General features: G+C 35.1%; 10 protein-coding genes and 5 pseudogenes across 10 annotated transcripts; 6 read left to right on the top strand and 9 right to left on the bottom strand.

Moving 5' to 3' along the window:
• The first annotated feature begins 335 nt into the window (after window positions 1-335).
• LOC146165662 (transgelin-3-like) lies at window positions 336-3544 on the top strand. The gene is made up of 5 exons (XM_083381883.1): window positions 336-530; window positions 1243-1332; window positions 1532-1618; window positions 1865-2044; window positions 2603-3544. Exons 1-5 carry the CDS (start codon window positions 387-389, stop codon window positions 2687-2689), a joined length of 588 nt encoding a protein of 195 aa, XP_083238009.1. The 5' UTR covers window positions 336-386; the 3' UTR covers window positions 2690-3544.
• An 822-nt stretch (window positions 3545-4366) lies between these two features.
• On the bottom strand, window positions 4367-19759 carry LOC146165663 (uncharacterized). The gene is made up of 10 exons (XM_083382248.1): window positions 19549-19759; window positions 17268-17460; window positions 16552-16748; window positions 14272-14470; window positions 11881-13450; window positions 10991-11200; window positions 9650-9828; window positions 9249-9319; window positions 7769-7873; window positions 4367-7025 (listed from the first exon to the last, which is right to left on the bottom strand). Exons 1-10 carry the CDS (start codon window positions 19559-19561, stop codon window positions 6835-6837), a joined length of 2928 nt encoding a protein of 975 aa, XP_083238374.1. The 5' UTR covers window positions 19562-19759; the 3' UTR covers window positions 4367-6834.
• Window positions 19760-21644: 1885 nt separating this feature from the next.
• LOC146165664 (tetratricopeptide repeat protein 1-like) lies at window positions 21645-24957 on the bottom strand. The gene is made up of 7 exons (XM_083382053.1): window positions 24548-24957; window positions 23988-24048; window positions 23540-23652; window positions 23364-23400; window positions 22894-23042; window positions 22493-22547; window positions 21645-22166 (listed from the first exon to the last, which is right to left on the bottom strand). The coding sequence occupies exons 1-7, from the start codon at window positions 24926-24928 to the stop codon at window positions 22024-22026; spliced, it is 939 nt and encodes a 312-aa protein (XP_083238179.1). The 5' UTR covers window positions 24929-24957; the 3' UTR covers window positions 21645-22023.
• Window positions 24958-27251: 2294 nt separating this feature from the next.
• Window positions 27252-33229, top strand: LOC146165665 (integrator complex subunit 14-like). Its single transcript, XM_083383255.1, has 7 exons — window positions 27252-27523; window positions 28133-28279; window positions 29023-29155; window positions 29438-29580; window positions 29947-30065; window positions 30591-31047; window positions 31981-33229. The coding sequence occupies exons 1-7, from the start codon at window positions 27281-27283 to the stop codon at window positions 32218-32220; spliced, it is 1482 nt and encodes a 493-aa protein (XP_083239381.1). The 5' UTR covers window positions 27252-27280; the 3' UTR covers window positions 32221-33229.
• A 3-nt stretch (window positions 33230-33232) lies between these two features.
• LOC146165666 (mitochondrial intermediate peptidase-like) lies at window positions 33233-43134 on the top strand. The gene is made up of 14 exons (XM_083383254.1): window positions 33233-33468; window positions 33947-34053; window positions 34701-34871; window positions 35741-35882; window positions 36121-36308; window positions 36742-36889; window positions 37570-37676; window positions 37742-37820; window positions 38313-38485; window positions 39539-39752; window positions 40686-40841; window positions 40919-40996; window positions 41431-41615; window positions 42632-43134. Exons 1-14 carry the CDS (start codon window positions 33268-33270, stop codon window positions 42756-42758), a joined length of 2076 nt encoding a protein of 691 aa, XP_083239380.1. The 5' UTR covers window positions 33233-33267; the 3' UTR covers window positions 42759-43134.
• Window positions 43135-45713: 2579 nt separating this feature from the next.
• On the bottom strand, window positions 45714-46698 carry LOC146165667 (3-hydroxyacyl-CoA dehydrogenase type-2 pseudogene; annotated as a pseudogene).
• Window positions 46699-46708: 10 nt separating this feature from the next.
• Window positions 46709-48023, bottom strand: LOC146165668 (3-hydroxyacyl-CoA dehydrogenase type-2 pseudogene; annotated as a pseudogene).
• A 9-nt stretch (window positions 48024-48032) lies between these two features.
• LOC146165669 (3-hydroxyacyl-CoA dehydrogenase type-2 pseudogene) lies at window positions 48033-49154 on the bottom strand (annotated as a pseudogene).
• A 49-nt stretch (window positions 49155-49203) lies between these two features.
• LOC146165670 (3-hydroxyacyl-CoA dehydrogenase type-2 pseudogene) lies at window positions 49204-50599 on the bottom strand (annotated as a pseudogene).
• Window positions 50600-50662: 63 nt separating this feature from the next.
• Window positions 50663-51840, bottom strand: LOC146165671 (3-hydroxyacyl-CoA dehydrogenase type-2 pseudogene; annotated as a pseudogene).
• Window positions 51841-51849: 9 nt separating this feature from the next.
• LOC146165672 (3-hydroxyacyl-CoA dehydrogenase type-2-like) lies at window positions 51850-52951 on the bottom strand. The gene has a single exon (XM_083383025.1). The coding sequence runs from the start codon at window positions 52890-52892 to the stop codon at window positions 52110-52112; it is 783 nt and encodes a 260-aa protein (XP_083239151.1). The 5' UTR covers window positions 52893-52951; the 3' UTR covers window positions 51850-52109.
• Window positions 52952-54994: 2043 nt separating this feature from the next.
• On the top strand, window positions 54995-57748 carry LOC146165673 (peptidyl-prolyl cis-trans isomerase-like 1). The gene is made up of 4 exons (XM_083381638.1): window positions 54995-55091; window positions 55449-55603; window positions 55919-56077; window positions 57130-57748. Exons 1-4 carry the CDS (start codon window positions 55036-55038, stop codon window positions 57285-57287), a joined length of 528 nt encoding a protein of 175 aa, XP_083237764.1. The 5' UTR covers window positions 54995-55035; the 3' UTR covers window positions 57288-57748.
• Window positions 57749-58940: 1192 nt separating this feature from the next.
• On the bottom strand, window positions 58941-62042 carry LOC146165674 (E3 ubiquitin-protein ligase Hakai-like). Its single transcript, XM_083382236.1, has 5 exons — window positions 61914-62042; window positions 60699-60805; window positions 60355-60441; window positions 60102-60163; window positions 58941-59746 (listed from the first exon to the last, which is right to left on the bottom strand). The coding sequence occupies exons 1-5, from the start codon at window positions 62023-62025 to the stop codon at window positions 59281-59283; spliced, it is 834 nt and encodes a 277-aa protein (XP_083238362.1). The 5' UTR covers window positions 62026-62042; the 3' UTR covers window positions 58941-59280.
• Window positions 62043-62309: 267 nt separating this feature from the next.
• LOC146165675 (protein adenylyltransferase SelO-1, mitochondrial-like) lies at window positions 62310-73403 on the top strand. The gene is made up of 14 exons (XM_083381959.1): window positions 62310-62457; window positions 63090-63216; window positions 63597-63789; window positions 64542-64745; window positions 64991-65171; window positions 66000-66130; window positions 66781-66892; window positions 67426-67590; window positions 68141-68289; window positions 68623-68758; window positions 69198-69332; window positions 70279-70368; window positions 70813-70994; window positions 72968-73403. The coding sequence occupies exons 1-13, from the start codon at window positions 62314-62316 to the stop codon at window positions 70960-70962; spliced, it is 1917 nt and encodes a 638-aa protein (XP_083238085.1). The 5' UTR covers window positions 62310-62313; the 3' UTR covers window positions 70963-70994; window positions 72968-73403.
• Window positions 73404-76369: 2966 nt separating this feature from the next.
• Window positions 76370-88745, top strand: LOC146165676 (uncharacterized). Its single transcript, XM_083380998.1, has 9 exons — window positions 76370-76562; window positions 77654-77788; window positions 80390-80463; window positions 80933-80972; window positions 81647-81764; window positions 85974-86095; window positions 86701-86847; window positions 87594-87675; window positions 87859-88745. Exons 1-9 carry the CDS (start codon window positions 76383-76385, stop codon window positions 88743-88745), a joined length of 1785 nt encoding a protein of 594 aa, XP_083237124.1. The 5' UTR covers window positions 76370-76382.
• Window positions 88746-126842: the final 38097 nt, after the last annotated feature.

Genomic DNA, 126842 nt, shown 5'->3' on the forward strand with positions numbered 1-126842 from the left:
CCAGCGGTTCTCAACCAGTAGGCCATGGCTCACTGGTGGGCCATAAAGACATTTGAGGTGGGACACAGACCAAGTAAAAAAGTTAAATTTAGTTTTATTTGTGTCACTATAGGCTTTCTAAACTTATTTTACAGTTTGTCCATTCATAAAAATTTATTGGGCCACAGAATTTTTTTGCAACGTAAGTGGACCACGAAAGATAAAAGGTTGAGAACCACTGCTCTAAAACAAGCAACCTCATGAAACCTGAGTTTGTCGTTCGACGTTTATGCAAAAAAAAACTTTGACCAATTGTAATGTTAAAATAACATCTTGTCGCTTACCCAAACAGCTAGATTAAATTGAAATTGCATTTTACAAAGTAAAGAGTAAAAAAACATCGAAAAATGGCTGATAGACCAACAGGCTACGGAATGACTGCTGACCTTATGAAAAAAATTGACGCAAAATACTCAGAGGATGATGAACGAAAAGTTGTTGCTTGGATCTTTCAGATGGTCGGAGAAAAACCGGATAAAGAAGGAAGGGAGGTTAGTGTAGGGTCGTCCGATAATATCGGATCGTAGCCGATACTCGATGTCAAGTGGTAGTATCGGTGCTCGTCCGATACCAAGTGGTAGTATCGGTACTTGCCCGATACCAAGTGGTAGTATCGGTACTTGCCCGATAATATCGGATCGTAGCCGATACCTGATACCAAGTGGTAGTATCGGTGCTCGTCCGATACCAAGTGGTAGTATCGGTGCTCGTCCGATACCAAGTGGTAGTATCGGTACTTGCCCGATGCCAAGTGGTAGTATCGGTGCTCGTCCGATAATATCGGATCGTAGCCGATACTCTGTGCCAAGTGGTAGTATCGGTACTCGTCCGATAATATCGGATCGTAGCCGATACCCGATACCAAGTGGTAGTATCGGTGCTGAACTAATTTCAAATTATTGTATGCCTTTTTTACTTGTTGTGCGATGTAACCAAGCTTTTCTTAAAACATCAAATTAATAATAATAAATATAATTCAGTTTTTGAAAGCATTTTTAGCTAACAACCTAGATAAGAATATATGCTTGTTTGTTACCACCCTGGTATCAAATCGCTTTTAAAAGCGTATCGGCTCCGATCCGATATTATCGCACATCCTCGGGCAAAGTGTTTGAATAAACTTTTTACGCATAGCATAGTAAGGAAACTTTTATTTGTCCATTGTTATTTGACGTACCAGCTCACCTCATCACTTATCCGCAGAGTTTGCATGCTTTCTTGAAAGACGGAACCGTTCTCATGAAATTAATGAACGCCATTCAACCTGGAACATTCAAAAAGATAACAGACAGCGTAAGTGTTCTAAAGCACATTTGCAAAATCGAGTCAGAGTGAAATACAAGGCGTAAATGCACAATATTTATTTATTTTCATTCAAATTTTCATAATAATTTTTGTAACTTTTGAACACAGTGTGCATAATTGTTTGACTTTTTTTACGCAATAATTACTGTTGGTGCCTTATAATTTTAATGACCAACATTTTTTTTAGAAAATGGCTTTCAAGTGTATGGAGCGAATCGGACAATTTCTGGACGCCATGCAGAAGTATGGAGTCGTCAAGTCAGACTCATTTCAGGTAAGTTGTTTCAAGAAATCTACAAGCACATAATAAAAAGAAGCTTATAATATTTTCGCATTCGACATTAGGCGATCACTATGGAACGAACAAAACTTTTTCAGTATAGCTCCAAAATAAATGACTGACTATGATTAAGACAGCAAAGTCTAAGGAATATTAGCTCTTATTTAAAGTAATTTTCGTCATTTACGTGCAAGGGCGAGGATATTATTTTACATATTCAATTTTCCATGTTCTTTGCAGACTGTTGACCTATACGAGAACCAGAACATGCCTCAAGTTCTGACAGCCCTCCATCAGCTTGCCAGCGTCTACACAACCAAAACCGGCAAACCTTCGATCGGGGTCAAACTGGCCACTGCAAACGTTCGGGAGACCGACGAGGAAAAACTCAGGGAAGGGAGGAACATTATAGGGCTACAGGTGATACCACAGTACAGAGAATCATCTTCTAAGTCAGTGTTTCTCAGCCCAGAAGCAGGAATTAAGTCGCTAAAGCAGTGGTTTTCAAACTTTTTAGCTTGCGGCAAATTTAATATATCTCAAATAATCCGCGGCACACTTTTAACAGAACAACGATAGAGTTATTTTTCAATCGCTTTTAACACACGACAAAGTGTAGGTAAATGTCACAATACTCTTGATTTAAGAGTGCGTACCGTAAAAATACCGTAAAAAAAAGTTATTAATGTGAACCTTTTCGTCGTATTTAACCCAGTTTTCTTAAATTTTGGAGAAATCTTGCTCACACCAAATCTCAATTAATCTAACCATATAAAGTACTGCAGTAGGTGACCTAAAACACCGTAATAAGCATTATACCATACATTAGGTCAAGTAGCGAACATTGTGTTGGCGTTCTGTTCAAACAAAGTGCATTGTCGACGTCATAATAGATTCAACAATGCTCTTTGTAGCCTAAACACTGCTCGACTTATACAGTTCCTGACTCAAACAGTTGATATGTTTTATTTGCTTTAGATGGGTTCGAATCAAGGAGCTTCGCAAGCTGGTATGACGCCATATGGTCTCGGAAGGCAACTTGAGAAGACAAACCTTAAGAACTAACTAACGATTGAATTATAATGAATGTTTTTTGTCAAAATCTAAGTAACACCAATCATGGCAACAATTTTGTTAAATGATTATTTGATTGTGTAAGGTTTTTTTACTTACAGCCTGTTTAACCCTAAATCACAAGAATATCAAGCCTTGGAGCAAAAATGTTGTGTTCTCATGTTACATTAAGTATCTTATATTGCAAGAAGTATTATTATTGTGTTATTTGCACCCTTTACAAAATATCACTTAATTCAATATTGAGTGGCCCCTTATACTATAAAGTCCTAATATTATATACATCTACATTATTTCATTGGATAGATGTGCTTAAAACCCGTATGCTATGTTCTGAAATATTCATACAACCTTAAAATGTACTTGTGAGTTTGATTGCAATTCTTCCTTAGGTTCTGTTAATACTTCTGGGGTTTCAAACAATACATATTGTCAATGTTTAAACATAATTTTGAATATGCTACTTAAACCAGCATATGTATTCCCTAATTTTAATACAACCATAAGAAAAAAAAAGTGTGATTAAGGCCAAAAGATATAAAAAATGCCATAAATGCAGTTAGATTAGACTGTTGTTGGTTAAATTACATATATCTTTATTCTATTTACTGATGTATGTGTTAGTAGCCTACTCACTTGTATATTTGGATTTCATGTCAAATATAAATTGGCTGTAATTTAACAGGCGCGAAAAAAATGTCGTATTGTAATTTTTTCTCTAATTGCAAAACCTATTTTGTACAACCCTGTTTGTGAAATATTATTACGTATTGTCAGAAATACTTGTTTATTCGTGCATGAAAAATGTATCTTTGCAAATTTAAACATTATATCAGAATCACCTCATCTATCAATGTAAAATATATAAATGTCTGTGTGTAATACGGGATTTAGAGGTTATCGCCTTCAGAGCACAGCTTAGAGTTGAATAATTTTCTTTCAAAAGCATGGATATTTTCAGAGATGACATCAGTGTTACGTCATAATGAGTTTTTAGGAAACCTGAGTTTAAACCAAAGTACTTAAGGCCCCTTTACACTGCAGCTGCACTGAGCTGAGCGTGAAAATCGCTCCAAAATGTAACGCTTTTCTATAGCTGCGCACTGGGCTTGAGTTTAGCAAAGCGTAACTTTAAGCTAGCTGCAGCTGGTGCACGGGGCTTGAGTTTAGCAAAGCGTGAAACGCTCGCCACAATAGAATTTAAATGCAAATTACGCTTTGCTCAGCTCAGTGCAGCTGTAATGTAAACGGGACTTAAGTCAAGGAAGGAAGGAACTAACCTGTGGTGAGGTTTGAACCCACGATACCGAGACAGTCACTCTACCAACCAACTGAGCTACACAGGCTCAGTGGGGAGCAAGTCGAGAAACAAATGCAGCACCGTTGCCTGCTATATCCTGTTCGTATAACTAGTCTGTGGTGAGGTTTGAACTCACGAATTGGTTATACTGGGACAAATTGAAGAGTACTAATGATACGTTTGCCGTAATCGTTTATCAAAAAACTACTTCACAAGGGCTAGATCACAGTTGTTGTACATGTTTGTAATTGTAAAACTAACTATATTAAGTTTTACTTGGAGCTATAGATCGCCTTCAATGTTAAGTGGTTTGTGCAACAAGTCTGTCCCAAGTCTGCAACTAAAACAAACGGCTGTCATTTCTTTGCTGTTGTTTTATTTTTTTACAATTTGTTTCATAAAAATACTGGAGCATCAAAATCAATTAAACCACTCGTTTTATGATACAATATGATACATATAGAACATCAAATCACCATTTTTGAATTAAAGTAGATTGAGATTTATAGAAAATATATACTTTTTTTTTTCATTTTGATTTCATAAAACCAGCAAGGCCAACAACTTGAACGTAAACAAAAAAAAACGTTTATGAGTCATAAACGCGTAACAATAACAAGAGCCAACTCAATATACTTTGTGGATATGCAAGCAACAAGAAAATAATAGAATTAAATATCAAATTGGTTACATGTATATACAATGCCTGCTATTTTTGTAGTTTTGTAAAGCTAGTTTATTTTAAATTTCTCAAAAAATGGCATCAAATTTAACCTTTTTAAAATGTTAATGTCACTATTTATAAATTTATACGGAGCAATGTTAAAAGGGAAATGATTAGTTTTATAATTTCGGTTTTTCAGAGACACAGTCAACAGTTTAAAAGGTTATTTAAATAAAACAACCGTTTTCGGAAAGTTTTCAAACGTTATATTTTGGTGTAAAATGGCTAAGGAACATATTAAACCGTTTGTAGATTTCAGGCAAAATTAACCATTGTTAACTCAAATTTTCTACCATTCTTGCGTGACATAGGTTCACCTCAGTGACTGCTAGCCAGCAATAATGCCCAATGCTATTTTATGTGAACAAAAAGTCTCCCTACAATCTTTGTAACACAGGATACTGAATGGAAGAGAAATTATTTCTGGTCGTTGGGCAATAAAGGAGGGTAGATATAAGGTAGAGCATATTTACAAGCATAACAACCAATCATAAATTTATCATACTCAGCAATTTAAAATATTTACAAAAATTCATTATTGTTAACTTTGCAATACATTTTTAACTTTTGTCAGCTGAAATAAAAAAAAACATTTTTTATATATTTTTTTCAACCTTAGAAACACAAAGTTTTCAACTCATATGTGTTTGTGTCGATAAGATGGGTTTTTCTTTTGAAAGCTAATAAATATTGGCTGTCAAGTTATACCAACAATAAATAACACAACATTCTCAATTTCCCCAAAAGGAAAATTAAGCAAGTTCTGATCGAGGAAAAATTCTTGAAGATCCCCCCTAAAAAAAATTCTGAAAAATCTTCAAGTTTGAGGAGACCATTTGAAAAGCCAGGTCAACATTTAAAAAAATAAATACTTTTTGACATTGTATTACTTTTTAGCTTTAAAGAACTATAGCTAATCAATAAAGTGAAGAAAAAAACTAGAAAACAATTTTTTTGGATTACTATTAAATTGAGTGAAGTTAATAAACTATTTGTTACTAACCGTTTTACTTATATTTTTTATGTTTGGGTGAAAGTTTGGGACTCTTATTGTAAAGCCTTAAAACATTTAAAAAACAGGACAATAAATATTTACAAATAATTCGGGGATTTACCTAACACTGAATTTTTTCTTTCAAAATTTAACATTTTTTTTCAAGGCACCCCAAAAAACGAACACATTTCACAACGGAAAGTTTTCAGATGGAAAACGCCATCGAAGAAACAAACCGCTGCGAACCATGCAATAAATAAGTGTATATGTAAACTATGTACAGCGAAAAATAAGCGAAAAATTATTGTGTTCCTAAAATATGTACAGCAATAAAGAATACGAGGATTTGGGTTTTTTTTAACAAAACTAGATTTGGAGATATTTCCAGATATATCTTTTGGGTTTAGTTTATGAAATTATACTAAGTAAGGTTAAGTTTTAAGTTTTATCAAATTTTTGAATGTTTTGTAGATTCGTGCACCACAACTTTTACGATGAAATGCAATGCATATAATGTATAGCGGAAAATCTCGTTAAAAAATCAAATCGACTTCTACAAAGCGAGGGACAAAGAACATCAAAAATCCTAATTATCTCATTAAAGAACAATTTCACTGAACTAAATTTCGCTGAACTAAACTCCAAAGCCACTGTTTTATATTTTTTAAGTTTAAATATTATTGCAAACAACTATGTATTGCTGGTTTGGAAATGGATACTTTTAACAATATCCATTATTTGCCTTTAATTTAATTTTAACCACTTAGGACAGTGGTTCTTAACTTTTTGTATCTTAATCAAAATTTAACGCATTTATGGCGGGAATAAAAATACCCAGCTAAGCTAATTTAACAAGTCTATCAGTAGGACGAAAAACTATGAATAAGTGAAATAAAACCCCTATTTTTATAGGTAACCCTTTACTTTACCCCCCATCAAATTAAAAAGATATTTGCAGCTTTAAGAGTAGATATTAAGAACCACTGGCCTCTGCGGCTTTTCACCTTTTTTCGTGAAAAAATAAACAGCTCTGCGCCAATTAACTACAAAACAACAACAACAACAACAACAACAACAACAACAACAACAACAGTATATATAAGTAGAACTTGCAAGACTCATCGTGAGTTTGCCTTGGGTGGCCGGGAAGTCAGCTCCCTCCAAAGACTCTTCCCAATCCACTCGATTTGCTGCTCGAAGGTGCTCGTCTGCTGGCCCTTGTCCTCACCCAGCTTCTCAAAGTGGGGTGAGGGGTGGGTGAATGGGTCGGGGCACGCAGACGGGTTCTCAAACAAAAGCTTGCCGATTTCTGGAAAAAGGGTAAAGGAATGGATAAAGAGGGAAAAAGATAAATAAAAAAACTTTGTTCTTTATATATGTATGACGTCACAACTGCAGGTGAAGGTATTGCGCAATCTGTGTCAATAGGCTAACAACCTGCACGAACGAAAAATAAGACAACATTCTTAATTTCCAACCACGGAAAATTAAGTTCTAATTAAAAAAATAAATTTGAAGCCTTTCAATGTTTTATGGGGGCCCCTAAAGACAGGTGTACATATTTACCAAAACATAATGTTTTTACATGGAGATTACCTGAAAGCTTTAAACAACATAGAGTTAATAAATTCAGTGCAGTAAATATAATTTTGTGGACTAATAGGCTATTATTTTATTATCTGATCAAAATCGATGTATATAAGGAAGGATGCATTATTCCAGTGGTTTTCAACCTATGGGACATTAAATTGTGGATCGCTGTTAGTTTTACATGGTTGGATTTACTCAGAGGATCACTCTCGTGGGATAATAGGTTATTCTTTTGTTATTTGATCAGAATCAGGGTACATAAGGGGTTTTAAAACTTGGGCCCATGGGTCCTTTGGAGGTACAGGGAGTAGTTTCAGGGGATTATGAGACCTCGTGTTGGAATCTTAGGTGCAGATTTTAAAATAAAATGTTTTTTTCCAAAAGCAAAGAGATTAATAAAAGTCGCTTTAGAATCTCCTTAAATGTATTAAGATTCAAAATGTATGCATTCACAATAAGTACCAATCTCAATCTTCTTCAGTTGTGCGTCCCCACAATCAGCAAATGCACCAGAGGTGAGGCATTTAATCGGTGAAACTTTCACGCCACTCGCAGACATTTCGCAAGCTGTGTGCAAAAAACAAGTGTTAATATTAAGACATGTATTTTTTAAATATTGAACTTTTGATTTAGAATTATAAAGGCAAAACGAGTAGGTTGCATATTGTGAACATTTTGAATGAATTAGAGAATAATGGCTGGAGGTTGTAGTGAGACGTAGAATAAATATTAAAGCCCATACAGAAGTAGGAGGCATTTCACATATCGTATGGGCTTTAATATTTATTATAAGCAAACATATTCATAAACCGATTTTACAGAAATCTATTATTTCCATAATAAATGGTTGGCAACAGTGGAAGTAGCTACAACTTAAAAAAAGTATTATCTAAACATCCCCATGCTTTGCCAAATACAAATTTCAAATTTATGTATTTTATAGCACCAACCAATTTAATTTAAAAAAATAAAATATAACTTCTTGCTGTGCTGTTTAAAAAATGAACATTTTTCAATGTTTGGTGGTTTCAGGAAGTTAATTGGAACAAAATGTTTTTACAGAACTGTTTTTGGTATCATACAAGTCATTATATTAGCAAATCCAACAATTAGGCTTTATGAGTATATTAAAGAAGATAATAAAGATTTGTGACAATTGCAAGTATAATAAAGATTATAATAAATATTTATGAGTGTATTAAATCATAAAATGTATATTTATTATCAATAATATGATTCCATGGTTATTTGTTATACTAAATAATGGCATACCAGCAACACTGTGTAGTGTGTATGTTATAATGTTGTCAATGGCTCATTTAATCTTGTGACAAAATGCAGCATGACATATTGTGTTGTCAGTGTAGGTTTGAACCCACTGAGTTGCGTGTACTGATGCATACTACAGTAAGCTTTGTGTGGTCTTGTGATTCACCTCGTGCTAGATCATGACTTAGTGATGTAATGTAGGATATGTTACTCATTAATTCTGGCTGGTGGGAATTTGCATAAGGGGAATACCCCAGAATGTGTGTCTGTAGGTTGGGTTGGTGAGCTGTAAAACTAGTTGAAATTGAAACTTGTGAGGTTTCTTCTATTTCTGATGATTTTTTGCAATTACAGAGCAAACTTAGTTTGTTCAGCGATGAAACTAACATTGTTACCTTACAGCGCTTTTTTTTTAGAAAATTTGTGGCGAAACCAAAATTTATTTTTCTAAATTGTTTTTTTTTTGGTAATTAAAAGAAAGATATTTCTTAACCAAGTACCAAACATCAATTGATCTAATAAAAACCTTCAAATCAATAAAGAAAATTAGTAAGTTTATATTGTCAAAGAAACACGTTGCTTTATAAGGCAAAAAAATAGTTTGAAGGGCAGTTAAATATTAACCCCCTACGGATAGCAGACTTATTAATACCCGTGGGTTACAAAGTCATACCTGGTTGGGAATTGTCGTTGAAATTGTTGCTTACTGATTCAACTTCTGCGATCTCGCTCATTCCTATCGGTCTGCAAGGAAATACAAAAAATGCAAAAATCAGTTGCCCAGTGACTCATAATTTAAGTAATAGTAATAAAGAAGAAGCAAATAGACCTACAAAGCAACAATATATACAGCAGGGCCATCTAGTATTAAGATCAAACATATTATTAGGATCAAAATAGTAAAACCAATTACACAGTAATATTTATGAAGGAATAAAACCTAATATCGTCGTAATAACACCTTAACTCATCAGACTAAAAACACCAAATATAGATAAAGTATGCTATAAGCTTTGACACGATAGGCTCTCATGCAATGCAATACACAACTGTACAACAACTGCTGGTTGATACCTGAAGTGTGTGAGTGATGAAGGTTGTACAAGTCCAGGATCAGAAAGCGCTTGCTTCTCGCTGTAGACGATATCGACCGGACGAATCCCCGATATCGCCTGCCACATATTCCCGATACGAAGCGACGTTTTCCACGCCTCGTTATCAGTAACGCAGTCAGCAAGTCTTTTTGCTTTCTCCTAAATAAATGAGAAAAATTTGAATTTATCGAACAAATCAAGGTTGTAGTTTAATTTTGTGCAAAAATGTCCATTGTTCACATTACATAATTTTAACAGTACAGAAACTATTTGCCACAATTTGAAAAAACACACTTTTTCCAGAAAAAAAGTTATTTAAGGTTATAGTTCTACATAAAGAAATATCTGAACATTTCATTACCTAAAGTAGGGGTGTCCAACAAGCGGCACGCGTTTAAACAAAATAAGATTTAAAATTCCGTTTTGTTCAGTTACACTAACTAATTATTGTGTGATTTGCACTACTATTTAATCATTATAAATTAAAAATAACTGTTCCAAATTTTTAAATAACAATTGGTCAAAAAAAAAATCTGACACTTGTTTACTTAATGTTTTTAAGGCAATGCAAAAAGTTAATGCTGCATCTCTTTAAATTTGTCTGTAGGATGTAACTAAATAACCACAGAGTGGTAAAAATATGGTTGGCTGACTTTGTGTGCTTAGCAGAGGTATTCAATGAAACATTCACACATATGTGTGTTAATAACTGAGATCTAGCCCTTCGAAGCTGCTTTTTGACCAACGACTAATTAGTACACCGAAAGCCATCGCAGACTCACCAAATCTGTTGAACTATGATGCAAGCAGAGTAGACTAAAAAAACAACTGGCCTGCAGTGAGGTTCGAACTAACCATACATTTGAATGTTTCATTGAATAAATGATATGGTACTGTGGATCCCCTTCTATGAAGTTGCTTGTACTAACAGATTGAGCAAGCATTGGCGCATGGTTGTTTCTTGACTCGTTCCCTTCTGAGCCTGCATAGCTCTTTATATTTGTGAAAAATTGACTGACAAAGTTGAAAGCATATCCCCCATCTTATAGGAAAACACGAACTTTAACACAAAGTTTGTTAAACAAAGAGCCTTGAATCTGTTGGTAGTTTTAATACTGACGCACACTTGCTACATTATAATAACCTTTTAACTCAAAGAAGTTAACTAAAAGAGGCGCAAAAGACAAGGGGTAGCCCAAATCAAACCTTTATAATAAATTTCAATGAGTCTTTCGCATAAATTTCTTTTTTTAGTTTGGAAGCCACTGGTCTTGTATCTACTGCAAATGCAAAAAGATTTAGATATATTTCACATCTCCACCTGGAAGTTTCCGTGAGCAAATCTCGGGATCTGATCTTCCGGATGCGGAACGGAGAAGTCGTTGAATTCCGCGTCGGGAGAAATATCCTCTAGATCCAGGAGGAGAGGATTCAACTCGTCCGGATCGGTTGCAACAGCGAGGACGCTCTGGACTAACTTCCCGATGAAACTTTCATCCTCCTCGTTACTTGTAACATCCTCTGGCTCTTCCTGGAAGAAGAAATATAAGGATTCAGGGAGGAACAAATGTTAGTCTGTGGGGATCATCCTTATGTTTCTATGGAAAGTTATGCACTTATGTGGTTTTGGTTTGACTGGAAGAAACTTTGGCGGTGGTCTAGACCCACCACATTTTCATCTGGGAGTTTATATTACAAATATTATTCGGTTAGGGTGCCAGTTTGCGTTGGGGTGTGGGTGGGACAGATATTTTTAAAATAATAATGCGTGACCCACCCAAACCCAGACGCTAACTTCCACCCTAACCCAATAATATTTTTGCTGTGGTAGGATTCTAGACCATCGCTAAACATTTTTTTGGTAATTTTGGTTTATTTTAAAGAAAATTATTTTTTTAGGATTATAAACTTAATTGAAGAAACATCATTGAATTTATAGAAAGTATAAAAATATTTTTGTGATTCAATAGATTGAGCATTTATTCCTCATTAGAATATACTTTTTTATAAAATGTAAAAATCTTTTTTTAAATAAAAACTTGGCATTCGCTACGTATAATTACTACCATGTGTATAGAATCTTTTCTAACTATGACGTGGATAATGATAATTGTTTATTGGAATGTGTGAAAAATTCTGATATTTGTTGTTTTTAAAACTTTAAAACAATAATAAAAACACAGTTTAGTTAGTAGTTCCAATAGAACTTACTTGTATGGAAGGTGATTGGAAGTTGAGAAGTCTGTCCAGATCGACAAATGGGTTGATGTAGCTCCAGTTGAGCCAGTTAAGTTGCGAGGAACAAAACAAAGTGGACGTTACATCGCTGAAAAAGCTGTCCAACATGAACGAGCGGTTTCCAAAGTCTCCGAAACTTCCTCCCGATAAAATATCATCCCACCCTCCCTGGAGTCCGGAAAAGAACAACTTCTGATCGAGGATTCCGTCATCGTCGTGGTCTTGAGAGTTCCGGAGCCAGATTTGGCGTCGGGAAGACTCTGTGTCGTTCTGGTTGTTGTTTGACTCTAACTCGCGAAGATCGAGTGACGATTTGTCGTACAGTTGGCGATTTTCCAGCTGGTTCAGCAACGATAGGCTGAAATCTTTCTCAATCAGTTTAAGCTCCTTTTCAATTCTGCTCATTTTGCGAAAAGCGGAACACGAAAGACAATCGGAGTCGACGCAGTCATCGTCTGAAAGTTCCTTGATTTTAGTCACATTCTTCCAGTCTTGTGGAAGATAGTTTCCGTTCATATCACCAGCTTCATCAAAATCACAAGGAAAGTCTGTTTCTTCCTCCCAAACAGAATTCAAAATACTCTCGATCGGAAGCGGTAACTCTTTTTCAAGCTCTCCCGAAATATCTTCACACTCATCGATCGCACACTTTTGAAAATCGCTCTCAACCTCTGTGAAAATAGCCTTGTAATCCTCCCAAAGCTGTCCAGCGTCTGCGTCTTCAGAAGGGTTCTGCGATGATGTGCGATAGATCGTCTCGAGTCGGCTCACCGCTCCACCTTGTGGCGAACCCGGCTCATCTTCCCAGAGCGACGGGGACGGACACCAAAGCCAACTCTCCGACGACACTCGCAAATCTTCATCGGCAAAAACATCCTCGGACGATGAATTCGGGGATTGGGTCGCCGGGGTTTTGCGGCCGGGGTCAAACTCCAAATACCCCGACTCGGGGTCACGGAACCACTTACTCAGCAGTTTTGGCTTCTCAACACTGGGGTTTCCCCTAGCTGCGCTGTGACTGACACGAGTCCATTGCGCCTGGACGTCGAAGAACTCATCGCTAAAACAATGGGCAGGGTACGGGGACTTTGCGGGAGTGGGGGCATTTTGGGGGGGTCGGCGGGGAAAATCCCAGTTGTTAAACTTTCCTTCGTTCTTTTTTATCTTTGGGTTTTGCTCCTTGCGTGCCTCTGTTTTTGAGACTCGCTTTCTGTTAAACGGGTGACTTCTGCATTTCTTGTCGAACCTGACGGGACGCTTCCACTGGTACTGGTTTTGATTTCTATGTCTCGGCGGTAAATTTGAGGCGTCCCTAAACTTTGACTTGTCGTGTGGGTTCACAAATTTTTCCTGATTGCGTTTGATTTTCGTTTGGTGGTTTTCGGGGTTTGGGTCGTTTGAACTATACGATGGTTTGTTTCGTCTGCGCTCGTTTTTGCGGAGTTGTGTGCGGGGGTTACGAGCCCCAGAAAATTTGCCTTGGGGCTTTTCTATCGCTGTTTCTTCCGAGGTTTTCACAACTTCACACGACTGCTCTGGTGGCCTGTTAATAGAAAATAATTACATTAAAACTAATAAACTAAGATGACAGAAATGATGTTGACATTACAGGGTTGCCACCCAACTTACAACGTTGAAGACAGTCAAACCCTTTTAATAGAAAATTTGCAGGTTTTTAAAGACCTATAATTGGACCGCTCAATAAAAAAAAAGTATGGCGCTTTTAAAACACAGCTTAAGCTAGACGTAAAACAGTGGCTGTCAACTATAGGTCTAAACACCCTGGTGCGTCATTTTAATGTTTCTGGGGCTTTGCACAATAATGACATCTAAACTCAAATTGCTGAAGTCAGACTCGAGTAAAGACTACTGATCGAGTCCCGAGTCCAACATGTGCATAGCCAAATTTCGAAAATGATATTAAGGCCACAAACTGTAAATCGTAAAGGTAGAATATCATATTGTGGAACATTTACCAACAAGTATTGTGGGTGGGTTAAGCATATGACACCCCTAAGATGAAAATGCTCTCTATTTACATCAATGGGAAAAGTATAGGCTGTAGACTAGAGTCTGGGCCGTGTACATTGAAATCGGCACGGAGTCAAACTCGGGACTCTGGTTCAAATTTTTTTTTTTTTTGGGGTCAGACTTGGGAAATTCAGACCCGTTTGGGCTGGAGTCAGACTAGTTGTTTTTAACCGACTCTGCAGCCCTCTGCTCAATCAAATCCAATCAAGCTTTTTAAATGGTGTCCAAAAATAGGTTAGCAATCTCTGGTTCGTATTGGTTTATATAAAAATTAGCTCGCTATAGAATTTGCTGATGTTTACACCTTTACTAATTTCATTTGAGTTAACTTACAAAGTGGCGGCATTGGTCGGTCCCCAAACAGCATTGGTTGTTGTGAGACCGATGTCCGCTTGTTTGTCATCGATCGAGGTCGACGTGAAAAGCTTCGGAAAAGCATCGTGGTATTCCTCCCTCTCATGGGATGGGAGGGATACGGAACGCGGCTTTTTGGTAACGTGGTCGTCATCGGAACTTGAACTTTCCTTGCCGTCTGAAATAAAATATTAAATATTGTTCGAAAAGCAGTCAATTTAGAGCTTAGGATGAACTTTGTTTTTGTTCCAAATATATTAATTTTTTTGCAACAGTTAGTGAAAAAAACGTTTCATACTCTGTATTGAACAAAAACAAACACAATGGATATAAAGCGTTACATAAAACTAGTAAGCAAATATTAAAAAAATAAATTGTTATTTAGTCAGGTATTGAAAGAAAAGTTTTTTTCATAATAGAAATATGTAGTTTATTATTGGGTTAAACTAAAGGAGCTAAAAACTGAAATATTTTAATAAAAGAATTACTAAGTAAAATTTTCAAAAAAAGCACACATATATAAAGATTGAGAAAACAAGAGCACTATAATTTTACAACTTTTAAGGAAACCATTAATAGGCAATCAGCAGCTTAATAAGCATTTAATGAGAAACTTAAATATGGAAGTCATATTTTATGACCAATAAACCGAACATTGTGTTAAAGCATTCACAGTTGTAGAGTGAAACTAGTCACACAGCTTGTTTATTTTGTAGGTTAGCATAAGTATACCAATTAATATTCTACAGACTAAAATATTTGTGTACCAGCCATTTCAATGTCGTTTACATAACACACATGATAAATAATTGCTATTTGACTTGGACACTGCAACTAGAAATAAAAATTAATATTCTAATTACCAAAAAAATATGTTTTATGTTATTTGGCAAATAAGTCAATTTTACCTTTTTTAATTTTGCAAATCTTACAATATATACATTCCCAGTCATGACAGACAAAATGATACTTTGTTGGGAAATATCCTTAAATCTGTGTTAGGCTTAACCACGGCCTATCTTGTTGTGGGTAAAATATTTTTCAACATATAACCAAAACATTTGGTAGTCATCACTCTTATCAGTTTAAGCAGAAATTTTGTTTTGTTTATCGCAGGCGACATTTACATCAGAGGAAGCAAAATTTGCAACATGCGTGGATTACAGAAACTCAAGGAAAGTAAGTATTTAAAAAAATTAGAAATAGTATTTTTTCTGGTGAAATAGAATTAAAAAAAAACTTGCACTAAGACATTAGTACGTAAATATTTATTAGGAACTACTCTTTTTGTTTCAGTTAAAACAGTTCAGCATGTATGTATATACAAGCAGTCAAGCATGCCAAAAAAATGGTTTACTTGGCAAAAAAATTGCTAATTTGAGTTGTTTATCAGATAACCAAAACATTTTGTAATGATCACGCTTGTAGGTTTAAGCAGAAATTTTTGTTTTGGTTATCTCCGGGGACAGTCAAGGAAGGATATATTTAAGGAAGTAAAATATGCGACATGTGTGTGGATTGTATACAAGGAAGGCCTTTGTACAAAACACACAGGAAACTAACTTCCTACTATTTATATGCGTCATCTATCTGGAGTTACAAAAACAACTAGGCCACCAGTTTAACTGGGTGGCAACTAAATGTAGTAACACAGTTGTTTGTCACCTATTTTGTGCTTTTGATTTAAAATGCTTGTTACCTATTACAAAAAGATTAAATTTACAAAAAGACTAAAAAAATCTGTTAAAATTGATGAAATAATGCTTTAAAACAAGCACATATATATTAATCTTCCTAAGTGCTAAACTTATTTTGTGCTAGTACTATTTTTTATAAGTTTGGCAGAAATAATTTTGGTTCTTTTACATTAAATGTAAACTTTAAGGAAATGTTCTTAACATAACGCTTGTGTCCATAATTTCCAAGACACCCATTGCTACAATGATTGGCAGAGGTAAATTATCCTTATTGACAAGACAAAAAATTGAAGTTGTTATAATACCTTTAAAAAACCTAAACAATGTCTTCTGTAGTTTTTAAAATGTTATTAGCAATTTAGATTAAAGTAAGTAAGATTCATTTTTCAACATTTCAAACCCAAAGTTAAAAAACCTGCAGTAACAAAACAAGAATGTCATGGTTTATATGCATCTGCAGGATAATTTTTATGTTAATGCTTTAATTGCTCCATTACCCAATTTTTAAATACAAGGTAATGCAGCAGTGTAACACCAAAAGTTTTATAATTAACTTACAAACCTGTGATAATATTGAGTTCGGTCAGCTTGGTGTAAAGCCTCTGGATCAGATTCTTTATCGCAGAATCATTCCCGGCGTCCTCATTATTTTGGTCGACGGCAGAAAGCAGACAGTTTGATGCCATCTGCTTCTTAAGGTAGACTTCATCGGAAGCGTGGAATGAATTCGTCCGCTTGTTGTACTTCTGTTTGGCTACCCTAAAAATTGGTAACAAACATTGAAGTTTTGGGAACATTTAGTTATACAACATGCGTAAATCCATATTTCTTTATATCCTTTACATACAAGCAGGTTTTCAAGGTTTAGCTTTGAAACTCTAAGAAGTTGTAAAATAGCACAAGTATCACATCTAAGTATGTAAAAATAATATTAGTACAGGTAACTTTCTGCTGTAGTTACAGAAGTAGACAGTATTTTAAGAAGCTGTTTTGTCCCTTGAACCAACTTAAAAAGACACTACTTTTAGTCTAGCAGTACCTTTAGAATTATGTTGGAATGACAGATATACACCTAATGGACAGTTGATTACAAAAAATCTACCCAACCTTGAAACTTATATATAGCATAATTCTAAAATATTGTGGAGATTTTGGCTGAAAATTAACAAGAAATATCTGGTTGAGATCAAATAACCTAGATTTAAAACAAAACAAAATAGAAATCAGAAAAACTATAAACAAATCTTAGGACCAAGATGAATGCACAATTGCACACACCTTCCTTTAGATCCGGGCAGTTTAGCGAAAATGTTCGCCTCTTTTTTAGCGAGGTGCAGGTCGGTTGTGTGATGTGGGTTGAGAAATATATCGAGCACATGACGAGTGTAAATGACGGCGTCGATCTTGTGAAGTTCAAGTTCCGAAGCAAGCCAGGAGTAAACAGAAGCAATGTTGGCTTGGGACATTGTTCCTTTACAAAACATAGGTTTTTTTTACATTTTTTTGGTATTTTTTTTTGCAAGTTAAAAAATATATAAGGGAAGCTGTCAATAGAAAAGTAGACAGAACTAAAACAAAAAATGATCTTTTTTAATTGCTAAGAAATTTATTTTAAGAATCCAAATACAATTTTTTATTTTATATTATTTTTTGCTTGTCCTCCAGCATATTTCTTTTTTTTTTTCTTTCTAACAGCTTTCTGTGAATTAAATAATAAATGAGACACTCTCTTGAATAAAAATAGCACAAAACCTAAACCAAAAAAGCATCTGTATTTTAATGTGTATAAATATCTTGACAAGATATCAATTTGTTTTGTTTCATTTAATTTTGTGGCTAATCCTATTGTTTAATACAATTTTGTTTCAAAACACGAGAAAACAATTAACATGCATTGGACTTAATGCATATAGTTTCCCCTAATATCATGTTACATGTTGTTAATCATGACAAGGCATAAAAGGCCATAATCGACGATACTAATTGCATAAAATTAAAATACACAATAACAACAAAACTCTTATAAAAACCATATTGAATGACAAAATGGGTTGCACAAGATCACTAATGTTTCAAGCCAGGGATTGTTAAACTTGGATCCATTGCCCCTTTGAAATCATTTTCACATATGTGCATGAGTTCAACCTAATAAGCAGGTTTCTTAATTCTGCTTATTTTTATGTCATCTTTAACTAATTCCATGCCAACTGTTCACACAAACCCCCAAAAAGTTTAAAAAACCCTGTATTCTGCTTATTTGTCATCTTTAACTTTAATTTGAGCTTTCCACCTTAAGGGAACCTTCCACTGGTTAATTTTAAATAAGTAATTTTCAAGGAATCCAGTTTATTTAAAAAGAGAAAATATACTTATTATTTCATATAGAGAAAAGTTCAAGAAGGTATTGTCGTTAAAATATTCCAAAAACTGTGTAATTCATGTCCTTCTTAACCTTTATTACACATGCTTTATATGATTCATGTTGAGATTATTAAACAAGGAAATGAATTTAACTTAAGAACTGCATTTCGAATTGTCGCATCTGGTTGTAAAACTAGATGTGTGATGTTTACAATTTGAAATGGATGAATTGTAAAAAAAATAAACAATGCTTAAACACATAATAAACACAGTTAACCTTAATAGAGGCAAAAATAATTACAAACTAGGCTTTGCAAAGCAATTATCATTAATCTATAATATATTTGTGGTATATTACACATAGCTTGGTATTGTATTTTTATAACTAATGGGCATTTTTAGTGGCTTGTAAAAAGTCATAAGCATCAACCTTAAAAAAGTGTTGCACTTTATGGGCACAAAGCAAAAGTGAGCAAATATATCATTAAATTTTCACATATTTACATCTAAAGAGCAGGTAATTTTAAATTTTGGATACAACCTGCTTTCTTTAAATGAACATAACCAAATAATTTTATGTAACATTTTCCTTAACCATCCAAGAATCAAGTTAATAAACACACAGAGGAAAACTTTTGTCCTTTTCACTATTGTTTAACAGTAAAAAATCAAGCCTCACACATTAGTTATAAAATATAGCATTTTTATAGAAAAAGTAATAACTTGAGTAAAAATATATCAGTAAGATTGGCAAATTTAAAATGTTTTATTATTTAAAATAGAGAAATCTGATATTATTGAACTGGAAGCACGCGATCCCAAATTAATTTGTGCATTTCAGTCATGTTTTGCGATCAAACATAGAATTTTCTTCTTTAAAAAGGATGAAAGTTTTATTTTTTTTCTCAGAAAATACTACTTTGAAAATCTAGGATAACACAAAAGCAAACTTTATCCTAATGCCATAAAAATCATTGTATATTTTGATAAATCTTGCCTACTTGATCAAATGCATGATGTCTTTGGTATCGAATGGCCATACTTTTTCGCCTAAACTTCCTGTATCAGTATCGGTATAAAATAGCAAGTATCAGACATACCTACCTAAAGTCATATATCTTACAAGAATTATTTGTAAAAACCCTGGATGCTATGATTCAACAAAACATAGAATTTTCACGAAGTAAAGTCCATGTACCTTTAGAATCCATGCAAACACATCAGTATAGAAGAGATTAATCAGGTCGTTTAGATAGAAGAGGGGTCAGTTTGATAGATAGGATGTCCTTTGCACCACCAACAAGTTAGGTTACATTGGGGCATGGTGCTGTCAGGCACTAAGTAATGCAGGTGCTTAACTTACTGCACCATAGTCACGCTATGTTGAACAGATTCAACTTACAAAGGCATGTACCTGTTGAAACATAAAGTTTGTTCAAATAAAGAAATAAAAGGATTTATCTTCGAAAAAAAATTTATATAAATTTTATTATTTTCTGTCAGCGAGTCTTTGTAGGATAAAAGACACTTCATGGCATGTTAGTTTTGTGTAATTTTCTAAACAGCTTAAAAATCATTTTTATGCTATTTGTAAGAATACATGCCACGGCACTTAATGAAACAACATTCTTCTACCAGCAGTTCTAAAACAGCCTAATTTCACAAGCATTAAACCTTTTTTTAAATTTCCCAACTAAAATAATATTGGTATACGATACATTTTTGCTTACAAGACCAATTAGGTTAATATTATCTGTAAAATAACAGTTAAAAGGTTTGTAGAATCTGTCCACATGTTAACAATAAGCTAAAGTATCACAGATCAACCTTACATTTGGTAAGTAACCAATATTTTACAGAATATTTTAGTTTACTAAACATATTATCACCTTAAAATTGTACAATCTTTTTTTTCACTAATATAATTACTTAGATTAATATTGGCATTTGACATTGTAGTTAACAAATGACCAACGGAAAATCAAACTGTTAGATTTAAAAATTTCATAATGTTTTAAAATTTGAATTGAAAAATAATATTTATCTTCTAATGTTGCTAACTTTTTAAAAATAGTTGAACTAACACAACAATAACAAGTCATTACGATCGTAACCCAGATTTCAACTTTACTTTATGAATAGCGCAGACAAAACGATCAGCTGTTCGTTAACCCAAAGTCCAGCTAGCGGAATTCGACCAGCGCGAATGTTATTCGATATAATCCTTAACAAATGGCGGCGCAGCGCATAACTAGGCGGGCCTAACGACCAAATACCGAGCCTTCTTGTCCGCTAACACGCTTTAGAAGGTGTATCGCTTGGTCACAAAGGCTCAATTCTTCGAATAGCGCCGTAAACAATCGTCAAAGACGAAAAGTCGCGAAACACAAAAGGCCAAAACTTTGTAGTAACCAAGAGATCGAAAACGTCGCTGAACGTACACATCAAATGGCGTTTTACAGATTCAAAGACTCACATTTATTTCCTTATAAAATTATTTTAAACTTATTTATTTTGATTTATTTCTAGTTTTCTAAATAAAATGACACCACTGTGTCAAGTTTGGGGTGTTTAAATTTTAAATGAGGGTATTTTAACGGTTCCCGGTTCGGTAAGTTTCGACTGAAGTATTTGAAACCTGACGTTTTTTTGCCTAGCAAAGGGGTCAAACGTTGAATTCGCTGTAGCGAAACGGCTGGAAGGAGCGGGTGAAAACGTGAATGACGAAATCATGTGATGAATATTTCGCAATACTTGCTCATATCAACAACACACGCCTAGTCGCTTACGCATCTTATACATGACAGACTCGGACAACTAGTGATTCTAGTTGTCTAGTTTGACGAATTTAAGCAATTTGCTGTTACTTTGTGAATTGCTTTTCAATTCCAAACTGATTTCCAACAAATAAGTGTGATTTTGGTTTAATTTATTGTTTTTGCGAACAAAAATCTAGTTGTTCAAGTTTAACACGGTACAAAAAATGTTTGTTAGACAAACTTCTACAACACTTTTAAACAAAAATATTTTTGTTATGTTTGCTATTTGTCTTCTTTGGCGCGTTGACGTTTATAGACTACGAACTTCCTACTTATATGTGTTGTCAATGACGGGTGCTGGGCATTTCACACGTAATTTGTGAGCGAAATGTTTCGCACGTTCGAATTTCGCAGCTACACAACAAGCATTAAATTAGCTATTTTGATAATGTCGCATGTTCACACCCTCTACATTTATTTTAACGTTTTCGTCGTATTTTACTAGATACTGTATAATTGCTTTTAGCATCCAAAGTCGTTTACGTCATTTATTCACAGTGCAGTTCATAACATAACACACAAATTTAGAACCTATATTACGTAGCATCATTATTGTACACAATAAAATTAAGAAATTTAGAATAAAATCAGTCCAAGGGACTTAAAAAAATAAATACCCAATGTTTTTTTTTATAAACATAATCACATTTTCATAGCGAACTCAATGTTTGGTAACATAAACAAAAACAAATGACAATAATTAAAATTTTTCCCAATTAGAAAAACAAATTTTGCCAATTTGCAAATTAGGAAAAAAAATCAACACTGTAAACACTTTTCAGCCATCTCTCTCTATCTCTGTGGCTTTTTTGACCCTAGGTCTGTTTTCATGGAAGATATTTTTGTGCTTTTAATCAGTTTCCTTGCGGTGGTTGTTGGGCATTTTGAACAAACTGGATGTTGTACGAACCAGTGTCAGGATTCTGCTGCATTTGGAAGTTGTTTGTCGATAAACCGAATGGGCGTAACACCAAGTTGCCCAAATCTTTTAATTTTCCTAAAAAATATCAACAATTGTTTTAATAGTTAAAGCACGCTGAATAAATTTTTGATTGATTTTTGGGAAATTACTTAAATGGCTAAAATGTTCTGATCTAAAACTATTTAAAGTTGCACTTGTTACAAATAAACTGCTCTGCTCTAAAGTTTAACAATTTACGGTGAACTAATGTAAAGAAAGTTTTTTATTATGTTAATTTTTTAAATCATTTAAAACATTTCTTAACAGAACATAATTTTTTCTCATGCTAAACCATTTACGTTAGACTAACTAAGCATGACAAAAAGGAAGTATATAATTTTAACATTCAAACAACTGCTTACCCATCATTTCTTCTTTCATTTTTTCATTTCTTTCGTTAATTTGTCCTGGTAATCTCTAAATAACAAATAAAATTTAAGTTATAAAGGTCTGGCAATAAATGCCTTCAGTCCACTGGTCTCATGATGGACTTTCTTTAATAAAAAGTACTGTATGGACAAATAAAAAAAAAAATATTAACGTTTCAGAAACAAACAGGAGAGACTTTCTAAAATAACACTGACTGTAATGACAAAGAAAAGATATATTGACGTTAAAACATGTTGATCTTAAAAAAGTAAAAAAATATATATTAACATTCCCATGAGTCTGACTTCGCAGCCTTAGGTCAATATTCATGCAGCCCTGCACAGCAGAGTCCACACTAACTTTTAAAAAGTATATATGTAAAATGCCTGCTTACCATGCACGCTTGTATGGCTTCTTTGTTGGAGCGATCTTTCTCCACGATTAGTTTGTAATCTTCCAATGCTTCATCTAACTTGTCTGTTTCTTCGTAAAGATGAGCTCGACGAATTAAAGCTTTCATGTACACAGGATTCAGGGTCAGAGCTAAATAGATTAAAAGTATTATACTGAATTTTATTTTCGGCTAAATATATTGTTTTCTATGAGACACATTATTATTTTTGAAGGAAAAAAATATCAGGTATATTAGTAGCAATAAAAATATAATTTATTAGCTGCAAGTCCATTTAACAGAAAAATAAATCATGATATAATTAAAAAACAAAAATTAGAATACAAGAATGAGCCTAAATTAATGTGATAGTGTTGCAGATAAAACGTCAATAAAGAGCTAAATTGTAATTTTTTATTTGCTTATTGTTTACTTTATAAATATTCATTCTTTTCATTTAGCCAAACACAAACCTTCAGTGCAGTCTGATATTGCTTTCTCTTTTTCTTCCTATAAAATACCAAAAAAATGTAAAATTTTATTTTCAACATTTTAAAATTATCTAAATTATAAAAATAAGAGCTATTTACTACTATTTATTATCAATCAGTTTTAAAAATTTGATTAAAATTGCAAAATTGTTTCGTACCATGTTGATATAACAAGCCCCTCTGTTTGCGAACATCGTTGCTCGATCGTTCTCGAAACATTTTGGACAACGCTGAAGAGCTTTTGTGTACAAATCTCTCGCTTCTTGAAAATCTAAAGAAAGCAAATAGTATTAAGTGTCTAGCCTGGAATTATGATATTAGGCGAGAATTTTTTGGCGAAAAAAAATTGTTTGGTTTAATCTTACTTGAAATTAATAAAGCAGTTAAAGTAGTTTTTACATTTCCATTGTTATCTTGGCAACAATAAAAGTTTTACACACATTAAGCTAACCTACCTGACAAGTAAGAATAACTTCTCAATTAATGGTGATTTTTTTGTACAAAACACCAGAATAATATGAATATATTTTTTAAATCAAAAGCATTCATGCTCCAAATATAAATTTGTTTAAATGTCAAGCGTGATACATTTTCCTTCATACTCACTTTGTTGTTTAAATTCTTGATTTCCATCATTTTTAAGTGTGATTGATTTCGTTTTAAATTCCTGAAAATATATTTAAACGGTTTTAAAGTCAACTAAAATTTTAAACATGTACATAATGATTTATACGTGTTTCTTGGGAGTGTGATGCTTGACTTTTTGATTGGATACCAATACCCAGTATATATTTTAACAAAAACAAAAAAACGGAAAAATTATGTGTTAAAAGTGTTAAAACAGTTCATACACATACAAAAGTTATTTTAAGGTGTTTTCAAAGACCATAGGGTCTCCTTAACTTTTTTAATATATCTTAAATCTTTTCTAGTTTTAAGTATATCCTATTTTTGTAACAACAACAGAGAATTAGCACTTTGTAATTAAAATGATTTTTTGCCGTCTCTTAACATTTCTGACCAGCCAGTCAAACAATAAGAAACCTAGTTACAAGTTTGTCAAAATATCTAAAACAATTTTTCAACTTTTGCAAAAAATATAAGAATTGTTATTACCATAGTGTTCATATCTGCAATAGAATAGTTTACAGACAGGCTGTTTATACCTGTTTTTCTTGTTCCGTTAAATGAAGTTCAACTTCCTCGTCCAAACAAGTTTTCTCAATTTCTTTCTTTTGTTCCTCTACATTTGTTTTTTCTCCAACCCCAAGTTTTCCATCTTCAACTGTTTCGTGATATTGTTCTTTAGTTTCATCATGGAAAACATCATTTTTATTGTCTTCCTCAGGAAAATGCTCAATTTCATTGTTTTCATTTTCAATTTCTTCCATTTTGTTTTCATCTTCGTTTTGAGTTTCAGTTTGAGTTTCTTCTTTGATATCTTTTGTACTAAAGTTTTTTAAATCTTTTTCCACTTGCTTCGCACCTACATCCACACATTCGTAAAACGTTTCATTATCGCTGTCATTTTCATTCATTTCTGCCATTAATCTCTTAGTTTTGACAAAAACTTATAACTTAACCCTAATAAAAGTGTAAAAAATGAAAGTTAGACAAAGACAGATCAATTTGCAAAGGAAAGAACTGAGGTTGTAAGTTTAACCTGAACGATCAGGAACAAAGATATATGTTGATTGGCGCAAGCCAAGATGAAGATTTATTTCAAACTTCATAAACTTGATAAATACTACCATGCTATTTTTTAAGGCCACCTAATTGATTTTGGTGCCGCTTCGATAAAGCTGCGAGTCGATTACAGAAAAAGATAAGAATCTTGGAACATTCATAAGAAGGGTAACACCATAAACATCAAAACAGACGTGATGCTCTCGGCATGCTACAAACACCTGCTGAAGGTCTAAAAGTTATCGCTAATTGTTTTCTTATCGTTTTGTTGCTCGCATTTTTTCCTTTGTGTGTTTCCCATTTATTGTACGAGCGTAAGGTGTTATTCACCCTGACAAAGGCGATTGTATAGGTTGCCGAAACGTTGGTAAAGAATTACAATTACTACCAGAAAAGCTGTTTTTATTTAATATTACCCGACCATTTAAAAACGGACTCATAATCTAACTGTGACATGTTATGCTACACAACATTGTTTAATTTTATCGCCAATCGCTCAACCAAAAGATGCTATTAACAGAAAGCGAAATTTACAAAATAGAAAATAAATAAAGTTTTAAATTCTTGCAAAAGTTATTTCGTATTTAACAAAGCATACAAAGTAATAGTTTGCCACAATAACGGCAAAATCAAGTAGCGAAAGAGGCGTAAGTCACGTGATTAAAATGTTTAAAGTTATATTATAGTATATTAAAACAGTTTAAATATACTATAGTTATATCATTGAATAAAAAAATGGGAAAATCTTTAGAGAGTTCTTTTTGCAAAGCAGTTCCTTGAGGAAATAAGAGCTTTTATCACAAATTATTGCGCAGAAGTTGCGCATGGTTCATGCATATGCGTTAAAATCAACCTAAAGGTCTTAATTATCCCGATCCTTGCCATAACTCTTAATAGCTCTGAATAAACTCTAAACCAGGGATGTCCAACCTTTTAGCAGAATGGGCCGCATTGCCAAATTTCGATGGGCCGCAAAACCTCTCAAATTAAAGGGGTGACGTCATAAGTTACGTCATATCGTGACGTCATAAAATAACTTATCTTATAAACACCCGCTCTTCCAGAGTGAACTCATGCGCAAATATGCAAGTAATCTCGACCTCTTATTATTTTTATTATGTGCAAAGGGCGTTAATTTGTGTTTTTACATGTTTGGGCTGATAAATTTCCTTAAAACGGTCCGGAAAAATACACATCTACAAAAACACGCATCTTGCTTAGCAATAGTGTGTGCACAAAGTGCTCAATGGATGTTGAAATGCGTCATTTGACTCGATTATAGTCTCAGAAAAAAACATTAGATTAGGCCTACATCAAACAATGCGAGTTTTACACGTTTTGATGATAGTCGAAACAATTGTTTTTAATAAAGTCTACTGAAAGTGACAATAAGTGGTGGGCCGCATGTAAACAACAGGCGGGCCGCAGGTTGGACATCCCTGCTCTAAACAGTTGCTTAGGCTGTACAAAATCGTTTCAAAATATACAAAAATAATCAATTATTCGCAATTTTCCTCAATTTTTTTTTTCTTAGTTACTTTCCAATTGCTCGTTTATTCTGTTTAGAAAGTATTTAAAAGTTTTATGTCTAAATTTAACCTTAACACTCCTTCACTACCGCTAAGTTGTTGTTATTGACCACTGCATTATGTTTTTAATGTGTAATAATCGTCACGCATGGCTGCAACGTGTGGGAAAACGTGACGCAAGAATGATTTTAATGTGTCAACTTTGAAACTTTAAGGCCACAATCGTAATTGTATCAAAGTACCATCTGAATACCATAAAAAACTAATTGCCAGCATATGTTGGCTAGTCATCCACTTCTGAACGTTCATCTTGTTCATTTAAAAAGTTCATAAATGTTACTGATAAAAATATTCATGATTTTAAGTTGTAAGGAAGGGCACTGGTTAGAATCCTACCACATTTTTGTCTGGAGGGTTTATATTGCAAACAGTATTTGGGTTAGGGTGTGAGTTTAGGTTTGGGTCAAGTACAAGTGCGAATAAAGTTCCAAAGGTTTAGCAAAGTTGAGAAGTTTCTAAAGGCTTTTCAGGATAACATTAGTCACTATGTTAAAAATAAAGAAAGAGATATTCGGAACATTCAAAATGCTACCTACTTATGTATGGGCGTTGTTATTCTTACTACAATCTCCAGTTATTATGCCTTAAAATAAGACAGTAATTGGGTTTTATCAGGTGCTAAAAATGCCGACTATTATTGCTTTGGACTGTTCGTTTTCTATGAGCCAGCCATGCGAGAGAAATCCAAACACTACCGAAGCTGTTTCCAAGCTACGCTTGGCTGAAACTTGTTGCGCTAAGATCGTCGAAAATATATTGAAGCTCAGAAAACTGGAGCACATCAGCATTTTGTCATTCTCATCTAAAGTTGATGTCGTCTGTGAATTCACAAGAGATTTAAACGCTTTGAAATCAAGTATTGGGAAGGTATTATTTTAAATAAGATTTATACTAATAATGGTCTTTATTAATAAAATACATTATTTTACAAAAAATATTATTATTACCGGTAATAAAACTGACTAAATACATACACATACATGGACAATGACTATGTTTTAGCAATTTGAAAGCCCACTGGGTTGAATTTTATCTGAAAATGCTAAAAATATTGTCAGTTTTATACCAGTAGCAAATATAATATAATATATAATGGTATTAAAGCGGTTGGTGCTTTATTGCGTAGCTGCGACATGGTTAAGTTAAGGAAAAGAGGTAGCAAAAGCACAAACACGCGTTTATAAATGTACAATTGCGAAATAGGAAAAAAGGCGATCTGCACGCTTCGATGAACATGGATGCACCTCGGTAGGTTCGCTACAGTATCATAATCACCATTATTTTTACTTTTACCCTACAAAAAAGATGAAAATAATAATACAATTAAAACATGTGTAAAACACTTCTCTTCCATATATCAGCCTATTTGTGACTTTTAAGTTTTAAAAACAATTAAGGAAATAATAAATGTTATTAAACAGAATGATTTTTTTATTTTCACTTAATGATAACAATATTTTTTGTAAATCTACCTAGGTTACTTTGGGCGACAAATCCAGCGTAGTTGAATTATTCAAGTTCATCAACAAGACTTTCCAAAAGGAGTGGGGATGTATGCAGCCGTGCACAATATATGTTCTCACTGATGGAAGACTCAGTTTAAACGATGATATTTTAAACGAGGTATTTTAGGTTCATTTTTTTCTTTGTCGTTTAATGATTGTAAGAAATGCTCTGAATTTTACAATTTTCACCAATCATCTCTTTACCAATCAACTGTACTCCTACATTCATTTCAATATAAGTATATATTTATATGTTTATTGATAAACTATTTTATCGGATTGTTTAAATAAAATATTCAAGTACTGGAACATCTATCACAACCTCTTGTATCTTAATCTTATCCTTTCATATATAATTTATTTATTATTTTGGGTAAATTTGTTTTGAAGTTTGTTAACAATCGATTTGAATTAAGGTAAATGACTTACATTATATAGAACAAATGGTATTATGGACAATTAAATTAAACCAAGGTCAAAAAAATGTAACTGTTGAGTGCTAATTATATTCCCACCAGTTATATTAGACCGGTGCTTTTCAACCTTTTTTGGCGGCGACTCAAATATTAGGAGTATGACGACTAAGCTTTGGCGACCCAATTGTTTTTCCTTGTAAGCGAACAAAAAATAGGCATTAGCAAAAATAATATCGAATTTTATTATTTAATTATAAGACATTTTTTGTATTGCTTCCTTAGTTTTCTTAATTAAGATAAAAAAATCTATCTCAATTAGTATAAACATCAAACTGTGACCCAATTTGGGGTCGCGACCCATAGGTTGAGAAGCACTGTATTAGACCAACCTAAACTGTTTTCATTAAAATTATTGTAAAAATAACTAAGCATATTTTTAAATTAGATGGAGACCAGCCTTTCAAGCACTTTGTTTGATTTTGACAGTTGCATTGAATTTCTGTGCGTTGCAACTTCACAAACATTGTCTGCCACTGGTTGTTCAGAAGCTTTGAAGCTCATTCTGGCCAGAAATGAAGGTAAACTTTCACTCTTTTTCACATTTTGCTCTGTATTTGCAATTGTGCATTATTTAATGAAATGGTGAATATTAACGCTGTTTCCATTGTGGACGACTGAAATTTGAACAGAAATTTCAGCAATTTTTTTACTGTTCTTTAAAACCAGCTTCTCTAAGTTTTAAAATTAAAAAAACACTGTGTCTACACAATTAGATATAATTTGGTTAATTGGCAAATATTATGTTTTTATTTCAAACAAATTTAATTTAACAGTTGAACGATTGGTTTCAATTTTTGCAGACAAGGGCACAATTCACCACCTCATGAAGTCACAAAATGACCCAGAATATCGAGCTGTCGCAAGGTCAACTGCAAAAGAAATTATTTCTGAGCGTTTTCAACATTTTCTGGCAACTGTGCATTGTGGAGGCCTTAAAAGCAAGGTAGTGTATCCATATACAGGTTACTCGTAAGAACCATGATCTGCAAAACATTGTTTTTTAACAGAACTAGTTTTCATGTAGTAGTTTAGCTGTTAAATGTCAAATTGTAATGTTATCAATTTTTTGTCTCAAATCCATATTTTAAAAATTTGAAAAATACTTCTATTAAAACTGGAATTATGACAGAACAATTGGACTGTTTCTTATTCCTGCTTTAACCTGATAAAGTAAGATGTACTAACCTTGTCCTAAAACTGATCAAATCATATGGAGTAAGATTGATTTAATGTTTTTTAAACTTTAACCATTAGGTGTATCGAGTACATTCATATCTTTACTGCAACAAATATATATATTTCATTTAAGGTTTCTCTTTTCCCTCCACCATCAAAAAGCTCGTTGGAATGCGAAGAGTTTGAGGAAATTCTGGAGATTGTTGGCTTTTTAAATATTTCAGATGTTGGTAATCCCCCTGTGTTATCAAGGTACTAACAAGACTTTATGTTTCATCATAAAGTTAGATAAAATACTGTTTAGAATTAGAACCACCTTTTTAATCTATTGCTCTAATTTTGAATAGCTTTCACTGGATTCTATTTGTACTAGTACTTCATGGGGTCATTTGGTGAAAATCTGCACCTTCGAACAATGCAGCGTTTATCACTGTAACTAAATTTCTGGCCTGTTAAACGTTCACTATTTCACAGTATAGAAGTTACCTAACGTATTCTTGTTTTAATTTTTAACCCTGATGAGGTCAGTTGGTATTTGCTGCCGAAACATCGGCTTATTACTTCGTTTACACCAGGAGAGTGATTTCTTTCTATTGCTTTATTGTTAATTTATAGTATTTCTTATTTTAATTATACTTTTTAGTATTTAAGTTGGCTGACGCATTTCCTGTTTTAACCCTGACAAGGTCAGCTGGTATTTGCTTCCAAAACGTCATTAGAAGAGCTGTACTTATCTTTTAATGTTTGATATCTAGAAAAAAATGATAATTTTTTCAGGCACCTTATTCTTCCAATTGAAGAAGAATCGAAAAGCTCAACCATTTCGGAAACCGGCGAAAAATCCAAGCCGTGCTTCACCGTTCTGCTGCACGGGAGTCTAAAAACCGAAAACAAAGTTGCTCTGATCCGAGCGTCGCCGACATCTTTCGGGATGATTTCGTTTTGGACGGACAACAAAAACAAATCGAACCTAATCCTCTCAATATTCGCTTCTGGGTTTAACTGTATTCCGTGGGTCGGAGATTTACGATTCCTTGGCCCAGCTTCGCTTTTGAGTGCTCCCTCAAGTGGTAAAAAGGGTAGTCAAGATCTGCCGACGTTTCCGGTGCAGAATAAGAAGGGAGTGAAGCGTAGTTATGCTCAGCCAACCGTTGCGTGGACAAGACCGACGGGATTGCAAACCGACGTTCAGAAAATATTGAGAAGCGTCAAGAAACTTCCAGAAAAATCACAAGTGAGAATATTTAGCTTTTACTATCAAAAGATCTCCACGTATTTTTTAACTGGATTAGCTATCATATGTTTGTACTTCAAAAGTAGATTTTAAAGTAGATTCTGTATATATACATATATATATATGTAATCGTATAATTCAATGAATATAAAAGTAAGATTTTTATGATGGGTTATGTGTAATTTTAGAGTCTATAAAAAGAGCAAAAGTATGTATTGCTTGTAAAAACTTATAAGTGAAATTAAATAATTTTTGACATTTTTTTATTTCTCATTTAATAAAAATATATATATAGTTATTTTAAAACTACAAAATTTGTTTTAAAATAACAATGGGCTTCATGGCTTTGTTAGAAGTAACTTGAATTTAAACTTGTTTATAATTTAAAAAAAAATGGCTTGAGTTTTTTAAATGCCAACAGTGTTTGCAAAATGTAAAAAAAATATTCCGTATATAAAGTATTTAAACAAAATACACAACCTTGGAATAAAAATGTTGTGCATTTATTCAGAGTAAACTAAATAATTTTTCTGTTTAATATATTTTGGAAAAATATTTTTTAATCAAATTAAAATGCTGAATTCCATAAAGACATTACATAGCTGAACCTAGAAGTATAATAAACTAATTGATAAAAGTTTTCTTTTAAGGTTTCTAGAAAGTTTTTTCTTCAAAAAATAGATATATACTGTATATTGTGCATCATTGGTAAAAAACAACTTAAATTTAAGAATGATAAAAAAGGTTAAATCGTGATATATACTTTATGTTGGGCATCATAGATAAGACAACTTTAAATAATATATATACTTTTTAAAACAATGTTTGTTTTAAGTGGTAATTAGCATTTAGTAGTTTAATTTTGACTAAAGTGATTTTGCATGTTGATCTTCATTTTGAAAAAAATATTTTAGTAAAAGTTTTATTTCCAAGGTTTTCTACAAAGACCTGAACCGTTTGCGACGCGCAGCTCTTGCGTTTGGATTCCACGAACTTTTAGAGGGAATTTCCTCCCTACTGGAGAGGGAGTGTACACTACTACCGGGAACAGCCCATCCTGAAGCAACATTGCAACTCTCACACGCAGCAAGGGAACTTAAATCGACGATCCACCTCGGTTACGATCACACGCTGGAGCCTCTCAAGACTAACTTTGGCGGAATCGGCAGATAGCACACTCAAAACTGAGCCGCTCAAAAAAATATATATTAAAAAAAAAACTTGTACAAAAATAATACAAGTTTGCCTGCTTATAACCAGGGCTGCCGAGTCGGTTAAAAACAACAAAGTTCAACTCAGAAAAAAAGAAACTCTTCTTTTGAGTCCAAACTCCAGTCTTGACTGTACAGTTTCCTCTTACTTAAAACTTGACTGCATATATTTTGGGTTCTTTAAGTTTTTCAACGCAGACCCCTAAAAAATATGTTGTTGGGTTTTCTCACAACAGGTGCTGGTTTTCGTGGCACTAAACGGGCAAATAAATCGGGCAAAAATACATTTAAAAAATCTATCCATTTACATAACTCAGACGTTAACGCTAAACATGTTTTCTTCTAAAAAATCATTCTATAAAGTAAATGTTGCAAAACTAATATGCAGGAATTAACAGTTGACACATTTTCTTATATTTGACAAGCTTATGTATAACTGATATTTAGGTTCCCGTAAGTTGAAATTCTGCTGTGTTTGTATGATCATATCATTATCATATATTATTGAATTTCATGTAAAAACTTGGAAAGTGATATTTTTTATCATTTGTGGCAAAAAGCAAATTAGCTGCATGGATTTTTACAAGCAGATTTATATCGTTATTGTTTTGCTGATAGATGTTCCATTATTGTATCCTAAAGTAGTTAATGTGTGACCACATCTGGGTTATTTCTGACAACCAAGAGTTTATTCCTCAATTCAGTGAAATGCTGTCGGATGTAATTTAAAACTAAAGTTTGAAACTATTTGTTATTGTGTTGAACATGGCGTTTGTTATTTTTGTTTACCATTTGTATTCAAAACACGTCTTGTGATATATATTGTTAGGTTTTTGAAAACTTATAAATGTTCATCATTAAATGTCTTTGAATTTATATTATAAAAATGTGTAACAGCCCAATGTTCAATAGTTGTACTGCAATTTCTGCTTTACATTTTTGCTTTACATTTTTGCTTAACATTCCCTTTTTTCCAGGGCTATTTAACTTTGCATTAAAAATATGCCAGATGAGGGTATTTGTAAGAAATAGTTTGCTTCGTCAAGCAAGAACGCTTGTTTGTGTTCCGTGTTGCGATGTAACCACCTGGAATGTTTTGGCGTCATCTTTTAACTCCGCTCCCCAAAAAAGGTTCGATTTCTTTGGAAAGAATGTTGGACTTTTCCAAGTTCCTGAATTGAAGAATCCAGATGGATTCCGCAAAGCTAAAGTAAGACTGTAATACAACATTTAATAAAAAATAATAAATCTAAGTTGTTTTTGTAATATTTTATTATTTAAACTGAAGGGTTTATTTTAAATGTTTTTATCTTTATTACTATCTACAAATGCTTTGTTTAACATTTCTTTATTGTTATGTATGACATTTTCTGTTTAAAAGGTGTAGTAAATCATAAAGCGAGCATGATGGTTAATACATTCAGGGCTTATCCTTGAAATATTTTGCTATTTTGAGGTAAAAAACAGTATGAAAACGGTCAGTGGATGTCTTTAACATTCGATTTTTTAAGTAAACATTGTCTAGGATAGTGAAGAATGGTGTTAGTTTGTCACCGATAACTAATAACGGCTGTATTTACACTATGACATAAGTAATTAACAAATGATCAACTTTTAACAAGACAAGCAATTAAATGTACATTTTTTTTAAATTTGGAGTCCAGCAATTTCTGCTTTCATTAATTCAGGAACATGCGATGTCTGAAGGATGGAAGATTCTAGAAAAAGCAGTTTCATGCGAACCTGGAGAGGAAACGATAACTTTGTTCGATGAACTATCGGATACACTTTGCAGGTTCAACATTTTATAAACCTAAACAAAACCATTTTTTTACTTTACCATTTATTTTGTTAGTTTTGTCTTCTTACTGAAATTGCAATATCCTTTCTTACACAAATTCCAATATGCAGTTTGTAATGTTTTGTTTAAATAGATATTTATTTGAAGTAACCTTGATTTTTTGTGAAGATTTTAAAATTATTTCTGTTTTTTGTTAATTAACTTATTTTTTTTTGTTAATTAAACCTTTTTTTGCAAATATGACATAGTGAATGTATTTTTTTAATTGCTACAATGTAACTTTTTTCAGGATAAGGTTTTATTTTGATTCTACATCATACTACAAAATTTACCTATTAGGATATCATGAAACATAATATTTTATTGGAATTGTAAAACAATGCTTACTCTATTTTGACCTTGATAATATTTCTACTCTCTGCTGTTTATAATTGCTAAAACAGTACAACCACTTCTGTTTAGGTTTATACAACAATTAAACATTTTACCAACCTACTTTAAATTATAATTTTGTCAGTCCTAATAGTTGCAGTTTTTTAAGCTTATTATATACTGTATGAGACTTAGAACTACATATTTTAAACTTTAAATAACAAGCATTTGTTTGTTTCAAATTTTTTGCAATAAAATATATTTTTCAGAGTTGCCGACTTGTCGGATTTTGTTCGTTGTGCTCATCCGGATTCAGAGTTTGCTGAAGCGGCAGCCGACGCGCACATCGGGATCGGAACGATGGTTGAAGAACTCAACACGAACACCGACCTCTACAACAGCATTGCGAGGGTGACCGAGGATAAGGGGGTTATGGCAAGGTAAATCACCTTGCAACCATAATGACAGATTTTGCTATATTCCCAAAGCTTTTCTAAAAATTTTGCCTGACGGACCCGCGGCAATTATTTTGATATTTCGCGGCCCTATAAAAATTCAAGGGTCAGTTGACCTATGTTTGTTGTAGTACACTAGTGCAGTCACAATTCTTTCTAATGAAACAACTTTCTAATTAAAGCAAATGATTCGCTGAGCAGGTAGTACAGCACCGAATAATAAAACATAACTATAGACAATAATGATGACAGAGGATTGTCATTTATAAGCAGTTAACATTAATGTTTTTTTAAATTTGTGTGAAGATGTTATGGAAAGAATTATGTTTTACCCATAATGGAGTTATTGCTATATTTTAAAGAAAGTATGTATGCAATTCTAATTAACAAAAAAATTCAAAGTCTATTTTTTAAGGAACAAACTTAAATTACGACATAGACAATTTTGAAATAAGCTATTCTTGCCAGGTATAATATATAACCGAGTGTTGCTCTTCCAGCAGTATATATAATAGATCGACGTTTCGACGTGCTATACAGAACGTCTTCATCAGGATACTGACGTTAATGTAAAACAGATTTCTTATAAATCAAAAAGTAACAATTCGTGCGATTACAAAACTGGCACCAACGCTCAGTGGTGCAAAAGCGCACGATAGCTAATCGGCATAGAACGTCAGTTTTTACGTTCATGGTGCTGGCGCGTGAATGGAAGTTCCACGACTCAAGTAAACCTCGCTTGTGGTAAATTTCCTTCTATAACAATTGAGCAGCAGAAAAGTTTTGAAAATATTTTATTTACTCTTACTGCAGTATAAACATTTTTTTTTAAGTTTAAATAATTGTTTGTGTAGGTTAGATGAGGAAACTCGTATAGTAGCGGATCTTTTCATGTTCGATTTCAAAATAAGTGGAATCCACCTGAATGCAGAACAAAGACAAAAAGCTGTTCAGCTTCATGAAGAAATATTACAACTCACTTCACAATTTCTACAGGTTAAATGAGATTGTGGTACTTGGTGTATTTATAAGTTATGTTTTTGAATAAAATTACATGCATGCAACCCAAACTTGGCTTCCACCATTTTTATGTTAAAACAAAATTGTTTCTATTAACCTTTTGACCACATATGTTTTCAAAATAAACTTAAAAAAAGCTAAAGTTTATCCGCTTTTTGCGAATTTTAATTTTTTTTTTTATATCTCATAATATTGACATGATTTTTGTTTCCAGCAATCACATTCTGCAGTTGCATTTGCCAAATCTGACCTTCCCGAAGACTTTCAAGGTCGTTTCAAGGAGGTGGGCGACCATATTGTCGTGTCGAACCTACACAGCGATAATCCCGACCCTGTTATCAGGGAAGCAGCGTACCGATTGTATTATCACACAAATCCTGAGACCGAAGCCACACTTAGCAAGTAAGTTAAACTTTTTTTTTTTGAGGTTAAATATTTTTATTTTTTGCAATCCTATGTAAAATACATTTTAAAACTTTGGGATTTCGAAATCAAAGTTAGTGACTGTGATGAATTTGAAAACAAGTTTTGTTTGGTTTAATAGTTTTTTTTAGTTTTTTGCAAATAATTCCTAAATACATTCAACTTCTGGATCTATCATAAAATTTAATCTTAAATTTGTGATTCATGTTTAAAATTTAAAAGGAAGAACTTTGTCAGTCAGTTATTTTTATTATTTTAGTTTGTTTTACTTTTTGTGGTTAGTTCTGTCACCTTATTCAGGTGAAATCAATATTTTTATATGTAATATAAAAAAATTACAAGATCTTATTATTTTAATGTATTTATTTTTTGTATTATAACTAACCTGTTGCATATTTTTTAATATTTGCAGGTTACTAGAAGCGAGGAATGATGTTGCCCGACTGGTTGGATTCGATACTTTTTCCCACCGTGCTCTCAAGTCAACCATGGCTAAAGAACCAAAGCAAGTGCTCAACTTTCTAAACAGCTTGTCCGAGAGGTTAAAACCAATTGTCAAGGTAAATTTACCACCAAATATATTAAATTGTAGACAGAAGAAGAACAAATGGGTGGGCGAGGTTTGGAGTTTGATTGCCAGCAGAAATACTTCACTCATGGATTTGAATGCATCCAGTTATTGATAGCGCCAGATAAGATTGGATTAGATTTTAATTTATTTCGGAACAACGGTACCGATATACGCATGCAAAATTTGAAATACAGAAGAAGGGTCCGTAGTTCCTGAATAAGCAAGATAAACAGTGATTTGCATGTTGTCTTGTTGAAATAAAAATCAGAAATTGAATTATATAGAGATATTTAGTATTTTCCGTACCAGACATTGTTAAAAAAGTGTTATATAGACAGTAAGGTGCGACTAGGGATGTCAGGTAATTTTGGTTCGGAGCTGATATCTGATGCCAAGTGGTATTATCTGTACTTGTCCAATAATAGGATACTGTCATAGTAATGCTGTAATTGGTTTTGGATCTGTTGGTCTTCTTGCCCAAATATTAGGTATTCAAATAAAATATTAGACATCGCTGTTCACAACTAAACTCTGACTAGGACTAAACCTAATATTTCGCCGTAGCAGGATTTCGGTTGTTTTAAACCGACTCCACGGCCGTAAACAGAATTTGATTGAATTTTGCACCGTGTGATTTTGCTGGGTTAAATGTAATTTCTGTATATTCAGCGAGAATTTGATGAAGTCAAGGTATCCAGTTTGGTGAAATCTCCATTAAGTAAAGATTTCAAAGCGTGGGATTTGCATTACAACATTTCAAAACTGAAAGAAGACAAGTAAGAAAAGTGAAGATTTGTCCTTAAAGTCGTCAAATGTAAATTTTCAATTTGTCTTTTTATAGAGCTTTAATTGATCCTGTGCTGTACAGTTCATTTTTCTCTCTTGGTGATTGTATGGACGGATTGAACACATTGTATAAAGTAAGTTCTCATTTCAATGCGAGCCTTTTAAAAACTTATGTAATACACATTTGTTTTTTTAATCAATTGATTTTGGAATGTACAATTCTCACGTAGACATAAATTTGCAGACCAAGTGAAACATTTGCGCTATTTTTTAAAGCATTTTTTGTTATTTATGGAGCATATAAAAAGCATATAAAAAAATAAAATAGTAATTATATTAATTTTATGTATTATATAATGCTTTGTTAAGGTTTTAATTTGATTTGATTTCAATTTGTAAAGGCAAAATCTTTGGATTACCTTAATCGTCATAAATATCCCAAGATGTTTTAATTTGGTGTTCTGATTATCATTTGCATTTGAATAGTTTCTGTTCTAAGGATTGTAGAGTCTAGTCACAATAGTTATAATTATTTTATCTTAAATTCAGTCTTTTCGACGATTATAAGATAATAATATACCGAAAGACATTTGTAAACTTCACCAACTTTCCTGAAACATTCCCAGTCCCTGTTCAATGTGACCTTGAGTCCGGCGCCAGTGCAGAAAGGTGAAACGTGGTCAAATGACGTCATCAAGCTGGCAGTGAGGCACGGAACCGAGGGAACCTTGGGCCATATTTACTGCGACTTCTTCAACAGGGCGGGGAAGCCCCAGCAGGATTGTCACTTCACAATAAGGTTTGTTTTTGTTTTGGTTTGAAAATCATTTTCCTTATTTGTATAAGAAGTTGCTTTTACTTCCGCATATTGTAGTTTTTTTTAATTGTGTTCATGGATTTTGCCAATTTCCTGAAATCAAAATAACGATGTTTTTATTAAAAAATCTGTTTTTAAGCTGTGTAAAACAACGTTACAGATACGTAAAGTCATATTTTTAGTTTTTTAAAAGTGATCCACCGGCCCTAGTTTGTATATTCAAGTTTGAGTAAATAAAATACAGTCTAATTCATCCTTAGGTGTGGTTGACCAGATTAAGAGAAACACTCGATGTACGAAAACTTGTTAAGATTAAAATTAAATTTGTAACAATTGCCGGCTGATTTCCAGGTTTAGAATTACTTAAATACGGTTTTAACAAACACTTCTACTAAAAAGTAGGACTAATGCTTAATTTACCCCCAAGAATAAAAAACCTGAAACAGGGGAATAGGGGATAGGGGATGCCTTACAAGTGTTATATTACCGGTAGGGCGGTCGCCGCTTGCGTGATGGTGAATTATCGTAAAAAACATATCTTAAACAGCTTCTCAGTGGATCATTTTTAAAGTTTGAAAAACACTTTGTAAATTTATATTAATAAAAACACAATGGGAAAAGCAGTACTGTAACTTTTGATTTAAATTTAAACGAACCCGCAATATGCCCCTGTTTTTCGATAAGGTAGGGGGAAGACGCTGTTGCTAAGCAACAGTCCCGGCTGGGTATGCCCGATAATATCTGTATGTTTGTCTATTTTAACAACCTGAATTCAAATTTTAAGCTTAATTTACTCCCAGGGGAGGTCGAAGATTGCGCGATGTGAGTTATCAGTTTAAGAGGAACACTTGTACGAAACACAGTTGTACGAAAACTTGTTAAGATTAAAATAAAATTTGTAAAAATTACCGGCTGATTTTCAGGTTTAGAATTACTCAAATACGTTTTCAACAAACACTTTTACTAAAAAGTCGACTAATGCTTAATTTGTCACAATTTTTTCACATTCACATTTTAAGCTTGATTTACCCGCAGGGGAGGTCGACGCTTGCGTGATGGGAGTTACCAATCCCCGATCGTAGTTTTGATGCTGCATCTTCCCTCACCCACCCTGGCCCAACCCCCACTTTTACCCCCTTCATCGGTCAACAACTTGTTCCACGAGATGGGTCATGCAATGCATTCGATGCTGGCGAGAACGAGATACCAACATGTGACTGGTACAAGGTGCGCTACTGACTTCGCTGAGGTGAGGAATGTTCATTTTAGCTGTAACAGATATACGCGGCAGTGCCGTAACAAGCCGTTTTTCAACAAATGTCCATTCCAAGTCATTTAGAATGACCTAACTCCAGGTCAAGTCATTTTGAACAAATTGCAAGTTTAAATGACTTAACTTTAAAAAAAAACACGTTCCATTCTGCCAGTCATTTGAGTAAAAAACTTGAGTTAAGTCATTTTGAAAAAACATACTTAGGTCAAGTGATTGATAAAAGTGAATAAAGCCATTGCAACACTGATACCAACTTGTAGGAGATGGAAGTGTTGAATTCTGACTTTAAGTATTTAGAGCAATGGTTGTCGAATGTTTTTTCACGTATATTTAAGCCACATGTTGTAAACAATTCGTTTGAAAATGACTTGAGTCAAGTCTGAGTCATTAGTTACGCAAGTCAATTTCAAGTCTTTCTCTGTACTATTACAGTATTTTGCAAGTTTGTAATTGCCGAACGTAGTGCAATTTTGTGTAAACTTTTGCAATTTTTTTTCCTTCAACCAAAATATAAATTAAATGAATTATTTTAAGCGATATCGTAATTTTTGCCTCTCATTACATGTTTGTTTAGCTCCCTTCATTGTTAATGCAAAATTTACAAAGCTGCAAAATGAACGTAAATTAGTATGATTTCAACTATATTTTGTGTCTAGAAAATTTAGGGTATTTTTGACTGGGACTTACCAATAAGATTATTTTATTCTCATTTAATATTCCCGTCCATGTCTCCTCAGTGCTAATGGAATACTTTGCAAAACTATACCAAATTAGTGCAAATTTCAAGTAAACCTTGCAATTTTTAAGTTTTTCCTTTAACCGCTAGTGCCGATGAAACTCCGACAAAAAATAAACATTAAATATTTTGACTGACGTGATTATTTCCCTCCTTGTACAATTGTATTTCAGGTCCCCTCAGTGCTAATGGAGTACTTTGCTAGCGATCACCGCGTTCTTTCAACATTTGCTCGTCACCACAGAACACGACAAACACTGCCCAGAGATATGATCGACAAACTGAACCACTCCGATCAAGTCTGCGAGGGAATTGAAATGCAAACGCAGGTAAATGGTTTGCCATAGTCAAATTTTTAGTTGAATGAAATTTAACTTTTTCTGAATGGTCTATTTTTGTATTTCAGGTGTTTTATTCCCTCGTTGACCAAATATTCCACGGGGACAACCCAAGAAATTTGCCAACCAAGGAAATTGTCGACAAGGTAACACTTTAACATTGTAAAACGGTAATCTGATGGTCGGTTTATGTTTTAAAATAATTTTGAGTTTTTTTAATTATGAAGTCGAGGTATTTAAGAAAACATAAATTGTCTGCTCTAATGTCCTGTTTTCCCTTGTAAATGTGAATTTTGGCAAAATATGTATTGTATTTAGCAACCCCACTTGCCCGAAACCCACACTTTTATTACGTAGATAATGCGCATTGTCTTATTAGAATATTTAAACAATGTCAATTCTCCATCGTTTTGATATTGACTCTATTTTCGACCTACGTCATACTCTCACCTCTATCCACTATGACATCAATACAATGGTCATTGTGTTATTAGAACGTTAAAACAATGCAACTTCATTATATACAGTTAGTGTTCCTTTTTTAACTCGTTAATTGTTAAGTTCTTTTATTACTTTTTAGGTCCAAGCCAACCATTACCTGATGCCTTCTGTGGAAAACACGTCTTGGCATTTAAGATTTCCCCACTTCGCGAGTTACGGCGCTAAATATTATTCCTACCTACTTTCAAGGGCGGTCGCTTCTAAACTCTGGAACAACTGTTTCAACAGCGACCCATTCAACAGAGAAATGGGACAGCGTTACAGGTAAAAGAATGTAGCCGTGGAATTAGTTAAATAACATCACAAAAATGGATTTTTGCGTTTTTTACCAGTTTTCAATTTTGTTTTGCTAGCAATTTAAGCAGTCCGCTAGTGTTTTTTTTAGGTAAGCCGGCCAAAAAATCAGATCAAAACACCAAGAATGTAATGCAAACCAAACTTATGTAGCGTCTTACAATTAGCTTAAATTCCGCGGTTATTCCAGTCTATAAAATTGATTACAGAGGGCGTAACAAATGTAGCACACGAAAAATGCTACAAATCAAGATTGTTACTGAGCAACACACGCATCCAAGTGGGCTCTCATTAAATTATGCGCGAAATAAATACAAACTGAATAAAATTGGGTTTTTTCTGTTTTTGAAAAGTTCTGATTTTCAGTTTACACACCAATCGGCATGTTTTTATGTGCCCCTGAAGTGGTTTGGCTCTAATTATCCAGCTATCGATTATATCAGCGGTTCCCAAACATTCTACAAATTTTACCTGGTTGACTCTTTGCAATTATTCTGACATTTCGCGGCCCTATAAAAATTCAGTTGACCCATGTTTCTTGTAGTACACCAGTGCAGTCACGATTCTTTCTAATCTAACAACCTTTTTTTCTTTTTGTTTCGATACGCTGATAGCAATGCGAACGATTCACTGTTATTAGGTAGTACAGCATAAAAGATGCCACTAGAGACCGGGTTGGTCGTTCGATTCCCAGCTCTCCGTTGCAATACCTGTTACTTCTGCTGTAGTTGCAAGTAGCCTGTCTTTTTCCGTTAAATTTCACTAAAACCCTAGAAACACCGATGGCGCGAATCCCTGAATTTGTATTTGTTCATTTATATTTGTCTTTCGGCACATTAAAGATTTTCTAACGATGATTGATTTCACAAAAAAAACGAGGAAAACTGTTTGCGCGAACCCCTTTCCTAATTTCCTGTAGTTTTCTTTTTCTTTTGGCCTCCTTGCACATTAAAGAATTACTGACGCTTGTGTATTTTTACTGGCAGGCAAGAAATGCTTCGTCATGGTGGAGGCCATGACCCGGTAAAAATGTACGAAGCCATGCTCGGAGAAAACTTTGACCTCGAGCATCTTGCAGATACTTTGATCAGCGATATCGACGTCAAAGTGTAACGCCCGATTTCTTCAAACTTGCTGCAATAGGAATTTCTTAAATAAACTATTTACCTTCGTTCCAATGTTAAAAAGCGATTCAGATTGAACATTGAGTGATAAGGAATAAACTCAGCGCAGAATCTAGCAGTTAATGAAAGACACTTATATGTCTAGCAGTTGTAATGACTTGACTTGAGTCTCTGTTTCCACAAGACTAACCTTGCTTAACTTGGAAGCTATTTATAAATAAACTGTTGCTGCCAGGCCTTGTAGCAACTGTAAAATTGTTTTTTCTGGCAATTGCTGACAATAAACACTTTATGGACCCGAGGTCATTTCTATTAAAGTCATTTGTACATAAAATGTTTCAATTGAAAACCTTTTTTGGTTGAAATTCTGCCTCAATTTTTATATGTAAACACATATGTTTTGTTTTAACGTTTGGAATGAATTTACTAAGTTTTGTAGTTTAACATTATTTTTGATGCCAATGTCTCGGAAACTTCGTAAGATCTTATTTAAAACCCATTCAAAGACACTATATGTCCACTTCTTGGAACAAGATGCAATACAAGAAACCTTGCTGTATTTAACCACATCGCAAGAACATGCGCTGAACAGTGGTAGTACACGATTTAACTTAGTGAGAAACGTAGAATTGCTAAAATACCCCTTGGGACTAGAGCAGGGGTTCTTAAACTGGTGTCAATGGACCCCCTGGGGGTCCGTGAACTACTTTTAGGGGGTCCATGAAGGTCTAATTGGAATATTTGTGTATATATTTAAGAAGTAATTAATTTATTAAAGAAAACAATCTAATTAAAAATAAAACGGATTTGCACTGAATGTATTTAGACTCTATTTCACTTTCACATTTTTGGACCGAATCAGCAAATTTATGAAGTCTATTTCAATTTATGACGTAATTTTTTAATTTTTTTTTTTGCCTACAGTGGTCCACGCGAGATGAAAGAAAATTTCAGGGGTCCGCGTTAAAAAAAGTTTAAGAACCCCTTGACTAGACCATCCCTAGTGAAAAAACTTGGGGTGCTCAGCCCTCCTAGAACAATAATAAATCGTCATGCAAAATACTTTTGATACGTACGAAAAAGGTACCATTTTCACAAAAATTCCGTTAGTTAATCAATTATATTATTTGCCTTCACTTAAAATACATTTTAACTGTTTTATCACTTTGCCTTGAAACTTATTTTAACAGTGAGCATTTTATGACGTCATATTTAGCGCCAAATTTTGAACACCCCATGTCAAAAACAAAAGTCGGCGTCTATGCACATACCATATTAGGCCCTGTGGATTTACATCTCATGATTTTAATCTTGGGACTTTTATCCAATTATTGGGGTTTTTAGACAAGAAACCTTGGGATAAATAGAAAATCAGAGTGGCAGCCCTGTATTATACAATTGACAACGCAAAGTAAAGCCTCCTTACTTTTTTATTATTAAAAACGTCATTTTTGGGGCAGTTAATGTTTCTGCTGTTCGCGCTAATAACTGATGTTGGTGTAACAACGGCATTTTTTAACTGAAGCAGATTCTCTGAAGAGGTGGTGAACTGTGACTTTCAAAGTGGCCTTTTTTATGTAATGATTGTTACCGCAAAATTATTCTCTATAAAAATAAGCATATCCTAAGACCACGTGTTTAATGTGTAATTGACACAACTTATTTTTCCTCAACCGCAGCTTGTATTTTAGCTGATTCGGCAAAACCGGTTCATAAAGGTCCGGTTCGGATACAATATAAGTTGCGTTAAATTTTATAAAGTGGGTGGATACATGTAAAGAATAATTTGAATTGTAATTGTAAGTCATTTAATCAAAGTTACATGACGTATTTGAAAAACAGCAACTCATTATTAAAATATCTAAAAAATATAAAAACAACGTTTTTTGTTCATATTTTTGTCATAAAATTTTGGACATAGCGTAACTTGACTCCGTAAAATAAAAGTTGTGACATGCTGGAGCGAACCGCTTATATTTACAGGTTCCGGTTCGGTTAAGGTTCAGGTACTTTCAAAATATTCGGTTCAGTTCCGGTTCGGCTCCTTAAAATCTTACAAAAACCGGTTCAGGTTCGGCAAAAATTGACCCAAAACCGGTTCATAAAGTTCCGGTTCGACTCCCTGGTCTAAACAATCAATTACAAATACTTCACCGGTTCGCCGCACGTGTTCGCTTTGTTGGACGTTAATTGGCTGTGTCTGATAAATTTTTCATGACGTCATTACAAATCACTATTCGTGTATGACGTCATTATTCATTAACGATAGACGAAAATATGGGAATTCCCTAAGTTTATTTCTGGATCACCCCCGACTGTCATTTATAGATGGAATAAGATATAAAAATGTATCAGTATCCAAATTGCAAGTCAGCATTAAGTATGTTTGCTGTTCATTATGTTCATAAGAAGCTGGAACCACATATCATACTGTACCTCTAGACAGAATGGATGATCCCTGAAATGGACCACAAACCAGTGTCAAACTGTGCCGTATTGACCTTGTTTGCTGGTAATTTCAAAAATGTATATTTCATAAAGCTAGGCTTGGCATTTATTTGTGACCAATGTCATCATACAAGGATTGTAATTGAATAGATTTTGAAGTAATTGGCAACAAGCAAAGCATAATTGCAACTGTGGAAAACTAAATGTGTAAAAATAGGTTGGTATCATTCCCATGATCCTAATAACCACCAATAAATAACACCTTCACCTTTATCTGCAAAATAATAAACCATTTTATACAATATATAGATTCACAATTTAAATTAAAACTTTTATACTATTAAATCAGTGCAATAAAATTTTAAATTGTACACAATAGAGACAGGAATATAAAAATATGTGCAGTTTCTGTCAAATCCACTTTTCGTGCACAGATAAGTGACACAATTAAGTGCAAATTTTCAAGATAAAAACCATAAAAATAGAAAGTGAGCAGAATAAGTCTGATAATACCAGCTCAATGATATTCTTGCGTTGACAATTTTACAGCTGTATACTAATATTTAAAAACAAAATATCTTGGATTTTGAAGGAAGATGCGACATCACAGAATCTTCTTTTAAGGTCCAGCTAACAATTTTACCTTTGTATTCTTTTTAGTATTGGTTGGATTTTTTACTCACTGATTATTGTCGAATACCTGCGTCCATATTAATAGTTGAAGCGTTAAACATCTGGTTCTCAATGATTGTTTGCACACAATGGGCAAATTCATCTGGAGTTCCTAAGCGCTTTGGAAATAAAATGTCTTCCAGAACCCGTTCCATTCCATCTTCAGGCATACCCTGTAAAATTGGGGTGTCCATACAACCGGGAGCAATTGACATCACCCTAATACCTACTGGGGCAAGGTCACGGGCCATTGGCAAGGTCATGCTAACAATGGCGCCTTTTGATGCAGAGTAAGCTGTAAGGCCAATTTGTCCATCCCTGACAGCATGACTTGAAGTGTTTATAATTACTCCACGCTCCCCGCTCTGACCGGCAGGATTCTTTACCATTTCCTTAACAGACAATCTGGCAACATTAAAAGTTCCACAAAGATTAACATCAATTGTGCGACGAAAAACTTCCATTGCCAAAGACTCCCCTGTATTATGGTCAAATGTTTTACCTAAAGCAACAACACCAGCACAATTAACAGCTACATCTAGTCTTTCCCACTCACTAATAATTGCCTCCATTGCATTTTCCACATCTTTTGATGAAGTAACATCACAAGGACAAAACAAACACTTTTGGTTTCCAATATCTGCAGCCACTTTTTCCCCTTGTGACTTTGGCAGATCAAGTATTGCAACTTTGCAGCCAATTTTCACCAATCTTTCAACAGTTGCTTTTCCCAAACCAGAAGCACCACCGGTCACCAACACAACTTTTCCATCAAGTGAAATCATTGTTAAACAAAGCTTTGTATTTTGTTTTAATGTGGTATCTGTTACAAACAAAAAAATGACCACAAGGTTGATATTCAAATAAAACTCTCCAATTCTATAAATTTATAGCTTTTATTTTAATTGCTAAAAAGGCATCACAGCATAAATCTTGGTTACAAACATAGAATACAGTAATTGCATAATCTTATTACAATAGGAAATATTGTAATCAAATCACCACTAAAGTGACACAAACGATTTTTCAATAATTATACGTATTAAATTTCGATATTCGACAGCATCTTGATTAAGACGTTTCAATACGAACTTGTATCATCTTCAGTTAATGTGACTGAGAAGCATTTCAAGCATAAAAATAAACATACACCTTAAAATTAAGTGAAGAATGAAAAGTGATTAAACATTTGTACATATCCATTCGGGCTTAATTATAAAAAATACATCAAACTGCGTTGCATAGTCAAATGTTACAAAATCACATACATTTAGATTATAAAACAAACTTCTACAAGTTGCTGTAATGCATTTTAGCCACAGTTGTTCTGTAGCCAGCATCAAGTAAGACTACAGAAGCATTAAACATTTGATTCTCGATGACCATTTGCACACAATGAGCGACTTCATCGGGAAAACCAAGTCTTCGAGGAAAAAGAACATCTTGCAAAGAAAGTAACGACGCTCTTTTATCAGCGACTTGTATCATTGGAGTATCGCAGCCCCCCGGAGCAATTGTCATCACTCTAATGCCCATCGGGGCAAGATCACGGGCCATTGGCAAGGTCATGCTAATAACTCCTCCTTTTGAAGAAACATAAGCCAAGAAACCGGCTGGACCTTCGTAAGCTGTGTTGCTTGCAATGTTTATGATTATGCCCCGTTCCCCGCTCTGTCCTGGAGGATTTTTTGCCATTTCTTTAGCAGCCAATCTGGCAACGTTAAAAGTTCCGTTTAAATTGACTTCAATAACACGACGAAAATCTTCTAATTTGTGAGGCTTTTTTGTAACTATGTTATAAGTTGGACTTATAACTCCAAACCCGGCACAATTTACTGCAACATCCAGTCTTTCCCATTTGCTAATGATTGCCTCCATTGCATTTTCCACATCTCTTGATGAAGTAACATCACAAGGACAAAACAAACACTTTTGGTTTCCAATATCTGCAACCACTTTTTCCCCTTGTGACTTTGGCAGATCAAGTATTGCAACTTTGCAGCCATTTTTCACCAATCTTTCGACAGTTGCTTTTCCCAAACCGGAAGCACCACCGGTCACCAACACAACTTTACCATCAAGTGAAATCATTTCTTGCCTAAAAATTAGGTGTATTTGCAGTGACCTATATCAAATAATCAACTAAATAATAAAAGAGTTACACTAAAAAATATTTATTAATCCCTAATATTTTCATAATATTATTAAATAAAGAATGAAAAATAGTTTTGAAATATTACGTTTTGTGCATGCTAAAATGTTACTAATATACAAATTTCAAAACAAATTTATTATTTTTGGAGATTTTAGCGCTTGAACATTTTTTAGTTCGGTCAGTTAGTTTTAGCATCACAAACAGGCTTAGTATCATATTGTGAACCTGCAAATGACTCTAACATTTAAGTACTTAAGTTAAATAGAAAGACGATCTGCATAAAGAGATTATAACCTATGCTGTTTGACTTCAGTCAATATTAGTTTTTATGCATTTAGAAGCGCACACCTGCGTCCATATTAATCGTTGAAGCATTAAACATCTGATTCTCGATGATTGTTTGCACACAATGGGCAAACTCATCCGGAGTTCCGAGGCGCTTTGGAAACAGAATCTTTTCTAGAGCGTTACTTTCCGAACCTTCTTCTGAATTGTGAAACAAAGGGGTGTCGATCCCACCAGGAGCAATTGTCATCACCCTAATGCCCATCGGGGCAAGGTCACGGGCCATTGGCAAGGTCATGCTGACAATGGCACCCTTTGATGCAGAATAAGCCACTGATCTTGTAACACCATAAAAAGCCAATTCACTTGAAGTGTTTATGATTACTCCACGCTCCCCGCTCTGTCCTGTCGGATTCTTTGCTATTTCTTTAGCAGCCAATCTAGCAACGTTAAAAGTTCCACAAAGATTGATATCAATTGTGCGACGGAAATCTTCCAAAGAGTGAACTTTGTCTGTAAGATGGTCGTAAGTTTTTTCTGGGTTGAAAATTCCAGCACAATTAACCGCTACATCTAGTCTTTCCCACTTGCTAATAATTGCCTCCATTGCATTTTCCACATCTCTTGATGAAGTAACATCACAAGGACAAAACAAACACTTTTGGTTTCCAATATCTGCAGCCACTTTTTCCCCTTGTGACTTTGGCAGATCAAGTATTGCAACTTTGCAGCCATTTTTCACCAATCTTTCGGCGGTTGCTTTTCCCAAACCGGAAGCACCACCGGTTACCAACACAACTTTACCATCAAGTGAAATCATTTTTAACTGAAAATTCCTATTTGAATTGGCAAAATTTACTTGTTAAAACAATGATAAAAATATATATTTCACAGGCAGTCATTCAAGTAGAAATTAGGATTATTTAAGGATAACAAACATGTCTATAAAATTAGGAACATTGCATGTATCTGTAATTTTGCTTGATAATGAATTTTAAAGCCAAAAAATGTTGAGCAAATCTAATTAATAATCTAAATAATTAGGTAGTTAGAATGATTATAGTGAGTTTTGGATACAGTTGAGTCACATTAACTAATGATGAATTACTCAAACTATTTGGTTAATTCATTTTTATGCTACAAAATTAAAATTATATTACACTTACAATATGTATCTAAATCATTGCACCATTATTACAAAAAATTTAACACTTGATAATACTGATAAGACAAGACAAAAAGAACAGTGTTTAAAAATTAAAACACTGAACATAAAAATTATGCATATTCACAAATTATAATAATGGTTAAAATTACTAAAAATAAATCTATGTTCCTTGACAATTTACAACTTGCTAATTTTCATTTCAGCAATTGTCTTTCTATCACCAGCTTGAAGTCGTAAACCTGCGTCCAAATGAATCGTTGAAGCGTTGTACATCTGGTTTTCAATGATTGTTTGCACACAATGGGCAAACTCGTCTGGAAAACCTAGACGTTTTGGAAAGAGAATATCTTCGAGGGTACGGATCTTGACTTTTTCAGATACACCTTGATACATTACGGTATTCATGATTCCTGGAGCAATTGACATCACCCTTATACCTACTGGGGCAAGGTCACGGGCCATTGGCAAGGTCATGCTAACCACACCACCCTTAGAAGCGCTGTAGGCCACTGTTCCAATATTTCCACCGAAAGCAGCGATACTTGAAGTGTTGATAATAACTCCACGCTCCCCGCTCTGTCCTGCAGGATTCTTTGCCATTTCTTTAGCAGCCAATCTGGCAACGTTGAAAGTTCCAGTTAAATTAATTTCAACAATGCGACGGAAATCTTCCAAAGAATGAGATGTTTTTGTTAAGCTACTAAAGGTTTTAGTGCTATACAAAACACCAGCGCAATTTACTGCAACATCTAGTCTTTCCCACTTGCTAATGATTGCCTCCATTGCATTTTCCACATCTCTTGATGAAGTAACATCACAAGGACAAAACAAACACTTTTGGTTTCCAATATCTGCAGCCACTTTTTCCCCTTGTGACTTTGGCAGATCAAGTATTGCAACTTTGCAGCCATTTTTCACCAATCTTTCGACGGTTGCTTTTCCCAAACCAGAAGCACCACCGGTCACCAACACAACTTTACCATCAAGTGAAATCATTGTTAACTAAAAAATTGATTTGTCAAAACAAATATTGTATCACACACACAGTATTTTAATATGAAATAGGATTTATAACATCTCATTCTTTATTAACTAAACCAGTGTTTCTTAACCTTTTTATGTCATGGCGCACTGAAATAGCTCTAAAACGTTGTGACGCGCTTGCAAGTTTTATTACATATGCCATATAGTTGCATTGTCTTTAAAGTAATGTGCAGCCAATGAGCTAAAATAGAAAGTAAAAGTTTTGCAAAAATATATGCTAAATATTTTTTGTTGGTCAGCGGACCAGTTGGGAAACACCGATCTAAAATAGCACCATCATTAAACAATTTACAAATTTTATTGCTAAAACATTATACCGCAATCAATCAACACAGTGTTAAAATACTGATAATAAAAATTATGCATATTCATAAAAGTTACTCACACAAATTACATTAGCAGTAAAAACTATTTAAAACAAATATATATGCTTTGACAATTTACAACTTGCTAATTTTCATTTCAGCAATTGTCTTTCTATCACCAGCTTGAAGTCGTAAACCTGCGTCCAAATGAATCGTTGAAGCGTTGTACAGCTGGTTTTCAATGATTGTTTGCACACAATGGGCAAACTCGTCTGGAAAACCTGGACGTTTTGGAAAGAGAATATCTTCGAGGGTACGAATCTTGGATTTTTCAGAAAAACTGAACAATGGGGTTTTTATGATACCAGGAGCAATTGACATCACCCTTATGCCTACTGGGGCAAGGTCACGGGCCATTGGCAAGGTCATGCTAACCACACCCCCCTTAGAAGCGCTGTAAGCCACTGTTCCAATTTGTCCACCAAAAGCTGCGCTACTCGAAGTGTTGATAATAACTCCACGCTCCCCGCTCTGACCTGCAGGATTTTTTGCCATTTCTTTAGCAGCCAATCTGCAAACGTTGAAAGTTCCACATAAATTAACATCAATGATGCGACTGAAATCTTTCAAAGAATGGGCTGTTTTTGTTAAACTATTGATTGTTTTTCTGGGAAATAAAATACCAGCGCAATTTACTGCAACATCTAGTCTTTCCCACTTGTTAATAATTGCCTCCATTGCATTTTCCACATCTCTTGATGAAGTAACATCACAAGGACAAAACAAACACTTTTGGTTTCCAATATCTGCAGCCACTTTTTCCCCTTGTGACTTTGGCAGATCAAGTATTGCAACTTTGCAGCCATTTTTCACCAATCTTTCAACGGTTGCTTTTCCCAAACCAGAAGCACCACCGGTCACCAACACAACTTTACCATCAAGTGAAATCATTTTTATATATTAAAATACAAATTAGTAATGGCAAAAAATTCTACTGTCTAAAAGCAAAGTGTACACAATGTTTTATTTACCTTATGTGTTTTTATGAAAAGAATCCAAATTTATGGCGTTAAGTTCAAAATATAAAGTTCAAATTATGAATTACAGAATCAACCAATGTAATGAAAAAAAATTCAACAAATTGACAAAAGCATTTTAAAAGTTAATAAAATAGGCATTGATTGAAACACAAATAGTTGCTACTAAATAATGTAAAACAGCATATTAAGAATTGCTGAAATAATGTTTTGCATGTAACATTATCTAAGGCATCATTCTAATTGCGGCATCAAGTCGAATGACCTCGCCATTTAACATTTGATTTTCAACAATAGTTTGCACGAGGTGTGCAAATTCGTCCGGATCTCCTAATCGGTTCGGAAAAGGAGCTTGTTTTCCCAGTTGACTTTTAACTTTTTCCGGTAGTTTACCGAGCAGGGGTGTTTCGAAAAGACCAGGTGCAATTGTCATGACGCGAACACCGATTGACGATAAATCTCGCGCAATAGGGAGGGTCATACCCACAATGGCCCCCTTACTAGCACTGTAAGCAGCCTGACCGATTTGTCCGTCAAATGCAGCCACACTTGAAGTGTTGATGATCACCCCACGCTCGTTGCTTGGTCCAAACTGATTTGTAGCCATCTGTTTTGCTGCAAGCCTTATAACATTAAAAGTTCCAATAACATTGACATCAAGAACGCGCCCAAACTCGTCCAAAGGATGGATTCTATCTTTATGTTGGTTGTAAGTCTTTACGGCGATACCAACACCTGCGCAATTCACTGTAACATTCAGTTTCCCAAACTCTTTAACGCAAGTATCCAAAGCATTCTGTACGTCCTCGGGACTTGTGACATCGCCAGGACAGAAAATACAGTCGTCATCGCTGATTTTTGCAGCTTCCTGTGCTCCGTCGGATGAAGGAAGGTCAAACATTATTGTCTTGCAACCGTTCCGGACCAAACGGTCCACTGTGGCCCGACCAAGGCCGGAAGCACCGCCGGTCACAATGGCAGCCATTCCTTTGATAATTCTGTGTGCCATTTTACTTTTCGCTAATCTTTTATTTTTAATCAAAATTAATATTCAAATTGCAACCTAGACAGTCTGCAAAATTATACCTTGTGTATTAAACTAAAAGCATCTAATCAACTTTTTAACTCTCTATACACATAAAATGATATAAAGCCTATATCATACGCTTTTCACTGCAGATGCACAATAAAGATATTTATCAAGTAATTTGTTATCTGAATTTCAGCAATTTATAGTTGGTTTGTATTGATGGCACACTTTAAGTGTGCAACCATAAATTACACACCTAAGATCTCCAAGTTATAAATATATAAAATTTAGTTTTTAAGAAGTAATTAATAGATTGCCTCTGGCTATTTTTTCGAGATAAATGCCCATGGTTTAATCATACCACAATAAATATGTTCGAATATGCGAATTTGAATTACCCCATCGGTCAGAAATTAGTGCAGTTCTAAGCAAAAAGGGCTACGACAATTAAAGCTACCAAACATACAATATTCAATTGCACATGGTTGTTAAATGAAATATAAAAAAGCTGACTGTTATGGAATTCCAATTATCAACAAACTGCAGCAAAAAAATTGAGAAAATATGTTTATCAATGGCACGCGTAACTAAATTCCTTTATGAACAAGAAAACTACAGTCATGTGCAAAATAAAACTAAGTCATCAAACTAAACATTGCTAAGCAATTCGCGTAATATTAAGTCAATAAATCTCTGGTTCAAAGTACAATGTTATTAAACTTCGCTTTGGCAAAAACCCTGATTTCATCAAAGAAATTGGACATTAAACCACTTACTATTGATGTGGCCATGTGATTTTGTTTATCTTTTGGTCATTATTTACGTACGTTTACGTCTGGCCAATATAGCATTGCAATGGACTGTTGATGCGCGTGCAGTCATGCATGAAATGTAAGCACGTGGTTTTGCGTGATTTTAAATGTAAGAGTGGAAATTCCAGATTGATATTTGTGTTTGTAAGATTACTGAAATCGCGATGTATCGTAATATTTTAGTGACTAATCGGTTTACTGAATGGTTAAATACACATAAATTTGGGCACTGGTTTAGAATCCTATCACTGTAGTTGTCAAATTGAAATTGCAAGTTAGAAATAAATATGGTAGAATTAATACTTGATCGACCCAAACGCTAATTCCTATCCTAAATCAAATAATGTTATAACCCCCCCCCCTAAGAAAAAATTATTGTGGGACGCTAGACCAGTGCCAACATTTGAAATTACTTAGAGTAACTTTCAATAAAATAACCACTGAAACTAAAAGAGGTATGACTTCAAAATAATGTAACAACGACTGCCGTTTAATAACTTAACCCTTATATACCGTACAGTGATCATATAATTGCTATTAATACTTTGTTTATAATATAGAGAAATACCACAAAACAGGAAATTGTTTCTTGACGGTTGACGCTGACGAATTACCAAAACATGACAGCGACTGTCATTATATAATAGTAGGCCAATGTTTTAAAATCATTTTGAATTGTGAGTCCAACTCAGTATTTGTGAATAAATAAGTATTTGTGAAATAAATAACAAGTTCCAGTCCAAGTCATCAGTTGTTCAAGTCATGTCCTTGTCATCAATTTTAACCTTCCTACTGCATCATTCAATATTGAGTAACCGTCTTGGTTTTAGTTGAAATCTAACATGTGTGAGCATGAATTAAAGTGGTTTTACAGCATTTTCGGGTACACATACAACTATTAGTGGTTATATATCAAATTTGAACCGCGGTTCATTATAATTATAATAGCCTTTGCAATATTAAATTAGTTAAAGCTAATAAAAAAATGTTCTTTTTATGCTTTTTGATGAGAATACACAAAAACAGAATAACCAGAAAGTCTATGTCAATTTTTTGTGTACTGTATAACAAATACATTTTAATTTTTACAAAATCACTCTTAACTAGATAAAGTCATGTTATGTCACAAAATGTAATACTGTGATATTTTTTACTTAATGCACCAGTGAAAATATAACATATATTAGAATGTTCATAAAGGTTTTAAAAATTTATTAAAAAGATTATTGTGATGTCGAAAATAATTGTTTATCTGTTTTGTAATGTTCCAGATTGTACATAAACAGCTGCTTTAATTGCTATCATTGATCATGTCGGGTATTCCCCCTTCTAACTGGAGACCCCCAAGAGTTGTCATGCAAACGTCGTAAGTAACACAAAAACTTGAACTGTTTCGAGACCTGGTGCGATAAAAGCCGAGCTTGTGTCATTAAGTGATGATGATACAAGTGCATAACAAAACGTCTTAATTAAGATGATGTTGATTTACTCGACCTTTTTGGCTTTGGCATTCATTATTAAGCTAAATTACAGATACGGGCATAGTGTACCTATGTAAAGTTTACTTTAAGAAAGAAGTTTATATTTGTTTTTAAGGCAGTATTATGTCTGATTATGGTTAAAAACAAAGTTAAAACTCTTGCTTTTACTTGAAATATGTTTAGTCAATCATGCTTAAAATTTTACAGTTGAATAAATAGTCTAAAAACCTTGGTTATTTCAGAATGGGTTCTGTTGAAATTGAGCTTTATTGGAACCACGCTCCTACAACTTGCGCCAACTTCGCAGAACTTTGTCGCCGAGGTTTCTACAACAGGACAAAGTTTCACCGAATCATTCCAGACTTTATGATCCAAGGTGGTGATCCAACTGGAACAGGTTCGTAATAGTCTTTTTTGTATTAAAGTTTTTTATAACTTTTAGAATGTTTTCCTACATTCACTGTAACCAAAATCAGGAAATTATTAAAGAGTACTTCGATTTTGTTCTTCTTGTGCCAAGCATTTTATTGAAATGTATTTATAAGCTAACTTTAATTATCCAACAATGACAGTAAAAAAGTGGGTGGTAAAGGTACTGTCGTTTGTTTGTTGTATGTAATGTTACACATATTGAAGGCCGTTTTTGTCGTACATTGGGGTTTTAGTATTATAAGAAATCAAACTTTAACTTTCTTGTTACCGATTGATCCAGGTCGAGGGGGTGCTTCCATCTACGGCCCTCAGTTTAAGGACGAGATCCACAAGGACCTGAAGCATACCGGCGCCGGGGTTCTATCCATGGCCAACTCTGGGCCGGACTCCAACGGGAGCCAGTTCTTTATCACCCTCGCCCCCACACAGTGGCTCGATGGTAGATTTGTTTTGTACTAAATGTTGAAAACTGTATTTGCTGTTTAGAGTTTTGAGAATTGGTTCTTCATCTCAGTTTTTGTTTTACTTTTTCTGACTTTGGAAAATAACCAATTAATATTGCTCATGGTACGCAGGCAAGCAAGCAAAACTTGAACACTTAGATGTATTTTGCTCTAAATACAGAGTTTATTGTTTTAGAATTAATAGTTTGAATGTCCAATATTAAGTATCGCAACGGCAGCGATACCACCCTAGTATAGGATGACTACTACTTAGCATCGGATTTTAAATCCTTAAACTGTGGCGTTTGGAGCATAATGGTTGGAGGTTGCAGTAAGACGTAATAAGAATATCAAAGCCCATACAGAAGTAGGTATCATTTTGAACGTTTTGAATAACTCTTTATTCATTTTCAGTGGTCTTTGAATTTGAAAAAATTGTCAATTATAGGTCCAACAACTATGTAGCAAATTCTAACAAGTTGGACAAATTTGCTAAACTTGAGTTTATTAATCTATTTTCGGCTTGACAGGAACCTTTATACAGCATTTATGCTAGAATAGTTCAACAGCATAACCTCGAAAGCTTTGCTACATCGTTTATTGATTTGTTGGTTTCATTTGCTTGAATTTACTTCTTGCCTTTACACCTAATCAATCATTGTTATCAAATAGCCTTCCCTTAGTTAAGCACAAACGGTTTGTCTGGTTTTGGCCTAAGAAGGTTAATTTTTAGGAGCAAGCAAGCTACAGCTACACGCTGCATTTGCTCAACAAACTATCTCAGCGTAAGTGTATACGCCAAGCTGTCTTTCTACTAATAAAGTTTTGTACAAGGATTGTATACATATATGAGATCGGTGATATGCAGGGAACTAAGATTTGGTGTAATACCTAACTTCATTTTTTTTGCCATTTAATCTATATGTATGTAAAATTTATACACAGTATTTGTGCATTAACTGATTATTTTAGTTTTGTAGAAGGTCATTAAGTACTGTATTTGTATGATTTGACTTGTTTTCTAGTTAATTTTAATTTTTCTTTTCAGGTAAGCATGCCATATTTGCAAGAATCAGTAAAGGCCTTAAAATAATCAACATGATTGGAATGGTTGAGACATCTCAACAGGATCGACCGGTGCAAGACATTTTTATCCAGAGTGCTTACTGCCTCGATGACAACGGGGAAAGAACTGAAGTGTACTGACTAATTTTTAACATTTTGCCAAGTCATTTCAAGCAAAAGTGCAGATGGTGATCTGAAGCAGAAGAAGATTCCTTTTTGAAAGCATGTTAACTGCCACACATTTAAAACAAATTGTTATTGTAACAAAACTATCACTGTAGGCATATCAAAGCCCATATAAAAGTAGGCAGCAGTTTTATGTACAAATCAAACAACTCTAGATTGATGTTTAACGTTATACAAAAGGTGGGCTTTCAAATTCCTACTACGTCTTACTAAAATCTCGAACAATTTTGCTCCAAAACTATTGTTCATTTTAAAGACTTAAGCTGATCTTAAAATATTAAAACAAGTCTGTTGTGTCCTGATTCCTTTTGTAAATCTTTTTTAATGGCCATTGTGGATAGTTAATATCTGTTTTTTCGTATATTTTTTTTTATATGTTCATTAACATTGAGTAATGAATAATAAAATCCTTTTATATTATAGTAAAGTTTTTATTTACTTTATAAAATATGAAAATAATCCTGTTAGACTAAAACAAATGTCAGGTAGCATTCATTTTAACTTTATTTATTTCTAATTGAGTTAGCAGTGAATATTAATGTTATGATATCCTTTTTTAATTGTAAACCACTGCTAAATAAAGACTGCCAAAGATTTCAAGTAAGAAGATCATGATGTGATAAATAATAAGGGACTTCATGAATGACTTCACAATCTTTTATTGCATCAGGTTCCCAAATAAATTTAATTCAATTAAACTACCCTGAAAATGTAATACATTTAGAGCTTTGCTACACCTGGCTAAAAACTATTTTTTAAAACAATTTTGGCAACCTTTAAAAATATCTTTTTAGAACAAAGGGTGAACTTAATTAAATGAAAAAAATATTTTGAGCCAGTTTGTGCTGGGTTTAAAACCTGTGTAAACTCAAAATCACGCCAAAAAAATAAAATACACCAAATTTTAGGCTAATACTGCTTCAATTAAACAAGCAAAATGTAGATTTTTTTACAAAACTGCCTTTCTTTAACATTTAAATCATGATCTGCAATATAAAAACTTGCTTAGTACCACACTGAAAGACAACTTGGGGTGAAGTTTGTTTATTACATTTCTTTTGAACATTGATGTGATGTAATCCAGTTATTGCAATTTTTTTAAAATATAATGACCGAATTTTACATAACAATAACATGAATGAAATCCAAATACTTTTCACGGAATATTCCATGTACATTTTTACAAAACTTGTTAATCTTATAAATTAAAGGATATTTAAAAATAAACCATATGATTGTCAACAGACAAATGTTTACACTCCTTCAATGTTAGTCAAACATACTTTACCTAAACACAATTGTTAGCGTGAAAAAATTACATAACAAAAATAAGGCTGCTTCTTTGGTAAATTTAAAATTTTTAAATATCCGACAAATTTGAAGTTGATTTTTGATCAATTCATTGAAAATGCCCTACATGGTTGGTCTGTATCAATCAGGACTTTTAAAACAACAGGACTTTTGTAAGCGTTTCTTAACCTATAGGCCACAATCTAAAATAAGCTTAATGACTGGAGTTGTTTACATGTTTAGATTTATTGGTCCAGAGCAAGATTTTCCCAATAAATTGTGGAAGAAATAAGAAAAAATAGCTGAAAATAATTAAATTTAAGCAAGATTTCTTCAAAATTTAGAAAAATGAAATCTGAAGACTAACTTACAATAATTAGATTTAAATTTATTTATGCCATTTGTCTTACATTTTATCCACTTATGAAACATTCAGTGAATAGAATTTGGTCGCCAAAGCTTTGCTGTTATATCGAATCTTAGGATTTGTGTCGTTGCATTAAAAAGGTTGACAAACACTGACTTAAATTGTTAAGTCCTTCAATATCTTGACGTCTGTGAGTTATTATTCACTTATGAAACTTTCAGTGAATTAAATTGGGTGTACAAAGTTTGCTATTATATCTCAGCGTTGTATTCAGGTAAGTTGTTCATTCCCTCAGTATCTTGAGCCTTGTGAGTTATGTGTAGACAGCTGGGGCTGATTTGGGGGTCTTCTTGGCGGGGGAGGGGGTGGGGGGAACACCGAGGGGGGTTCCGGGTCACCCTGGTTGTCCTGGATCTGTATCGTTATCAGGTTGCTACTGGGCCGGGGGTTTGTATCCATGGCGACAGGAGGGGGGATTGAAGTTGGGGGAGGGGCTGAAGGTGGGGGGAGAAGAAACGGATCCGGGGCTCTCTGGATCAGGGGGGGCGGGGGGACCGTTATAGGGGGGTGAGGTATGCCACCCGGTGGTAATACTAGGGGTTGTAGGAGCGGGGTTGCGTTTGGCTTGTGTCGGTGAGCGATGTGAGCTTGCAAGTCGCGCTGGGAAAGATAAGTCCGCTTGCATCCGTTTGATATCGAGCAAAGGTAAACGCTTCCGAGCGGACATTGTTCTATCCTCTGCACACTATCCTTGCATCTGCACAACAAAATATATAAATAGTACTTTGCCACTGAGGCAATTCAGTTTCAGAAAAAAAAAAATTAGGGAGAGGCTATTATTCACCCAGACACCAAAGTAGTTTAAATCGCCATGCAATTACGGTTAACAAAGTAACTTAAATCAATTTTGGAATAATGCATGGAAAACTCCATTAACTTTAATACAACTCCCACCACCCCAACCTAAATAATTGCATAATCACATATGGGTACAAGCGTAAAAAAGCAATCTGGACAAATGGCCACTTCAGGGTATTACCCACGAATTCTAGGTTATATATATTGATTATTTGCAATTTATTTAAAGCTTCGATGTTTATTTTCTGTATCACCTTGGGCAATTGTTGTCTGTCTTCTTGGCACACGAAAAGCAGAAAACGTGTTTGCATGGGATCTGGAAAACAAATTTACTTGATTATTTTTAAATAGCTTAACATGTTTGCAACATCTATGTAGTATATATGTAAAAAAAAGTATGCCCAAGTTTTAGTTATTGTGAAAACAGTTGTCAAATAAAAATACACTAAACCACCATAAACAAATTATTTGGCATATTATAAGCAGAAGCAAATTTACAAAAATTACCATTCTTCCATAGCTCTTTATCGGAAGTGAACAAGTTTCACAAACATGAATCATTGGATCCACCATTTTCTTTCCAATAATGTGTATCTGAAAAACAAAAATACACTTATTTTATGCCTAAAATTTATTTATTTGCAACTTTCAATATATTTTTTTCCGAGTGGGACACAAGTCATTCGCCATTTTTGTTGTGTTTTTCTACTATTTTAAGATAAAAGATTTCCAATTTAAGGTTTTGAACACTCAAATTCACAGAATAAAAAGGAAATATTGTTGCCATTTAATTTCATCAACAGCCTAATCTGCATTCAAAATAAATATGATTAATTAGTTTGTGGTTTTACCTGTATGTCGCAGCTGAAAGATTCTTGCTCCGGAAATTGCCGACCAGAATCGTTGCCTCCTTGATTCGGTCGGTTGTTCTGGTAACGATTCCCATCACGAAAGTTTTCTAAGAATACATAAGTTTATATACTCGCCAGATTTGAACCCTAAAAATTACAATGTTTTCAAATTGGGTGTTAGTCTAGAATCCTACCACAGCATTAAAACAATTATTAAACCAACACACAATATTAGGGTTAGGGTGATGGGTTAGCGTTTGGGGTGGGTAAATTATTATTATTAAAACCCAAACGCTAACTCAAATAATTAGTGCGTTGTGGTAGGATTCTAGACCAGCGCCACCAATTCTCCAATCGGTTACACTGTTGGGGGGAACTTTTGATGCTACAGGTTCAGTCTGCATTCTGCGGCAGGCACATACCCAGGATTTATTTTAACTTGTGTACATACATGAATTAGTAATTTTCACATATAGATTTCAGAAAATAGTTAAGTTGTGGTATGATTTCAAATGTTAAACTTTTTTTAAAAAAAATAAAGTGCCATTCCCCGTAAACCGATACAATTGATGGAAAGTAGATTTAATATTGAAAAAAAGGCCAATTTAAACTGTTCAATAGCTTACACATAACAAATGAAGGCGCTCTTTCACTATTGTACGTGAAAAGTTATGCAAAAAAAAATAATAATAATACCGCATACCACAACACATAATGTTTGGGTTAGGGTGCGGGTTAGCGTTTGGGTGATGGTGGGTCAAGTAATATTCTGTTTATTATTAATAATAACTTGACCCACCCTCAACCAAACGCTAACCCGCACCCTAACCCAAACCATATGTGTTGTGGTATGCGGCATTTGAATAAATTTTTTTTATTAATTTTTACGTACAATAGTGAAAGAGCGCCCAAATGAAGCTGCTGGTTACCTACGCAGCAAAATACTTTGCAAGCTAAAGATGTCATCAGCGCTGGTCTAGAATCCTACCACAATTATTAAGTCAACAAACAATATTTGGCTTAGGGTGCGGGTTAGCATTTGGGTGAGGGTGGGTCACGTATTATTATTTTCATTATTTAATAATAATACCTGAACCACCCTAACCCACCAAATAGTGTGCGTTGTGGTAGGATTCTAGACCAGCGCCGATGTGATCTACTATTTCAATTCGGTAATTTACTAAAAAATGCATAAAAATATTTTTTTGATTGCACCTTGACGCCAATTCCATTCTTCCCTCGACTGTTTTCTATATCTCTGGTGATATTCTCCATGATTATTATTGTTGTATCTTCGCTTCCGTTGCATTCCACCCGCGTTGTCCATCTTGCAAAGTTTAACAAAATGCTTTTGTAAACTCAAAACGCTGAGTCGAAAAGTAAGGAAATTTCTGCCGCTTACGGCGGAAAGTTGATTCTTGCCGCCGTGTAATCTCAAAAAAAATATCGAGCAAAGTTGCTCCAAAATATAAAATAAAAATAATTTATAAAAATTTGCAGATTGATATTCACCTTAGATAAATTTATTTATATTTTTTGTACAAAATAAAAATTTAAATCGATTTTTATTACTTAATTTGGGGCCTCCCCCATAACTAAACAAGAAAATAAACAAATGTTCAGGAAATTTTCCTCTCGTTTGTTTTTACAACGTAAGATGTCTTCTTCTTATGAAAAGGGCTTAGACGCGATTAAATTGCAGAATAAAGCTTTGAAAGAACTTCCAGTTGAGGAATCAAAGCGTCCTGGAACACGAAAAGTTTGTATATAGTGTTTTTATTTGTTTGTAAAATTCCTGATAATTGTTTTACTTAAAAGTCGTATTTTTTTACAAAAAATCATCTTAAAAAACCTATGCTTGGTTGGCCAAGAATGGTTATACTTCTAGTGAAAATTGTGTTTCGGACATAAGTTTTCTGTCAAAAACTTTGACTCTTGTCTCGAATCCTACCACTTGTTGTACAGTAACAAAACAAGTTGTCAAAAATGAAGTTGCAAGAAAGAAGTGAATATGGGGAAATCAATATAATAATAACACTTGGACCACCCGAATCCAAACTCGCAATCTAACCTAAGTAATGTAGCAGTATAAATGCCATATGAAAATGTGGTAGGATTCTAGGCCAGCACGGCAGCACCTAAGTTTCTGATCTGGCTTTGATAATGTTGCACTAAATATGTGATAATAAAAATCACCTTGATCCTTGCAAGATAAATGTTGAATTTAATTCATGATCAGTAACAGCAAAATAGCATAGCTAGCATTTCAGTAGTAGGACCAGCCCCGTTTTACCCAAACTCGGTTACTTATTACACAAAATTGTCTTGAAAAATCTATGTTTGGCTGACAAAGAATCTTTATAATAATTGTAACGATTGAATTTTTTTTAGGTATCTGGCGCGTGTTTTTCACTGGTTAACATTGTCCCAGTAGAGGGCGCCAGGCTTGTTGCTTCTTCGAAAAGTGCGCTAAAACTTCTTGATGTTGACGAATCAGCTGTCAAGGATCAGGTATTTTGTTTTAATATTTGTACGTGACTTTGACTTGGACTACTTTGCGACTGACATTCCTAGGCCATAAGTTATTTCAAACTGACTTGTACGTACCACTGTTTTTGTAATATTCGTTTCGCACGAATCACAACAAATTTATGACTTATGCCCTGCTTATTTTACTGGTTTGCATAAGTTCACAAAAATCTCACAATGACTTGACTTGGACTTGTTATTTTCACAAAAGACATGAAAAGTTATTTCAAAATGACCTGTTTGCAAACCTGTAAAGTAAAAATTAACATTGATAAGTGCCCCTCGGTTGTTCAATTGGAGCAGTCTTCGGTTGGCAATAGCATATATTATTTTATTCATCACTTGTACATTTATATTGAAAGGATCTAGCGGATTATTTCAGCGGCAACAAACTCCTCCCCAACAGCACGCCTGCCTCACATTGCTACTGTGGCCACCAGTTTGGGTATTTTGCCGGCCAACTGGGCGACGGGACCGTGGCCTACCTCGGCGATCTGGTCAATTCTACCGATGAAACTTGGGAACTTCAGCTAAAGGGTGTCGGCCACACGCCTTTCTCAAGGTAGATGCTTGATAAATTGACATTTTGCATTACATTTAAAAAAAATTGGAAAATTGGCGGGGAGTGGTTTTAGTTTGATGTAGAACTGGTATCAAAACCCATACAGAAGTTAAAAATGAATTAAGATTTGTTCAAAGCATTCAAATATAACCTTCTTTTGTATGGGCTTTGATATTTTTACTACGTATTGAAAAAAATGTGTTGGAATTTCAACTAGTTATAGGTATTTCTGTAGCCACTTTTAAAAATAAATTCTTGTTTGTTGAGTTTGTTTTCGTTTTAAAAGTACAATCTTGTCCTTGTGTTTTTTTCATTTACTAACCTAGTCCTTCAACAAATTCTTGCAAGGCTTGATTTTTAATCATTTTTATACCTTGTAAAAAATTCTAAAAATAATTTCATTCCAGTCAAGTCATTTGCAAAAGACCTTTTTGAAATATGTTGAAATCAAGTCACTTTCATTTAAAAAAAAAGTTAAACATTGAAAATTAGCAAATGCATTTCACTCCAGAATTATTTTTATAAATGAAAAAATAGGCAAGCAAATTTGTTACAGATAAATATTGATGTATAATATTATAGCAAATGAAACATCTTGTAAGATTAATGAAAGTAGTTTATTAAAAATGTTGTAAGTCAAAGTTAAATCATTTTACTATAAAGACTTATCTCAAGCGAAGTCATTGACTTCAATCATTAACAAATGTGATATGATTAAAAATGTATTTTATAAAAATTATGTAACTTTGAAGACAAGGAGATGGCAGAAAGGTTTTGCGTTCATCCATCCGTGAATTCCTGTGCAGTGAAGCGATGCATTTTTTACGAATCCCGAGCACCAGGGCAGGTACAATCGTCGATTCCGACTACCAAGTCACTCGCGATATGTTTTACGATGGAAGAGCGAAGCGTGAAAACAGTGCGTTTGTTTTGAGGATTGCTCCAACATTTATAAGGTATATGTATAAAGGAACAATTCATATACACATTACACAGCTGCTTATAGTAATCTTACCATTTAACTGTGGTCATGTTGCCCATTTTTTTAACAAGCGAATTAAAAAGGAAAATTTTTAAAATCCAGATATGAAAAACTCATGTTGTGTTTTAATTTTTATCATCTCCGAAGGGCAGTCGACTCCAAAAGAGCTTGTTCGCGGTTTTGACCTATTATACTAATTTATTTAATCTCCTTTTTTAGATTTGGGTCGTTTGAAATATTCAAGCCAAGGGACTCAATGTCGGGAAAAAGTGGATCCAGCGTTGGTAACGTAGATCTGCTCAGACAAATGTTGCGGTACGTCATCGAGGGATTTTATCCTGAGGTTGCAGCACAATTTCCCAATGCTGACACTGAACAATATCTCAACTTTTACCGACAGGTGAGACTCTAGGTCCAGCGTTGGACAACTACATTATTCTAGTTTTCTAATTTAATAAATTAGAGCAAAATTTGGCTAGTCCTAATTATAACCTAACAAACTAAAATGATTTAATTCTAATTTTAACCAAATGCTCTAAATTTAAAAAGCAAAAATAAATCTAGTTGTCCAAGTTTGCCTAGGTCAGAGATTATCAACCAACCAGCCATGGGGCGTTTTGAGTCTTTAATTTGTATCACATTGATAATTTTCACTTGTTTATTTCCTATAGTGGTGGATGAGAAAACCTCATATTTTTATCAATTAGTGTACATCGCTTTTTAACTAGTAGTCCAGGTTTTGCATTAGGACTCAATTTGTGTTATGTTTTTTGCCAATTCACTTTGGGGGCTTAGATTAAAAATAAGTTTAACAACACTGTCTTGGTCCTTCTATTTTACCTTAATATTTAATAAATCTATATGTAAAAAAACAAAATGCTCCCCTTTTAAAAGTTATTTAAAAATGTGTTTTACTCCTGGAAATAGCTTTGTTGTTAATATAGTCCTTAACTGATTACTTTTATGCAATATATTGGTGGTTTTGGACAAACTGGATTAAAAATCAATCTTGGAGTACTTGATATAATAGTTTGTCAAAAATGATTAAATAAAAATCAATGAAAAAATTAAAGACTTTAATTTAATCACTTAAGAACGTTGTTTTATTTTTTGCACATGTTTTCATCAAACAAGCAACCAAATAAATTGAAACCTCAAAGATGAGACATGGCAAAAGTGTTTTTCATGTTGTTTTCCATGAGTCAACATTGTAACACATGTATTACAGGTTTGCATCAAGACTGCCCATCTTGTTGCCAAATGGCAATGTGTGGGATTCTGCCATGGAGTTTTAAACACCGATAATATGAGCATTATGGGTCTCACTATCGACTACGGGCCTTATGGCTTCCTGGATTTGTAAGTATGTTGGCTATTTTGAACTCTGGCAAATGTTTAATTAGCTAATAAAACTATTCAGGTTAAAAAAAGTTGTTAATTTGTTTTGCTGTGGATGCCTGAATTTTTATTATCCTTTTGTTTTAATTTTTTATCATTAAAACATACAAAATTATGCTCAAGAATCCAAAATAATGAAAATTAAGCACAAACAATAGGAAAAATATTGATATAAAACCTTGTTTTCTGGTAGACATTCCTTTTAGGTCACCATGTTTAATCTTTTACTTTTTTTTGCGTCAAACTATTCAAGACGTTACCTTGTTGTAACAAAACAGTGGTCAATATTAAAAAAGAAATCTTACTTAATTAGTCTAACTAATTCTTGAGATATTCCTACTTCTGAAAGCATTGTTATATTGTGTTTTGATTATAATTTGCAGTTATCGATTTTAAAAATTGAATAGTTACCGTCAGATTTATAAGTTACAGCTTTGGTGACCACTAAGGAATAAGAGGCCGTTTTTTTATATGAGTGTGTAATATTAACCTTGTTTCTAACATACAGAAGTAGGTTCTATTTTGAAACATCGTTGGATAAATTTATATGTCAAAACTGAAAACAACTTAAAAATCTCTGGATGGATCAACAAAATGTTGTTTTATTCCAGCTACGACCCAGATTTTATTTGCAACACAACTGACCAGGAGGGAAGATATTCATTCAAAAACCAACCGGAAATTTGTGAGTGGAACCTTGAAAAGTTTGCAGAAGCACTTCAGGCTAGTTACACAATATTTGTTATTCAAGATTTTCAAACAAGTACTTTATGTCTTTTTCAAAGTCTATATTTTCTGAAGCATTAGCCAGAGTAGATTTTCCTACATATAGATTTTTTACGATTTAAAAAACAAAAAAATAAAAAATAAATTTATAGGATAAATTAGAAAAATTTAATGAATCATTGTTTTACTAATCGAAAAAAAAAAACTCCCCTGGTTAGATATGACTTCCCCAACATCTCAGCGCCCTGTATAAGTCATCTTCTTTCAGGGTGAATGATACTCAATGCTTGTAATACAATGCAAAATAATAACAAGAGTAGCTATTTTGATTAAAATGAATGACAAAAACAAAGCAAAAACAGAATTTATATTGGCCAACATAAGGTGATCTACATAAACATTGCACAGATGTCGTTCAGGTGTATACAGAGTGCTATGTTTATTTGGATTGTCTATATCCAAACCAAAAATAATGTGCAACTATGTACAGAAGATTATGTATTGTTAATGCATTTGTGGGAATTCCCCAGGACGTTCTTTCCCTATCATCTTCAAAGCAAGTCCTCGATGAAGTTTATCAGGAAGAGTTTAAGAAATCTTACCGGGAAGAAATGCGGGCAAAGTTGGGTTTGTGTGAAAAGCAAACTGATAAAGAGGATGAAGAAATAGTCGAGAAACTTCTCTCAACAATGCAGGTTAAATAAAGTATATTTTTTTAATTTTAATATTAATATCATAACCATTACATTGGAAATGTTGCGTTTAGATTTTTTACAAATGCTTTGGCAAAACATCATGCCACTGCCAGTGTAAAACTTCTAGCCACAATGTAAAAATTAAAATGCAAATGATGTTCTTCATACCTCCTGATTCTTGTGAAATTAATTAAATGATTTTGGAACACATACAAATTTTTTCAGTGATTTTAATTACAATATCAAAGTCATAATATGGGATAAACTTGATATTGCATGCATTACAAATGCTTTGGTAAAACCTCATGGCATCATTTGTTTAAACATTATAAAAAAAACTTAAGGTTTTCGGAAACATTTTTAATGATTGAAATGTCAATTTTTTCCAATATTACAAACTGTTGCTGCTCTTTTCCAGTTTGGTGAATTTACACTTTTAAAAGGTTAAAAAAACACAAAAGTTGCTGGCAGCTTTTTTGGTGAAATGAAAAACATAAATAGTTTGACTCAAGGAAGAACGCTAATAAAATGTGTTTTTGGTTATTTATAGGAAACTTATGCAGATTACACAAACACTTTTCGCAACCTGAGCAAGTTAAATCTTCCAGGATCAAACAACTTTCAAGATTCCGTACAATCTGCTCTCGATGCACTTGTGAAAAACTGCCCAAACTTGGAAAACCTCAAAATATTCGCAAAGTAAGCTGGTCAATTTTAATTAATAAATGCAGAACAATAAGATTTATCGATTGATTATTTATTTGACAAATATAGTTTATCAACCTTTTATTTTGCGGTCAACTTTTATTGAGAAGTTATTTTAGCGTCCAGTTCATTTTCTAATATCCTAAACAAAATTTTAGTAAATAAAAATTATTGGGTCGATTCTCATAAAATCAAAAATTTATTGGAAACACTTTTATGAAGCTTATTCATAAGTTCTTACAAACATAAAAAAACAGAAGTTTCACGAAAGATACACACACAAGAAAACAGCTAATATCTCAACAGTGTTGAAAACATTCTTTTTAGACCAAGTATGTCGGTTGAACAGCTGGAATCATTTCAAACGGTCATCCAACAAAACCCAGGCTTGCTTGCCATGATTGGAGGTGGTGGCACGATTAAACAAGAGATTGAAAAATTGGAGAAGTTTAAATCACTAGAGGTGTGAAAATATATTGGACTTCATGAAGCCATAATTACAAGTGGATCTCAAACTGGGGTTGCGCCCCATGGCCATGCGGAAGTTTCCTGTTTTTTGTTTCAAACACACCATTCGACACCTTGTCTGCAATAATTAGTTTGAACAAATACTGATATGAATGTTTGAGAAATTAAATTAGTTTATGTTTTTTTTTATTATTTTCTCTGTTGTAAAAACAGAGAGGAGCTCTCCAGATCAAAGAGTTTGGAACCACTACTTTACATAATGTTTAATTGTCATGCCAATAAAACTTACACTAAAGAATTAAACTCTAATATTATAAAGAAATGTCTTTATCAGTATTAATTTTAACAACTTTATCGTTAAGTAACGTTTTACTAGGTCAATTATTATTTTATATGGTGTGAAAACCTCTCTAAAAATTTCTATATTTTCCTAGAACTTGTCCGAGGCTGACTACCAGAGCATGACGGTAAAGAAGTGGTCTGATTGGTTGGAAATCTACATTGAAAGGTTAAAGAAAGAAACGGAGGGAAAAAGTGACTTGGAAGAGTTGGACAAGAAACGAAAAAATGTAGGAATTTAAGCTAAGGTGGTGCCTTATGTCGTATATTAGTTAGTAGTTAGTTTAAAGAAGCTTTACTAGCTAATTCTGCCTAGCTATTTAAGGACACCAACCGCCGTGAGTTCGTGTTGTTTTCCTTTTTTTTTTTTTTTTTTTATCTTGTTTGAAGCTGGTAACAAAACACACACCACTCGATTCCAATTGATAAGATATATTAAATGCATTAAAGTTAGTATTTATAATTATTGCCAAACGAATCGATTGATCCACACAAAACACCATGGTCTTACATTTCCAAATATTCTAACATATTACGAATGACAAACATTAACCGACAATTGATAATTGAAAACTTACAACCGATAAACTTAACATGTCCAAAGTAAACTCAACACAAATTACAAAGCGCCGCTATGTTCGAGACTTTGAGTTTGCGTCTGTCTGACTGGCGTTCAGACCATTACATGCCTGGCAATCCCAAAGGAATTGTTTCGCAAGGTTTAGCTGGACGCCGCTGAGCAGGCGAGATATTAATTTGATTAATAGAACCACATGTAAGTTAATTGCATGTTGTATATATGACGTAACAGTGACGTAACAATGACGCAACAGGTGGTTTAACGTATTGAACAAAATATAAAACTTAACTACTTTTCAAATTACGTCATTGGTTTAAAAAAGCTTCGTCAAACTTAACTGTAAGGATTTGGCCACTGCGGGCGAGATTTATAGTTTGTGTCTAACTTAAAGAAAATATCCATTTAAAAGACTGATATTACTTTTTGCTTTTCTGTTCAAATTATTATCAAATTACCTCTTTAAGAATAAATTGCCACGGGTTAAGAAATACTGGTCAAAAAAATAGCTTAAATCAGAAAAACAAAACTTTCTTTTTAATGTATTTAAACTTTTCAAAGAATTATTCGCAAGCAACATGATAGTTCTTTTCTTTCAGTTAATGAATTCCTCCAATCCGAAATATATATTACGAAATTACATCGCTCAAAACGCCATTGAAGAAGCGGAGAAGGGGAACTACCTTGAGGTACTTTTATAGCTAATGTTCTGCAAATATGACAAAATCTTTTCATTCATCTATTGGTCCTATTTTGTTTGTATCTAGAACAGTGTTTTATTCCGACTATAGGTTGCTTTAAATTTCAGTCTCATGGCTTCAGTTTGTTTTATATCAATGTTTTATTTAAGAAAAAATACATAATATTATGAAACGGTCCCGGCTTGACCGGAGGTCGTGAGTTCGAACCACACTGCAGGCTAGTTGTTTTTCTAGCCAGGCCTTGCATGCATCATAGATCAACAGACTCGGTGAATCTGCAATGGCTTTCGGTGTACTAATGATATGTAAGCCGTAATCGTTGGTCAAAAAGCAGCTTCAGAAGGGCAGATCTCAGCTATTAACACGCGTATGTGTGTTCATGTTTCATTGTATTATGAGAAATTCACTCAACCCAACTCCTTTTTAATTTAGGTTCGAAATGTCCTGAACCGTCTCGAGCACCCTTTTGACGAACCCGGCCTTGAGGGGGAATCCCCGCCCCTCTACGGCTTCCGAAACATCCTTTATGACGCAACAACGCCTGCGTCATCAATGGGAATGCAACTTTCCTGATCCTCGTAAACGGGGAAAACCCCAAACTACGATTCCTTGTGGTCGGTGAAGTATTTTGTTTTTAAATTTAGAAATAAGCTTGGAGTGTTAAAAAAACGATTCCGGTGATAGTATTGGCACTGGTTTGACACCAGACTCGGACAACTAGATAATTCTAGTTTTCTACTTTACCAAATTAGATCAAAATGTGGCTAATTCTAATTCTTATCTAATTTGTGAATTGCTTGTGGGCTCTAATCCTAGTTTTAATCTCATTCGGATTTAAAAAATTCTACTTTGTCCAACGGCATTTTTAGTTTCTCATTTCAAACAAAAAAATTAAATTAAAGCTATTTGGTCGGAACGGCTTGTGTAGGTGATTATTCCAGCCTGAATAGCATAGTGTATAGCATAGTGTTGACACATGAATAATTGTCATTCACAACCTATGGGAATAAATTGCAATTTAAGCTAAATTGATCCAGAATTAACTTAATGTAATTTTATCTTATATTCTGAATTCAGTAATTCTAATTCAGGTCTAATTAGAGAAAACTAAAATGATTTAATTCTAATTCTAAGCTAATTAAAAAAAGGTAAAATAGAAAACATTTTAGACATGTAGATTCAACGTGACATTTTCTACTTTGCAAAAGATGTTTTTTTACCAAACGACCTAATATCAATAAATGTAACTAAATACAACGCTTAAGTAGCGTTTGGCCTAACAACCCACAAAACACTTCGTTCGCTCACTTCAGTTTCATCTATTTCTCTTATTTGGAAAAGAAATGACGTCATTTGTACCCAATCGAAGAGCGATATTTTATGCCCAAAATATCGTTTATCGGAATATTTTACCAAGTATCGGAAATCCCTATGCAAGCAATTATATCAGCAATTTGTTTTACAAAATCTTTTGAAAATTTGTTTAGTTTTTATATTCCGTTGCTTTTGTTGCAGAGTTATTTCTAAGTCAGTAAAACAGCACATTTTCTGTTTCTTTTGTTGCCCTCTATTAATAATAATTGCACAACCCACCCTTGTTTGAATAAGTTGCCTCCCACCCAAGGGCTGATTCCCCAGTGTTGTAATCACTGTTGTAGATTACAAGGCAGGTCAATGACTGTTACACAAGTGTACTTAAGTCATTGTTTTTAAATGACTTGGCATGACTTGAGTCGAGTGGTTAAAATGACTTGACTTGAAAGTATTTTGGACATAAGACTTGACTTGGACTTAAGTCATTGGGTAAAAGAGATTTTTTTTTAATTGTTCGTCAAGAAACGATTCTCTTTTTACTTCTGGGTTCCCAATGTGGGCGCCGCGACAACCTGCTGTCATTTCTAATACTCTAAACCAGTGCTTCTTAAACTTTTTTAGTTTTGTTCACCCCTAGCATCTATCTTCAGATTTCGTTCACCCTTGTCTCATGCTATTGTAAAACTATCTCGTCTATATAACAGCACAAAATGACTTGGTTTGTTTCGATTTTTGTTAAGATCAACTCAAGCTAAGTTTTACCATTTCAAATCCACAATTTCTCGAGTCCAGAGATATAAAGCTACAAAAAGCTTTCTGACGGTTCACCCTTATTCACCCCTTTTGTTTGGTTCACCCCTGCAAAAATTTTATTCACCCTGGAGTGAACCATTCACCTGTTTAAGAAACACTGCTCTAAGGTCCCGCGAGATATTTGAGAATCTTCAAGAATCTGATTTTGCTTAATTAATCGGCTTACAACTATTTGTGTACGTTTAGAGTTCAATATATCAAACTATATTTTTTTCAACATCGTTTAGAGTTAATGTTTGTTGTTCCATTCCGTTTATAGTGACTTCTAGTAAATTACTTCACGAAAATTCTACTTGGGTACCCAAATCTTATTATTATTTTTGAATGGTGCTGTAAGCCATAAAATGTTGGGAACCATAGAAAGTTAGGTTAGGGTGGCGTTAGGCCAATTACTATAGTTATAATTATATTCACATGTTTTACTTTCAATTTACAAAAACACACAACATGTTTTGTTCAGGTGTGGTTTCCGAAATGACGGCCATCGCTAAAAGTTGATCTTTCAAACAGCATTGGCCTGAAACCAACTACATCACAGGAATATGGATTTTTGTTAGTAGCCTATACTGTTTAATTTTGTCCCCAATCTAAAAGTTGAATCCTGATATGTAATGCATTTGTGTTTTCCTTCACCTCAAAAGATAAAATATTGCATCAGAATTTCTTTTTCGGCAAATAAATTGGGACTCTATTGATTTTCCAAGCCAGAAACTGTACTTGTAATTTATTACTATTTTTTTATGTTTGTACGTCTTCAATATCTGGATCATTTACACATATTTGTTTCCTGTTAAAACTTTTTACGTGTTTTTTGCATGTTAATCATCTTATGGTCTTCATTTTGATGCGTGAAAATATAATAAGCTTGGAATTATTTTTTTAACTTATCTTGTTGGTGCCTGAACTTTAATAAACTTTTCAATCGAAATTGTGACGTCATACTGGGGCATTGTTTACTCACAAGAAACCTTTGTCATTTTAAACAGTTGGCCCTAAGGTCGGTTTTAAAACAAATTGAATCTAAAATAAAGGTAGAGACCAAATTAAGTTGACACAGCATGTTTGGTTTGTTAGTCAGTTCAGCTCAATGATCTGTATAAGGTCAGCAAATTTTACAATTTATAAAAGAAATATTTAAAGAAAGTTGAATGTAAACTTAATAGAGAAACGTGGTCACTTCAGAATTGATACTATTAAGCATTCCAAAAAGTTAATTTTTAGTCGAGATGTTTAGCTTTATTTACTTATTTGATATAGGCAACTTTTTCCTTAGTAAGAGAATGTTTGATTTCAATTTAATTTGTCTTGTTTCATGTTCTATTGACAGCTAACTATCCGAATTACAAATGTAGTTTGTCTGTAAAACAATTTAGACTTAATCTGCTCTAATCTAAGCGCTACAATGTCAAACTGAATAAAAACACTTTTAGTGTTTACATACGGATAAAATTACAGATTTCATAGATTCTTACAGATTCATTGACAGACACTGCAAATGGAACAGTGCTATTTAAGCCATTTTAACCGTAAGGCGCGACTAGGGATGTTCAAAAATATTTGATCAGAGCCGATACGCGATACCAAGTTGCAGTATCGGTACTTGTCCGATACTAGGGTGGTATCTGTGCTGATCAGATACCAAATTGATTAGGCCATTTTTGCCAAGGTTTGCGACGCCATTTGACATCTGATTAGTGATTATACTGTGTTACTTTTTGATCAAAATATCAAATATCGTAGGCGTAGTGCATACCAGTGTTGTAAACAAGTCTTTTTCAAATGAGTTAAATCCCAGTAAAGATATTTGTAAAATAGTTATTTAGAATCCCAATTTTATCAACAAATATTGAATGAAAACACTTAATTTTAACCCAATTGTTTGGCAATGACTTAATTTCAAGGCATTTGAAAACAGTGACTAAGTATAGGCCAACTTAAGTTTAAGTTCTTGTCATCATTCCACTTGCACATTCCACCGACATATTGCTTATGTGCGCCGCTGGTGTTGATGATTTACAGATCGGTCTAACCGCCAGGTGCCGCAACAGAGCCTGCGTATAAGGTGAATTGTTTTTGTTGCAAGAATGCGGCTGAATTTGACGGCCGCGATAAATCACGCGATGAGCTTTTTGCTTAGTTGCGCCTTTATCTCTTTATGATCGCGAGATAAAGCACTGGCGCTGGAATAAATGTTTTTTACAAGAGTTTTAAAGCTTTTCGCAAATCAGATCAACACTTTGTAGATGTTTTGTGTAAATATTTACTTCGATTTGCAAGATAATGGTTATTAAGAAGTTTTGGAAAGCTGGTGAATGTGGCTTTTGTTAAGCGACATTCTTTAGTTGTTTGGTAAGCCAATTACCAGTTTAAGTGCTGCTCGCGTAGCTAGCAGTTGTACAAACTAGTGGGGAGTTTATGTGTGAACTAAATGCTGGACATCTGTAATGAAAAGTAAATAGTGACATTTAATTTGATGTTTCACGCTGGGTTTGGTTAAATTCATGAATAAATGATGAGTTGCGATGTAGGTTAAACGTCCCATTCTCAGTGACATAATGTTTTTAATTCAGCTGTTGTAGAAGGATCTTGTAAATGTTACAGATTTAGCTTTGTTCAAAAACGTCACTCTTTATAGTTTAAAATAGCTTTAATCGATGAAAATATTATAAAATGAAAAGAAAAAAGAATCAGGTTGTTTATTTGTTGTTTTTATTTTACTAGTCTTTTTTATAGTTTTGTCTAGTTAAAACTAATTTATTAAATACTTGTTAATGTCCCACTAATTTACCGTGGTTTTGTTTGTAACACAATATTGTAATTTGATAGTTTTGTGAAACATCAAACATCCTTTGTTAAAGTTGTCTCAGAAATGCATCAATGACATTTTGACTCGTTGTTTTCTTGTAATTAATCGTCCTTTTAACTAAAAACAACCAAAGTAGGCAACACCTGTCTTATATCAGTTATAATAGGAATTATGTTAATAGTTGACATTATCAGGTCCTAGATATTTGAACATGCAAAGAAGTTGCTTATCCTAGTATTCTTACAAGGACTAACCAGAAAATAAGTTAAGTTTAAGGTGTTTAAGTATTTGATAAGAGTCGAGCAAAGTTTATTAGCTTACCTATTTTTAGTATTACTTAGAGCTATTAATGATTTGTTTATTTTCAAAGAACAGTTTTGTTATAAAATGCTCTTTGTGGAAAATAATGTTTAAATTGTAAAAAGTGTTTCAGTTTATTGGTAGAAAAAGTATATCTTTAGGAATTTTTTTCTTACATTTAACATATCTCAGTTTTCATATGTTTGCACCATCCTAGTTTCATTGGAATTATTTCAAACAGTAATGTATTATTTCATTATTTGTTATCTAAATTATAAATTATTAAACATGTTAATAGTAAACAGGGTTTGGAGTAAAATCATGGACATATTGTATTTTTATAGGACAGAAAACCCTGTGGTCAATTTTTGCATTACTTCTGACAATACAGAAAATAGTTCAAAACATTATAAGTTATTTCTGTCTGTTTTATATGTAAGAAAAAAGTGAAGTTTATATTTTTGAGTTGGTGGTTATAATTTGTGTTCAATGTATGTTTTGCAAGATGGGTAATGGAGGTATTTTGATTTGTATGTCACAAACAATATGTCACAAGAAATAGAACAACTTTAATTTCACCTGTTACAACAAATAACTTAAGCAGCAGGTCCATAGAATCTTATAAGGAATTTATTATGTTTTTTTGAACGGTAAAAATGTTTCATGTGTAAGCAAAGAATAAGGTTTAAATTTTTTACGGTTTAATTTGTGTTGCATATTGTTCAGATGTGACTGGGTCTGCTTAGGCGCGATCAAGTGTTTTAAGCAAATGGAAAAGATCGAAAGTCGGGCAGAACTCACGGGGAAAAGGATCATAATCTTGCCCAATGATGCAGAAGATGACAATAACAAAGATTTGCCCTGTGAGAAATGGATTATCGATAAAAACTGGAAATCGGCGATTGTACGTTGCATAACTGGGAATGACACAAGCTCCAAAGACCAAGTGGTAGGTTATAGTCTCAGATAAGTTACATGCAAATTTAGCAACATATTTTATATCAATATTGATATTTTGTTGGTTGATTGTATTGCGATGCTGTTAGTCTGGTAATTGTTAAACCTGGGTATTACTAATTATGTTGCATCCAATATTAATTAAAGATATATTTTTACAAAAAAAATATTTATTTGAAAGTAAAATTTACATATATTTTCAAACTTTTAGGAATAAATTGAAAGAATAAACTTTCTGCTGTATCCCCACTTGTAATAGTGATTTATTGCCAACTTTCACAAGAAGTCAGTTTTAAATCACTTACCTCGCTTGTTTCTCTTCACTTGCTTACTCATCCAAGTGTGTGCAGCGATTGTTGTACAGCCTCAGGGCACACTGTAATTAGATCAAGAGTGCCGACACTCAGCACAATGCACTGCACTGTTCAAACTAGTTGCTATAAAATTTGCAATAAACCCTCAAATTCATTACATTTCTCGCTTAATTTGTTGTTTTAAACGACCGCTACATTGTCAAATCCAAATAAGATATATTAAATAATATATATATAGTTAAAATATATCAATTTAATCGTTTCAAAATTATATGTATAAAAAATGTTAAGCAACCTAAATTTATTTTGTTTAAACATGTTTGGAATGTTTATTAAACTTGGCATCTAGATGGCATATTTTAATATATTTTTCAAATTCTAGTCTTATAAAATACAAATTCTAATTACATGTATAGTCACAGAAACTTTGTGTTTTTCATCACCGACTTACATTGTTTAAATTCGTGATATAGAAAACAAATATAAATTGTTTCACTAGACTAGAACTAAACACAGATAATAATAATCAAGACAAGATTAACTTACAGTCACAAAATGTAAATACACCAAATCAAACGTAACTTGTTCCCTTTGTGCATTTTGCATAATTCAAAGTCATTTGCTTTGAAGCTTATTATTTAAGTTTTTGAATTTTAAGAAAAGTTGCAAAAGTTTGTTCTGTTGCAAAAGTTTGTTCGCCAGTTTAAGAAACCTTGCATTGTATATAGTTCTGCTTACAACCAATAATAATAATCACTTATTATGGCAGGCATGTGTGGAGTGGGCAGACCAGCCGTGGCAAGATCGTGAGTGGGTTGTTTTCAGCGAATGCGCTCACGTGTTCGTTGAGGAACAAGCCGTTGTAGCTGAACACCCAACCAAGAAACAACTTCTACCCGCCTTGGTAAGTCTTCTCTGATAATAGCACTTTATTATTAGAATGCCTAAAAACTAGTATGACACACCAAACATTGTATTTGACATCACTTTGAACAACATAAACACTTTAAACAACATTTTATTCATGCAAAATATAACTTCTGCTGTGAGCTATTGAACTGTGGACAAACAAAAATAATTTGCAACATTTTTAATGACTGATTCTAAACTAATGTTAGATACCAATCATTGCACTTTATGCAATTCGTTTTTTTTCATATTTTTTTATAATGTTTTTTTAAAGATATTTTAAGCTCGATTTTTTGTTTTTTTCAAAATGAAGGAAAACTTATTCACATAAAAAACATGGATTAAAATGTTAAAATAACACTTTAGTATCATGCCAAACAAAATAAATACTAGTAACTATTTAAAATCCGATAGCAAATGTTGTGTGTTTGCCATACATCTAATTTAGTTATGTGATGCAGGCCAAACTATTATGCTGCAAAAATCTACTTTAAATCAGTGACAGGTTATATTGATATGTTTACGAGAAATTTTCGTTGATTTATATAAGCAACATGTAATATATATTCTGACCAAAATACAAAAATATGCCGACTAAACACTCAAATGGTACTAACACATTCCTTTTTATCACTTTTTATTTGCTTAAAGTTACTGAAATACTCGCAGCAAACGGCTTCGTTAATAATTAATTCACTGTCACTGTTACAACTCAAAATACTAAATTGTCTCTGTAGCTATTGCATAACTTTAACAACTATCTTGATTAAACCTTATTTGAGCATTAATATTTAATAAATACTTTTTTTTTCTAATAAACTTGTTTTAATCCTTATGATTCATATATATATGTATAGCTTGTATAAACATCACTCTTATATATAAAAGTTTCATGTTTTGATTAACTTTTGGTAATAAACATATTTTTTTATTTTCAATGTTTTGAAATGGACTAACATTGTCATAATTGAAGTTTTTTATGGCTAACATTATAACTATATAGTTTTTAATATTCTTAGTTTAACAAATACAAAAAAAAATCTTCTTAATGTACAACTTTCATTGATTAGTAAATGACTTCCCTTACTACACCAGTGTCTGGATAATTTTGGAAACCATGACCCATGTTGATTTGGTTGCTTGCATTTCAATGGGATCTCGGCTCAAATTTCCACAAAGCCACTTTAAATATCTGCCACTCTATTTCTGAAGTTTGTTCAGCAAATTTCCTAAAACTCTTGTGTTTATTATTGGTATGATTATGGATTTTAAATTAAAATCACTTTAAAGGGGCATGGAACTATTATAAAACAAATATTTTTTTTCTTAGTACAAAATGGTAACTATGATAAATTTGATAAACTGTCCTTTTTTAATTATTGAGAAAACACAATACACTGGTTTCATGAAAATTAGGCCAGAGCATTCAAAAAAATTGAGATATATTATTTTCTGTTGTTCTCAAATTTACATTATTATTATTTTTTAATTTCCTTTTTTATAATTATATAAATATTTGTGATTGCTCATAAAAGTGTAAGTCTTTGTTTTACTCTAAATTGGTTTACATAGAATTGTTTACACTTTGGCACATCCTGTCTGGCCATAAATCTCTAACACACAGGGCAGTTTAAACACACAGCAAGGCGCACAGGCCATTAAAACTTCACTCTCAAATAAGTGTTCATGTAGTGAGGCATTGATTTTTGTGTGATTTAATAAAGGCAGCAAAGCCACAACAGGAAACCTTAAATAAGTTGCAGCAGACACAAAGTCTCTTGTCCATTTTGTTTGTCCCCACTCCAACCAACCCAAGCTTTCTCTCATATCAATGCCTGGCTGACTTGGCCAGTGTTTCACAATGGTGTGTCCACTGATATTTTGAAGCTATTTTTACAAAACTATTGCTGGGTAAATTTAATATTACTTGGTTGCAACTAAAGTTGCACATTCTTAAGAAAGCTTTTTTGATAAAACACTTTCTGTAAACCAGACATGTCCTAGGTAACCACTCAATTTACCCAACTTTATAAACCATTACTTATCCAAACCCCTACCAAGACATTCATTTTGTAATATTTGAAAAAGGTATATATTCCCAATGTAATTACATCAGTGTGTGCATGCATGAAGCAATTTTTTTTTCTTATTTCCTATTTCCAGACTACTATTTTTGTGTGTGTAAATAATACAATCAATACTTGTTAATCTTGAAAAGTTTCCCAAATTTTGCGAACAATTAGTTGTTGTAAATACTCTATCGTTCAATAATTGGTAGATATTTAAGAGACACAGGTACTTTTATGTAATTACATTACTATACTTAAGTTTTTTCACAAATACTACGCATTAGCTTGTAACATCTTTTAACAATACAAGTTTTGCATAATTTTGTGAACAATTACATATTTAAATGTTTTAGAATTAGTTTCAATGATTTAGGAAAATCAATGATATTCTTAACGCTATCACATTACTGAACATGCACAAAATCAATTTTGATATTATCTGTAGTAGAATTAGATCTCTGGGTTGATTTTATCATTATTTATTGTTGCAATAAAACAATTTAAACTTTATGTTCCTTGTCTTTTAGGCGTTTACTCCCTACAGTGAAGAAGCCAACACAAAGCAACACAGACTTGTTGATTTCTTTGCTGATACGACCAGGTATGTTACCTGGATGCAGCTATAATTAATTGCCGGCACCTAGCACATAATTAAACCCTTGAAGCAAACAGCCACTTATAATGGATTCCTAAATTTCTATGCAATGTTTAAATCTTGTTACAACTACAAAATAACAAAAGTAACTGTGTTTTTATTAAAATTTATCCCATGTTCAACTTCATTGGAGAATATCTCTTGTTTATAGTTGTGTTACAACATGTTAAACACGCACAGTGCCATCCTGGGTTGTATGTAGCAGCGGCTGATGCTTCTTCTAGCACTTGAGTGCTTGGTTTTGTTGTATGGGCAGTAGTGATGTAATTCCATAAGTGGGTCGCTCAAAACATTACACGCGGTAGTTCTACTCCTGTTAAGGTTCTGTGTCTCTTTATCCACAACATTTCAACTAGTCCACTTGGTTAGTTATAATAAAGATTTACCGCTGAAATTATGTTTATTTTCTTTTCAGGTTGTTTATCAAAACAAGTGATTTGAAAGTCGTTGAAAAGGTAAACAAATTCTATTAATAAAACAACCTTATATGATCTGTAATTTTTAAAGGATTTTGACAAAAATAAAAATTTGAATTTGTGTATATGAGTAGATGTATAGAATAAAAGAAAATCATTAACAAATATAGTGTTCTACCAATACCAGGTATTTAAATACCGAAGGCCCTAAAACTTTGCCTAACCTTTCCTATCATACAACTCTTTTAGTCAATACAGTCTGCATTGACACACCAATGCACTCTTTGTTAAATCAGTTTTAAAAAACACTATATTCACAAAAGTTGGCAAAATGACTGTATATTATATGTTGAGAATTATAATCTAGTTTATAATTAATTTGGTGAACAAATTAGGAAGGTTGAAATCTTCATTCATTTTCAACATAGTGAGAAGGCATTCATTCATTTTCAACATAGTGAGAAGGCATTTTTAATGTGTTTTAATAAATAAATGTAAAAAATAAAGCAGATTATTGAAAACACATTGCACATATATCGGTTGACAAAATTAGTGTTTTCCCCTATCTTAACCTATTAGCAATTTTTAATTAGTTCAACAATTAAGATGCTTTAAGCAGTTAAACTACCTATTGTTTGTGCTGTTCAGCTGGGCCAGAAACAGGAGGTAATAATTTGATTTCTTGTTTATGCAATTGTCGACATCATTGGCAGGAAACTGACTTGACAAGTCTGTCGTGCATGAACGCAGCCGCAAACTGTGACCAGCTGCTCGGCACCGAAGTACGGAGGTGGATTGAACTGCAGAAAATGCAGAAGATTCTCATTGAAAGTGAGTCAATTCTAAAAATTTGAACACATTACTGCTAAGTTTAATACTAATTTAAATAGGTTACATGTTATATATTAGCTATTAGTGCACTATTTGTGATATTATGGTCATTAAACACACTGCAACCGCATATCAGTTAAAACCTAAATTCCAGCAAATCTAAACCCTCGTTTTTCACTTTGTTTTTGGATGCTTTAAATGTTTTGCTTGTGGACACATAGACACCTTGAAAAATAAGGCACACACTTTTAAACTTTTTGGATTCCTTAAATGTTTTGCTTGTGGGCACATAGACACCTTGAAAAAATAGGCCTAATACTTTATTAAACATAATTTTGTTTGTTATGAATGTGTATTGATATGAAGTTTAAAGTTTGCTCAAAAGTTTTCCCAGTACTTAATCCACTTTGAAATTATCTTACAAATGTTGAAAAGCTGTTAAGCACCAGTATAGTGGGCTTTGTTAATGATTAACATTTTATATTTTAATGTAGTGTTCCATGCTTTATGTGACAACTTAAATATACTTTGAGCTTGTTGGATTTAGTCACACACACACACACAGTCAGACAAACTTTGTATATTGCTGCATGAAAAACCTGAAGGAGTTTCACATTTCTGAATCAGTTCTTTTAATCTCCAGTTTAACAATTTGTGAGTTTCTGTATGTTTAATTGATTAAAAACGATGTTTTGAGCAATAAAAAGTGAAATTGCTAAACCAGGGTGGTCCAAGATTGCCATATTAACAAGCCATAAAGTTATTTCTGAATTATTCCACATGCGGTGTGTTACATGAGTGCTACGTACACATAACAATGTATTTGTATTTTTTAACTATAACGTTTTTGAACATTTTAAAACCATAAAAAAAAAAAAAAATTAAACCCATTGCTGTTCTTAGATCACTTATCTTGAAAGAGTAGGACACAAACTAAAATAAATGACGAAATAATTAAATTAAACAACATTCCATGAACCACAATCAATGTGGCCTCATCACAGATCAACCTATGTTTAACCATCAGAATGTTACAACAGATGTTTAAAGACTGAAACCATTTATCCACTAACCTTTCATGCACATGCAATTCTTGTAATCAATACATTCTGTTACTGACACACCCATACACTAAGTAAGATAAATTTAGTGAATGAATGTGCCACCTAATCACGCTGACTGCTAACTACAGATTTGTTGATGTTAAATACAATGTTTGGTGTGTCATACTTGACAAGCATTCTATTAATACACTGCTGGCAACTGGCATGTTGTTGTCTGTAACCCCACTTCTCTAGTAATCAGAGGAGTGTGTTAAATTCTGAACTGTTAGGCATAATGGTTTGTGTTTAATCACAAAAATACAAAATTTATTCTACATATTTGTTCACACTAACACTAAACTAGCATTCATGCCAAAACCTATATATATCAGTGAGCCATGTTATATAACATTTCCCACTAGTAGTAATTCTAAATTTATTCTGAATAAAATAGTCTGCCTGAATTTGATACTTCATATTTAAGTCTTTAAAATTCTTTGAATATCTTAGAATTGATTTAAAAAATGTTTTTGAAAAAACCCATGTTTATTCCTAAGTTTTTGAATTTATTTGTTTGAATTTACTTTTGAATATACCAGCTTAAGACATGTATTTAGAAAGTGTCAATGTTTCAACAATATATTTTGAATGTGTGACTGTGAACAATGGCGTCTTCCCAGATTTTTTTCAATTGTATTCAAAATGTGTCTTGTGATCTGATTTCAGGCCTTTGAAGACTGAAACATTTTTTTGAAAAAGTATTAATATTTTTATAAAATTTTGTGGCAACCTCATACTGATGATGCTAATTATAGAAGTTAAATTTAAAAACTGTTTTTTAGTTAGTTGATTCTTTTAATCATATTTATTATGTGAACTTTATTTAATACTGATAAATGCTTTATTGATAGTGTCTTACTACAACCTCTAACAATTATGACAAACATATATTGCGAATATTGTATGTCTTTATTTTTTATAGTTTTTACATTTATTTTAATCCAACTACAAACTTTCCCTGATTTGCTGCGACACTTCTTGTCAATATTGTCAACAAAATGCATTTTTTTCATTAATGATCAACTTGCTAAAACAGCATGTGACACATTTAAACTACGGCCACTAGTTGAGTGGTATGTAACTATGTTTACTATGCTTGACAAACAAATGTTATATAAAGGTATCAATGCTCCTCTCAAACTATTCCCATGTGGGATGCTCATATGTTACAAGTCCTACAACTACATGAAACTATAGTTTAACTCGCAATACATTTTTAACATTCAATAAACCATGAATACCAAAACCATGCACATTTCATTAAATGTTTTGGTGTATTGTGAATTTCCATAACTTAAACATATACACAAGCAAGAACACACCAAATAAGAAATACAGAAGTAGGTAGCATTTTGTGAACAATTCTAATTAATGTAAATGTTTTAATTAATTGTAGAGTTTTCTTTATATATATGTTGTCGTGACAAACAACTCTAGGGGTATTAGCGTTTATGCTAGTTATAGGATGTCTTTATAAAGTAGGTAATTTGAAACTTTTTGTGGGACATTAGGAACAGGAAGTTATGTTGATAACGAGGAATGCTTTCATTCTAGCATATAAATGCTAATTACATTGTATCTCCTACTAAATTATTTAAGAGGTTGTAAAATTGTGATTAAACATTCTGTTATACTTTTAGTTACATTCTTAAATATTATTAATATCATAAAAGCCTTTAATTTTAATATGGCGTTTTCAACATAAAGTGTGTTATAAAGCCTAATGAGGTTAAGAAAATAAAAATTGGTATAACCAACAGAAATAATCATATTTATTTTTATCTATGACTGTTTTGCAAAAGGTTGTATTTAATAAAAATAAATTTGGGTTGTCTTTGAAATAAGCAATTCAAGTATACAAAAACAGTTGAGAAAAAGCTTCATTTTAAGACATAGTAAGAATATCAAAGCCTATACAGAAGTAAGTAGCATTTTGTGAATGTTTCGAATAACTTTTTATTCAGTTTCAACATAGTGAGAAGGCAGTTATTATAAGTGTATATATATATTCTGTAAACGTTTTGGTATTCTTGCTACATCTAGCTCCAACCTCCAACCATTCTGCTCCACAACTTCATTTTAACATTTAAATAATCCGCTGTTAAGATTGTTGACTGTTTAACTTTCAAGCAGAGAACAAGTTGTTACCAAAACACTTTGTGATGGATCTTCTGTTTGAAATTAATAGCTTCCTGTCCCCACTAATGCTTAAACACGACAAATTACCCTTCTTCAAATTATTTGCTAGACACAGTAATTGCCGTCAATTCCTCTTTGTAGAAATGTTCCTAAAAATAAGCCAAAAACACAGTATTTTTTTAAATGACTTATACTTGTTAGAAAACTACAATCATAATCCTTCTAAACTTTCCCTAACCAAGGAAGAAACAACACTCAAATGTGATTTTAGTAAAATTTTAAACGTTTTGGATATCTTTTTATTTTTTTTATCATAGTGTTGAAAATAAATATATAGATTTTTAAAACATTTAAAATTTTGTATACTTCTATCTGAGCTTCAAATGATATTCCTACTGTACGTCCAATCAACATATTTAATCATTCTGCTTCAAACGTGACTATTTTCCATATTTTTTTAGATTTATATAAACGTTGACTGAAATCCATTATTAGTTGACATTTGTCCCATATCCAATCCATTGGTTAAAATTAAAGTGTATTTTTAGGTACAATTTCTACAAATCTGTAAAGTAGCTTGAAAAGAAAAAAAACATACAATTTGATCAACTCAACATATTTAGCTTTGACTTTTGTTTTTGAAGTTTATTGTGTTGTTGTAACAACAGTTTTGTATTCCCATAATAGAGAGTGACAAACATTTAGTTAAACTCTGCTTTGTTGTTAACATACAATTTGATATACTGACATCAGACGTGATACATTCGTTTTTATATAGTACAATGTTTTTGTATTTACACACATAGTAAAACAAAAATATCAGCACATAGAAAGTTAAAAACATTTTTTTTTGTAAAAATCAAAATATTAAAGAATTGGTTTACTATATACAAAAGAAACCTAGACAAAGTTTGAGATATTTCAAGTTCAATATATTGTTGAATAATTTCCAACATTTATATTTTAGATTCTTTTTGTTTGGCCGGCACCAGGGTCCAGGTTTATTGGCCCAATTCGTCAGTTCAATGGAACAGCGCCGTGGTGACAGGCCACGATGTAGAGGGACAACTACAGATCATGACTGACATGGTGAGCTGTGGGTAATCACTTGCAAACAAGATTTATACTTAGAAAAAGCTCAACAAAAACAGTAATATTTAGTAGACCATTGTTACTTCGTGCTTGAGAAACAACTATGCTTTTTATAAAAGTATCAGAAGTAGAAACGTAGGTAATATGGTGTGGGGTTCATGTGATTCATAAAAGTTATTTGCTTTTGCGGATTGAATAATTTGTGTTGTTTCATTCGATTTATATAAAGTTGTTAATGATTGTACAAGTTCATCACTATAAATGAAAAATTTTAATTGACTATCTGTTTATAGTTAGTGTTTGTTTTATTTATTACTTTATTTAAAATGTTGAATTTTAGAGCCATAGCAAGTAAATGTGCTTTTACCAATGTTCACTATTGATTTAATTTTTGAATTTTTTATCCAAATTTTGTTTTGTTGGCATTATGTTTTGTTTTACCTTAAATTTGATAAAATAAGAAGACAACAAAATTGACCAGTAAATATAAAGTACTTTAAGAATCAAAATATTTACCTACAAAAACAAAACAACAAAGAGCAAAACATCCTAACAACCAGCTTTTTAACTAAAACAACAAATAAAACCGTTTTTTACTCAAGGTGTTGACTCAAACGTCGGTTAACCCTCGCTTGACTCAAGTCAAGTTCCTCGACACAACGATAATATCGGAGATAATTCCCGATGGAGGAGCCACGGTTGTTCGAAGAAGCAGACGCAGCACTCGATACAATAGCTCCAGTTCTATGGTAAGTACAATAATATCAGATCGGAACCAGTACCTGATGCCCAGTCGTAGAATCTGTATTATACTAGGGTGGTATTGGTATCCATAACACCAATAAAATGCTATTCAACGCAACAATTCTACATAAAAGGATTAATTTGTCAAAAATTATGAGGCTAATAACTAAAGGTAACTAAATTTTTTAACACTAACACAAATTTTGGCCTTAAATAGCATTAGGAAATGTCTGATAATTTATCAGGTTGTAGCCGATACCCAATGTCAAGTAAAAGCATCTCTAATTGTCTAATACTCTGGTGATATCTGCGTCGATTTAGTATGGTTAATGTAGACAGTGAATGTGAATTCATGACTTGTGATAGACTGTTTAAATTTTTTTTAGTTTTGAATACAAATGTGAGGATGACCTTTGCACACTTTTAAACCTTTGCTTTTGTCCTATAATTGTGAATGGTATAAATGAAGCAAATCCAAAAAAAACTTTTTTTTTGGACAAAGATATATTTGAAACATTACCACGAACCTGTTAAACTACAAGTTTCAACTTTTAAACAAGTTATTTTAGATATAAAGCGGTACACTTGGCTTAACTATTACATTTAAGTACCAACTGCTAATTCCTTGCTGTAGTTACAGAAGGTTAACTTTTGTGAGACAATTTCTATTACTTCGAACACCCCATAACGCACAGTATGCAACACTTGTCAAGTTTCGAACCATTTTCTTTTAATTTTAATTTGTTTTCAGGACTCTCCATCAGGAAAGCAGAAAGCCAGACTTGGAAAGCGACGATCTTGTGTCGGACGTGTCGGATCCCAAATCACAACAGGTTAGGCTTTTTAAATACCATATTGATACAATTTTTTCAGGTTAAAAAATATATTTTTATTACACATTTTTGCATAATTGTTTTATTTAAATCATCAAAACATTCTGTCTTAAGGTTATCACACATGAAAAATTTCAACATTTTTTTTTATTGCTTTTTTTTAACAAATATTTTTGGTTCCAGGAATGAAGAAATCGAGCAGCGGCCCGTCGTCCCCCGCAAGCAAGCCCTCTACCCCCGGATCGGTGGAACCGGCGGCCGAAAGCCCCGGCGCCCCAAGTCCCCCGACCCCAGTGGCACCAGCTACAGACACCTCAGGCCAATCTGTGAAAGATAAAACAAAAATTAACGAACAACAATCACCAAAGCCCCCCGATGATAGTGGATTGTCTGAACAAGTGTCAATCAAATCGCCCCCAGAAGTACCAAAAAAGAAGCATGAGGTTGAAGATCATGGCAAAAGTGTGGAAGATAAACTTGCAACGAGTCTTGCGCAACAAACAGCGCCAACAGCACACGAAACACTTGATATTTTCAACCACAGGGGTACAACACAGAGTCCTGTATGCACGATACCAAAGAATTTATCCCCAGTAAGCGATCAAAATAACAGCTTAACAAACCCTAGGGATAAAACCCCACCATTGCTTAATTTGAAGGGTGAAAAACAACATGAACCAAGTTTGCAGGATAAAAAACAAGCCCCATCATATACAACGGGTGAAACAGCACCCACAGACCACACAGTTGAGCCATTAGCTCTTATCAAGGTGAAAAACGAGCAAGTTTTTAAACCCGACTCCTCAATGCTTCCCGACATCAGCGCAGATGAAGAGGACACTAAAAACGCTGCGTCGCTGTTACTCAGCATGTCCAACAACACTCTACACAGCCGTTTGATCAAGCGCGACGTCGATCACATGACCCAGCCGTCGACCAATCACAAGCCTACCTCAAGCTCACTGGAGCGTGTCGATTACAACAAAGGTGTAAGCAGAACAAGTCAACCACATCATTCTACCTCACTCCACGCAACCAACATCCGCCACAACAATATTAGTAAGTCCTAACATGTGTTGTTGTAAAAACTTGTCTACTTAACACCATACTCTGTAGGTTGTAACTAGGGGGGTTGTTCGATAATAGCATAGTATCGGAACGGATACTTGATGCCAAGTGGAAGTATCGCTACTCTGCCGATACTAAGGTGATAATACCCTAGTATCAGTGCCAAACCTGAATTAGCCTTTTAGTCATGATTTGCAATCCAGTTTTTGCGATCCTAAAATCCAAGTGGCACAGCAGACTTGGGGTGTTTTTAGGTCTCTTGCTGTGCCAACGATTTTGATGATGCAGTTTTGTTTGCGTTCGGCAGTTTGTCTATCATAGCATATCATTATGCTTGGCAAACATAAAAATTACGTATTTACGAGTTACAACACAATGTTTACCAAATTGAATGGCATTTTTTTTAAAGTAGCAAATTAACAATAAAAAAATGTAAGTTTCCCAGCAGTAAAATACAACCCAACAAACATTATGTCTGAATTCAATTTTATCAATTTGAATGAAATATGTTTTCTTTCAAAAACAAAACCTTTAGGAAAATAGTTTTTGATGCAGAATTAGAATTTTTTTGTACTATATGGAGAAAACATTGTTGCAAAGGTTTTGTTCAACCTTCATTAGTTAAATCAGACCTGCCAACCAAACTTTGTTCATACTTCAATGTTCATATTCATCGGTTTAGCAATATTTTAGCAAACAATTGATGTTGCGTTGAACTGCTTAGAAGGTGACTATGTTTTTGAAAGGTAAGTTTATTGAATTGTCTTTGCTTACAAATGGCAAATCATAATAATGGGTAGGAGTCTGCACAACGTGAAGAATGTTAAACAACCAAAATCTGTGCAACCTTGCTGCAATTTTAAACAGTTACCTCTGAAAAAGCTTGAAGAAGTTCAAGGTAAGTAATTACAGAGGCAGATTTAAGCAGGTGTACTTAATTGTTATTGTCAGAATCTAAATCACGCTTCACAAACCCCCCAAAAAACATTTTTCGTAACTTCTGTAAGTTTTGCATTTCTATTAAAACCAGTCAATCGCAGTTGTGCCGAACGCCCTAAAAAAACACAGTCAGTGAAGTTTTAAACCTTTCACAAGCGCGCAAAACCAACAGGCCAATAATCCGCTTAACTTGCCAACTCAATTCGCAAACTCCGTCGCATTTTTTCCGCTACTGGCGGTAGGGAGCCGCGTTTGAATGTCGCGATGGTGTGCGGTGATGCGTGACGCCGCACTGTGATTGATCGTTTTGTCGCCGTTTCCCGCTTTTCTAAGCGGATTGTTGCGTCACAGCCGATCGGTTTCCGAGTATAGGCCGATGGAAGCAAACATATGCCTTCGGGCAACTTTGTAGAGGTAATTTAAGCGGATAACAGATGCCTCTGTACATCTTGTTGATTAGATGAAGTTTATTTTTGGCAAAACTTCTTTGGAAGAAATCTTCTCACACTGACAGTTATTTACATCTTGTGGTTTTTCGCGTCAAACTTTGTTGTTGTCGAAATCCGTTCTACATTGTTTTGGGCTGGTTTGTATTTACCTTGCACATTAATACGATTAACAGTTGTAATTTGTGCAATATATATAGATCGTACTAATAAATATATTTTCTCTATCCGTTTGAATAGTTGGCTAGACTGGTTGTTGTGTGAAAATTTATACTCATTTATTATGGCTGATTAAACCTTAAAACTTTCTGTTACCTGACTTAATAGTATTAGGTAAGTTTCTAAGTAATGTTCAGAGTTCATATTTTTATATCTTGCATAAGATATAAAATCACAGTTATAAATTTAGCCAAATATTTATTCCTACTTGCAAAATGTAATCGATTGACGATAAAAGGTTCATCCTAGCTTTGTTGGAATTGATTGATTAATCAATGTTACCAATGTTACCGTTCTTCGATGAATTTGCTCAAGCGCATCACCTCTAAATATCCTCACTTCACTTGCTCGTCTCACTAGGGCAAAGGTCAAGTGATCAGTCCTCTCGTCACGCTCCAATGAGCTCTCCAACGACCTGCGGTTTAGGTTGAGTGCTTTTGTTGCTTGGAGCTTGCATTATCGGCACCAGATATATTCTCTCAACAGAACTCTAGATCTTTGTGTTAGAACGCTGTCGGTAACGGATTGCTTATGGCATCTTAGTTCCATTGTAAAGTTGTCACTAGCCTTTTGTTAAACATTACCAAATTTCATTTTTTCGTATTTCGTTACCTCGATTTTTTCATTTTTTCATTCACTAGATTTCAAATTAAAAAAGGCCTAAATAAACATATTGTTCGCCTCCCATGTAACACATTGCGTTTATGCGTTTATTTACTACAGAAGATGACAAATAATAATTTTGACAAGTAGCATAATATTAAATGTTGACAATTACTTCTTTTTCATTGCGATACACGATAAAGGACGATAAAAAATCTACGATAAATATATAAACTGTTAATATTGATCAAAGGTACAGCGTAATTATTTTAATTTTCAAACGCTTCAGAAAAAGACACCGAACTACGATGATATAAAATCCATTGTAAACAGAAAAAAATTAACATTTACGTTTAGCAAAAGTATGTTAAACAAAATAGATAAAATAATTTATAAAAATAATAGCATATAAAGCAAACTGCGACTTTTTACATGTTTTTTCTGGCTGTTTTTTTGAAGAGTAAAAACCAAAAAACGATAGAGAATTGTTCCTCCTATTTAAACTCCAACAATAGTTATCATATGTTTTCATGTTTTCAAAAAATCAGTTGCAGTTATTCAAAGCACCCCTTTCAATGTGATGACGAAATTAAACTTTTATCCGATTTACAAATGTATAAAAATACATTTAACAAAATTTCATCCATTTTATGCGGTGCTTTAAGCACTTGTAATCCAAAATGCGCTTGCTTTGCTGAAAAGTTTTTCCACCTCTGGTGTAAAAAATAGGCCTAAATATAAATTAATCGACCGCCAGCGCTCGCTTACAACCCTAGTTAGCCATTGTGTAGTCGTACTTGACAAATCGACCCCCCATTGAATCCCAACAGGTCTGGAATGTTGAAATGTGTGGAGAGATGGATTAACCCATCCATAACCCGCACCAGCGCACGCGTTGAGCGCCATTAGAGGTTCCGCCTTCAAATATAGTGGGTATTTATTGATCGTTCCAAACATAAACTTATTTCGGGCTCAGTTTGAAGCATTATATAAAAGATACAAAAGGAACACGAAGGTAAAAAAGACCAAAAGAACCACGAAGGTTAAAAAAGACCTAAAACATACTATAGTCACGCCAAAACGGCATTACCAGTTCTGCTTAAAAACTTATTTCGATTAACCAGAATTCACAAAAACATTGACACATCAAAAAATACTACATTTAAACGAATAAAGGCTTGTTTTAGGAGCATAATGGCTGGAGGTTGTAGTAAGACGTAGTAAGAATATCAAATCCCATACAGAAGTAGGTATCAACAGATGTTGATAATGAATAAAGATTTATTCGAAATGCCACCTACCTCTTAGATATTCGTACTACGGCTTATTTTTAATGCGGTTTTATATATGACCCCCCCAAAAAGAGTCCTGTCTCATTGCTAAACAGCCCTGCAAACCAACCATACTATCGCAGTTTGCCAAAGGCGCCACTCGAGTCTAGTCATTGTGACGTTCTGATTACATTGCGGTCGATTTATGGAGCTGTATGTGAAGGTTAATGGTGTTACAAGTGTGAGGTGAATTAGGAGATAAGTATTGAGCTGTAATTCAAGCATTTGAAAATGTGGAGGAATGTTGGACAATCCAAATTCAACTTTCAATCGCCTATAACTCGAGTTTCTCAATAAATTCGCATCTAAACGTGTTAATTTCCTATAATCTTTATGTGTACATAATTTCTGTGAAAAATATGGTTAAAAATGTTGACGAGAAAAAAAAACGCGCAAACGGGGGCTTTTTTCTGTATGAGCTTACTCCCCGAAATATTTTCTTTATTTTACGATCATGATTTTCGAATACAACATATGATAGATCTAAAGTTATCGCAGACTCACCGAATCTCTCGTTCAATGATGGAAGTGAGGTGTACTAATGATACGTGAGCCGTAATCGTTGGTCAAAACAGCAGCTTCAGAAGGGCTAGATCACAGTGGTTAACACACATTTGTGTGTGCATCTTTCATTTGAACAACACATGATTTAATAAATAGTTCCTATCGCTTAATGCCTCGCAAGTCTAACAAACATTTCAGAAGGCGTCGCAAGAAAATGTTTGATAAGCACTGATACAACCCACGCACCAGCTTCCACGCCCTGCGTGATTGATGTATGTTACTTGTGGTGAACCACCTTTGGTAAGCCTCAACATTAGGGAAGTGATCACAACGTCTTGCGCTGCTACAGCCGGTGGAAGTATCATTATACCACTTCCCTTCACACCACTGACTTCAACTATTAACCCCAGGCAATGCTGAAAGTTGATTGTTATCATAGAAACGTTTTAGCGTTGGCTCTATGCACGGGCACTATCTTGCCTTCTAGCCGAAGATCTTTGGCGTGGAGTTCTTTTCTGAAGTATATGTAGTGCAGAAATTTGGCGTAGGATTTCGTAAAACCAAAATTTGGGAGAAACTTTGGCGGCCACAAGTTTTGACAGATTACTTAAATATGTAACGTTGCTCTTCTTACCAAAAATAATCGTTTTAAGCTCTTTTCTTACATCGTTATTTTAGAATCAACATGTTGAAATGTTTAAATATACTCGGTTTCGGAACACTATGTTAGCTCTCACTTTGCCTTCTATTTTAAACGTGACTTAAATTGCTGTGTATCTAAAGGTCTTTCGCTGCTTTTTGGGAACCTAGGCACATGTCCTGTTTATCTACCAGGCGATAGGAAAAGCGAAGATGTGTTTAAAAAAAACATTGAGAATATATTAGTTCTTCATGGACCCCCTAAAACTAGTTCCTGTACCTCAAGGGGTCCACGAACCCCAGTTTAAGAACCCCTGCTTTGGATAAAAGACGCATATGTTGTAAAAGTCCAGACTTTTAGACTCGTTCAGGCAATTGTTTACCCTTATAAACAATCCCAGCCGTGGAAGAACAACTTTATCACATCTCACGAACCATCTCCACTCCTAACACCACAACAAACACAAGCACAAGCCTTTCCACGAAACATATCGCCACAAAGATCACCTTTTAAAGCCCCAAGGCTCTTCTTACTTCAGGCACAGACTAGCCAGCAAACGTGTATTGTTGACGTCATAATGGCTATAATGACACCTTAAACGGCGCGAGATGCCAATCGCAGTCGATATTTCGCACCCGAGAGTAGGTTTGTTGCGACAACAGTGGCAGGTGATTTCCAACCTAGCCATCTCGTGCTAGGTTAACAAGCTCAACCAGTTATTTTCAACCTGGTTTTATGCACCGCTAGTTCGCGGATTATATGCAGAGTTTTGGAAAGAATGTGAGAAGTGTGATATTTTGAATTGTGTAGTTTCGGTCTGCTGCATTTAATTGACTTATGTTCTAACATCTGCCTCTATAGCGCTGTATTTCTTTAAATCTTTTTTGGGCTGTAATTTGCACAGATATATCTGGGCGAAATGGTTTGGTTCAACCATTTTTTGACGCGGGCATTTTTAGCCCTCATGCGGAGTTTCGATTTTAACGCATTTTTTTGTCCACCTGCTGTAAATATTTTCCCTGTTTTAATGCAACATTAAATCGACCTGCAAACTAAACCCTGTGTTTTGTTAACCCTCATTTTTTTGTTTTTATAAATTTAAGTAAATTTCATTATTTTAAAACCAGCTGATGCACAGCGATAGTGAAAAGTCTAAGGTGTTAGGTGGACAGAAAAGTTGGAAAAGCACTGACTTTGGTATTTCAATCAAGGTGCGGCCGTTGTACTTTGCTCATGGAAGTGTTTGTTGTTTATTGCTCTCATGTGGCTGCCTCGGGCGATAAGCACTTGCACCAAGCACAGGCTTGCCTTGAGGCAGTTTTAACGTAGAAAGCTGATCTAGAAGTGTTGGTTAAATAAGCACATTTTTATTCAAAAGGTTATTGTTTTTCTGATAAAAAGCACAGTCAGTTAAATAATAGCCACAAAACCGCTAAATTAGGTCATTTCTATGACACCGAATCCCCAGGAAATAAGAGAAGTTCCAGGCAGTAGTTTATAGGTAACTTATTTATTTAACATTTTTATCCGTAAAAATACCGTAAATATAGTTGTGAAAAAACAAAATTACGCACCATTTTATTTTCTTGCTAGAACCGATGATTCTTATCCAGTGTCTGTAATTTTAAATAAATTTATTTTAGATGTTTTAAAACTTTATGGTCCTTGTTTATTTCTCACCCAACATATGAGTAATTGGTATGCGACCCTAAATATTCCAAGTGTTCATCACATACCCTGTATAAGATTGTTTGCCTTTATACCACAAGCAGCCTCGTCAGCAAGTTAGTCAACAAAAAACGCAGCCGAAGGTCGCCCATAGAGCCAAGTCAGCATCTACCTTGTATGCCTTGTCTCACTTTGTGTGCCTTGTCTTACTTTGTGTGCCTTGTCTCACTTTGTGTGCCTTGTCTTACCTTGTGTAGCTTGTGGCTAGCCAAGGTTGTGCACAGACCCACGCAACGTAGCTTTGTAACCGCGCGCCCAAAACACACAAACCGGTGTGCAAATACCTAGGGGTGATAATATCGTATGATAGCCGATACTAGATGCCAAGTGGTTGTATCGCTACTCGTCCGATACTAGGGTGGTATCGCTGCCGATCCGATACCAAATTAATATAGGAATTTCAGCTATAGTTTACGATTAAATACAGTGATTTTTACCTTAAAATGTCATTGTTTTAACAGACAGTGGGTTTACAACTGGAGATAAGCCACGTACTTAAGCCAGACTTTTATTAAGTTGGTGGGAACACCGACGGCTTTATTGTAATGTGTCCTGGGATTTGCTTTTTAATCCTAAAGGCGAGGACAAGTATAAATTTTCTCTGGCAACTGGATGCACTGTTTGCACTTTTTTTCAGCCAACTCAGAAAGATACAGTTTACAGTGATTTGGACACAAGCATTTGCAACTTGTCATTTGAAATTTGTTGTTTCAAATGTTAATTAAGGCGTGGTGTTGTCGGTTTTGAATCACTAAACGTTGGAATGTTTGAGTAGCACTGACCGGAACATTGTTTTCAAACCCCGGCATTGCGAAAAGGTCGCTACTGTTTGTTCGAATGAGTCATTTTGGGTTAAACTAGAAATTCAAATTGTTTTTTTCGTCGTATTGACCTTTGTTATTGATTAACGACAATCAGGTGACAACACCTTTTGTCGTTACACCATTTAAAGTCTGACACAATTTATTTGCTCCAATGTGTTTAACATTAATGCAAAGGTGTACAGCGAAATTTTGCATTAAAATATAGCACAAGCTCGCAAAAAGCCAGGGACAACATTCAAAAAAGTGAAATATTTAGAGAAATTTAAATTATGATGGCATCGTATGTAAACAGCTGGATAATTAAATAGATAATTTAAGTTTTTGAGTTAAAAACATTGCGATTTTGTCTGAACTTGTTCTAAATTGAATAAAAATTATATTCTTGTTCAGATTTTGGTAATAATTCTACCTTTTTCTACTTTCTAATTCTAATCTAATTTTTTTTTTACGGAAACTGAAATGAATATATTTAACCCAAGTCTCGTCGTGTATAATTCCCAAATATCTGGCGAAAATGCGCGAATGTGCTTCTTGTGTCCTTGTGTATAAGTGAAGCCAACAGCATTCCAGCACGACCCAGGCTTATTTTAGCTCCATCGACCTTCACAGCCACAAGCCTCTGTCAATATTTCCAGCAATCAGCGGCTTTAGCGAAGTACTTGGCTTGCTAGAGTTCAAGGGCGTACAACGGCTAATGAAGGCTGCCTTTAACAAGCTCGTTTTACCTGGAAACTTGCGGTCGTTCATTAAAAGTAGAATCAAAATCGACCAGCAACTTAGTTTATAGCTTGCAAAACATACTTAGAGACTTATTGCACGAATTTGTTATTTCAAACGAGTTTATGCTCACCGTGTGTTATGTGAACAGGGCAGAAATATTTAGCTTGATAATGAATCTCAAAACCAAAAGGCCGAGTGATTCGACATCATTAAGACGTTTCGATACGAACTTGTCATCAGTTAATACGTCACAACTGCGTATCGAAACGTCTTTATCAAGATGATGTCGCTCTACTCGACCTTTTTGGGTTTGCAATTCATTATCAAGCTACATTACATATCCGTGCATAGTGCACTTCAGAAATATTTAGGTGTGCCATTTACTGATTGAGGTTGCTAACAAATTTATCAAAATACTCAGATGTAAATCTGTCACAGAATGCAGAGCTGAATACCATGCAACATCATAAAGTCAATAAAAGAGAAGTTACGAAAGTCATGTGTAGAACTTTCTGCTGAGGCCTTGTAAATGCCAGCGTGCTTAACTGGAAATTTGCGGTCGACCTTGAACCTGTTATGCGCTGTTGGGCAGATTACGGCGGTCTACATGACCTTTAAGGCGCAAATGTTATTCAAGACAGGATTTCAATAACTTTGACATTTTTTGGTTTTAAATGTGTGGATTTTTAGTATGCCGGCTTTTTTCTTGAATTGCTTGCAAATTTTCATTACATAGGCTTCTCAGTTAAACGTGGTCGCCGCGGATTTAATTGTTTTTATTTGGTTTTGGTGTTGTCGCCGTAGTTGTCATGCTTAGATTTGTTGAGATCAGTTCTGAGCAAGTTTGCCCAAAAATCTATGGTATAATTTTTTCCCAATAATTCTGTCATATTATGTTTATTTTGCCTTTACTTATTGTGTGATAGCGTTTTGTGCTGTGTAGCTTCTGGTCCACAGAATGCAGACTGGTCAGAAATAAATAAAATTAAAATTTTGGTGACATTGTATAACTATCACTGGTAGGTTTTGAAAAAAATTGCATTTTTTGATTTATGCTACTATTGCTACTATGTATTTGCTACCTCGCCACGAAAAAAGGTTGAGAAACACTTGTGTAAATTCACAAGCAACGTGTTTATTGATATGCACTTATACAACCAGCAAAGCTAACAACCTTTGTACGATAAAGCGAATTCAGTTTCACAATCGCCAAACTCATGTTGTGGCCTTACCAACCCACACACACAGCAGGTTCCAGTGTAGATAGAAGTCCAGTAGCACCAGCTCTCAGCCTTGATTGATCACACACGTTCCCCTCCATTAATAATTCACCAGTCACGTGATGTCGTGACGTGGCAGCCTACCTCTCATCCGACCCCCCACTGTTGCTGTCTGCGTCGATAAATAAACCCCTGGTCCCACGTGGTTTGTTGCTGACTTGAATACAGGGAGCGAACGGTTCCATGTTTTTAACTTCTCCGTTTAAGGAAAGTTTTTAATATGATTTTTGTGTTAACGCTTATTGCTTTAAAACGCAGCGTCTTTCAAGCTTTTGTGCTAATTTTCACATTTGTGTTCGATAAAAATTTGTGTTTAATTTTTCGCGCCTTTGATGTGAAAATTAATAAGTCGTTTTATTGAAAGAAGTCAACAAGATTTACTTTGCAGTCATGTGAGCTAGCTAATAAGGTACACAGGCATTGTTTCTCACTTTGGTGTACAAAGCAAAGCAAGGCATGTTAAAAACGTACCCAAGTTGTTTAATTATGTCAACCAACAGGCAGTGGTGGGTTTCGTGACAAAATATGTCTTTAACAACATCAGCTGCACCAATTTGCACCTTTGCCTCTAGGGAGAACTGAGTTAGAATACCTCTTAAGTGATTTAACGTACGCTAGAATGACGTCATGGCAATAATAAAGGGAAAGTTGAAAGAAAACGAATTGTTTCCAATAAAGTTGCCACGGCCTTACACTTAAATAACGACAATAACAAATTGAAGCAAATATTCTTCCGATTTTTATGTACTAGTGAGTGATTAGTCATTTTTCATTTTTGAAATGACTGACTTCGATTACGACAGAAAAATCCTAAGAATATTTGTGATATAGTTTTTGCCAAAACTTAAAAAAAGTTAAAGCATAAATGCGCTTTTAAACTCGCCCTAATGCGCAGTCCACGTTCATAAACCCAATGCAAGATCACAAAGCAGCGGTTTAAACGTTGCATTGCAGCCAAGTCAAGGGCGCCACTGTAGCATTTAAGCTCCAGCAGCGAGCAAATGTCAGTTGGGGTCAGCTGTAACCACGCATCTCCCGGTAGACCTGCCAGTATAACTAACTATCCTTTCATGTTCAACGTCGCTGTAACCGGCTTATGAGCGGCAGGAAGATTTGTAGAAACTGCGCATATTCGGCACTGGCTGATTTGTTTTTCAGTTAGCTGAAAAGACAACTGATTCAATTTTAAACAAATTCTATTGGCTTTTATTACCCCAATTCATCTAAAAACTACAAAACAACATTTAAATATCTGACCGTCCGCATTTAGCAGCCATTTACCCTAAACCGAAACCAATGGTCAGTGTTTACGATTTATTTGCACCCGGATTTTATTGTTCCTCTAGTTTTTGCGTTGCCAAGTGTTTTCGAGGGTCTTGTGCTGGTCTGTGTGTGGTGCCAGGGCGGGCGTGGTTCCACAGGCCACAAGACTCCCCTGGGATTCCATCCTAACCTCTCGGCGCCGGCCTGCTGTCGCCCTGCTCTCATCCGATGTATGCACGAGCAATTGTAGACTTAGAAAATAATGGCTGGAGGTTGTAGTTAGTTCAAACGTTTGCTAAACACTTTTTCTGTATAAATTTTAGGCATGTCGTGAGCTGAGGTTTATTTAAAGTGAAAGTATGTGAATAGTTTGGTCCTGTTGTCTACATATGCTGATTCATTGGAAGAATATATTTGAATAAAATTATAAAGATGTTCATTTATTGAAAATTGTGTTTTCTCTAGTCTATAATATATCGTAAAAGACCGTTATCATTCAAATACGGTAGCAATGATGTTTGGTAAAATTGGAATTACAAAAGTACACGAAGTTCTGTTCCTTTACTCTGGCTCCTCAGCTGTAACCAATTGCAAGTTGTTTAACGTAATCCGTGACCTTTCAAGGTTAAATGTCAAGCAGCCACATCATGCCAATAAAATCTTATCGCTGATCTGTTTATAAAAACCCATATCCCGATCAAATGTTAGTTTCTTTGTATTGAGCTGTTTATATCCGCTTCTGCTTGGTCAGCCAAGTTCATGCGAACTTTCGGCCACGTTTTGCCGCAAATTGCATCTTTCAACCCGCCTCATTATCCCGTCATTGTTGAGCGGAATGTGTCGTAACAATCTCCACTGTTCAAGCCATTGTTGAATCACGATTATTCCGGGAAAGTCTAAATAAGTCCGACTCGCCGACCTCCACCTATTTTGCTCCACACGTTTTGGCCGGCTGTTTGCCTATGAGGTCATAAAGGCAATTATGTCCCGCTTGTGCGTCATAGTGCTGCTACACAAACACGCGGAGCCCCCCGCAGTGAGGACATGATGTCAGTGTGGTTAAGGTCGCTGCCAAATACCATCCAAGTATCTCGCTTCGACTTCCGTCCATTGCTTGTATGTGCATTTGTGTGTGCTAGTTCTTGTGTAGCTTCTGCAGTTGATGGTTCTCTAGTTTTTCTAGTTTTTTTCTTGTTTTATGCGTTGAAATACGATGTTCGTTACCTGGCAGGGTTAAGTTTGCGATGTAAGTTGTTTAACACATTTTTTTCAGTCATTTTTCTAAAGCGTTCAGCTGACATTCACGATTTATAACTATGTTTAAATAAAAAAAATCACTTTATCCGAGCAATTTTTTTTTATTTCTCATATTTTTTTACCTGGGATCTGCTGTCTAACCGTCAGTTGATACTTTTGTTTTCACGAGTAGAACAATTATTTGAGTAAAATGTTTTGTTCCCCCTTGGGTGGATATAACTTTTAGAACATTCTATTGGCGCACAGTGTATGTTTAAAGGACAGCAATTGAAATATTTTTCTTTAAAAAGACAATCAGCAGATGATGACAAGACTTACCCGGTGGTTACACAACCTTGGTAGTCGGTATTTCACTTTAGGCTTTAATTCAATGAACGAAAGATGTAACGCGTTGTTAGTTATGAACTAGTAACGTTTGGTTTAGCCCACTGTTACACTTAAAGTGTTTGAAAACGTTAATATAACACGGATCGGTTCTTATTTTAATCAAAGTACATAAAATAAATTCGATGGTCAAATTATCCCGTATTGATTGAGCCAGTCTGTTATGTCGATGTTTTAAGGAATGCACTTCAATACCAGTCAGGGTTGTATAGAGCTCGCATCATTTGTACAGATACATCCGAACACTTTCTACAGCAATGTTTGAATAAGGTGAACTTATGAATGGTGTTTGGCTTTTTACGATGGCTGTCAGTTCGAGCCTTAAAGTCGTAGGTTGTGAATATGGTTGGATATTGGAGAAAGCTTGTAAGCTGTGAATCTCTTGTCAGTAAACGAAATAGCCTTGAAAGAGTATTAAACCCAATACAGAAGTAGGTAGCATTTTGTAAACGTTTCCAATGAATCTTAAGATAATGGATGTAGTTAGAAGAGGTTGTAGTTAGATTTAGAATGAATATCAAAGCCCATACAGAAGTAGGTAGCATTTTGTAAACGTTTCCAGTATCTCTTTATTCTTTTTCAACAATGGTGGCCAACCAAATAAGACCTTTCTGTTTTGCAAACTACAACAGCCAAATAGTTGATTCTGTTCTGCAAAGTATAGCACACATAAAGGCAAGACAAGGTTGTTCGAGATTATTTCGGCCGGATACCAAGGCAAATGCTTTTTCGGTTTCAGCACTTACTGCAATTTCTCTGCTGTTGGTACATGAAGGATATATTTTGAGAGACTGGTTCGTCAAAACACCTTAAAAATATAATTAAAAATCAGGCTGCTCTCAAAATAGCCACATAACGAACGTGAGCAGGGTTGCGAAGTCAATTTGCCTCGCTATTCCAAGCACCTCCAATCAATGTTGTGATTTATCGCTGTTAATTCCAAACTCCAAACTCGCGGCCACATTTCTCCAATCCCGACAATTCATCGATCCCGATTATTACGGCCGCACATTTTCACGACTCGCCCCTCCTGTCGCCGAAACAATCCTCGCTCTGTGACGCGACAATAGCGAGCGCGAGAAGCTGGAAGGCGATCGATCGCGTCTCTCCTGTGAGCGAACAATGCCCCGGGCCGCACGACAATCGATGGCGGCGATCGACGCGATAACCTTTCGAGCAGGATGCAGCTTGCTAATGTTGCCAGGTCGCTCTTCCTCGCCCATGCTTGTTTGTAAGCTGCTATGCTTATATGCTGCTGTGCTTATGTGCTGATGTGCTTGTATGCTTATATGCTGGCATGCTTGAGTGTTGTTGCCAAACCTGCTAGTTTTAATCGAGCATATTGGCTGGAGGTTTTAGTTGGACGTAAAATAAATATCAAAGCCCATACATGAGTAGGCAGCATTTTGTGATTTTTTCCAATAGTTTTTCCCCCGGAGGTTGTACCTAGACGTAGATTGATACCAAACCCATTTATATGGAATAAGCATTTTGTAAACGTTTCGAATAACTCTAAAAAAATATTGGTTGGAGGTTGTAGTTAGACGTAGAATGAAGATAAAATCCATTTCGATGGAGACTGCATTTTGTGAACGCTTCGAGTCAATCTTTATTGATTTTTTAACACTTCACTATGGGCATTGATATTCTTAATGCATTTAGTCCCACTGTTTTGTGGAAATATGGAAAAATGCAGGTGTTTCAAAATGCAATATGGTTAGGTTTGATGAGGTATTTCAAAACAAACGCAAGATTTGCAAAGAACTGGTTGTGTATATTTTGAGAGGCCGTTACAGCACTGTATTAACATCATGTTTAGAACCCGAAAATAAGCCAGGAATTTACGCCAAATGTTTAGGCCTAGCAGTCAGGGTTTGACTGAGGGCAAAGTTTGCAAAATACCATTTGCGTGAGTGATTTCATTTTTTGCCGCCAGTGCGACGCAAGATTAGATGATAATTTACAGCAACTTAAATCTAAGCTGCATACACATATCCTCGTGCAGTTAGACAAATTTTGCTAGAAAGACCTTTGTTTAAGATCCTCTTATTTGTTCGCCAAATACATTTTTCGCTATATTTACAGCCGATTAAATTCAAGCTGCATACACTTATGCCCCGTACAATAACCAAAGTATGCAATTCGGTAGACGAATACGCGACACAACCGTGTGTACTAAACTGCAGGGTAGACGATGGTAAACCCCCGTTGTGCAAAGACAGGCTGCGTAAGCTTCCATTCGTGTTTGAAGGCGACAAAAATAGCAGGCCATGATTTGTTTTCTGACGCAGCGCTCTAACCAAGTGAATTTGCATCTGAGCGCTGATTGAGGATTGCTCGTCATGGGAGTTACTCCATGATCATAGTGCTGGGATACACGTACGCACAACCAGTCACCCAATGCCCGCTATATGAGGTTCAAGGGTCACTTTAGTAGTACTTGAAATTATTCTAGGGTTACGTTTAATTCCATAACTTTTCAACTTGCTACGCCATTTAGGTTAAAATGTATCAAAGAAGCTACAAAGCAAATATCAAAAATAATTTGAATATCTCTCATTACTTATTTTGGGCGTCATAAACGGCAAGGTTAGTGCGACCACCTTTGTTGGGAACCACTGGAGAAAAGTGTGTTTTAAGGCCTTTGTTTTGCATTTATAGTTTTAATTGAATATATCGAAAGAAAGGAAAAGCCTAACTTGATAATTTGATAGATAGAACAGTAAAATTAATGTTGGCCTACTTGTAACATTTTAAGAAACAAACCTAGTTAATAAACCTAGTTATGAGTTCTGGGTAGGTGTTCCATTGAAGAAATTCGATTTAAAATAAATGAAAAATGCCAACTCTACACTCTATACCTCTCAAGGTGCCAAGGAACTCAACCTTGCTATTAGAGGCTTTCGCTTACAGTTAGAAACCCTCAAAACCACCAATTTAATCCCACCACCTCGTGCCCAGCAGACCGTGACGCCCCTCGGTCACGCACCAATGCACACAAGCCCCTCGATCTTGTGGTCATGCTTGGTTGACCCCGGCGTATTTGAACAAAAGCTTTGGGTTGAAACGGGTTTAGCTTATTTATCACTGGTGGAAATATTTTAAGCGAACAGATGAGATACTGAATCGTTTTGTTTAATTTGTGGGCGTTGAAAAGGGTGAAAGATCGACCGATATCATAGTTTTGAACCGATGTCTGTTTGTTTTGTATACCTTGGATATGACAATAATTTTAATCAATTGAAAATTAAATGCTTACAGCAATGAGTTTATCTAACTATTTGGCAATACAGCTCTTTTTTGTATATTTCTTTTATATAATGCTAGACACTGTAAACTAAAAACTATGCTAAATCAGTCAGCAATTATAATATGAACAACTCACTAATTTGCAAGTTCAAGAAATAAAAAAGTTGTTCGTTTTGATGGCAGAGGTGAAGATAAAAACAAAGAGTGTTTGAAAATCAAAAAAATGCGACCCAGAAGTGTTTATATAGAATATAAATACAAATTAGTGCAGAGCACTTTCTTTACCATAGCAAGTGAAACGTTTGCATATTTAGCTTCAAATGATACAAGGGGGTGCAATGTACAGCACTACAGAAAGGCACGAAATACCCAGGGTTCAATCAGGTTTGTCTGGCAGCCCAGTTTAACCCTTCCATCACAGCAAGTAACTTGCTAGCAACGTCGTTCGTGCGGAGCAGTAGTACGTGAGGGATTTACAAACTCAAGGGTGCCTGAGTTCAGTTTGTAGCTGCCCAAAAACGTCACGGCTTAGTGCCAGAAAGGCGAACCTGAGTTTGGAAAACACCAAGGAAAAGTCTGCTGCAGCAATTATTCGGCTGGTATCTTTACCGATTTCAAATTAGTTTGGACTTGGCAGTCATGGTTTGCAATCTAACAGGGCGGTTTCTTCGAGATTGGAATTATACATTTTCCAAGGTATTTCATGTCGGGATGTAAGCATTTACTTATCAACCCTGAAAACGTTACGTTTGAGTTAGATTTATTTTTATTATTTGAGCATAGTTAGGACGTCATCAAAATGTCAAAAATACTATTTGTTATACGTTAAACTTTTTGCGAGCCCTTCAAAAACAGCTTTCTCGTTTCGACAAACAACTTTGAAACACCGGCGCATAACTTGCTGTGTTGCTTACATCCGATAAGCGGTGGGCGTGCGGGGGGGAGGGGATTGTGACGTCATAGAAACCCGATCGTGATCGATCCCTCGATTTCCTGTGTTCGGAACGTCAGGCGTGCGGGGAGGAGATGATTGATTTTCCCCGGAACGTGCAGAGGCGCTAGACAGGTTTAGGCTTTTTAGCTTTATTGGAGACTTTTCGACCAAAATATTGATACTGGAAGTCATTTTTTTTATTTTCAAAAAAGTTTTCTTGTGTGAATTAACAACTTGAGGTTGATATTTTCGATTTACTTTTACGTTTACAAAAAAAGCTCCTTTTAAGTTTCAATACAAAACCTAAGGTTTTAAAAGGTTTTACTTTTTGAACAGGGGGATGTGTGACAAAAAAACAAAATGATAAATAGTGCGTCAGGTTTTGGTGTCGACAGAATGTGATATATACGTTCAAGCTTACTTAACACCAGTTAGCCAGCATGTCACTTTCGGCAGCCTTCCATATTTGCAGGGGCAAGTCGTGCTTTGCATGTCGTTCACATGCTGTTAATAGAACACAGCACCGCATTATGGAGGACTCTAAATAGCTTGTCATTTAGCAGCGTATATTTACCACCGCTTCATTTATAGGCATCATGCAGACATTGCTAAGCAAGCGTGTCATGTTTCCTGATGGGGCACTTTCTTCTGTTAGACGTCATTACGGTTGCTTACCGCGTCATTGTGACATGTCCTTGGTTTTGACATACATGTGCAATTGTGGATGCTTGGCCATATCATTGGTTGCCCACTGTGATGTAAATTTTAGGCCAGTTCATAATTTTGTTTTCCCTAATAATGTTAATTATTTTTTCTGTTTATAATGTCAATTTTATTTCTTTGATGTCACGGGTTCAATCCCGGCATCTCCAATGTTCTACTTGGTATATTTTCTTAAAACAATTATATGTTAGTGACACTTAATTCAATTAAAAATGAAACTCAACTTAGCATTGCAGGATTTAAAACATTTTTTAACATAGTTTAATTGTTTATACGGGCCAAAATTTTATTTTCGGGACATTTCTTGTTTGTTTTTTTTTGGTTGTTTTTTATTAACAAACATTTTAGCTGCATAATGTTATTTTATAAAGCCAAGTGTTTCAAGGTCAACCGTCATGACCTTCGTTCAAAATCCTGCTTTTTTCCAGCAAGCTCTTATTGCTGGGAGCGTTTCTAACTCCGTAAATACACAGCACCAGATATAGGCGCTTTATCTTTGTTTACTGGTGGCTGTTTACAGCATTTGAACCGCAGCTTTTAAATACAAACTTCTACTTAAGAACCAGTAGGTCTCTTTTTTCTTCTGTCTACAACTTGGTTCGCCACGCAAGTTATAAATATTTATTAGCTCATATTTTAACCAGTGTGTAACATTTTGCGGTCGACCTGAAGTTAAGCCCGCTTTAGGACCGAAGCTGCGCGACTGATTATCTTTTTGTCTTTCTTACGCACTTCAGTCCTATTTGTAATCTCTCAAACAGAGCCTTATTTTCTTCTCATTTTTATAAAACTAAAAACAAATTGTCTAGCGTTAAGTTTCAGGGCGAAAATAAGCGACACAGTTGATATATTTTGTAATATTGACGAGCTTACGCACAACCGTGCTTTATCAAGTTAGAGCAAAAATAAAGGTGATTAAAATACACACGAAGTAGAAGCACAAGCGCACAGAACAATATTGCAACTTGCTTGTTTTCCAAAAAATACAAATCTAGCGTTAACCAAGATTTTTGATAAATCGAAGCCTATAAAACACTTTATTTTACGATCAACCAAATAAAACAGGACCTATGTGTTAATCACTGGTTTATACAAGATAGTTAAAAAAAATACTTTTTTTTTGCGAAATGCTTAGAATTAAGCTTTTCGCGATGCCTAGCCAAGCGTGTCGCCGACGTCATCACAAAGGGCAATTGTGAACGAACAAAGGCAATCGAGCGGCTTACCAAAGCAGCAATATCGCATTTGCCTCGTGGCTTCCTTTGTGACCTTGCCCCGCTCACGTGCCCTTCACGCCCCGCTGCACACGGCTCTATGCTTGACTTGATTCTCTGTTGGTCTGTGGTGGTGCGGATGAGGGCAAATAAAGCAGTTTGTCGCTGTTTTTTCAATTGGCTTGGCGCTATATGTTTACCCACAATATAATCTACCGCGTAGCATTTCTACATATTTTACAGTTTTTTTTCCGATTATTAAAATTTGCTGGTAAAGCATCATATTCACTTTTGCCTACAAGTTATTTCCAACGTAACATGCAAGTTGCTATGCTGAAGTTTAGCGAGTTTATAAATCGTGTTCGAACCATGACAAGATTGCGCTCCAATTATCTTGAACCACCAAACCCTTCGGTTTCTTTGTGAAACGAGCACAAACGTAAACAAATGCTTTTGTATTTTGCCCGCGGCGCCTCAATTCACAAAAGGCCGCAAAACGTTTGAACATTCATCGAGTAGTAACTTGGAATTCAAAAGCTTCTGAAAGTTGTAGGAAAGGGCCAGAAGCAGGAGAAAAAAATTGTAAAAAATGCTCGTTTTACATTAATTCAGAAAATATAAAAATGAAAATATGCACTTTACAAATATGTAAGATTTTTTTTACTAAACTGCTTCGTTATTTTTAAAATTTTAATTTTTTTTAGTAAGCATGTAAGCATACCCATTTCCAGGCCTGTTTAAATAATCCCAATGGTTCGCTCGCCAAATATTTGTTCACAACACTAAAAAATGTTCATTAGGTAGTTTGCTATCAAATGTGAAACTGTCATAAAAAAGGCTTCGATTTTCATCCAAAAACTTTGTAAGAAACCGCCTTCCCACTTTATTACCCTTGTTCAAATAATCGCAGTTGCCTCAATGTTTGGCCGCGACACAAGTGCTCGGTTCAAACACGGCACCTTATCAGTCCGATCAAGCTTACAAGTCTCACTGCTTGAGCTGGTTTGTCGATATCAGCAGCAGATTGCCTTACAGGAAGCTGTACAAGCTGCAATCGACCGTCGGTTGCGGCCTTACGGGTAAACTGGCAACATAAATACTCTAAGCTGTTTGCAGAGGCTAGGATTGTAAAACTTCATTTTTTTCGTGATTGACTTACTTTATAAGTCAGAAGAACCCCTTTATAATTATATAATGCCTGGCAGCAACAGTATATTCATTAAATTATTTTGTTTTTTGTATGGTCATAATATTTGATAGTTTGCTAAACCCAAAAAAAGTTAGCCTTACAGAAAAAAGTTCGGTCAAAATTCTCACAAATTGCTGTCAAATAAAAAAACGATATTTTTTTGGCGTGTAGTCTTACTGTATTTCTTTTGGCGTCTTCCTAAATGTATTTCTATTGCTGTAAGCTTTCCTTGTACATCTGATGCTTGTCACTTTCTCCGGACACAAGCGCCAACATTTGTTCTCGCATCGAGGTCAACTAGGTTTACCTGACGTCATCATGCCTAGACACGCGGTGACGTCACTTGTCACGCATGAGTGATTCGCATGGGCCACTTCCGCAGGAACTATTCTCGCAGCAGCCGCTTCCGCGTATTGTGAGCATAGCGGCGGAATGCGAGGTGCTTGCGACATAATGTGCCTTGTTAATGAGTTATAGGCGGTTTAAATAGGTTCTTAGCCCTGGGGGACGAAGTGCTGTTTTAAAGGCGATTTGATGAACTTTGTGGTTTGAATATTGCGATAAAATCTTGGTAAACAGACTTCTTGCAACTAGGAATATTCAAGCCTATACAGAAGTAGAAAGCATTTTGTGAACGTTTCGCCAATTTATTTGTTCATTTTCAACATGGTCATGTTGGCTTTGCTATTCCCACTACGTTCGACTAAACACTGATTTCACATGTGAGCGACGAATATGCAGCTGTTTACTGAAACATGATGATAGGTCGTCTTATATTAGTTCGGAATGATGGTTCAAAGAAGCACACAGTGCAGTTGTTGGTGTTTTATTAAGGGACAAAATCTCAAAATATAGGCCACCAATGTATTTACGGCAGATAATTAGCAGTTAGTACTAAAATGAAAAAAAGATTGCGGTTCTTTGAAAGCTCTTAATACATCACACCAAAACGTGTAAAACAGCAGTTAAAAATAAAAAAGACAGTTGAGAACAGCGTGAAAATACAGCGAAAAACTCCACAACTTTCCGTGCAGCGTGTAGTGTTGCTCTGTGCGTGGTTTCAGCTTGCTTCAAACTCAACCAGGCTTCACAGCATTTACACGAGGTTGTGTGCTGTGGTTCACACAAGTCGTTGAAGTATGTTTCCAGAAAGTCGAGCCGCACCAAACAATGGCAGGATTAAACCGCTTACTCGGCAAATGTTAAATTACTATATTGCAGTGTTGCTTGGCTTGTTCCGTTGTACCCAGTTTACAAGGGAACGAAACGGCTGTACACGTTAAAGCCTCGTTCTACGTCTACTGTAACTTACGGTCATTTTTGGTAACTTGCTTATTTTGTTTTTATGCTTTACCAGTTTTTTTTTCTTATAGGTTAAACCAGTGTTTCTTAACCCATCAGTCTCATACCAAAAATGTGCCGCGTTAGATTTAGTTGGCTCGCAAGGTTTTATCTGAATGGATTCAGTGAGATCGGTTGTAAACAAGATTGCTCCAATACTTGGGAAAATTGCGGAGACGTGGATCATACTATTTGAATTTAAACTCAATATTGCTAATTTCTTATGTTTTGTTCGCTAACAAAAATTTCAGTAAAGAAGATAGGGTTTACAAAGCCCAAGCTTTGTAACAACTATGAAAACAGTTAGGCTTACGCAACTGTTAAAACAAAATTATGATCAAAGGTAACCAACAAGGAAGGCGATGAAGTCACTCTGCTTGTGAGTGACAAGATTAGCGCTATTTGTTTTACTTTGTGCTAATGTTGGCGTAATGCAATTCAACAAACCCTAGTTTGGGCACAGTATGACCATGTTCGAAACCCCGGCACTTACTCTCTGCGCTGAAGAGAGGATATCAAGTGGACTTATAGCGCAAGTTGAGCGTCAAATTGCGGTGAAAGTTCACTTTTGATTCTTTTATCAAAAGGTTGGCTGTCGTCTCTAAAATAAACCCAGGTTACTTTGGCCTAATCAGACTTGACGCTCACAAGAGCTTACAGGGCACATTAGGAAAGCTAATTAGATTAGCTTATTGCCGGATTACCTGCCATGCAACACACCACTGCGAGGTAACTGTGTTTGCGGGCAGAAAAGGCTTTAGGCATCCAACTTGGTACAGAGCTTTTAAATCAAAGAGCAAAAAATTGTTTTTTTGACTTGCCACGCAAAATAGATTATTATCAATCGGAAAACTACATTTTAATTAGATATAGTACATCTCTCCAAAACAGTGGTTCATAATCAGATTGCTGTTTATAATACTTTATGTAATCAACAAAGCACTATTCGTTGAAATTTGTCATATGTTATATTTTTTTCTTCGTCTCATTATTCGTTAAGCTTCTTGATTACTTCAAAATATAACAGTTTAATTATTTCAATTAAACTGTACAAATACTTGAGTATTTGTTCGTTAAAAGAGCGGTGGCACTGGTCTGGACCACGTTATGTATGATCAAAGATACGAGTTGTCAAAATGATATTGAAAGAAAGAAGTAATATTTAAGAATAAATATAATATTAATACTTGACCCACCTAAACCCAAATGCTAAATCTCACCCTAATCCAAATATTGTTACTTGTTAGCAATATAAACCCCGGACGAAAATGTTGTAGTATTCTAGACCAGCGCCGTAGCTCCATTTTAAACTCTCCCACTTTTAGAAAATTGTGTTTTTTACAAGCAACGCACAATCGAAGCGAGTCTCTGTTGACACAAGCCGGCTGAAAACGGCTTAAAGAGGCCACGGCATCGCGCACAAGCCAAGTGCTGGCAGAGAAAACCGCATTCCCCGCACAGCTCCAGCCTCACGATAAGCCCACGCCTCCCTCTTGGGCGGCTGGCGGCCAAAAATAATCGCGCCCATGTCTGCTACGCGTGCGTGTGTGTGCTGCGCGTGCGCGCGCGTCTGTGTGTGCCCGCCGACGTGGTTTTGCCTGGACGCTTGGATAGAGACGTCTCGTCGAACGTTATGCCGCTTGCTTGCTCATTTTACTGGCGGCCGCCCTCTCTTTTGCTGGGCTGGCTTTATGCTGTTGTTTTAAACGTTTCGGGATATTCTGCCGAGGCCTGCGCGAGTTGTAAGGGAGTAGTCGTTAATGTTTGCAGCTGTGAGTAAGGTTTTTAAAGTTTTCTGCCGTAGTTTTTATTTTCACCTTACCTTGAAAGATGTTTTTAAGCTGTTTATCAAGATTGTAAGACGCTTGTTAAATTATGGCATGAGAGAGTGTAACAATAATAGTTTAATAATCTGTAATGGTTTGTGTAAGGCTAACAATGGATACTATAGAATAGATCAATACGGAAATAGTGTACACTGTTGAAGCGTTCGAGTAAAACAATGCGCATTTCAACGTAACAATAAGAGCTGTGTTGAGTTACAGTTGGTTTGTTACAAATTTCCCGCAGGCAAACGTTGCTAGTAGCTGGTTGAAATAGGCTGCTTTAGTCGCACAGCAGAGCGCGTTTCAAGTAAGCCAAGCTAGTTGTTTGCGCGTCGCTTCTTCCACTAAAGCATGGCGTGGTTCGAAAGTTAAGCAGTTGGTTCACCCACCTACGCACACGCTGCTTAATTGCCTGGCTCGCTTTATTGACTGAACCACTTCAAAAGGATTATTTTCCAACTTGTGTATAGTTTTAGAAGCAATTAACTTTTGAATAATTCTGTGGCCAATTTGAATTGTTTTGAATATTGTAACTTGTTCCATTTTTACACCATTTTGAAGTGGTAAATGTTGCTGTTTATCTCAAATAATTAACCTTGATCAATTTTAATGTGTTACTAATTTCTTAGAATAACCACAAAGACATCACCAAGATGAAACAAATTTTACATGCAACTTAAATAGACTTTTACTTGGGACATTGGGCTTTTCAAACAGAAGTAGGTAGCATTTTGTAAAGACTTTTTTGGATATGTATCACCCATGTTCAATTCCCACCAAAAAGCTCCACAGTCCCACCTACTTTCCCCGCTCAGCTCGTATCCCGTGGTTAAGCGATCATAGGTTGGATGCACTCGAACCCACCCACAGGTCAGTGTGCGCACATGCGCGCACACACACCGCTTGTTTTGCGTCTGCGGCTTGCGCATAGCGGAGTCCTTCCTGTAGCGCGGCGGTTGGTCTATGTTGGGATTTTACAACGTGCCAGCAATCCCAACCCTAAAGCACATACTCACATGGAACTGGCATTTTACCTTATTTTGTTTGAATAATTGGAATTTTTTTGATAATGTCTTGTTGGTTTTACTTGCTGGAACTCGAAAATAATTTTTGCAATTTTTTTCTAATACAGACAGTTCCAAGTGGTGTTTAGCTTCCCATATGTTTAACCTTGATTTGTGCTTCGTTTGTCGTGTTTAAAATACTAAAATTAGCTTGCAATTTCAGCAGACTGTATTTTTGACCAACCTTAACACAATTTGTCAAATATATTGTTAGCTTTTAATGTTTTCAGCCAGCAATTTCTAAACTTTACTTTTTGACAGCTAATTCTAAACCTACATTATTCTTTCAGGGTTTAATACTGAAATCATGATAATTAGGTAACAATTTTGACATTTATATAGTTTGATATGTAAACAAGGCATCATCATACGTTGTAACTTGTCTTCTGTGGATTTTCGTCCGAATACGCTTCCAACTCCAAACCCTCGTTCCAGTCGTTCTCCACTTGCACCTTTTAACGACGCACATTTTCACGCCCGCCACGGCGCCGCGATTGACGTCAGAGCTGGGCTTTTGTGCGAGGCGCGATGAACAAAGAGAGAAGCGCGCGCGTCTGTTTGTTGCCCCAGCTCGGCACACTTGGACGCCTTTCAATGCGCAACGAGCCACCATCGACCAACACGCGTTTTTTGCGGCGGTTTTGAGCTTCATAGCTTCAAACTGGCTTTTGTAGGTTGAACGCGGCTTGATTTGATGGTTTCTTGTTGTGTTTCAGACGAGGTTTGAGGATATATTAAGTTTAAAAGGTGTTTTAAGGCTAAGAACTGGAAATAAGCATAATGATACTAAAGAGCAATAAAAGGTTGATATGTTTCGCACTTTTGGTATTAGTTCAAGACGATATGTAAAGAAACAAGGTAATAGCTTAAAAGGTTGCGAAATACCCCGAGTCAACATGCCAGTCTTCATGGCTGCTCATTTAGAATAGCCTGTAAAGTTACAGATTTAAAACAGTTCTGTGGCTAAAAACAGTGCTAACCTTGTATGAGTTCGGTTGATGTACAAACTCTGATTATATTGCTTTCGTTGGTTTAAAGTTGCGTCTTAGTTTAAACGTTGTCAATTGCCAAACAAGTTATACCTCTGGTGTCACACACTGCCAGAAAACACTTAAAATTGATTTTAAACTCCGCCCTTCAAAACACAGTCATAACAAACCTCTCAAACATTGCACAAGGAGAGAAAAGAATCACCTCAGGGCTTTATTTTTGCGAATTCTTGCGAAATTTTAGAGCATAATGACTGGAGGTTGTAGTTAGGCGTAGAACGAATATCAAAGCCCATACAGGAGTAGGTTGCATTTTCTGAATGAGATTCGATATCCTTACTAGGCCTGCGGAATTGTTCTGCCAGGATTAGCGAGTCCAAACGTTGTAATCCCACAAGTTTCATCACGACAAAGTCACGACGCTTGCCTCGCGCAACCTGCACCTGTTTCCGCCGCCACTTCCAAGTCACGACGCAAACCAACTTTCCAAGAAGTCAGCTCAAGGCAACCCGGCGCTTTCTTGGAAGCCAATCTACTTCCAACGCCTTGTGTGTGCTCCAAACTCCCACAAGCCAAGCAGGTTTATCGAGCTGCCTTGGACCTTTTAACCGTTCCCGCTTTGTATTGCTAGTTTAACTAGCCGCTTAAAAAAACGTGTTGTTTCTAAATTACAATTCTCCCCAACTGATGAAGATGTAGAAGAAACGTAAATGTGCGATATAAAATGTTAACTAGAAATCTATCTTGCTGTTGTTAAAAACTTGAGAGATGGCTACGTAACTTAAGTTAGCAACATGTCAAAACTAATGTCGGAAAAAAATGTAATAGCCTAACGCTGTATAATTCACGTTTACTTCAAACACTTGTGCAAACTTACTTAGATGTAAAGCTAACTAGCTGAGTACCCAACAACTTATGTTAGAAACATTAGGCCAGCAAACAGCCATTCAACTAGCCAGCTTGCGAGTCATTCAGCTAGTTGGTTAGTCAGCAGCTTGAGCCAGACTGCCAGTCGAGCCGAGCACAGGATACGGGACCTCGTGTTGTTTTGCCTCGTGCAAATATTCTGGCCAACTGCTCATCTCGTTCTAGCCGCGCCTCGGCAGTTTTCTCTTAGTTGCTGTTTTCTTGTTGATATTATATGTAAAACAAAAAGCGAAATGCTGTTCAGTTTCAGGTCTGAAATATGCGTCGGTCGGGTCAACCTTAAAGCCAACTTAATATAAATAAAAATCGCAATTAAACCATTTGGAACGGCCATTAGCATACTTTCTCATGTTGAATGGTGATGGCGCCTAGTGTCTAAAAGATAGACAGCAATTAAACTGTTTGTTATGCTGGTGTATTATCAACTAATATGTGCATTGTGCGGATTTATGAAATGTTTGGAAGTTAATTTATCTTTTCGTTAGAAGCGTGTTGTTCCAAGTGCTGATCAACACTCTTCCGTTGCGTTTTGTCGTAAATATCAGCAACTGTGCAAGGTTCCACTGGATTGGTTGAACAACGGCGTCGCTTTTCGAGTGAGTTGTTTTAAGGGCAAACATTTGGGCAACGAGATTATAGTTGGTTGCGATAAAGTACTACGGTGGCTAGCCCCGGGCGTCTCAAACTGGCGTGAGTCCGACTTATTCCTGTCGCCTTTAAACTGGTTAACTTCAGCAGGTAAGTGGAATGTGATCGTTTAACGCTAAAACTGAAGGCGGGATTGGCTGTAGTTCGATATTACTAAAAGTTGGCTGTAGTTAAGCTCTGCCTATTTAACTGACAGATACATAGTTGTTATAGTTGCAGATAGTTCCATTAGTTTGTCATTAATAATTTAAGGGTATGTGCACTATGCACTGATCTGTAATGTAGCTTGATAAAGAATTTAAAAGGCAAAATGTCGAGTAGATTCACATCATCTTGATAAAGACGTTTCTATACGCACCTGAATCAACCTTAACTGAACAAGATACAAGCGTATTGAAACGTCTTTATCAAGAGGATGTCGATTTCCTCAACCTTTGTTTTCAACATTCTAACAATACAGTGTGCAATGTTGACGTGACAAAGGTTCAGAATTGCAGCTTGTCATAAAACCGTAGCTAATAATCTTAGAAATTAGATTTTGTTTACACTGCTTGAACTTGTGGTACATAATTCTGCGGAAGGTCGTTTTTCAGCGACATTAGCTGTGCCGTGGCTTGTTGTTGTTGGCAGTTTGTGTGTGTAATTAATTTCGCTTGTATTTCCGGCGCAAAGCAACGCTCATATCTTGTCACTAAGCGCCTGTTTATTTTAGTTGTTGTGATAATAAACGTGAGCTACAGACCGCAACCTTCAAATGAAAACGTTTTTTGTTGAAGTTGCACAACGTTACAACAACTGTATTAATAAAATTCAATGCGAGTGTCGCACAATATATTATTGTACAGTATAGTTAGTTGTTGTTCTCTTAGAATGTAGATTGAAATCTAGGCAAAAATGTTACTTGATTTGCACTTTAAGTAACCTTTTTCAAAAGTGCGACTTTTAAAACGCCACCGTTTCACAACGTCACAATGCCGTTTGCGGGCGTCACACTGGCCCGAACAATGGCGCTTGTGTAGAGCGACGTTTAAGAGCAGTTGAGCACGCTTTGAGCCCCGGAGCACTGTGACGTCACTACATCCGGGAAGGAAGGCGCAGTCACGCTTGGCTGCACACGTGCCGCTACGAGCGAGCGATGAGTCACGCTTACGTCAGCAGAATGGCGCTGCTGTTATTGGGTTCATGTGAAGCTATAAATAAGCTGGCTGGCTTCCCTATCGATCGCGCTTCCTACTAATGCTACCGCCATACGCAGAAAATAAGCATTGATTTTTGCAGATGCGAGAAAGCTGAATGCGTGACTGCAATGCTTTGCCACGTAACCACAAAATCGCACCAGGGTTTTGTGGAATCCATTCTTTAAGTTGAAACTAAACGGATTCGTCCATATAGTATCATTCTGTTGGAATTGTGGTGACCTTGTGTTCTTTTTTGTCAAGAAATTAATAGCAGCTACTTCGCTCTAGACACTGTTGTTTCCCCGTCGACTTTTGGAATTTTTGCTTTTTCTCATTTTACAAATCAGCTTTAGCTGAAAGTTGCTTTTCCGCTTTTGTTTGAGCAAAATTGCACAAAAAAATGTTGGAAAATTTGACTTTGGGAATTTCGCACCGCGATGTTTTTTTAACGTATTTGTTTTGAACTGTTGTTAGTTTTAATAATATCCGACTCCTTCGTCGAAGTACAACAGCTCGTAACGTAATTAATCCCTTTTTAAATAGCTAATGTGTTTTTGTAGTATACTATGCTTGCTAGCGACAGCATATTGATTCAAGTAAAGTTATGTTTACCATTTTGCCAGAGGCGCTAAAATATCACCAAAATAAGTGCGTCTGTATTATGAGCATCCGACTAAGAACGTCGCTAAAACACTGGGCTGTGCTGCGGTCGCATTAGATCGAAGTTAGATTGAGTTGTCGTGTCTCGCTCATGTGCTTCAAGTAATGGACCGTCTGCCGATGCGACGAGTCACTAGCTGCAGATAATGTTCGGATCAATTGTGAGCTGGTATAAACAAAGTAGGTCGTGAGAGCAGCGCTCTGGCCCCGAGCCAATATATTGTGCGACGATCTTGTCTAGCGCGCTTGTGCTCATTTAGGCGAAAGTAACTTTCCGTTCGTCAGATGAACAGCACTGTAGAACAAAATGGTATTTTTGTTTAAGTTTTTAAGTTTAGTTTATATTAAAAATCTTACTACTCGGTAAGTGAGACATTTCTCGGTTGTACATGAATGCCGAGGTCACATGTAAACCAGCTTGGCAGTGTATATATAATCATATATGTTACGTTAAATTAAAGGCGTTGTTCTCGAACATTCGACACTATTGATTTTGCAATCCTGAAGCAGCAGCAGTCGTTTTATATTTATCATTGCATTAATATGTGTTGAAGTGAGTAGAGATTCGAAACGTTCACAAAATGCTCCTTATTCTATAAATGCTTTGATGTTCCTCCTACTTCTTACTAAAACCTTCAACCATTTTTCTCAGATTTTTGTTTCAGTTTGTAATTGCCTTAGTAGCGTTAAGCCCAATATTCGAACAACAAAGTTTTGTGAATCACGAAGCATCGACACACTTGCTTTGTGCTATGAGTAATCTTCAAGCTTATTACACACGGTTCAACACACGCAATATGATGCATCAAATCATGCGTGTGTTGGCGTAGGAAGGAAATAGTTGGATGCGTGTCATCCGGGGACGACCTACAAACTAGCAACAATAGTATTATTTTGATGACGGAAAGTATAAAAATACCTCATACATTTACTCTAAATGCAAATTTAATGCCTCGTTTGTTTTGTTGTTACGAAATTTTCACAATTACAGCTCACACAACTCTACTTTAGTTACAAAAGTAGGCTGTATTTTGAAAGAGATCGTTTACGAAATTTGGAAGCTCTGTGCACTCAGGCGTTTAAATAGTTACACAAATGATTTAAAGTTCTGCAATTGTTATATGGGCCGAAAATTTATTTTCGGGACATATCTTGTTTTAGCATGTTTTTGGATGATCAAACAGTCCTGTTGATATCATTGCAGAATAAATTCAAAATCCACCAGTTTTAAAATGCGTATTTACTTGCTCAAGGCGTTTGTCGATACATGATATTTCAAGGTGTTTGTTCTGTTTGAAGCGGCTAATTGCGAAGGTTTCAACGCACGTCATGCTTCACTGCTCCTGGCGTTGCAACGGAAACCTGTGGTCACGCCCCACTGACCTCAGGGGTTACTCTGGGTCGTTGCGATTCTTGTGCACTGAAGCGAGACGACCTTGGGTGGTGAAAAGTGGGTTTGTGCCGTTGAAACACGCGTGTTGGCAGAAGGTTCAACAGGACGCTTTAAGAAAAGTCTCAACAATTTTTAATCATTTTTTAAACAACATTGTTGTCGAGAAAAATTGTAACTTATGGTTGGAAATTCAAAGTTAAAAAAATTACGTTTTTTCTCAAAACTGTCAACATAATGTTATAATTTTTGGAGCATACCGGTTGGAGGTTGTTTAAGACGTAGTAAGAATTTTAAACCCTATACAAAAGTAAATAGCAATTTGAACGTTTCGAATAAATCTTTAAAAAGATTTTACCTACCTCGATATGGGCATTGATATTCTTACAACATGTTATAATTGTATTTCGTACAAAAGTTATGTTTTAAGCAACTTTAATTTCGCTTTTCACGCGTTAAGCTCACAGTTGCGCTTTGTCTCTCATCTTATTAATGAGAAAAAAACTAAAACCTGGTTGGCCTCTTAATTGGCTTGATAGAATTTGCGAAAGGTTAAAGTCAGGCGTGGCGTTTCTATTTGCGATGTCTGGCGCAAATTACCGAAACCATGTCGTCACTCGATTAGTTTTGCGGGTTATTTTAGCGCTCGGCTGCTGATAAATAATGCATTGAGGCAAGGCGAATCAGCAATGGGGTCAGCCATTAGTCAATTAAACATGCTGTGTGAAAGCTAGTACTTTCGAGAGCGATGTAGCGCTACGCAAATTTGCAGTTTAGTTTATATACCAATGTATCTTATGTTTTATATTTAAGTGTCTAGACACTGTTTAAAGGACTTGCACAACAATTTTTAAGTTGTTTCAAAAAGTTGTATAAAAAATGATAGTTGTGAAACGGCAGAAGTCTAGTTTCTACTTGGTTGATTGATTCTAACCAGTTTTAATTTGCCATATTGAAAAAAGTAAACCTGTGAGTTTTAAAATTTTCACAGCTCTGTAAGAATACTATTTAATTTAACTTGAAAAAGTACGTGATGCTAAGTAGGATCACACACTTTGCAAAAGGTGTAGCTACGCCTATTTGCCAAATACTGTACTTAGCGCATTTACTGGTTATAATTGCAACATGTTGTTGTAGGGTGCAGTAGACCAAAGGGCAGCATTGCCCAGTATGATAGTACGCTAACATCACGCAGGAAGTAGCTATGTACCTACTGTTGTCATTAGTGTAGCACCCAGCGCTTGCCCAATATCGTAATTGTCCGCTTTTAGTTCCACGGCAACAACACGCACTAAAACAACAATGAGCTGATCGATTGTTGTTCGTTTGAAGCCGCTGCAACAAAGAAATGTCAGCTGTCGCGTTGTCACCGTCGTTTCGTATCGACTTTCATCTTCCATGTAATTAAAGACTTTTGGAAAACAAGCTTTATGCTAAAAAAAACATTTTTTTGTTTTCAAAGCACTGTTTCTCAACTTTCATTTCAAGTCGACCGAAATACTAGGCGTAAGTCCAGCTTCGAAGCTTCAGCGCCCAATTTCCTTCACTGAACTTTGTTGTTAGCCAACAAAACATAAGAACATAAGAAATAAGCATGAATAAGTCTGAATTCCATAAATATGAACTTTGTCTTTGTATTAAATCTTAAAAAACCTTGCCATGTGAATTACTGCAGTCGGCGACCCAACCGAATCAAACTGCCATACATTTTGGATGTTGGCCCATGGGCCGAGAAACGCTTAAAGAGCGCTATTTAACAAGAATTTTGGCGAAAATGTTTAAATGACAAGTATTGACCAAAGCAGGTTTCTCTGCGGGCTTTCAAGATTTATTTTCCCGCCAACGGCCGCTGCGTCATTAGCACCCCTAGGCAAACTGCTCTCTGCAGTTAATCAATAGAACGCTTCTTTATTGGAGGTCTGTGACGTATACAGCGGGCTATTATGGCGTCACACAGGGTGTAATAAGGTCGTGTTGGTGCAAGAATTGAGACAAACCAGACTGATTAGCACTCACTTAAGTAGATGTTTTCTATCTGTGAAATATCACAAATGTTAGGTTGAATTCGGCTTGATTTTAGAAAATTTGTTGAAATTGTATTCCACATATCTAGCAACCACTGCTGAAATATTTATTAGATTTTACGCATGACCGTTTATATTTAAATTTTACCAAATAATATTTTTAGCAATTCAAATTGTTGAAAAAGTCCGGTAGAGGGTTGTAGTCAGGTTGTTTGGCTGATACAAATCTAAGTTTTGCACCACAAGAAACTTTCTCCGGTCGCATAAACAGTGGTAATAAAACCTAAAGTCTTAAATGGTTCACTTAAAGAGAAGTAAAACATCGCTGTTAAAATCCGCCGGCAAAGTGTGACTTTTTTCCCGGCGAGCTACTTCCAGCGACGTCGGCCATCTTGTTATTTCCTGCCCAGCAACCTGAAGCAAACGAAGGGGATTAATTTGATCGATCGAAGCAGCAGCCGTCGGCAGAAACCTCCTTCAAGCCCAGTTTTATTGCGCGATCGATAGAGAGGGAAAAAGGTGCCCCCCCCAGCGCTGTACTCTACTGTGCGATTGACTGCACTAATTATGCTCTCGCCAGATGAGATTGGAAAGGCAACGCCTTGCTTGGCTGGTGGAAATTTAACCCAGGCATGTTTAGAAATCGCATAAACGGCTTTTTGTGTCGGCCGGGAGCTTTCTTGTAAGAAGCTACCAGATTTCGTGATTATTTTCTGCCCAGTATTGCTATTGAAGTAGTCAGTGTTTCCCATGGTTGCTTTTTCTTACGTTCTGTTCTTAGGCTAAAAAGAACTAAAACGACTCTTATCTTTAACTGGCAGTGTTGGGACAGGCTTAGGTATAAATACAAACAAAAAATATAGTATTTTGTCACCAGTATTTTGTAAGGTTGTAAATATGCGATGGTAAACTGAAGTTTTGATTTTCTTAAACGCAGGTCAAAACTGCTCAGCTTAAAAGTGTCGATAAGTTGATGTTCTTGGAAATTGTTCACCCCAATAAGTTGTTTATTCGCTTCACTGAGCAGTTTTAAACCTTGCAAGCCTGCTGTTTTGTCAGCAATTGCTTCTGTCCTTTTTCACTTTCACTCGTCACAATACGGACTTTCCCAGTCTGTGTGACATAACAGACGATCAATTGTTGCGTCGAGCTGCATGCAAAGCAGTGCTTTATTGGTGAAAGGCTGCAGACAGGTTTGGAGCAAAAAGTTCAAGTCACTCGACCAAACTGCTTGGCCCTTATCTTACCTTTGTGTATTCACGCTGGTTTGACTTCTGTCAGTTGCTGCTTCTGTAGATTTATTTTGGTGATTGTTGAGTAGAATTGGCAATTGTCAAAATGGATTGGGCACACAGTTTGAAAACTGAGCACCTTCCGGGCAAAGCTAGACAAAAAAATAATTTAAAATAGTATGTTGATTTTTTCATATTTTACTAGATAGCAAAACTTTATTTTCCAGAAGTTTGTCTTTAAAGTTATATTTTTAACCCCGTTTTATATTACATTCAAAAGTGAATCAAACATCGTTCTACTCTAAAGTTTTGTCTATCTTTCAACGTGGAAAGCTTGTTTGATTGTCTTGTCACAATACGCGTGTCGCGACGCCTGCGCGTACCCGTAATGCGCAGACATGAATAATGCATGACAACCCGGCTATAACTGGCGATAAAATGCAGCTGACCTTTGGAATTTTGCCTGGCGAGCAACCAAGCTCGAGCTGCGCCTGATGATTAATGGGGATCGTGGCCTAGATTATTCTCAGCAGGCCAGAAGGCCGACCAAGCCACTGTTGTATGCAGCAATGCACAACAAGCTGGAAGTCACATCTGTTGCATCAGCGGGAAGCTGCTTGTGAAGTTGCTGGGAACATGTTTGTGTGTGGAATCTCCCGCAGAATATTGACTGGTATTTGAGTTAGGAAACTGATGATGCCTGCCTGTTTTGCACGGCAAACTATATATTTTTACGTATTCGCTCAGGCTGGTAGACTTAACATTTGCTGATTAGTAAAACCTAGTTTGGGCAGATGTTCATTAAAACATCGGCGGTAATTTAACGTAAATAATGCGTATTAAAAAATGGAATAATGCGAATTAAAAGCTAGCTATGTTAGTTTTGTGGTTTGCAAACTTGGAGAAAAAGTCGATATTTTTTGGCTCAATTCGTGAAGCACGATTTAAGAAAACGTGACAATTCTATCTCAAAGTTTCAAAGGTAATGTTAGCTTGGGGTGGTAAGCCCACAACAGCGTAACGTCGCACCTCTATCTACAAGTGTTTCCTTGAACTGCTTTTGTGAGGTTTAGCTTCATCCATCGCTAAGGAATCTAAGTAGACCGCTTTTTTTGTTCCATTTAAGTCTGTAAAAATACCATTGCTGTAGTTTAAAGATGTATTTCAAAAGACCGCTTCGGTTTCTCAAAGCGCCTAAAAACACATTGTAAGAGCTTTTCACAAATTCACGGTCGTATGCGGTAAAATTAACGCAAGTGTAATGCGGCTGCCGTAATATATATTTATTTTTGCCACATTTATTTGACTTGCAATTTAAAATCTCAGCTATCGTTAGGAGCGAAGTTTTTCAACTCACATTAGACTTTCTAAATTCAAATAAATTAAATAAAATGGTTTTAGGTTGTCCGCACCGACAGTGAGCAGTCAATAGGTGGGAGGTGGCCGACAAAGTTTGAGAAAGTCTGTTATAGCAGGACTGGATTCGAGTGTGAGATGTAACCTGACCATATGTGCGGTGCGACAAGGGCCCAGGGCGACAGGAATTTGCTCGACGACTGAAATAAGACACCAGAGCGGTCACGGATGGGCGGGTTTAGTGAGAGCAGACCGAACTGTGCGCTACAAGACAGACTTGTGGGTTTGAAGTCGCCTTAAAAACAGCAGTTCGCCAATCTTGGCTGTACGATGTTTGGCTGTTTGGTTTTCGCTGGTTTGGCAGGCTGTTGGAGAATAATGGTTGGAAGTTGTAGTTAGACGTAGAATGAATATCAAAGCCTATAAAGAAGTTTGAAGTTTTTTATTACAGTTTCGAATAACTCGTTATTCATTTTCAACATCAAATAATGTCACTGTCTTGTCCTTATATCTTCTTAGTTCACTTTGACCTCGCAAAAAGTTGAGTTAAGGTAATCGGCTTGCCGAAACTTCGATGTTATATTTAGCCTTAGTATTTGTGTGGCCGCGAAAAAAGGTTGAGAAACACCGACTTAGGGAGTGAGTAACACCACGGACTTCGAACGGAATGAGCTGTCCGCATCAAACTGTTAATGTTTAACTTTGATATACGTCATTACTGCGGTTAGTTTCAGTAAATGTGTAAGACTTGTTGACGCCTCATGTATTATTAGTTGGCTAGAGGCCAAACCGCTACGCTCTAGTTCTTAATTAGAAGCATTCAGTTGTTTTCTATATCCAGGCAAGGCAGGTGAGATAAACGTTGTAGTAACCCTCGACAACTATCTTCGTTGAAAGCCGTATTTGTTGAACTCTAAATCTGGAAACCAGGTGGCACTGTTGAACGATAAATTGTGTTGTAATATTGACAACCTTTCGTACAACTGTGCCAGTCAAGTTAATCCAGCGCCATTTTTATGTTTTTAAAACTTGCAAAATCGACGATTTGGCCTCTTCAACGTGATAACGACTGTTCAATTGTGGACTTAACCTTGTAATATTTCGCCGACATGCGCCAAATACACGCTTGCTGTCACCTGGTTTGTTAAACATTCATCTTAAGCTGCGCTCAGCATTTTGTAAATAGAAGCAGACTAGTGGTTCTCTGGTGTTGAGGAGGCCTTGTTTAACCTTTGCACTACGACCTGTCGGTCTTTCCACAGCTCTTTGTTGGTGAAATCATGTTGAACACAGTTACTGGCTGGGAAGAAATCTTTTTGTACAAGTCGTAGATTACTATAAATAAAAATGAAAGGGATTCATGAACTAATCTTCAAATTAGAAGATTTACCCCAAGAAAAATAATTTTACAGAAAATCTGCTGTTAAAGTTGCCTATCAACAGCAAGGTTTCGAATATTGAATTTCCATTTGTTGAAATCTACAACAACGAGAAAAATGTTCTATTACTGTTTTCGACTAACCAGACCTAGCCTTAACTTACATTTATAAATTCATACTGGAAATCAGTTGGCACTGTTGACAAATTGTATTTTAATGTGAACAAGCTTTCGCACAACCTCGTGCTTAGTCGTGTTAAAACATTACAATACAAAATCCCACCTGATTACCAGAAATCAATAAAGATAGACGCAAACTGAATGTGATTGCGCGTCATTGACAACCCACCAACCAAACCTCGTATAATCAACATCTCAAAAGTCCCCTGTGCCCCCCACCCCCCACAATCGCCCGCCGCGCGCTCTCGGGTTATGAGCGGCGATTGTTGGCCTCTAATCTCATTATGACGTCATGTCCCGGCGCGCGCGATGATTGATTGTCGGTGGAGCGCTGCAGGCGGTCGGACGCCAGAAGCGAACGCGGCTTCACCTACGATCAGCGATCCAAGCTTTGGACGCTGTTTGCTGCTGGATGTCGGTGTTTTATCGCTAATGTGTTTTGGGCGTTGTTCGAGTTTCAACTTTCAAGGATGTCGGAACAAAGCAAACCTGGTTGATTACATGGGATTGGTGAAAGTGCGTAGTTATGGAAATATAATACAATGTGACTGATTAGGAATGCGTGTTGTTACTCAAGTTAAGGCAATAGGCGCTGTAGTAAAACAAGACAAAACACTGTTAAGTTTGTGTTTTTCGCCATAAACGTTGTTGCAGTGTCTAGCTTTTAAAGGTTTTACGATTTTGTTAAAAAGTTTTGGACGAAAAGATGGGAAACTTGTGTATTTAGTGAGAAACAAGAGTTTAAAAAGTGTACAGTTAATGCTGAGTTGTGTAAGCGTTCCGTCGCACTGTACAGGAATTACAAGCAGTCTTGAAGTAGTGATTCACAAGTGTTTACGTGAGTTGCAGTTGAAGTCACAGTAGCAGCATCAGCAGTGTCACGCGTTTAGCACCAGGCACGTTATTCTCATCTCTAGTGCTTCCTGTAAAGCTGTGACCCAATGTCGTCTGCGCCAGCTACAGCGCCGTATATTACTGGCGTGGGCGTGATGCTAGCTTTGTGCGTTATCAGTTTTAATAGATGGAGGGTTTAGCTGTAGCAGACCAGCGTCGTGTGTACACAGTCGACCACTTCTAAGCTGTGCCCTTAGTTTAGGGTTGCCAAGTCAAGTTGGTGTCATTGCGAGGCTAGTTTATAATTAGTGGGAAGTTAATTTGAGCTTGTTTTGAGTTGACTGGAAATTAATTGGACAGTTATTTAAATTATAGTCGTTTGACCTGATCAATTTTGAAGTTGCGCTTTTGTGAAACTTGTGCTTTTTAATTTAATAAGTTAACTGTTTAACCACGTTTCGATTGTCGGCCATTTCTAGTCAAAACCTTCGCTTTAACGCAAAGAATTTTCCTTACTCAGGAAATACTACGTATTTTTGTCCAAATTGGAATATAGCCTATACTTCAGACAATACCATGATAAAGAATCATATACGCAGTTAACAATACTTGTATGTTGCCGTGATTTTGCGAAATCGTTCATTAGTCGTAAGGAATTTTTTTACATGATTAGCGAACTCGGCCAAACCACAAGTTGTAGGGTTGCCAGCTGTGGCTTGCCTGCCTAGTCACCGTCCCGGTTAATATTTGACCACTACACGCCCCACATTCTTCGCGCTTGTGCCAACAGAACGACGTGATGGTCCTTTTATGGCGCCACTCCTCGCCAAGGACAAAGAAGCATAGGGGGAAGTGCTTTTACTGTGGAGTCGCTTCGAAAGTCTGCCAGCTAAAAGCTAGCCTGGTTTATATACACGCGTGGAAAATCCTTTGGTATCAGGTGGCACTCCTTAAAGACAAATTGTATTGAAATCTTCCAAGCTTTTGTACAACCGTGCTTTATCAGGTCAAAGTAGAAGAAATGACCTGATAAAGCAGGTTGTGCGAAAGCGGTTACTTAGATGGAAAAGCCGTTACTTAGATCGATATGATAATTAGGATTGTTTAGTGCAAGCAAAGCTAGGCTAGTCAAATGTAGTTTAATGAAATTACTTTAAAACATGTGGCTCTACAGCTGGAGACATGTTGTAGGTAAAAGGCTTTACCAAGAAGCAGTCAGAATTAGACATTTTGCTTATTTTTCCGTAAAAATTGCTGAATACTGTGATGTGCTAAATCTAACCGTACTCAAGGTTTGATTTTGTTTTAATGCCGCGTTTTCATTTGTAGAACAATCGATGTTCCACCAACAATCAGCATATTTGCCATTAACGGTCGCTCTAGTTCGCAAATGTTTAATGCGCGTAATTAATTGCCTGTCAGTTCGACTTGACGCCATTAGTCACTCGGTGTGAAACTTCTAGTTGGCACGTTTGCTCTAGAAACAGCAAACCCTCCCGCCATTTTCAACCTTCCAAAACTTGCCCAGCAAGCCAGACCGCTCGCGCCCATTGTCCTTGCCACGTGGTCGCATACCGTGAGCGCACAATGGCTATTATTACACCACAGGACGACAATATCGCATC

Source organism: Ascidiella aspersa, chromosome 2 (genome assembly GCF_963924565.1).
Source record: "Ascidiella aspersa chromosome 2, kaAscAspe10.2, whole genome shotgun sequence".
Lineage (NCBI taxonomy): Eukaryota > Metazoa > Chordata > Ascidiacea > Phlebobranchia > Ascidiidae > Ascidiella > Ascidiella aspersa.

Coding starts and splice junctions, on each gene's coding strand:
- LOC146165662 (XM_083381883.1), top strand. CDS start 387: ATGGCTGATAGACCAACAGGCTACGGAATGACTGCTGACCTTATGAAA. Junction 1,333..1,531: donor TCAAAAAGATAACAGACAGC/GTAAGTGTTCTA, acceptor CATTTTTTTTAG/AAAATGGCTTTCAAGTGTAT. Junction 2,045..2,602: donor GGAACATTATAGGGCTACAG/GTGATACCACAG, acceptor TATTTGCTTTAG/ATGGGTTCGAATCAAGGAGC.
- LOC146165663 (XM_083382248.1), bottom strand. Junction 13,451..14,271: donor CCGACCAATGCCGCCACTTT/GTAAGTTAACTC, acceptor TTCTATTAACAG/GCCACCAGAGCAGTCGTGTG. Junction 11,201..11,880: donor TCCAATCACCTTCCATACAA/GTAAGTTCTATT, acceptor TTCTTCTTCCAG/GAAGAGCCAGAGGATGTTAC.
- LOC146165664 (XM_083382053.1), bottom strand. CDS start 24,928: ATGGCAGAAATGAATGAAAATGACAGCGATAATGAAACGTTTTACGAA. Junction 23,653..23,987: donor TCAAGAATTTAAACAACAAA/GTGAGTATGAAG, acceptor TGCTTTCTTTAG/ATTTTCAAGAAGCGAGAGAT. Junction 22,167..22,492: donor AATGAAAGAAGAAATGATGG/GTAAGCAGTTGT, acceptor GATATTTTTTAG/GAAAATTAAAAGATTTGGGC.
- LOC146165665 (XM_083383255.1), top strand. CDS start 27,281: ATGCCGACTATTATTGCTTTGGACTGTTCGTTTTCTATGAGCCAGCCA. Junction 29,581..29,946: donor GTGGAGGCCTTAAAAGCAAG/GTAGTGTATCCA, acceptor ATTTCATTTAAG/GTTTCTCTTTTCCCTCCACC. Junction 30,066..30,590: donor AATCCCCCTGTGTTATCAAG/GTACTAACAAGA, acceptor TAATTTTTTCAG/GCACCTTATTCTTCCAATTG.
- LOC146165666 (XM_083383254.1), top strand. CDS start 33,268: ATGAGGGTATTTGTAAGAAATAGTTTGCTTCGTCAAGCAAGAACGCTT. Junction 36,309..36,741: donor ACCGAAGCCACACTTAGCAA/GTAAGTTAAACT, acceptor TAATATTTGCAG/GTTACTAGAAGCGAGGAATG. Junction 37,821..38,312: donor GATTGAACACATTGTATAAA/GTAAGTTCTCAT, acceptor AAACATTCCCAG/TCCCTGTTCAATGTGACCTT.
- LOC146165672 (XM_083383025.1), bottom strand. CDS start 52,892: ATGGCACACAGAATTATCAAAGGAATGGCTGCCATTGTGACCGGCGGT.
- LOC146165673 (XM_083381638.1), top strand. CDS start 55,036: ATGTCGGGTATTCCCCCTTCTAACTGGAGACCCCCAAGAGTTGTCATG. Junction 55,092..55,448: donor AGAGTTGTCATGCAAACGTC/GTAAGTAACACA, acceptor TGGTTATTTCAG/AATGGGTTCTGTTGAAATTG. Junction 56,078..57,129: donor CCCCACACAGTGGCTCGATG/GTAGATTTGTTT, acceptor TTTTCTTTTCAG/GTAAGCATGCCATATTTGCA.
- LOC146165674 (XM_083382236.1), bottom strand. CDS start 62,025: ATGGACAACGCGGGTGGAATGCAACGGAAGCGAAGATACAACAATAAT. Junction 60,806..61,913: donor AGAATGGAATTGGCGTCAAG/GTGCAATCAAAA, acceptor ATGTATTCTTAG/AAAACTTTCGTGATGGGAAT. Junction 60,442..60,698: donor CTTTCAGCTGCGACATACAG/GTAAAACCACAA, acceptor TTTGTTTTTCAG/ATACACATTATTGGAAAGAA.
- LOC146165676 (XM_083380998.1), top strand. CDS start 76,383: ATGGAAAAGATCGAAAGTCGGGCAGAACTCACGGGGAAAAGGATCATA. Junction 80,973..81,646: donor ATTTGAAAGTCGTTGAAAAG/GTAAACAAATTC, acceptor CATCATTGGCAG/GAAACTGACTTGACAAGTCT. Junction 81,765..85,973: donor GCAGAAGATTCTCATTGAAA/GTGAGTCAATTC, acceptor TTTATATTTTAG/ATTCTTTTTGTTTGGCCGGC.